The 144179-nt window shown below is 46.5% G+C and overlaps 1 pseudogene; it reads left to right on the forward strand.

Moving 5' to 3' along the window:
• Window positions 1-21479: 21479 nt before the first annotated feature.
• LOC138520341 (inosine-5'-monophosphate dehydrogenase 1-like) lies at window positions 21480-77912 on the forward strand (annotated as a pseudogene).
• The last annotated feature ends 66267 nt before the right edge of the window (window positions 77913-144179 follow it).

A 144179-nucleotide genomic window follows, 5' to 3' on the forward strand; every position in this document is an offset into this window, starting at 1 on the left:
CTTTAAAAAATGCCACTATTGAGACCATCAATTGTGAATTAGGCCTTATCTCTTTGACCACACAGTGTAAGATTGCTATGGGAATATTTTACATTCGGTTGATAAGTGGTAGTATTTCATGTGATTCAATTCTTGCTAAATTTCAAACAATGTTACAAAAGTGTCTGCTTGGGAACGCTTTGTATGAATGGACAACAGATGTTAATACATTCTTCTGTGATATAGGCTTCAAATATCTGAATCTGCTACCTGTCTCAGATAATGAGAAAAGGTTGCTTAAATGTGCAAATACATGGGATAGAGATGTTTGTATCACAATATTGGGGAAAACACATGCTTAATGCTGAACTAGGTTTTCAAGCGGACACTCCATGCAAATATCTTACCAACAGAGTTAGAAGATTTATCCTATTGCTTAGACTGGAGTTACTCCCTATGATTTCTCACACAGGAGCTTGGAAGAAAATAGTATACGAGATGCGATTATGTCGATTGTGTGGTTGCGAGATAGAAACACCTAGACATCTCTTAACAAAATGTATTAAATTAAAGGATATGTATGCTAAAGGCTTTATGAATCTAAGATACAAAATTGACAACAATCAATCTGATCAGATATGGAGTTTTTTGTACCCCTTGGAAAGCACCATTATGAATTTCGCACTATACCATATGTGGATTGAAATTGCTAAAAGGATACCCAACATATACTCTTTTTGATTTTAGTACCTAGCATCATGGATGTTTGTGAATTTTATCTATTCTAGGTTATCTGATTGTAATTTTATTTATTATATTAGGAATTGTGATTATTTGTATTATTTTTATTCTGTAATTTCGCAGCTCTTATGAAATGTTTCAAACGAATTGTTGACCCAATTTCTTTAGCACATTGTAGCGTGTAAATGTGTTATTGGTTGATCTTTAATCTTTTGTTATGTGTTAAAAGGTTTAATTAAACAGTATAACACTAAATAAAGGAGAACAAAAATGAAAGTGAGCCTAACAAACCCCCCCCCCTCCGGTTTTAAAGCAATAGTAATTATTTCATAAAGCATGCAGCATTATGCACCCTTCACACTTCGGATCACCCCCACACTTCGGATCAGCCCATTCACATTTCTTAAGGAAAATAAAGTCCCTGCTAAGAGTGCCCTCTCCCTCCCATCAGTGCCTAATGGCTCCCATTGTAATGCTCTGTTGACCCAGAGCAACGTGTCAGGCTCCTGGGAGAACCGCTCTGCTGCCCAGAGCTCGAACAATGAGGTTGGCGAACGGGAGGTGTCCTTTTGCCAGGACAATGAAGGTGCTGAGCACGAACTCTTTCTTGGCACCCTCACTGCCCTTCCAATGTCTCGGTCTGCCTCTGAAAAGAGCTGCTGGGGGGAAAAGGTGCCACCCTGCTCGTTACGTCACTGACAGCAATATATTCCTTTATCTTCCTTTATATTTCTTACAGTCTGCGTTTGCTGGAGCCCCTTTTGTGGTAAAAAAAATGTCTACCATAATCCTGGTCTGTTTGTCAGAGGCAGACAGATCAGTTATAAAGTCCATAGAGAGAATAGACATGGGCTGACCTTGTGTGGGTAATCGATCCAGCGACCGTTGATCTTAAGTCAAACAGAAATTGACAAAGCAACAAATTTCCGTCTGCATTGACACCCTCCAAAAGTACCTTTTGTATCAAATGAATCCTCTTTTTAATACACATTTGACCCCCTGTAGGGGTGTAATGACACGACGTCAGGTCAGTTTCATTTGCAGGTACGACTGGTAGGTAACAAGAAGGGGTTGTCGATAGAGTAGGCAGCCAGTACACTAGTAAACCAAGCTGGTAATCGACATTGGTACTCTTCAAATGATCTTAGTATTGTGTCCTGTAATACTTTTAACCAGTCCGGGTGTTGACTCGCCAACACCAGCCATGGCTCTAAGACTTGTTCTATGTGATATTTCTGCATTTTGAAGGCTGAACACAAAAAAGCCAGATTTATTTCTGCCGATTTTGTTTGGTCCTCAAAAAGCCAGAATATCTCACTCTGGGGCGTTGGGGGGGGGGGGGGGGGGGGGGGGAATCTCCCACCCAACACCTCAGGAAGGCGATCCCGCCCCCACCCTCTCCTGCACTTGCAGGATTTCATGGAAATTATCAGGGAGTTTCACCCCCTCCAAACCTCTATTTTCACTCCCCCTCAACCTCCACCACTTACACAGACACACAACATACTGCCATTTAGCCGCTCTCCCGCCCCCTCCCTTCACCACCACAAACATTCCCCTTCCTCTCCCACACAGACACTCATTCACAGACAAACCTAACAAAGAAAACTCATCTTACTCCTGCGACTTCTCTTGCCCAGTCGCGCCTGTCAGCCCCTGCATGCACTCATGTGCAGCAGGTGTGTGACAGACTGATTTAGAAAGACCGTTCTGAGCGATCTTTCTTAATCAGTGTTTTTTGAATGTGAAAAAATAACTATTTACTCTGGATTAAGAGAGGTTATGTTAATGGAGGGGCACATTGTAAAGATTTGACCAAGTATCAGCACCAGCACATGTATTCTATTGTGATTTGAGAGCTGCCTCAGTCAGTCAATACTTTATTCGGCATACAAACCGTGAAGTTCATAAACAAAACACGATATTTACAATATTACAAAGATAATATGAATTATAATGAAGAAAACTGTGTACCAAAGTACACTATTTGGATAGCACTCCTGGAGCAGCGGAATGATGCGAAAATCCCTCAATCTGCACAGAATGCACAGCCACGATTTCTACAACAAAGATAATTTATTAGAGTAATTTGTGCACAGGGAAACACACAGCAACAACACGTTTTGCGGTAAACAGACCGCTTGATCACATGCATGATAATGAGTTTACAAAAATTACTGAGTTAATATACATGATAAAAATGTAATATATTTGGCACCATAAAACAGAAAGGGGACAGCCAACTTGCAGCCCCAATATCGTATGTAGCCTAGATAGTTAAAACCTTTCCCGACTAGGCTTCCTATAACCCTGTCACACTGTTATTGTTTGCAGATTTCTTAATTTTCAATCTGCGCAGCCACGCCAGATGGATATAGCGGGCCACGCCAAACAGCATGTGGGGATCTGTAGATCCTTTACAAAGTTTAAGGGCTTCTAAAGTTGAACGAGTGCCAGCAGCCCTAATTTACTTAGATCTCAGGTGCTAACTTCTCAGTTATATTAACACATCGCAGATAAGCAAAACAATGAATAATGGTTTCATCGCCTAAACCACGCAGGGGGCAAATTCCTGACCCATCATGGTCCCAGGAATAGTAATGGAAGCAATTTGCAATGTCCCCAATCTAAATCTTCTTTCGTATGGTGGGCTCATATGGTCGAGATATCCTTCAGTGCCAAACTCTAGTTTACATGAGAGATGTTCTGTGCCCAGTTTCACCCTATTAGCTGCTTCTACCATGTTAGTCCTGGCCAAAACTGTTGCTACACTCATAATCCTGTGTAGGGCTGCTTTGACTGCACCATATGGTTTCTCCCATAGCCCAACCTCCTTCAGAGCGAACAAAGATTTTGTCACATGCGTATTCCACGGTATACTTTTACCCACCTCCAGGCTCAGAAGATGCTTCAGGGCTTTTTGATATCTCCCTAAGCCCTCAGTGCTCCATAACCTAAGCCAGTATAATACTTGGTTAACAGAGGCTTGTTCTCCAATAGAACGCATGCCAAGCTCAAGGTGTAATAATGTGTTAGGAGAGCCTTGAGGAATCGTTGAAAGATTTTTCAAAACCGTACAATCATTCTATTGGCATAGCCCAAAGGTTCTGAACCAAACCGAGCCTCTGGAATGGCTTGTTTCTGAAATAACGCAATGGTTGGGGAGATGGCACCTCTCCCATGTCTATTTAAGATTTAAGACCTCTGCTGTGCTTCCCCAAATTGCTGCAGGCCTTTTCTATTTGGGCAGACCAGTGGCCACTCTCATGGAAACAAATTCCTAAATAATCATACAACAATGCCTGTTCCAATTTTCCACTTGCCATGGTAATAGCCAATGCACAATGTTTAACAAACTGAGGCTTGAAGACCATGACCTTCATTTTTTCAATGTTCAGACTAAGGCTGAGGTCTTCAAAGTTACTCAGAAAAACATCAATTGTGGTTTTTAGCCCATGTGGGGTGGTAGACAAAAGTACAGCGTCATCCGCATAGAATAGTGCTGGGTATTTGTCCAAGCCCATCCTAGGGCAGTCATACACTCCAGCATTAGTGAATCAATTATCTCTTCAATATGGACACTGAAGAGTAGTGGGGCGAGGACTAGGTCTGGGCGATATATTGAATTTTGTATATATCGATATATTTTCAAAATCGATATAGGATGAGGCAATATCATTAACATCGAGATATATACATATATATACAACATATAAACATTATTACATATGATATTTTTATTAACATTTTGATATTTGCACAGCTGTGTGTATTCTCGAACAGGAATTCTATTTGCCCTTTATTTTGATCAATGTCTTATAAATAAAGGTGTCTGACATCTCACATGTAGTTGGTGGCTTACAACTGAGCATTTAACCCACATATAAGCAATATCGAGATTCATATCTTGCATCGACATTCAGCCCAAATATATTGAGATATAGGGCCTCATAATGAGTCAGCCAGTATGGAAATAACGGTGGCGGTAAATCCGCCGCCACCGTTGTTTCCATACCGGGTGATCTCGAGTCCTGCAGGCGGAGGTGTCATTCCTGCCAGGTCTGACCTGGCGGGTTTAACACCATCCGCCTGCAGGCGGACGTGGAAACACCGTCCCCATCACGAGATGGTGCCGTTGTTTCCACTTGAGTCTTATGGGACTCAATGGGAATGGGGATTTACCGAATTCCGCCTCCGGAATTCCCGGGTCACCGGGGTCGTAATGCCCCGGTAATTCCAGAAATCACGGAGGCGGAATGGTAATACGAGTCCGGCTGTAACCTGCCGGAATTTCAGGCACGGTTACCGCTGGACTCGTAATGAGGCCCATAGACTTTTTAAGGTATGAATTATTTTTGAAAAATTGACAGTTTGCTGATTTAAAATGTTCCTTATTAGCAAACAACCCCGTTTGATTAGCAATGTTGTACTAATATTTTTAATGTCACCAGAAGTTATTTGTGCCCAATACATAAAATGAGCAACAATACTGAAGGTTTGTGTACAGCTGAAGTAAGACAGTAGTGAGATGAGTCGGGCTTTGCAAATACTTTAAAATTCTGTTAGACCTGCAGGTCGAGTAACTTAGTTTACATACTTAACCTATGAGAAATGCATTTGACCCATGGCAACGGATGACAACAAATTTAAATGTGCTTTCTGTAAAATAGTGTATGTCACCACAAACTCACTTTTTGTTTGGAACACTGCTGCCACCCATGAACAGTGGAACTTATTTGATATTAACTTCAAGCAAAGTCAATGTTAAATACAAGTTTCAAACATCCCCTGCAAATTGTACTCACCCTTCATAAAATCTACTTGACTATACCAGTGGGAGAAAAGACTTTGCAAGTTCTGGGTGAGTGTCTGTAAAATGTTAACTGCATGACTGGACACAAATAAGTAGATCTGATATGAAAGCTCCCTTCCACAGGTGCGAATATATAATGCAATGAAAATCATAGAGCAAATCGAGTTCTGGAGGCTAATTACAGTGCATGGTAGTGCAGTAGATCTGTAGATTTACAGACTGGATGAAACTATTGATCGCTACTTTGCGTAAACAGCTAGTTAGGTTTATGTATTCATTAGATAAGAGGAAAGAAAGTAAGAGACTAAGCAGAGTGGATGGCTTAGCAGACTTGGGAACTGGGAAAACTACATGGAATATTGTAGTTTGCGGCTATCTCACTTTGAGGGTAGTTGGTATAAAGCAACAGGGTGTTAAGACAATGTCAAGGAGTATGGGATCAGCTCATGGGATGAGCACCAGTTTCACAGATGTATGCAACCAGCAGGTTACAGAAATGTTTGCCGTCAAAATCATTTGGTGTGATCATGTACATTTTCAAAAGTGTTCACTCGTCAATGTAATGCATCTTGCCCAATAAAATGAAATATTTGGACTATTTTTTTTTTAAGGAAACCGCAAGGATAGACGCGGTTTGGAGCAGCTTTCTCATTTGGATTTTGTTGCTGCCTGTATGGGACGCCACTCTTCCCAGCTGTTAGCTATAAAATCAGATGGGTGAGCACACAGTGCGGGCGCGACGGGAAGTTGCAGTTTGGCTGCTGAGGCTGCCAAGACTGCGGTTTCCTGGCTGGGATCCTGAAGATAAGGTACTGTTTACACTTTGAACGGATAACATAGTGCTCTGCATGAACTAAATGCAACTACCGATTGCCTCCCTCGGCTCCCTCATTTAAGTTTAAAGAAGGCTTTTCAATCAGCACTAATCATGCCTGGAAAAGCAATAGCGAAGAACAAGTACTACAACCTTTTGTAAAAACAAACCTTATGTAAATTCAGTTAACACCTCGAAAGCTATGACGGCCTTGCAAACTGCTCTCAATATTTCACACATAACGCTAGAGGAAAGACCACCAGTTTGCCTCTCAGTGGCACAGCCAAAGAACACTGAGCGAGGCGAAAATCGCCTCCTTTTTCACGTCGGATCAAACAGTCGTTGAACTCCATCCACCCCCTTTGGTACACACTGAGGTGGTGTCCTTGATTGGGGTGTTGGGGGCCACATTGAGAAACTACCCAGACATATATCCTACTTCAGCGCCATCTGTTGGCACCAGTTCTATCTATGCTGAATCTGTGGATTTATCATCAAGTATTGCCACTTTGCAATTCGCAGTTAAAATATTGTTAACACTTTGTGGGCGGATGCACGAAGCTCAGCAGGGCCTCGTGGAGACGTTACTCCATCTTGAGAAATTGATGGAAGACTTTACTTGCTCAGCAACGAAGGCAGCACCACCACCACCACCACCACCACCACCTCCTCATCGTCTTTGCTTAGGCGTCCACAAGCGGTCCAGTCCATCCAGGTCCTGCCATAAGCCTCGTGTCAGAGTGTAGATGGCAGCGACTCAGAGAATAGTTCTGTCATACAGCTTACACGTAAGCTACTTGCCCAAAATGCAAAAGGAACACTTACCAGTTGGCTCATAAAGGACAGTAATACAGCAGGGCAGATTACTATTGATTCTAGGAGTAAAAAATACAGCCCATCTCGATTGCTGAAATTGAACAGGATGTATCACTTTCTTTCTAATGCATCATCCAGTATTTCTTCCAGCTGCTCTGGTCCTTTGATTCAATCTCTGGTTGTCCATGGGATTGTGCATAATGGTGTAACTCTTTTGGCGATCAAGAGTTTCACAATTGCATGTAAAACCTCCAAACATTTCAAGTGGTTTAACCGTTCTGATTTACTTCAGCTTATTTGCTAAATATTGCCCCTACGGGTTGTCACCTCCGAAGACTTTGATTTTGTAGAGCCTCTCTCAGCGGCTGGTAAACATACTTTTGATCATATTCATTATCATATGCCCAAAACCTGCACATTCATCCGTTCACAGAAATCTGCTATTGGCCAGCTGGATTTTGTTTTAGACGGTAACTGTGAATTGGTAAATAAGCCTTGCTGTACTTGTGCTGACAGGCCTGCAAGAAAATGTACTTCTAAACCTCTGATTCAAGCCTTGACTTCTGTTGGAGATAGTGCAGCCTCTCATGCTGGGAGTGGCTTCTGAGCTATCTTCCGGTCAGTCCAACCAACAATGCCAGATCCTTTAGATTGATGACATGGAGACATGGAAAATACGTTGTCATTGCTACCTTTTGGGAAAATCGACTCCTTTTCAGGTGGATGGCTACGTAATATACCAGCCTTTGGCAAAAAAAGGTCTGATGGGAAGGCCCTATGGTGGCTTACTCATGGGAATAAAAAATAAATGGCTGGCAAGACAAGTGGAGCGTGAAAGTGACTATCTTGGCCATTGATGTTTTTTCTACCACTCCCACAAAGTGTGTTCTTACTATAAATGTCTATAACCCTCCAGGCTCCTTGTATACAGAGTGCATTTTTGAACATTTTTCCAACCTAATGGCCAAATGACACTGCTTTCTGAGCTACTCCCCCTCTCGCCTGATAAATTTGAGAAGTGGCTTTTTGCACTGTCTGCTAAATTTGGTACCGAGTTTCTATGCAGTCCCCCCTAATAATGACGAGGGCAAAGCTTTTGATAAAGGTTTACGGAAGGCTAAGAGACGGAAACACAGTGAACTTCGCAAGGCGGTACGCAGTAACCTAACTAAGTTCCAAGTAGCCACTCTCACTAAAAAGATAAAATTGCGCTATGGAAATAGGGTGAGTTGGTGAAGCCGTTCTGAAAAGAACAGACAGTGCCAAAATATGTATACAATCTTGAAGACCGGTTCCTCGAAGTCCATTTAGCAAGTCTTTAGGGCTGCAAACGGCCATAAGAACCTGCTGATACTTTACCCGATTAGCTCAGCAGGCTGGCTGGACTACATCCACACCACTTATACGGGTGTGGAGGACCCAGTTAATTAACCCACTTGCGCCCAGTGTGGACTGGAATTTAGCATGGGATTGTGATGATATTGTGGTGGCTATTGGTAAGTTAAACAATTCTAAAGTCCCGGCACCCAGTCACCTTGCCAATATTGTTCTAAGAAAGACCCCAAATGTGGGCTTCTAGTTTGGAGATCCTCTTTGCCAAGGTCTGTTGCTCCCGAGTCATTCCTATATCTTGGTGTAAGGCAGTTCTGATCCCTGCCTATAAGGTCCCGCGGACCCTCGCTTCCAACTATCGTCTCCTGTTCATGCTGGACGTGACTTGGAAGAATTTTGCCTCTTTTGTTCTTCGCGCCCTCAAGCAGTGGGCAGACTCGGAACATATATTGGACGATTCCCGAACTGGCTTTCGCCCAGGCGGTTCCACATCTTATAATTTTAGGCTTGTTGATTGTCTAGTTTGAAGAACGAATAGTAGGGTTAGTGCTGGCCTTTACGCTTTATATTGATTTTTGTGCAGTTTTTGAAAGGGTCCATCGTCCCCGACTCTGGCATAAGTTGGAGTTGCTGGGATGTCCTCTCTACCTTCTTCATATTATCAGACTCCTCCATACTGACACTAAGGTGCAGGTTAGGTTGGATGGTGGCGGCCATTTTACAGATTGTGCTCCTACCACGCGGTTGTGAAACAGGGTGAAAAGCCCCCATTTTGTTCAACCTGTACACGGCCGATCTCCCTCAAAGATTGAGGGTAGCTGCACACCACCCACCTGGAGTGGAGAAGGACCCGGTCTCTTCTATTATATATGCATGGTCGTAATTATAGGTGGGGGGACAGTGGGTTTTGTCCCCCCCAACTTTTGTGTCATGCCCTTTTGTACCCCCCCAACTTTTGACTGCCAGCTGAGCTGACCACACAGTTGATCTGAGTTTTATTTTCTGCTTCTGCGTGTGCCCAGACAGTTTCCCCCATGGTGACAGTCGGTGTGTGCCTTCTGCCTAAGGCTTGCCTAAGTTGCAGCCTTGTTGCGGGCAGCCAAACGAAGAAAGATTCAATTGCACAGCAGGTAAGAGTTTCATTCTCACCCTGTTTTATTGCAGCATGTTTTTATCCGTCCCATATTTCTAAGCTGCCGGCCCTTCTGTATTTCTCCCCTCTCCCTCGTGTGTGTGGCTCGCTTTCTCTTTGTCCCTGTCACCGGCTCTGTGTCTCAGCATGTATTTTTCCACAACGTTGATGGAGGCAAACAGTTTGTAGAAGAGAAAGGGGTATTGTTGATACTTTTAGCCCTTCACTCCACATTCACATTCGTGATAAACGTAATTTTAAGGTTATATGGCACAGCAGCAGTAAGACTTATTTTCCCTGGATAATGGGAGTCTGTTTGGGCACATCCTTCCAGAAGGGGGTGCACTGGAGGGGTGGGCCCGGGTGGAGGAGGCACGCCATCCATTGCTGAAAAAGGTAGTTTGACAAGTCCTTACTGGACTGGATGGTCTGTGAAAGGGGACGGCACAGGCTGGGCCAGGCACCTGGAGGGGGAAGCAATGGAAGTGGTGAATGGGGAGGAGGACAAGGTCTGGAAGGGGAAAAACTGGGCATTGAAGAGGGCCCGGATGAGGAAGTGGTGGAGGTTACAGGGATATGCCCTGGATTAATGGCACCAAGTGTAACTGGGTGGGTGTAGGGGCAGGGTTTTCTTGGGTTCCCGTGAAAGGTGTGGCAGAGGGGGGGGGTTCGGGGTACTGGACAACAGATTAAGCAGCCTGCTGTGCCGTCGGTGAGCACTCCTCTGCAATGTGCGGCTGGCTGCTCTCTGCAGACTTGTGGATGACTGCGATGCGTTGGAATATGCAAACAAAGGAATGCATATTCCAAACTCAGCATGTGAGATGTATATTGCTTTTTAGTTGCATATGGCGCATCCCTGGGGAGGTTAACTCTAATTTTCTTGCTTCAGTATTCTAGTGGCTGCTTTGGGACTAGGGGTGTCACAGTATTAGTTTTATGACGGTATGATAACCTTCTTGCCAAATGACGGTATATCATGGTTATCGCGGTATAGCAGGTGATGTTAACTAATCTTAACAAATATTTTCTAAAAGGTCATAAATTGTCAGATTTATCATCACAAACAAAATCAGGCACCCAGGGCCAGAATTGGGCTTTTCAACAAACTTTCCACCGAAATACCATCCCTTGCTTCCACCAAACACACGTGTGGAGAGGATGAGGGGGGGGGGGGAGCCCTGCTGCGACTAGCAAAGCAAACTGAATAGCTTTTCTTAAGTGGCCATTTAGGCTTTTAGCTCCCCCACTGGCTACTGGTGAAGATGAACATGTTGCCATCTTGATAACCTGCATGCCACAGCTCAATGGAGGCTGATTGTAGTATACGCTTGTGCGCATACACACCCACACGCACACACACTCTCTCTCTTTACGTTACAGCCTTTAGTTTACTTGCGGGCCAAAAGGTGTTCAGTAATCACGGACATGTTACCCTTTGGTATGGCAGCAGGGAATACCCACAGAGATGAGTAAATTTTACAGTGTAACTTATTATATGTAAATTCAATGATAGAACCAGGGAAATCCCCCATTGTCATATGTTTAGCAAACATTATCCATTATAAATATATAAACCCCAAAGCCGCCATCCCAAAGTAAACCCTTTTCCTTCTTAGCACTGTATTTATTCTTCCTATTGCTAACATATTGATTTTATGTCAGGCACGTGTGATTTATGGAATGGCATTAAAAACTGCTCCAACTGTAACTACTTGGCAGATGGCACATCCAACAGTGCAAGACCAAGACTGTGCAGCACTTGCTTACTGCAGCCTTTCCAAATCAGATTGAAAAGCACACTTAACGGTATAAACGGTGTACCGGTATAAACAATGTGACGGTTATTATTATTCAATTAAGTGGTTCACGGTATCTTTAACGGTATACCGTTATACCGTTACATCCCTATTTGGGACATGGACTAAATGCATCTGCTCAGCATAAAAGGTCTTTTAATTGTCTAAACAAGCCAGCCACTGCCTAGCGCCGCACACCAGGTGGCAACTCAATGGCCCTCATTACAACTCAGGCGTTAAGGGTTAACGCCACCGTTAACCCTTAACGCCTGATTCCCACCTTAACGCCTGCTTTTTGCAGGCGTTAAGTTCCATGGTGCTAAGGCACCTTGGTGCTAATTACGGCACCGTAATTTACGGTGCCGTAATTAGCGCCTTCCCCACTCCCATTATGCCCTATGGGGCAAAAATGGGGAAGGGAAAATGGGAAATGGGGATTTACCGCCCCACTCACCTTGTAATGGGGCGGTAAATCCGCCATCCACCATAGTGTAAACGTAGTTTACACCATGGTGGTAAAGTTGGTGCACTTAGCACCTCAGTTGTAATGAGGGCCAATGTCTCTTGGCACCTTGATTAGGAAAGGGGAGTTCATTGTGTGTCACCATGCAGACAGTAGTCCATGGCAAATCAATGCAGTGATATGTTTGCATATTGACGAGGGGGGTCCTGGGAGTCTCTCTGCCAGACATTAGTCCTGGGAGCACCGGAGACCCAAAGTGATAGCCACAGCAGGCAGAAACACACGCGGTTGTGTTGGAAAACGCTGCGGTTTTTCTTTCCAAGTTTCTCAGGCTCCTCCGAGCCGGAGGAGCCTGAGAAACTTGGAACGAAAAACCGCAGCGTTTTCCAACACAATAACGTTGTATTTATGTTTGCGGTCGCTTCAAAAGTGACCGCAAACATAAATACGTTTTTAAAGCTGCGGTTTTATTTCTAAGTTTTCCAGGCTCCTCCAGCCCGGAAAACTTAGAAAAAAAACCGCAGCTAGTGCTTATTTTTTGTAAAAAAAATAAATAGCACTTACCGAGATTCAGCTGCAGCTTTCCTGCTCTGGTCTCCGGTCCGCGTCCTCCGAGTCCCGGCACTAATGAAGGGAAAGCCACCCAGCGGTAGACTTTGTTTACTACAGCTGGCTGGCTTTTCCTTCATTAGTGCCGCAAAAGCAAAAGCCAGCACAGGAGGGCCTCCATTTCACAAAATGGCGGCGCCCCTGTGCTTGCTTTTTCGAATTTTGAGCTTGAATAGCTCAAAATTTTACATAGGAAGTTTTAAAACGGAGGATGCTAGTATTTTTTTTTTAATGTGGCCTATCTATTTTTGAAATAACATTTTTTACTAGACCATCCCTTTAAGGTGAGATCCAGAGTTACTTGAATATGCATATTGACAAGGGGGGTCCTGGCAGTCTCTCTGCCAGACATTAGTCCTGGTTACGAGAGACTTACCCAGAGTCTCAACCAGACCTAAACACGTGTCTGGGGATGCTGTTGGTACTCTTGTTCAGAGGAGAATTGCCTAGCATTTCGGTGCTGGACTGCCCCAGGGCAGGACAAAGACTGATATGTTTGGGATATTTCTTCTCTGTGAAAGATAGTGAGCTAAAGACTCTCTGGGTAAGTCTCTCGTAACCAGGACCAATGTCTGGCAGAGAGACTCCCAGGACCCCCCTTGTCAATTTGTGATATGTTTGCAGTAACGATTTGTGCGCTGCACAAATCACCACCAAGTTGGTTAATGGCATCTATGTGGTGCTCCCTTATGTAACGGCACATATACCTGTTTTTATCTGATGTGCCCAATGTCCATACAAGAGCACACTGGAATGTTGAGTGTATATGACTCTAGGAGCAAGCCATACTGTGCCCATACCTAAACACATAAAGCAAAGAAGTTACCTCAAATTTGAAATCCACTAGGCAAAACACCCTTTCTACACTGCCGCACCATGATTCTCACTAGCTGCAGGTCAGCATTAATAAGAAATGCTAATGCCAGCTCTGTTAGATAAAGCATGGGCCTGCATTTCTTACTGAAATAAACCCTGAGGCCTGTGTAATAGTGAGGTGGTGGTGGCTGAGGAACTGTGGACCCTTTATCATGCATTAGAAGCCATTTTTTATTTAAAATGCTTCATCAGCTTATTACTGGTCAGGCTAAATTTTGAAAAAGCTACAATCCTTTCTGTGTAGCCTTTCTGTGCATTGTTTATTGGGTCTCTCTTGTGCAGCATCCTGCCCTGTATGTAGATATAATTCCCTATAGATGTTTCTGTATTGGGGTTGGGCCTGCCCACACTGAGACCTAGTCCTCCCTCCGCTAAAATTCTTCAGAAACAATAAGCAAAACAGCCCTTGTACCTCATTCGAGTGGCTGATGTTGCAGCCATTTTATACTCGCACCCAAAAACGTAAGCTGTCCAAATAAGCATGTTGGTTCATAGTTGCAAACATTTTAACGTTAGGATATTGTGAACATTGATGTGAGCGCCAAGCCATGCATCAGTTATGAATTTAGAGATTCACACATACTCCTTTTATCACAGATCTGTTATAGTCCTGAAATGTTGTGATTTAATGCAAAGCATACATGAATTCTCATTGATGTTATTTGTTACTCTTACTCTCAGAGAGGTATTTTGAAAGAGTACAATAAGAGTGTACCAGACTATCCATCTTGGAATGATAACCTTCTACCAGAAAATCATTCATATGGTTAGTCTAATATTGCCCCTTGCGAAATACAAGTGAGGTGATACGAACAGAACACCTGTAACACAGGGTCAGGTCAGTGGGTCCTCAGACCCCAGTAGGCTGTTCACACTGCAGTGTGCCAGCATGGACAATTTGAAACTGCATTCAGGCAATGTGAGCATTCAGGCTGTGAGCTAGTACCAACAACTAAGGAGTGATGTTGGGAGACTTTTTGGTGAGCTAGAAAGATGTCTTAGGCTGCTGATGGTCATCCCTGTAAGCACATGTGAAGCGGAAAAGAGTTTGTGCTTTTCGGCCCCTAAAAACATCACTACGCTCCACAATGACACAAACTCTTTTGAACAGTGTTGTTGTTTGCCATGTGCATCCAAGTCACCTAGATCCAGTGTCTTTAGACAAGGTTAGCCAGCAATTCATTTGAGGAAATGAACGCCATCAAGCTATATTTGGACACAGACTATTTCCAGAAATGGCATCTTCAACCAGGGTTCAGTCTTGGGTAAGCTTCGGTTGTCTCTTTACGACACCCCCATGTCTTGCTCTTGCTCCTTTTCCTTATTGGCACTTAAACATTGGAATGCACCCCTCTCCTTCACTGTCGCTCCTCTTTTCCACACTTCTCTTCTTGTCTCAAAACACATTTGCTTGCTTGCTGATTTGGTCATTTCATTTATTTCCAATTGAATGGTACAGTTTCTTTTACTTGTTAAACACTTTGGCGTTTACTGCTCCATACACAAATAAATGCAAATAATCAGGGATGCACTCTAAACTTTTGCCACATCTAAAAAAAAAATCGAATAAAAGATGTTGCAAGTAATTAATGAAATCAGAATAAGCAACCTAATGCATTGTTTTGAATTCTTGCAGGCATCCATTTTATATTATGTTTATATGCTTGTTTGACTCAGTGCCCTGGAGGCAATAATAAATACCAGCTCCCTTCAGCCTGCTTGCAGGCCCTCTTTAGGTAGAGGGGGAGCTGGCTGTTTTACTGTTGTCAATGCAGTGAATTCTAAAGACTAACTGTGGTGTTGTAAGTTTCCGAAGACTGGCGTGTCTTTAGAATTTAATTTTGAAGATACCCATCAGTCTTATGAAAGTTATAACAGAGCGCGTCGGCAATGGACTCTTGTCGAGTAGTAGTTTAGTCTCATCCCTCAACGTCCACCTGCCCCTTTCTTTCAGTTGTCATGATCGTCCCCCCCAACATTTTCATCAAAGTTACTCCACTGTATATATGCCGATGACTTGGTCGTATTTCATCACACCTATGTAGGTATGCTCAATTCTCTTAAAGCTCTGGGCATATATGCCAGTGAGAACCATCTTAAGATAAATTGCTCTAAATCTAAAGCAATGCTTTATACTTCTCTGAATAATCAAAAGCTTTCATTGGTGTTAGACTTACAAGTCATCAAGTATTTCCCTAGCTACAGCTATTTGGGGATGGAACTGTGGACCATAATAGTGAACTGTTCTCCATAAAATCAAGGAGAGCGGGGCAGTTGACAAGCCTGTTTTCCAATTTTGCTGGGCAGACAGTAGGTTACATTGGTATATGCAGTGTTTTTGTATGGCCATGCTGTATGTCCTGGAAGCATTAGTACTCCTAGATTTTGATTGTCTTAATGCGCTTGAGGGATGCTTTTGGAAGCAAAAGCTTCCCCAGTCGATCCCTATAGAGGTATTTTATTTATTTATTCGGATATTTAAAGCGCACATCAGCCCGGGGGCATCTTGGCACTGTTACAGATTAGGACATCAAGCTGGATACAAAGAAACCATAGTGGTTACAAGGTATTTGCATTACAGGAGCAAATTTAGGTTACATATACTAGCATACAGACTTATATCGCTACAGTACAGTTTCACTATTCGCGGATTATGTGAAGTGTAGTTTTAAGGGATTTACGAAAGGAGCACCGAGAAGGTTCTGCTCTGAGTGCATTGGGCAGGGCGTTAGAGTTTAGGTGCTATGTGGGGGAAGCCAATGCCGCCGGCTTTGGCTCTTCTTATAGTGGGTATTTGGAGCTTGTTAGCATGGTGGTTTCTTTTGGGGCGGAGGGAAGAGTTCTTGGTTATGGTTTCTGATAAGTAGGATGGTGCTGTGAGATTGATGTATTTTAAAATTGATTCTTTCCTTGACTGGGAGCCAGTGTGAGTTTCTTCTGGCCTGTGATACATGGTCAGATTTGGGGATGTGCATTGCAGCGCGGAGAGCGTTATTTTGCAATTTTTGGAGCCCGTTTAGGTTTTTGGTTGACATGCTAGCTAAGAGGGCGTGGTAGTACTCGAGTCTGGCTCCTGTAGTGGCTCTGGCGATGGAGAGGCAGTTAGGTGAGGTAAGGTAATGTTTTATGGCATAAATGTGTTTGGTGCTGAGTGGAAACGCGGAGGAGACGGCGCTTACTCGTCATTGAGAGTGTGGAGTCTAGGTAGACTCCTAGGGTCTTCACGGAAGTGGAGACAGGTATGTTTGTGTTGTCAATGGTGATATGTGAGTAGTCGGGGCTCAGTTTGGTTAGAATTTCCTTGGAGGCTAGAATAATGATTTCGGTTTTATCGCCTTTTAAGCAAAGGCCATTAATAGCCATCCAAGTTTGGATGGTGGTAGAGTTCTCGAGGAGAGCTTCTATGTTTTGGTCATAGTCACCAGTGAGGGGGATGAGGACTTGCGTGTCGTCGGCGTAATTTGTGTAGGCTATGCCTAGTGCGTCCAATAAGTCAAAGAGGTTTAGTGAAGAGGTTATAGAGGGTAGGAGCGGTGCATGATCCTTGTGGGACTCTACAATTGATGGTGGTAGGTTGAGCGTTGGCCTGGTCTGAGTATACTTTCATGGCCCTACCTTCCAAGAATGAGTTAATCCAAGCGGTTGCTTTGTGTGAGAAGTGTGCTGCATTGAATAGGTGAGAGGTGAGGATGTCATGGTCCAGTAGGTTAAACGCTGCAGAGAGATTTGCCTGTGTCCATTATTTTCGTGATTGGATTCTTTAAGTCTAGGAGGGCGGTTTCAGTCCCATGACCCTTGCGTTAACCTGATTTTCTTCTGCCTAGGATGGCATTAGTTTCCAAGTAGTGTTGGATTTGATTATGGGTGGCTTTGTCTAGGATTTTGAGGAGGAAGAGGACGGTGGTGATGGGTCGATAGTTATTGGGGGACGAGGGGTCAAGAGAGGTTTTTTTTTTAGAAGCGGGCAAACCCATGTTTCTTTTAGGCATTGTGGTACGATTCCAGATGAGAATGAGGCATTGATAAATGCTGTGATGATGGGGGTGAGTAATTCAGGGCATTCTTTGATAATGGTAGGTGGGCAGATATCCCCTTTGCAGGTGGAGGGTTTGAGGTTTTTAAGAAGGTCGGAGACTTCCAGCTCTGTGACTTCTCTGAAGGCGATAGGGGGTGTTTGTGGGTGAGGGTTGTGAGTGGAGGGTGTGGGAGGACTGTTTTGGGTATGGAGATCTTTACGCTGTGATGGTATTTTATTTTGAGTTTTTCAACTTTGTTGACGAGGGCAGTCTGGATGCCTGTGCACCAAGCTTCAGCCTTGATGATTTCATCAGGGCGGAAGCAGGAGTTGTAAGTTCTTTGAATATAGAGAACATTTCTCTTGATTCAGATTTGGCTAGAAATCTAGCTTTTTTGTAAGTCAATGAGATCTCTTTGAATTCGATGAGAGATGCTTGGTTAGGCCCTGATTGCCACTTAGTTAGTGCTTTACGTTTCTTTGTGCAGAGGGCTAATAGCTCTTCTGTGAACCACGCGTTGGAGTGCATAGATTTTTTCTCTTTTTCCGTCTTTCTAGAGGGGCAATTGTTTCAATGGCTTGGGTGAGGGCACGGTCATAGGTGTTGGCGAGAGAGGTAAGGTCAAGGTTGAATGGAGGTTTGAGTTCTTGGATATTGAGAAGAGGCGTGCGGTTGGTAGCAGAGAGCTTTTTGGAGCTTCTGACTTTAGCGGGCAGGGTTTGTAAGTAGGAGTGGTGGGAATGGAGAATTGGATGCAGGAGTGGTCAGTCCAGGGGAGGGCTGAGATGTTGGTGATGGCAGATGAACAATTGTGATCAGCAATCCAGTCAATGGACCGCCCTTTGCAGTGGGTTTGTATTGTGATCTTGTGTTCAAATTCCATGTGTGAGAGTTCTTTGGCTAGGGAGGCGGCTGCCTTGTCCTTGGGATCAGATAAGCCAAGGTTGAGGTCACCGAGTAAGATGGTTTTAGTGGAGCTTTTAAGGTTGTCTCCTATGATTTGGAGGAGTTGCTTTTGGAAGTCCGGGGAGGATCCAGGTGGTCTATAGGTGATTATGTTTATGGTACAGTTAGGGAAGAGGGTGTTTTTGAAGATGAGGGCTACGCCTCCACCTTTAGAGGTTTTACGGTCCTGTCTCAAGATGGAGTATCCTTGAGGGAGTGTAAGGTGGATGGATGGGCTGGAAGCTTCATGAAGCCAGGTTTCGGATATGGCTAGTAGGTCTAATTTGTGGGAGGTGATGAGGTCAAATATCTCAATAGCATGGGCAGGGATCGAGCGGGCATTAATGAGTGCGCATTTTAGATCTAAGTTTGCTGGTGTCGGAGTATGTGTGTTAGTGTTCAGGGAGGTGATGGGTGCGTGTATGTGATGGAGGGGATGGTGCGGAGTGTTGGGGAGTGGGATGGTGGTGGTCAGGGAGGTGTGTGTATGATGAAGGTGTGTGTGTGCGGGAACGGAGTCTGTGGTTCCTAAGGTATGTGGAGGGTGGTGTGCTGCGGTGAGAGAAGAGAGGCCTGGTGCGTGTTCTAAGTCTATAGAGCCTGAGGTGGAGAAGGGGCTGTCGATCAGATAGGTGGTGTGGTGGCTGTGTGGAGTTTGGATGGCCGTGGAGAATGCATTGTGCGAGAGGTCTAGTGGTGGCTTGAGGCCTAAGTGCCCTTAAGGTGAGAGTAATGGGGATGATGGAGGAGGGGGAGAGATGAGGTGTAAACTCTTTTGACTGGGTTCCTGGGGAGTGCATTTGTGAGGTACAAATTTTGTAGAGTGCTTTAAGCAGAATCTAGTTGAGCAAATTTGTTCGTATTGCATTCAGAGCATTCAGTAGGCAGTGCTGTAGAAGCTACAAGGCTGGCAATAGTATGTGAGGAGCAATGGCCACTAGGAGGCTGGCTATAGCAAGTCAATACAGTGGCTGCTATGAGGCTGGCGGTGGCAACTACTTTCCGTAATGGTTAGGGCTGTTACACTTTCCTAACAGTGGGCGCTAGTGATTCATGAAGGTTAGCACGAGGGTGGGCAGTGTAGGCACCTGGGCACTAGGCTAGTTAAATTCATAATTGATAGGCATTGTAGGCAATATAGGCAATAGGCTAGTTCAAATCACAATTGGTAGGCATAGTGGGCAGAAATCAACATGGGCACAATGCAATGGATTGCAGTGGCAAAATTCCAAATAGACACAGGCAGAATTGACATCGGCACAGTATATGCATCAGAGACAACAACTTTCTATAGACAGTAGAATTTCATATATTTAGGGTATCTAGTACATTTAGCAGTGATTAGACAGTACCGTAGGGTGCACCAGGTGATACTTGTGATTAGTTGGTGGGAACGGTACATATGGGAGTCAGTGCATCTTGTATGGTAGGTAAGTTCAATTACGAAGTATGTTGGCAAAGAGTGACTGGAGTGCAGAATTCATACAGTCTTACAGGCTTACCAGGTCACTGGCAGGGTGATAGGGATAGTGTGGTATAGTTCCCAGTTGGTCTGTTTCGGGCATAGAGTTTGGCTCTGGGCTCTGTTGGGTCAGTGACAGGCTCTAGACAGGCAGGGGCCCTGCAAACGTGGGCCTTCCTGGAAGTGAGCCGGCTCACGCCTACCGGCTGTGGATTGGTGCAGTAGTACACTACTCCGTCCAATCCTCAGCAAGTATACTAAGGCTGGGCTGCAGATGCGGCAATGACGATTCACAAAGCGGCCATCTTAGAATGGAAGGTTTCTCGTGGTGTGCAATGGTGGAGGTGGGCACACAGGAAGAATAATGGGAAATAAAACACTTGTTCAAAGCGTCGTGGAGCACAAATGATTCGAGCGCGGGTCGCGCTAAAAGTAGCTTGTGGCAGCTGATGCCATCTGAGAAGAGGGACAGCCCACTGACTTACCTCGATAAAGGGCAGTAGACTGCCGGATGCTGAGGCACTGCTCCAGCAATGTGAAGGAGCTCCTGCTCCTCCGCAAGGCTCTTGGGCACTAAAGGTACTAAAATTGGAGTCGAGTTTGACATTACTCAATGCCATGGCATTGAAACGCAGAAATTATTTATACTTAAAAGCACCATTTTTTTCCCTCCTGTCCCGTGCTGATTACTGTGGCAGGCTACCAGGAAACTGAAGTTAAAATAATGGGGGCTAACTTTGTTTCGGTTAATGCAGCACCATTTGGGGTGATTAACTGGTCGCCTGATGCTTGCACTAGTGAGGAAAAGGAGGATTACTATAAGCTCAACAAATCCTTCACTAATAATATTTTACTGTGGGATTGGAATCTTAACTTTTCCCACTTAATTGTAATTCTTATTCGATGGTGGAGCAACTTTCCCATTCATATTTATCGCCACAAAAATATTTGATTCAATGCCCAGACTTAAACGTCAGAATGTTGATTTTAAAATTACGCACAAATCAATTATAGGCCCAGACTGGGCCTAACTCGCAGTTGGAGCTTGTGTAGGATCTGTAAATTCCCCCTTACATCCGAGATCCCTAGACATGTGATAACTAGGTGTTTAAAATAGGACATGTGTATATGTCTAATTTAGGAATATGTGTGTGTGATTGTAATGAAATTAAGAGTAAACATTTCTGGGGGTGCTGTTAAGCAGCCGGCTCATGTGGACGTGAGCCTCTGCGCTCCGTCGAAGCCGCAAGGATCCTGCAAATAAATCCTACTAGCAGCTTTATCTCAGATCTCACCCCAACACTCTGGGAGCCTAGATAGTTACTGCCCAGTTCCCCAGCAACAGCGCCAAACCCGCCCACAGCCGCCATCTTGCTGCCGTGGTGGGACCGTGGGATCTTGGACAGAGGGGGTTATTGGAGGCAAGCTCCGACGTTGCTCGGTATGGCACAGCTGCAGCTGTGCTGAGGAGTGTGGACAGGCAGTCCAAAAACGAAGCGATATCGCTGCAGTCCAGTTGCTTGTGACCGAGCCGGGTTCAGGGCGGCACTCAGACCTAGGCGGTCTGGTGCCTGCCGTTCCCTTGTCAGTGGTGTATACACAGCGAGGAGGGCTGTAGTGCTGGGGACCCGCGGTGGGCTGCCTGGAATGGGGGGCTGGTGGGGGTATTGAGAACTCGTACCATGCCGCGGCTGGTGAAGACAGCCCTTTTACCACCAAGGTCGGCCTACCTGCGCTGGGGAGACCTGGCTGGCAGTGCAGGTGAGCTTGGATAGGGTGGTTCCGCTGTCGGGACACAGCCGCATAGAGAACATTGAAGGGAGTGGGGGGGCCACCAGAGCTAGTGAGGTTCATCCATCTCCTCCACCCCTCTCTAACTCCCACGAGTGATGAGGGAGCCAGGTCATGTGTGACAACACTGCGCTCGAAAGCGCCACACGCTGGGAGCACATCAAGGATGACGTGTCCCGCGGTGCTAGAAACTAAGATCACAAGGCACCTTGAATCTAGATAACCATTACAGCGACACTATCAGAAGACCAGAAAACTAATGTTGAAAATTAGATTGTGGTCCATGATGAAATGAAGGACTACACTGAAACACTCCTCAGGAAAAACCTTTTGTTCATTGTTTTTCACAAAGGATCCTGCTGTGAAGGCTTGTCTGTCTGACCCCGGTCTGTGTGACAGTGTGGCCTGGTAGGGCAGGCAGCGCCCGTCTCTTGGGCAGGTAGAAGAGCAAAGTGTTAAGAAGATAGTATGGGGTCTGAAATGGTCGGCACCAATGGCTCAGCCTGCATTGTGGTGCATGCTTGGGAAGGCACAGACTTGTATTAACCCCAACCAAGAAAAGGGACTTTGACTCTCCTGCACACATTTGGTGACGCAGTCGCCTACAACTGTCCTGCATGCTCGGTGCCCATCAGTGAGGGATACCTGTTACTCACTCCCTGGGTCAGCCTGGAGGGGCAATAGATACTGGTGGACTTTGGCCCTTACCGGACATAATGGCGGTGGTTTACACTGCTTTCTCCAAGTGACTCACCCAACGATTGCTCCCCTCTCTTTAAAAGCAGTGTGCATGGAGACGACCCCAGCGAGTAAAACCTTCTCTAGGAGGAGATACACAGCAGATGTGCATAAATACTGTAATCCCAGGGAGCCGCAGTGGACGGTGGACTCCACTGAGCCCACACACACACACACCTCGTTGGTATAAGGGCACTCGAAGTGGGGGAGTTGTCTGAATAGATACAACACCTTGCCTACGGGGCGACATTGGAACTGGCAGTGATATCCTGGAAGAAGTTCAGGGGATCCAGAAGGAGCAAGGGCAGCATTCAAGGCCCATCAGGACATAAAGGAACAGAAAGGGATGGCTAAAGACAAGCCCCGGAAGGGGTCCATACAAAACAAAATGGACCGGTGCACAGTGAGCGCCCCTACACCCTCTGCTGTACCACAGGAAGCGCTGGCTATGTGTGACGGGCCGCAGGAGAAGAGCAGAGAATACTGGTCACAGATATCATGAGTGCCATATGGCCTCGATGGAGGCCAAAATTGATGGGTTGGCCTTGGAAGTGTCCTTTCTCCAACAGGACCTTTGCAACCTGTCCTCAAGGGTGGGCAAAGCCGAGCAATGCATTTTGGGTAATGAAGACCCGCTTGAGAAGATGGAAAGACGGCTGGCCCTTGTGTCACAGAAATGTGCAGTTTTAGAGACAAATGCCAAGGACAGTGAGGGCAGATCCCGTTGCAGCAATCTGCGCATACTTGGACTGCTTGTGAAGGAGAAAGGGCTCTCTATGGAGCTATTTCTGGAGCTGTGGCTGGCGGACCTCATGGCACCCAAAAAACTCCAATTTATTTTCAATTGAATGAGCACTTCGAATCCCGACAGGCCACCCAGTGCCTGGAGCCCCTCTGTGCACAGTGATTGCGCGTCTCTTAAATTACAGAGATGGAGACACCCTCCTCCATATGACGAGTTACACAAGGGAGGTGCAGAGGGCTATGCAGTCCTTCGACTCTGTTAAGAAAAAGCTAATGTCGCTCAGTATCAAATATGTGCTTTTCTTCCCGGCTCTTCTCAAAGTCTATCATAAGGGCACAGTGCATCTGTTCCACAACTCCAAGGAAGCCTGCGATTGGCTGGAGATACAGGTCCTATCGTACACATGCTCCGGAGCACCAAAAGATCGGCCTAACCCAGTGAGGTGTTGAAGAATCGTCTCCGGCCTTGTTCGACACGCAAGAATCGTTTGCAACTGACCTGGCTGCGGGCCGGGGGGGTTGGCCAAGAGGGAGTCAGATGATTATGGGCAGGGAGGAGAGGATGGACATCTAATTGTGTGAGTGAAGGATGAAATCCAATAGACCATAGGATGCTCAATGTTGCAGGTCAGAATCCTATATATTGCTGCCTCTGGCGGGGGGGTAAGGGAGGGCTCAGCTGGCGCTCACAGACCACCCCGAATAGGTTTCTAAAGGTTTTTGCAGGTTCAGTGTAGTATCTTACTCCCTAGCAAGATATGCCGGGATCAGAGATGACATGGAGCAGGAACTAGGCTGACCCAGGTAAGTACAAACCGAAGATGCTTTATTGTTCTTGGTTACATAGATGCAGATCATGAAAGGTAGGAGAGAAGGTCACAAGCATCTGTCTTGGTTCCTTGCCATCCTCCAAGTCCCAACCGTCACTCTCTGGAACCCCCAAGCCTCCAACACTCCAGGCTCCACCTCACCATTCTAGGAGGCCCTGCATTCACTCAGACAGTCACACTAATAATCAATGATACAACATTCAGGTTATGTGGGGTTCGGGTGACAGGTGCTTCTGGTTGTGGGGGAAGTACGGGATAGGAGTACTCTTGTTAAAAGTTGTTGGGGGCATTGGGGGACTGAGTGGGTTGGTTCCCTGATGGGAGCACTGGAACCGGCACCTGTTTGGGAAAGCTATTTGTTCTCTGTCCAGATCAGGGCGCAAAGGGAGTGCTCTCTGTTGTCTCAAATGTATGACGGAGGTTAGGCCTAGGACAATTTCTTTTTTAACCTGGAATGTGAATGGGCTGGTGTCAAGTAACAAGAGACTGGTACTGCAGCTTCTGAATCAGCATTCACCCAATGTTTTTCGACTTACTGAAACCCACTTAGCGGGTACAGTATGTCACTTCTTTAGGCGAACAAACTATTGCATGGCGATACATGCTGGTTTTTCTATGGGGGCGAGGGGCGTTTTGATACTAGTGCACACACAGATTCCCTTCCGGCTCCTGAAGGTGACACAGGATCCAAGAGGGCACTTCGTGCTGATGACTGGGGAGTTCCGGGGTGAGGTTTGGGGAATGGTGAGCGTGCATGCGCCACCACCCCTGGCGCTGAACCTCCTGAATGAAATACAGGCAGCGCTTTGGCGCAACTAGATGGATAGGTGGGTCCTTTGGGGAGATTTCAACGACGTCATGGACCCAGCACAAGGCTGCAAGCACGCCAGCGGTAGACTGGCCGACGATCCCATTAAACTGAAAACATTTGCTTATGCAATGGGCTTGCGGATGCCTGGAGATTGGCTCACCCGTTAAATAGAGGTTTCTCTGGGAGTACATGGCTCACTATTGAGGCTGGGTTATTTCTTCGTTCAGATGCCTGCGGGCTGTAGTGCGCTCTACAAATCCAAAAAAAATAAAGATTGGGGATTCTCATAAAATTAGGTTGCCCAACTTCCTGACCAAGGGCATCTCTGATCATTTCCCGTTGATCATGGTACTCGACAGGGACAAAAAGAGGGATAGGCCTCTGTGGCTTATGAATAGCTTGTACCTGGGGTTTCCCGATTTCCTGGAAGGGATGTGTCCAAAACAAATGAACACTGACATAAATACAGGGTTAGTACGCAGTCCAACATTATCGGAAAGGCTATAAGGCAGTTTTACGGGGTGAGACGATCTGTGTTACTGCGCGTAGAGCGGGGCATAGACAGGCAGTGGGGGAAGCAGAGGAATGGGAGAGAGCGGTAGAGGTGGCATTCTTGGAGCATGGTACCCGGAGCGGGAGGGAGGAGCTATGCAAAGCACAGGAAAGGCTCCGGAACGTTGCCCTGGATAATGCCAAACAAGAGCACTGGCTTAAAAAAAGCCAAATTTATGAATCGGGAGACGGTGCTGGTAAAATGATGGCCTGGCTGGAGAGTATGGAGGAAGGACACAGGCATGTGAGGGAACGGATTGGTCCAGATGGGTCACGGATGAGGGAAGACGCTGAGATCCCAGAATTGTTTGCCACTTACTATAAGGAGTTTTCCACTACTATTACCCTGCTGAGCTGCTGGAGCACTCCCACTACTTGGAGGAGATCACTCTTCTGCGGCTGACCACTGCTCAGAGAGACGACCTGGAGGTACACACCACAGAGGAGGAGGAGGAGGAGGAGGTGGCGGCAGCTGCTGCATGACACCTCCAGTCAGGGAAGGCCCCGGGACCCAATGGGTTTCTGATTGAGGTTTGGAAAAAGTAGGGCGATTTGACGCTACCACACACACAAAATGTATTTACTCACTCAAAGACTACTGGCATGCTTCCCCCTGACCTTAGGAGGGGCACATAGTTGTCATGCCTAAATATAGGCCCATCTCCCTCCTCCCTCATCAATGGAGAGTTCAAGATCCTCACCAGGGTGCTTGCGGAGCGCCTCAACAAAGTGATCACATCCCTGTTCCATCCGGATCAATGTGGCTTTATGCCTGATAAAATCCACCAGGATGAATATCCGCAGATTGTTTACGGCAGTATCTCATGCATGCACGCTGGAGGAGCCGCTCACGCTTCTCTCTGTGGACTTGGAAAATGCCTTTGACTCGGTGAAATGGAGGTCCTTGTGGGAGGTGTTCCACATGGGGTTTGGGGGATGGTTTCCTGGGGTGGGTGTACTTTCTGTATGCGTCTTCAAGTGCAGAGAGGTCTGTGTGAACAGAGTGACCTCCCGGATATTCCCCCTGGAACTGGGACGAGGCAGGGCTGCCCTCTTTCCCCGCTTTTATTTACGCTGGCTATTGAGCCGTTGGCCATTCGCTTGAGAACAGATTGGGCATGGTCCGGCTTCTGTTGAAAGCATGGCGGTGAGTACAAAATCTCATTATACTCAGACAATCTTTTGGCTTATCTTGGTAGGCCACAGGAAGTGTGCACCCGGATCACACACACTCTGCAGGAGTTCCAGGAGGTCAGTGGACTGAAGGGGAACTGGGACAAATTCATCTTTTCCCCCCTCCAGGGGACGGAAAACGATCTACCCCAGCATTGTCCATACCGGGTATCAGGCGAGGGTTTCAAATATTTGGGAGCATGGGTGGGGTCTGATCTAAAGGACTCTGTGCTTTATAATTTAAACCCCTTCACAGAGCGGTTTCTGCGGGATGTCACACACTGGCGGTCCCTCCCGTTGACACTACTTGGGAAAGCTGACCTATTCAACATGCTGACCCTCCCACTGTATACTTGCATCCTTCAAAATGCCCCTCTTCAGATTCCCAAGGCTGAATATGATAGAGCGGATGCCGCTCTCCGGATGCTTCTTTGGGGTGGGCGGGGGAGTCAGCTCCTTATTGCCCTGGTTACACTGCAGCGTTTGGTTTGGGAAGGGGGTATCAGGCTCCCGACTTGCGCAGCTATTATTGGGCTGGCCAATTGCCGGTTGTAAACGACTGGCTGCATGGATATGAGTCGCTGCCACAGGTTATGGTGGAAAGGCAATGGATGATGGGACTCCCTCTCTCTCGGGTTCTGTACAGCCCACTGAAACTCTTGCCCATGATGCAACATACTAGACGGATAGGGTGGGACGCTCATCGCTATGTGGGTTGGGGGGCAGGGCCACCCTCATTCAACCCCTATGGGATAACACCTTTGTTCCAGTGCTGGGTTGTGAAAACATAAAAATTGATATGAGGCTGGGAAGCCCAAAAGAAACACACCAACACAGGTTACAAAGGACATACAAGTGCTTTATTAAAAAGCTACAACAGTTACCAAAGTCAATTGACAAACAGATAGCTATTCGGCTCTCAGAGTAATGTAACGAACTTCAACGAGGGTTCGATGCATTAGTAGAGAGACCGTACATTCAGAATACTTGGGCTTTTATATCCTTTATCCAGCCCTTGGCCAACCCCCTCGCGGGTTAACCATTCTTGGGATCAGGCCTAGGGTTCCTTGCCAGGTCAATCCTATAATGTATGCATTTTGATCAGTTCCGCTGATGCAGTTGTTCATTTACACATAGGTCAGTAATAGGACAAGGTCTCAGTTCGCGACCCCGACAAGTGGCCTGCAGGCATATTAATTATTCGTGTGTGCGGAGGTCACAAAGGCCAGAATCTCACTCAGAATGTCATTCAGCCTCCATTTTGATGTTCAGGGTGACTTCCACATTACAAGAGAACCTAAAATGGTGGCTAAATCCAAGATGGTAACTTACATTACTTTTCATTAATGTCAAGACCTTGCCGCAGAGTCTATTTACATGATATTTTAGACAACTTGGCGTAGGCCAATACACATTCAATTACTGCGATAGGAGGCATAATATTATTTCAATTCCAACAGACCCTCCTTTTGGCCTATGCCAAGTGCTAATATCATTTCTAATACTTTTGCAAATAACTCCATGTATTGTCATCCGTACATCCCGAATCATTGTCTGTAATATCTATAGCCATTAGGTCGTTCATCAGAACCTCTTGTAACACAAACTCTTTGGATGCTGTATCTGGGGCATACATTCTATGCCCTATTGTGCTCACTGCTTGGGCACAACATCCCCCTAGCATTCCACATATACTCGGAAGACATTGAAAACAGCAACAAAGGAATAGCAGGATCCCCAAAATAACCAGAACAACAGAAAGCACCTTCCAACCCCAAGATCGTAAAGAATCCCAGGACCAGGTGCTAAGATTCCAATCTCCTACAGGGATATGTACTTCAGAACTAAGGATATGCAAGTTCTGTATTGCTTTAAAAATTGTCGGCGAGGAATCTGGTACGAAAACACAGCAAGCGGACCCCACCAATTTGCATACTGCACCTCGTTCTGCCAGAATGACATCTAATGCCATCCGATTTTGGAGTGCTACCAATCTTATTGCTTTTTGTTCTAGTGTCATATTGTAGAGTATGTCCGTGGTCCGGTTGATCGTTCTCTCCAGTACCCTTGCTAATCCCCTAATGTTCTCGGAGTTTGTTATGTGTCCCCAAAAGGGCACAACTGATTTTGCTATATCTCCCAATACTTGCCCAGGGGTATCTCCGTTCTTGTCCCGCCGTGGGCGAGCCCTAGAAACCTCCAATGTACTAGCTACAAATACCCCGGGTAACAGGATTCCTAAATAACAGGTTCCCTGCCAATCCTTGGGCAACCAGGGAAATGCTGAATTACCACAAACAAAATAAACAGGCCCCCCCTACACACAGAGGCCTGTTTTCTCCAGTCAAATTTACAATGTTCATACAACCTTCAAAATCTCCCATTGGCCGAGTGCCATTTCTTTGTACACAAAAGGGGACCGAGTCAGGGCTATGATTTATAGAGTAAGAAGGAGGCACGGCGTCCTTATTGCCTATCGGAGCCATTTTAAAGGAAATTCAAGTTTGAAAAGGAAGAGACAGTTTATCAGACGGCCTAATAAAAGCGACATTAGGTTTACTTCTATTTGCAAAAAGCGAGCATCCCAGGGGAGTTAATTCACGTTTCTCAAAATCATTCAAATTAGTTCCATCAAAGTTCCCTGAGATGCTATCATTCCAACGGCCAAAGAATAGTGCTCTAAGAAAGGCATAGCAAGCAGTCGTTAAAGGTAAAGGGTGAATATACCATCCTAGCCCCTTGTTCCCATGTTGCGGTAAATGAGTGCAAATCCAACAATTACTCTTATTAAAAATGGCATGCGTTGCATTCATTACAATCATTAGAGTGTTATTATGATACATTTGTCTATGTTGGGACTCTCTAGGGGACAGAGTGTGAAGGTGTACAGAGGGAGTCAAAGCAGTCGGTACAATCTCGGTCGGTAGTAGAGGTTTTAGTCATAGATTTCTTCAAAGTACGAAAGTCCTACAGCAGTAACTGCAAAAATAACAATTATCATTATCAAAACACAGCAATACGTTTTCAGGGCCCAGGCACATTGTTCATTGTCCAAGTTGGTCACCCCCTTATTCACAAGTCCAGTGCGGGGAGCAGCAGTGGAGGTGGCAGGCATTGTAGTTCCTCAATCGACGACCCCAATGTTCGTTGCTGGCGACGCTACGGTTGCGCGATTTCTTAGTCCTTCCCAACCCTAGCCAGCAGAATCCCTTTTCTTCCTGTTGTTCAACAGAAACTTTCTTATACAAAAGAAAACTTTCAATCATTTCTCTTTCCCAAATGCACGGAAAAACCCGTGCCGTAGTTCTATTTTCTTTGTCGAAGGTTGTACCTGGTGGTACCCAAGATTATTTGATCCGAAAACAAGGCGTCGTCACTTCCTGAGGGAAGCGACGTATCGGAGGCGACGGAAGTCGCAGAACTCGAAACAATGTTTTCCGGAAGTGATTTTCCAAAGAGTGCGGAGACGAAATGGACTGTTCCCCAAGCTCCACGGGCTCAGAGAAATTCTCCGACACACTCACAGCGCTGTTTGCTACTCCAAGATCAGGGACTGTAGCATCAGCGAGGGGATCTGCTTCTTCTGTAACGTGTGGCGTCGGGTGAGGAAGTTTCTTGACATGCGTTGCGTGGATCCAGTGTTTCTTCCCAGCCACCCGCACTGCTGTCTGGTTGACCAACAGCACCTGGTAGGGTCCCTTCCAACGAGGAGCGAGACAGGAAGACCTTTCGTAGGCCTTCACTAGGACCCAACTTCCAGGCTGTATATCGTGTCCTGGGCCCGTGAACCGTACAGGTAAAGCTGAATACACCTGGTGATAAATGAAATACAGGTTTTTAGTTAACTGGTTACAGTAGTCTACAAGCAATACATTTTCCACCTCTCTGAGGGTTTTAGGTTTTGGGAGACCCCAAATGTTAGCAGGTCTCCCCATCACTACCTCAAATGGAGAAAGCCCAGTCTTAGTTTGAGGTGTGGTTACCATAGCCAATAATACAATAGGTAAGGCATCTGGCCATTTCAGTTTGGTATCGGCACATGTTTTTGCAAGCTTATTCTTTAAGATACCATTATGTCTTTCCACCAACCCAGCACTTTGAGGATGTCTAGCTGAGTGAAATCGTTTCTCAATATGTAAGCGGTCATGGCGGTAGCATCTTTAACGGGGAAAGCCTCGACCCATTTACTAAAGGCACAAATAATTACAAGAACATATTTCAGATTGTTACACCGTTCCATCTCAATAAAATCAAAGTGAATGACCTCGAAGGGAACAGAAGGGGGCCTAAAGCTTCCCCTTGGAGTTACTGTCCCCTTACCCACATTGTGCTGTAAGCAGATCATACAGTTCCGAACATGACGTTTTGCAGTCTCCAGAATCTTGTTATTCACCCAAACTTGTTCTAACATTTTCGTGATCTGCTGAGCACACACACATGTTTAGGATCGTGTGCCATCGTAACCATTGCCAGTACATATGAATCAGGGAGCAACCATTTTCCTTCAGATGTATCCACCCAACACCCATCATCATCTAGTTTCCCCATTCCTTCGGCCCACCTTTTAGATTCTTCTGTTGTGGCATCAGTTTGAATATCTCGCACAGACCCAATACCTTCATCCATTATATAAGCATCTTTCATTTCCCTCAAAGCATACATGTCCGTGCTAAGGTCTGTGGCCGTTTGCCTGGCTATCAGGTCCGCAAAAGCGTTCCCTTTTCCCACATCATCTATGACCTTACGATGTGCTGCACATTTCATGATCGCTAACTGCCTAGGGAGCGCGAGTGCCGAGAGCAATTGCACTATCAAGTGGCCATGCTGAATCTTGGTCCCATGTGAGGTCAGGAACCCTCTTTCCGACCAGAGCCTCCAAAAGTTGTGAGCCACCCCAAAGGCGTAATGGCTATCAGTATATATATTTACTATACGCCCTTCGGAGAGTTCACAAGCTCGGGTCAATGCTATAATCTCTGCGGCCTCCGCGGAGTTATGCGAAATTCTCTTAGTTTCAAAAACTTTACTCAATGTAGTAACTGCGTAAGCAGCTGTAGATGTACTATCTGAAAGTTTGAAGCAGGAGCCATCACAAAACAGCTCCCCTTCTGCATTGTCCAAAGGAGTATCTATAAGATCTATCCTGCCCTTCGTTTCCTGTTCAGTGGTATACAGGCAGTCGTGTAATTCGTCACCGCAAACAGTGTTTTGCGGGAAAGGTAAGAGTTCAGCCGGATTAAGAACACAACACCTCTTAATTTGAATGTGCGGGGCAAACAGAATTAATTCATACCTTGTTAACCGTGCAGAGGTGAGGTGTTGCATTTGGGTTTTGTTCAATAGGATATCTACAGAGTGAGGTACCATCAAAATCAAATCGTGGCCTAGGACCATTCCCTCACTCTGTTTTACAGACGCAGCAGCGACAGCTCGCAAACACCTTTGCAAAGTGCATGCGACTGGATCAAGGGCGGAGGAGTAGTAGCCGCACGGCCTATTCTTCCCTCCGTGTTCCTGTGTTAACACAGCCAAAGCACATCCATCACATTCATGCACAAACACAAAGGAAGGCCTTGTCATAATTTGGAGCACCCAGAACCGGTGCAGAGCATAACGCGGTTTTGAGAAGCTCAAATGATCGTTGATGTTCCGATTTCCATGGCAGTGGCAGAGAAATGCCCTTCTTCGTCAAAGCCAACATCGGTTTTATCACTAGCGAAAAGTTCAGGATCCACAACCTACAGTAAGAAGCCATACCTATTAAGGCTCTGACTTCCTTCTGTGTATTTGGAACAGACATGCCAGAAATGTGTTTTATTCTTTCAGGTGTCAATCTTCTCCCCTCCTTTGACAGGAGGTACCCTAAATAGGCGACCTCCTGACAACAATATTGAAATTGTTTGAGCGAAGCTTTATGACCATTTTTTGCTAGATGAACAAGCAACAGTATAGTGCCTTCCTTACAAGCACTTTCAGAGTCCGCAGCCAAAAGCAAATCATCAACATATTGAAGCAGTGTACAAGTAGGTGGCAATTCAAGGGTGTCGGGCTGCTCTTTCAAAGCTCTACTATAAATGCTTGGACTTTCAGTATACCCTTGAGGTGCCCTAGTGAACGTAAATGAGCGTCCCCCCAAGGTAAACGCAAACAAATATCTACTTTCCTTATGTATAGGAATGCTAAAGAAAGCATTTTTTAAATCCACAGCGCTGAAGTGCATAGCCGTAGCAGGGATCATTGTCAATATCGTTGTTACATCAGGCACGATTGGAAATTGTGGGGCGACAACTCTGTTAATAGCACAAAGATCAATTATGAACCGGTATGGGATTGCATTGTCGCCTTTCTTATATACAGGCAAGATCGGACTGTTACACAAACTACCTGTAATCTCCTCGATCACCCCACGATGCACAAAATCGGAGACAATGCATTTTAAAGCACGCTCGCCCTCTAATATTTTATACTGCGGAATGCGTGGTAGTTTAACTCCATGTTTCAAAACTATTTTAACGGGCTCAATCTGCAGTACCCCGACATCATTGTCGTCAACCGCCCATAAACATTCCGGGACAATGCTAAACTCAGGAGGTAAAGGTCGAATCAGAAACTAAGAATTAGGAAGTTGCTGTGGTGAAACCGTCAGCCGTACTCCATCAGAGGAACAATGAATTACTGCATTCAATTTCTTTAACAAATTCAACCCCAGCAAATTCTCGCCACAGTTCGAAGTCAGAAGAAAAGGGCAATGGTCCGTAAGGGGACCCAAAGAAACCGACAACGGTGAAGAAACTGGACAGACAATTGGTATACCAGAAAACCCTACGGAAACATTTGTTTGCCCTGACAGTGGAATGTTTGGAACCCGAGAATGATCAATGGAGCACTTCTGTGCTCCAGTGTCTATCAAAAACTGGTGTTTCCTATTCCCCACTAATAATTCAACGTAGGGGCCTCTCTGATTAACGGGAATAGGTGAAGGTTCCAAACCCTGCTTCGGGCAGTCCTAATGAAATAGAGTATCGTCGGAAGGAAGCTCTTCAGAAAGGTAGGCAGCAGAAGGGTGATCAAATATGTTCCTCGAGTCCACACTCGAGGTCTGATTTTCCTGTGAAAAAGGTTGCTGAGGATCTTGCAAAAACTGACCTCTATCAGGGCCCCCTGCTCCAGGGCGGCCCCTAGGTCGTCTACCCATACTCCCAAACGCACTGTTTGACCTTTGTCGAAGGACGGGGCACTGTGCTCGCCAATGACCTTCCTGGCGGCAATAAGCACATTGATTAATATTCACAGAACTCAAAGGAGCATTTCCTTTTGGGAGATACTGACCTCTAGTCTGTGTCGTGCCTCCTCTGGGGTTTCTAACAATTTGTTGTAATAATACTTTGGTTTTCAAATCTCCTTTCCTCTTTTCTATTTTCTCCTTCTCATTATTAACACGGTTCTCATAATACTGAGCCATGTGCAAAACTTCAGATTGAAATTTTGCCTGCCAAGCGCTCTCAGAGGACATAATCTGTGACTGGATGTCGGGCAACAATCCACGTACAAATTTGTCCACAAACAACCTTTTCCCAGACTCTGTACCCAAATCCTGCCCACTGAAGTCAGAAAATACCTGCTCGAATCCATTAAAGAATTCAGTGGCACCTTCAGTTTTCCCTTGAACACAGGCCGTAAGCTTGTCCCAAATAATTATTTTCTCTGGAATTATAGTTTTTAATTTTGCAACAATTCTATCAGGCAAAGTAAGTATTACCTGAGGTGGTTTCTCACCTGCTGGTCTTTCCCCATCAACCCTAATCATATTAGCCCACGTATCTCCCAACCCTGGCACGTCGTCTATTGTCCGAACCTGCTTCCATACATCTACGGGTAGGAGTACAGGGAATAGCAAGTCAATATCACTTAAGGTGAACACAGAGGACTGCAAGACTGACTCTATCTCTTTATAAAACCCCGTCAGGCTTTTCCTGATATCAGGAACTGATTGTCGAATAGTGTTCACTTCCTGTTGTGAAAACGGGACGTGAACGAATTGCGATACATAATGTGCAGGGATATCCACAGCGGGTGCACCAGTCCCAGCGTTGGCGGGAATCTCAACCTTTGGGACAAAGGTCGGAGGAACCTCTCTCATAGGCAACTGAGATATAGGTACCTCCGGCCGCTTACTAAGCAACAGAGCCAGGTCGAGCGCTAAGGCAGCCGAAGAAGTGTCGGGCGAAAAAGCCCTTTTACAAATCCCCAAGAATTCTATGGGGCAACTAACCTTCTTTCTTACACATTCTTCTTGCAGGTACTGTACCATTACCTGAATTACCTTTCTTTGCATTTCTACTGTATACTGACTATACGTGTCATAAACTTCATCTGGTGGAATCGATGAGTCCGAGATCCATCGAATCGCATCTTTAGTACAAATTCGTACTTCCTCAGGTGCCGATCTACGACACAGAAGGAACCGTTTCTGTACATACATACTATCGTCTTCGTCATCCTCATCTCGTGACTTTTCAAAGTCCTTCCTATACTCAAACAATCTTCCAACATGACCATATACTTTCTGCTCTGTGTCCCTCGAAAGTGCCAAAGCATTTAGATCTCTCACCCCTTGTGGAAGATCCGAATTTTGTAATCTACCCCACATCACACATAAATGAGTTCCCAAACCTTCGATAAAAACATTTTTCTCGGGAAAACTGTTCAAATTAGATAATGTGGAAAAAACATTAACTTGATCACCTTTCTCCATACAGTGCTTAGCCCATGCAAACAATTCCTGTTTCTTATCTGCAGAAACAGTATTACGAGTGACGATCTTTGATCCTGCACCTTGATCAACTTCAGTCAATACGGGACCACTCAGGAGCGGAGGTGCAGGTAAATTTAATAAAGGTGCAACTATCGGCGCAGGAGGAAGGGGCGGTGCGATAGGTGGAGGAACAACAACTAGAGGAATAGGAACAATAGGTTGTACAGGGGGAACAGGAATAACAGCAGGAACAACAGCAGGAATGGGCAGAGCGCCCAAGAAAGGATCATACGGAGGTGGCGCAGAGGCACCAGGCCTGCGTTCGTTTAACAATTTTTCAATAAATTCTTCGGAAACATGAAAATCTTTAGAGGGGTAAATTTTCTGGATTCCAAGTGAAAAAGCCCTATCCATATTTTTAACTGATTCTGAATGTTTTTCTTTATCATATAACAACGCTTTTTCGGCATTTGTTTTATGACGGCGTGCATGTTTATCCCTACTTTTAAGCTGCTTTAACGCTTCTTTTTTCCAATTCTGTAAAACATCAAAGGCTGCAGGTCAGGCCTTCTTTTTTAGCAAGACCGATTCTAGGTATTCAATACGGGAGATCTCAAAACTGCCATTGATTGGCCACTGAAACTCGGAGGCATGTCTGGTCTGTCTGTGCCAAATATCATTAAATACTATACTACCAATGCCATACTTACAGTACATAGTACATGCCGGCGACTCCTCCTGTGGTGCCGGGCGGCTAAATTCCAAAGATTGTCGATCGCTGCGGAACAGAGCCCTAAAGCAGCTAGAGAATTTCCCAGGCATTTCACAAAAAATTGGTGTTACCTGGTCAATAATTGTGTCTGCAGATACAATACGCTAAATTCAAATGGTCAGGGTTAAATTAAGAGCCGGGTCACGACTGCACCTGACCAAACCTAAGGAGGACCGTATGGTTTATCAAAGAACTTACCTAACGAATTTTACCTTGTGTTTGGTGGTTTCGACAAATCTGCCCGCCTCAAAAATGGACCCTCGTCAAGATGCCGTGTCAGACCACACGACTATCGTCCAAGGATCGGATCGTGCAGCGCTGCCGAGGTATCGCGTCTCGTTCGGTCGGGCCCGCAGAATCACACCGTCCGATCCCGGTTCGATAGTCTGCGTCAACCTTCAACAATCCGGCATCAATCTTGAGGGTCCCTATTCGGGCGCCAACTGTGAAAACATAAAAATTGATATGAGGCTGGGAAGCCCAAAAGAAACACACCAACACAGGTTACAAAGGACATACAAGTGCTTTATTAAAAAGCTACAACAGTTACCAAAGTCAATTGACAAACGGATAGCTATTCGGCTCTCAGAGTAATGTAACGAACTTCAACGAGGGTTCGATGCATTAGTAGAGAGACCGTACATTCGGAATACCTAGGCTTTTATATCCTTTATCCAGCCCTTGGCCAACCCCCTCGCGGGTTAACCATTCTTGGGATCAGGCCTAGGGTTCCTTGCCAGGTCAATCCTATAGTGTATGCATTTTGATCAGTTCCGCTGATACAGTTGTTCATTTACACATAGGTCAGTAATAGGACAAGGTCTCAGTTCGCGACCCCGACAAGTGGCCTGCAGGCATATTAATTATTCGTGTGTGCGGAGATCACAAAGGCCAGAATCTCACTCAGAATGTCATTCAGCCTCCATTTTGATGTTCAGGGTGACTTCCACATTACAAGAGAACCTAAAATGGTGGCTAAATCCAAGATGGCGACTTACATTACTTTTCGTTAAGGTCAAGACCTTGCCGCGGAGTCTATTTACATGATATTTTAGACAACTTGGCGTAGGCCAATACACATTCAATTACTGCGATAGGAGGCATAATATTATTTCAATTCCAACAGGGTAAGATTGGTAGACTTGTTGTCTGGGAGAGAGGTCGGGTGTGTAAGTGGGGAATGTGGTGAAAGAAGGGGCACTGGTTCCATTTCCTGAGTTGTGTGACAGTGTGGCTTGCAAGATACTGAAAGGTATCATTATTTGCAGTTGTCACATGCCCTATTGACTCAGTTTCAGTCCCTTCAAGAACTACCGACCTGTTCCCCGATAGAGGAGCACCTACTCCCGGAACGTATAGGATCAAATGTTATCTCCACACCTTACCAAGTCCTCACTGTCTTCACCACAAGGGATTTAGTCTCCCTCAAGAGAGGGTGGGAAAGGGATCTGGGCCCGCTGAAATCGGAGGATTGCGTGGAGGCCCTACTGTTCTCCAGGGAAATTGGTATCTCGGCTTGAATAAGGTTGATACATCTAAAGATAATAATTCGGATTTACTACTCTTGCACTCCCTTATTCAGGTGGGGGGGGGAGCAGCTCATGCTGAATGCCTCAGCTCTGGTGGGGGGGGCAGAGGACACCTTTTTTCACATTATCTGGCAATGCTCGCAGGTGTGTTTCTTTTGGCAGAGGTGTTTGGGCAAGGTCCAATCTGTTTCTGGACTGGTAATACCCGGGGACCTGAAACTACTATTTCTGGGTATGTGGGGAGAAACAGGCTTCACAAGGTTTGTAAAGCTGTTTGTGTCCACGGCTGTTGGTCTGATGAAACGTGCCATTGTGGCACAGTGGGGGGCAGCAAACTGCCCAAGGCTGGCTAAATAGGTGACTGAAATAGACTGTTGGATGGCCCTGGAGATGAGAATATACAATGCTCGGGGGCTGTCCAGGGAATGGGAGAAGATTTGGGGACATGGAATGGCGTAGGTTAGGGCGGGGAGAGCTGGTCTTTTTGATTGTGAACCCTTGCAAGGACTCGGGAGGATTCTTCTTTTGCTAATAGTTTCACTTAGTCTACTGTTTGTAGTTGGCTACAACCAACTAGTCGTGTTACAATATTATGTTCCTATATGTGAGACTGTTCATTTTATTTCTGTTCTCTTTTCGCAAAATAATAAAAATTGTTTTACGACAAAAAAAAGTAAACATTTCTGGTTTTATTGTCTGAATCCTACTTTAGTATAGCTACAGATTGCTTTATTTCGAATCTGGGCAATAGTTTATATTTATTTGAATTTAGAGTCGCCTTATTATATCTTGGTGTATTTTATACATTGTTATTTTAATTGAAGATATGTATTAACATATTCTTATTTTATCTTATTTTATCTGTATATGTTTATTATGTCTTAAAGAATGGTATGTGAAAAGTTCTTTGTGAGGTAAACACATTAAAATAAAAAAATATAGTTGACATTGAGATTTAGATACACTAACCTAAACTTTACTGTAAAGCATAGAGACCATGCAGTGTTTTACAGTATCAATACTGTAATTTTATAAAAACTTACATTTTTAGGAATGGAATTGCATGACTGTCTTTTAAATTTTTGTTTTTGTTTTAAAGTTAACACATACTGGTCTTTGCCAGACAGGAAACAGTTAGCTTAATAAAAGTGGTTTAAAATTATTGAAAAAAATATATATATTATTGTTTATCACTCCCACAAAGCCCTTTGTCACTTAAGAGTGAAGGAAAGCATTACTGATGCACTCTGTCTCCAACAGCCCCTTTGAACTTGAAGTGAACAGTGAAAAGAGGGTGGAGAGATCCCTGAGGGCAAGAGAGGAATGCAGGGCGAGCTGTGCTTTCATTGAATAGGGTAACAAATACAAGTGCAAATTTAATTCACAGCATTGCATAGCAAATTTCTATGCGACATTGCTTATTTTATGCCTTACTTTTGGTCCATATCGTCCAGCCCTAGCAAGGACACAACCATGCCTTATGCCCTTCAACATATTAAAGGGGGTTGCAACTTCACCGGCCAGGCCGAAACGCACCAGCGCTTTTTTGTTAAAGTACAGTGCCTGTATGATGGATATCAAATGGTGAGGTACAGTTCTTTTCTTTAAAACTTGCCAAAGGGTATTTTGTGATGAGGTCCACCAACACAGAGTACAGTTTAAATCCTTGGAAGCAGAGTGTGTTTCTGAGCCAACAAGAACCAGCTGTAACTTTGGTCCACTTTGCTCTTCTGCTTCTGGAACACGGCCTGGAGATCACTAATAATATTATCGTCAGCCCATGCTTGTAGATGGAATAAAATGGCCTTTGCCAAGATCCTCCCTGCACTATCCAAAAACGAGATGGACAGATAGTTTGTAGGGGAGTCTCTACCCCCCTTTTTGTAGATGGGGACTATTACAGCGTGTTGCCTGGTAGTAGGGTCTGTAGTTTAATAACTGCATTGAAGAGTTTACATAGGGACGTCCCCCAAATACTTAACTCATCTTTATAAAGGTCAATGGGTATCTCATCTGCTCTGGAGGCCTTTCCGCTCTTTCGGGACCATAAAGCCCTACCTATTTCCTCCACGCCAAACTGGAAGCCACCTACCCAGGGGGCCTCATCAATACCTTGTATTGCCACATGTGATTTAATAGCCTGGATGCCTGTCGAACCACCATATAAACCCAAATAATTGTTCCACCAAGCATCAGCAGGTATACAACATTGAAAGATTGCATGCCCATTCACTTCTTCCCCGAGACAAATTTCCAGTAGGATTCATAATCCCCTTCTTCAAACGCTTGGGTGCGACGTGTCCACTTTGACCTAGCAAATGCCTCCTTTTTCTCTGCAATTAACCTTTTATAGTTGAGTCTGTGCAGATGTAGTTGAGCCGTATCAACAGGTGGGCCGGCTTCCGAACAAGACACTATATGTTTTGTAGCTTCTCTGCAATCCCCATCATACCAACCAAGTTTTGTTAAAGTGTTCTTTTTAACTTTAGGTACTGTGTTGATTATGTGGGTTGACAGGTTTGCTATGTTTTCCATACTCTAAAAAGATCCCAGTATCAGATATTCCTTCTCTGCAGATTTCTCCTAAGTTGTTCGCGATAGCATCATAGATAGCAGGCTTCAAGTCCTGTTCTACAACCTGAGACCATTTGACAGACTAAAGGGAATGCCTCTTCTTATAGCCTCTGCCAGATTTGAGGCCAGGCCAGTGGGTTGGGCCACCTTATCGAAATGGAGGCAATACACCATGGTAAGCGGTTACTATAAAATCTCTACAGGGCTTCAAAACCACTCACCCTACCCCAATCTTTAGCCATAGTCAAAATATAATTTATAGTAGAGGTGCTGTTAAAGCCAATGTAAGTTTATCTGGCTGGCTGGTCCTGCAAAGAGCAGCCATTACAGGCCCTTCATTCCAAGCTATAGAGGATATGGGCTGTATCAATATCATGGCGATGTACCCTCCACAGCAGATTAGCCACAAGAGGTTGAATATCCCACTCAATGTCTCGATCCTCCCATAGCCCTTCCTGTTCTCTAATGGGCTCAAATCGGAGATTAAAATCACCTGCTACCAAAATATGGGTGTTCAATGGGTCGAACGTCACCCAGGAATTAATCCGATCTTTGTGATATATGGACTGGCTACAGTAAATAAAACAGATGGCCATTATAAATATTAAACAAAAGGATACATTCTCCCACGGGGGTATACACGACTAAATATTGGAGGTCTGTCAAATCATTACCCCACCACTAGGTCTCCTTTAAGGCCCATTTCTAGCTCGGATCTGGAAGGATTGATACCCTTGGAGGTCTACCATCTCAGTGGGCCATGTCTCCCGGAGGAAAATCAATTGAAAACCCCTTACAAAGTCAATCCAACTAGGTTTCTCAAGGTACTTTGTAATCCCTAAAATATTCCATGAAAGTAGTTCACATGGAGGTTTAAATACAGGGTTTATGGTTCTCTGCCTCAGTCAACCTACTCCCCCAAAGTCCCCATCCTGTGCCAAATCTGTCCCGCCAGCTTGCCCACTGTCCAATAAAGAACTATAGAGTGCCTTGGTCTCTTCCTGGTTTCTCCGAGGATACATCAGGAAATGTTGTGACTAAATCTTTTAAATCTTCTTGTTGTTGACTAGATAGATCTTGAGGAAATAATTCCAAGTTGTCTATTTCTTCTGGTAACAAACAGGATAGTATTGTGGCCTTGACAGCAGAAGGATTTTCCTTCCACTCTTTTAAGAGATTTACGTGGTAGGGATGGGTCTTTTCTTTCCTGTCAGGTTGGGCTACCTTATAGGTACAGGTTCCTGTTCATTCTAATATTCCTTACGGCCCATGCCACTTAGATACAAGTTTGTTTTCCGAGGTAGGTAAGAGGATTTATACCTTTTATCCTTTGGAAAATGATCTTCAGTTTACCTTTTTGTCATAGGTGGACTTTTGTTGCACTTGGGTTTTTTCCATGAGTATAGACCAGATTTCGAACAAGTTTAATATGCTCTGGCAATCTGGTAGCTGTTTGCGAAAGGGGCATGGGTGCCTCTTCTCTTTCTTAACAGGTCTCCGCAGCATATCCAGGACATCTTTAGGTTCTCTGCCATAAAGTAATTCAAAAGGAGAGAATTCAGTGGACGCCTGAGGGGTTTTCCTTACTGCAAATAGTGCCCTGGGGATCATGCGGTTCTAGTCCTTCCCGTCCTTGTCTACCAATTTTCTTAGGATCATTGAGTGTTTTATTGAATCTTTCTACCAATCCATCTGTTTGGGGATGGTAAACTGAAGTTCTTAAGGTGGTGATATGGAGCAGCTCCTTGACTTCAATCACAAGTTTGCTCATGAAATTGGACCCTTGATCCATCAGGATTTCCTTAGGAAAACCAACCCTGGAAACATATGCTAATAGGGGTTTTAAAATCTGCTGGGTGGTGGTGTTTACACATAGGGAATGCTTCGGGGTATCTGGTGGTGTAATGGTGGTGTAATGGGCAGTCACAAGGTATATTTGTTACCCAGTCTACAGGTTTCTAATGGTCCAATGATATCCATCCCAATCCTTGAAAAAAAGGACTTCTAGTATTGGTTAAGGATTCAGAGAGGCAGGCAAGGGAATGAGAGTACTGGTTTCCTGACATATTTCACATGTCTGGATGAAGTTTTGTAAATCATCATGGAAACCTGGCCAGTAAAACTTCCCACTGATGGCGCATGGGTCTTAGATTTTCCTAAGTGTCCCCCTGTCAGACGATAATGTGCAATCTGTAGTGCTACCTTCCAATGCATTTTGGGGATTACTAGCTGAGTTTTACTCAGGCCTTCTGTGGAGGTTTCATTTCTGTACAGTAATCCCTGTTTTAGGAAGGAAAAAAGGACTTACCTTCTCTAATCCCTCCCCTTTGGGGCTGTCACAATGCCTGCCCCCGGAAAGCCAGACCAGGCCCAGCAGCCCCGGAAGCAGGCATCATGCCACTTGAAGCATGCCCAAAAACCCCAGTTAGGGGCTGTTTGGCTACAGTCCTGGCGCCTATGGCGCCAGGCACATAAGAATAAAGTCAGTCCTGGTGCCATGGGCGCCAGGCTCATTACAGAAAACTTACCTGATGCAGACCATGCTGCATACCTACCTGATGCAGACCTTGCTGCACGAAGCCACACGCCAAATGAGGCTTAGAGGGACTATTTTACCTCAGGGACTCCTTTCCTCTCGGGTGGGGCTGTGGAAGAATACTTACCTGGGACTTCTTTCAAAGGCTATTTAAGCCACACCCGGACAGCCACACATGCTTCGCGTTATTCTGCTTGCTGCAGCGTAACGCTCACCGTGTCTTCAGCAGCTCCAGTCTTCAGCCACGCCCGCTTCAGCCCTGGAACACCTGGAACAAGAAAAGGAGAAGGAGAAGAGGTCAGAACAAAACCCTTACCTGAATCCTTGATCCAGCACATCATCGATCTGGAAGAGAGAAGCCTTCACAGGTGCATTGCCACGCACCTCGCAGCACCGCGCTGAACTCACCATCCGGGGGCTGCATTCCTTTACTCCATTGCGAACCCAGCATCTCCAGGCCATTCTTCAACACCTGGGGGAGACGAGAACAAGTAGGTGAGCAAGGGCAATACAAACCACCCCCAAAGACTTACCTGATTACCACAGGGGGGTACTCGCCTCATCTCGGGTCGGCGCAGTCAATTCTGCATCACCGCCGCACCCTGGCCCCTAAGGGGAAAAAACAAGGACAATACAACCTACCCCCAAAGACTTACCTGATTTACCACAGGGGGGGTACTCGCCTCATTTCGGGTCGGCGCAGTTAATTCTGCATCATCGCTGTACCCCGGCCCCAAAGGGGAGAACCACAATAGACTTACCAGGATCTTACCAATTGCCACTTGGAACTCTTCTGGTGGTTTAAATCTGCAACCTGCAAGGAATCTGGCAGAGTGAAGATCAGACTTTTGAACTCTTACGAACAATTGGACTTTAGAGTCAATACTGGAACTCACCAATTCCTCCACACCAGTGAAGTAACTGGTCGTCTACGCGCCCCTGCGCTCGACGCAGGATGGAGAGCTCATCTTTCCAAATCTTCAGGTGAGATTAAGAGGGGACTTCAGGAGTGTTCTGTGGGCAGACAAGGGGAGTGGGAAGGCGGGTTAATGCTCAGATTACGGGAGGTTAATTCCCTTTCTCCATTGCAGAAAGATATTCGTACGAGCCCAACTAACGAAGCTAAGTGGCTCTGTCCAGTCTGTCATCTCGGCTCTACGTGTTACTCTGGTGGAAGCAACAGCGAGCCAGTCCAGATCGACGCCCCCGTGGGAATCAGGTGAGCGTAACAGGGAATTGCTTGTAAGAAATCCTCACCAAATGCGGGATCATTTCGCTGGGCAAAGGCTAGGTCGGTAAGGATGGTAGGTGCATCTTCCTTTTGTTCCTTCAGTGGTAGATGGTTCATCAGTTCCCCCAAAGCCTACGGCACCTCTCTCAGTATCTTCTGGTTCACTCTCTTGAAAACAAGGAAATTGAGCCTTTTCAAGAATTCCTTGTGCAACTTTATCCCCCACAATGTACTTCAAATGGAATTTCACCATGGTTCTGTAAGAGAACCTTTTGTCTCCTCAGAAGTCGGGATCTATGACTCATTTTAGAACATCTAGACCGACTTCCAGGCCAGGCTAGATTTTGGGGCCAGTCTTATATAACACCCAGGAGGGGACATCAAAACTAAGTCTGTGGGAATCATTCCCCTCTTCCCTGGAGGGATAGTAGCTTCTCTGCTGCTACAGATATCCAAGCCTATTGATTCTTTCGTGGCGATAGAGGGGTCTGAGGCTCTATGACTAAGCTTCTTGAATTTTAGGGTTCCCCAATTTGTCCCGATTGAGTCACATCCCATTCTGACACCAAATGTAAGGAAGGCATGGTATCAACAGTAAGACGGACACAAGTGACTGCAGTTGAAGGGTGTTTATTGAACTTAAATAAGGGTTTGAAAAATGCCTATCGAATCCTAAATCTACATATGAGAGCAAGCTACAACCATCAAATAATAACGCAGTCCTAGTGGTGTCTTGCCAAAATGAAAGGAAAGGGTCTACACTAATAAACCTATTGCCAATCCTTAACTCTAAATACAAATAATGTGGGGGAACAGTGTTATGAAAAAAGAAAATTGTTCACAAAATTATATGTCAGGATGTTCAGGCCGTTGGCCTCCTTTACCTACGTTTTCAGCACAGGACAAGGTGGTGCACTCGAGCTTAGCACAGTTTCTGGCTTCTCTAGCACGATGATACAGTTCAATCATTCGCATCAGGGCCTTCCGTGTCCAAGTCTCTTTGCCCCTCAAAGTCTCTTCTTTCAGAGGTCCTGATGTGACAAACAAACAATACGTTATTTTCCTCTTAGGATTTCGCAAGTGCTCAATTTCTCAGGCGATTCCCTATTCACCTCGGATCCCCCTCAGCTGGGCTCCGATTCTCTTAACACAATGCTTCTAGATTATTCATGCATCCACTTTCTCGGGTGAATCACGCCTCTCCCCGCATCCCCCTCTTTAATACAATGTCTAATTAGTCTCCCTCTGCTGGGCTTGGGCCAACTTCATTTACTTTGTCATCAATTTTCTTTATGCTATTAACAGACTTTCAATTGTGCACAGGATTTTGTTTGACCCACTGCAGGACCACTTCGATTCCCAATTCTTTGTCACGCTTTCAGTTGGATACCTTACAGAGACTTGAATGAGCATGCACGCTGGGCCGGATCACTCTGTCCAAGGTAACGTATTGAAAGGGGCCCCTAGGGGACCCTGACGTCTATGGAAACAAGGCGAGTCACCACACAAAATAGATAGACCAGACACAAGCTTGTATTATCAAAGCTAGGGTTTATTGCAAAGCAAAAGTCTCAGTTGGCCAACTCGGTCTCACGCCCCGCGACGTGTATCTCTAGACCTTGAGGGACGCAAGAGAGTGAAATACGTACATCAGTTACATATATACAAAATGCATATCAAACAATCAGCTATGACATGTTTAACACCCCCCTTTATTGGGTTTCTTTGAACTTGGTGTGATGATGTACATCTCCAACCACTATGACACCTTCAAACATCTATTCTAGTAACAATTTGCAATTTGTGAGTGCAAAGGCATCTTTCAGTTGTTGAATAGAACACAGCCTTTCTGTTCTTGTAAGCGAGCTACATACGGGGGGGAAGAGTTGCATTCCGGACCTTGCTATCTATCAGGTGCTATTTGCGTCCTGGGAGCCGACATGCTCTAGCGGGCTCAGCAAAGGGGGGCCGTAAGAAAAGCATAATTCAAGCCTTTAGCGGTATTATTCTGACATATTCTACCATATAACGAGACTGGCTGGCAGCTGTGAAATGATTAAATGCCCTGCAGCTCTGCTTCAAGGCTACATTAGGGAGGGGGCCGGGCATTCTTCCTGGCGCTGCCTACGTTTGTGTTTCAGCGAACTCTTGTTATCCTCATGGCCCAGCGGCCTTGTCCTTTTCACATACAGACAACAATGTTTCACAGTCGAGCAGTGTAAGCGGAAAATATACTGTGAAGCAATAGGAACAGAAAGCAATGAGCAATGGTTAGAAAACAAAATGGCGATTCTTGTTACATCAAAATGGCCGTTCACTGGCAAACTCGAAAACCTATATTTTGTCATATCGTGCATGAGACGGTTGGCCCACGGCCACCAAAATGCGTTTGCGGTCTCAAAGTAGAGGTATCCGTATTTCTAGACTGACAAACCCTCCTTTGGCCGTATGCCAAACGTCTCATCTATTTATTGAAACCTCCTCCAGTGATGATGAATCTGAAGTACTTATGTCTTGCATGCTATCGTGGACATCATTGTCTTCATCAATGTCTATTGCCATCAACTCTTTTACTGCTCTCATCTCATTTGGATCTGGGTCAGTTCGATCATGAGGTTGTTTTTTCTTTGTTATCATATGCATACATCCTTCCGTACATCCCTCAGTTACCTCAGCGCAAACTATGAGTAAACAATGTATACAACAACAGCACGTTAGGAATATTCCAAACACCACTACTAATATTGAGATCAACTTCCATCCCCAAGAACGTAGTATTCCCCAAAACCAAGATTCTATTTCCCAGCTCCCTTCTCCAGTAGGGAGTTCAGAGTTTAGGACGTGCATTTTCTTTATTGCTTCAAAGATCGTGGGGGAATAGTCATCGACATAAACGCAACATGCTGATCCCACTATTTTGCAAATTCCCCCACGATCAGCCAGGATCACATCGAGAGCCATTCTATTCTGCAGCGTCATTAACCTGATTCCTCTTTCTTCCAACGTCATGTTAAATAATATATCTGTTGTTGTGTTTATTGTATTCTGGACAGTTGCCTTGTATTATAGGAGTTCACCATCTGCCCTAAGAATGGAATGAATGATTTTGCTACATCATTTGCTATTAAAACACCTTCGTCAGTCCTTTTGACTCTAGTTCTGGATAATCTGGCCATGGCTGCTGTTTCTGAGAGGAATACTCCTGGGAACAGTAGCCCTAGGTTACATGTACCTCCCCAGTTGCTGGGCAACCAAGGGTATGCTTTCTCTCCACATATAAAATAAACTGGATCACCTACGTATACTGGTTCTATTTCCCATTTTAATACCACTGTATTCATACAACCAGCATATGTTCTGACTGAAAAACAGCCTTTCTTTTTTAGACAAAAAGGGACAGTTCTTGGGCTATAATTCACTGTGTAAGATGGGGGGAATTGCATCTTTGTCCACTTCTGTTCTTACATGAAACGTCATTACAGATGTTTTTTCTGGTGGGGACAATCTATCTCGTCTATTTTGTCGTGTTATCTTTCGTGTACTTTTCTTCGTGGGCTCTGGGGCTATTACTTGTGCTTTATGGAAAATGGAACAACCCACAGGCTTCATTATTATCTCCTCAAACTCATTCATGTTGGTTCTGTCTAATTGACCCGTATTACTCTCATTCCATTTCCCATAGAACATTGCACCTAAGGATGCACTACATGCAGAACTTAATGGTAATGGCTGCACATACCACCCTATTCCTTTCCCAGTATGCTGTGGTAAATGGGCACATACCCATCAATTTGTTTTCTTCAGGATTGCATGTGTCATGTTCATGATCAACAATAAAGTGTTATTTCCAAAACCTTCCCTGTGTTTTTCTTCCATTGGGGGTAGGGTATAAGTGATCACCTGAACCGGGCTTTCAGTAGTGGATATATTAATTATTGGTAAAAACATTTCTAATGGGTGTATTGTTTCTACCCACCAAAATATTAGGGCTGTCGATATTGGTGCTACCACGCTCATAAAGCACATTATTATCGTTAGTACCAGCATACAATTTGTTTTACCATGAGTTTTTCTTAAGCTTATAGTCTTTATAATTGACTCATTCTCAGCGGTGGTGGTGCAGGAGGAGGCTGGAACCGGTCCCGGCATGTTTCTCGTCGTCCTTCTTTCTTATCACAGTTCGTTGTGGATATCTCTCTTCGTTGTGCTTTCTCTGATGTTAATAAGTTCAATGGAATTGTCACAGTTCAGTTCTGCTGGTCCTTTTTAGCCTGGATTCGATTATTCATTTTTAGGCGAGATCACTTGTCCTTTCTTATACTGCTCAGAGGACCTTTGATCAGTTATCTTATCGCCTTAGTATCGTGTGCGCCCAGCTTGTCTGCTCTGTTTCCGGACACATGTACTTTTTATGATCGCACCGAGGAGCCGCGAGTCTTGAATTGTCCGACTTGCACAATTCTCACGCTTCTCTCCTCTACACCTCCGGTTCCTTCTCCGTCCATGAGCTGAACCAGAGGTTGACATAAACACCAAAAAGAACTGCGGATCACTTTGTCTTCTGAGGCCGCAGGTTTTATCGCCTTGCTCCTGGCATCGTATGATCCGTGAACAGTGCCGGTGCACTTCCAGATTCAGGCTCGAAGTCAGCCTGTGGCGCTACTGCAGGTGCTGGTGTGCGCCGCGCCAATGATGCAGATCCGTTTTTTGGCGTGCTGGCAAGTGCTGGTGGGCGCCAAAGGGGTACATGATTTGGTTTTGCTGGTATTTGCGAGGCAGATTTCGCGTCGGTCAGCAGTGATGTTGATTCTGCTGGGCAACGTTGGGGTACTCTTTGCCCTTCCCCCTCTTTGGCAATCGTCTCAGGCTTTGTTTCGAGTTTCACTTCTCGTTTTGGCAGATTAGGTGGCTGCTTACTGGCAACAGTTTCTTTCGTTTCTGGGACCGCTGTGTCTTTCCGGTCATCAGTGTCAAGCAAGTCTTTCAGTGCAGTTGGAATCTTCTTGGCATGGGTGGCATGGACCCACGACTTCCTTCCATCCACCCGTATTGCCGTCTGCGTTGTCAAAAGTACTTGATGGGGTCCGCGCCACCTGGGTGCTAATGATGACTTTCTTTCAAAGTTCTTTAGCAGCACCCAGTCTCCTGGCTCCAGCGGGTGCCCCGGACCGGTGTATATCACAGGTAATGCCTCCTGCACCTGCTGATGAATCAAACAATTTCTGCGTTAAAAGGCCACAATAAGTACTAAGCACAGGATGTTCTATCTCACTTAGTCGCTTTGGCTGAGGTGCGCACCAAACATTTGCCAGCCTCCCCATTACAATCTCGTACGGGGAGAGCCCAGTTTTAGCCTGTACAGACTTATGCATGCATAATAGTGCTATTGGTAATGCATCCACCCAACTCAACTTGCTTCCCGCACAAATCTTGCTAATCTTTGATTTAAGAATCCCGTTGTGCCTCTCCACAAGACCGGCAGAACTCGGATGCCTTGAACTATGGAATCTCTTATCAATCTGGAGACCAGCACATATCTGTAATACCACTGCACCCACAAAATGTGGTCCGTTATCAGACCATAGGACTCGGGGCAAGCCAAATCTGGAAAAGTACTCCTTCAACATTACTTTTGCCGTGCTCATTGCTGTGCAGTCCTTCAAAGGATATGCCTCCACCCACTTACTGAATGCACAGATCACCACCAAGGCATATTTTAAGTTTTGACACCTCTCCATCTCTATGAAATCAAAATGAATGACCTCAAATGGCATGGAGGGCGGGCCAAAACTGCCTGTTGGAGTGACTGTTTCCTTCCCTACATTGTGTTGCAAACACGTGATACAGTTCTGCACCAACCTCTCTGCATTCTTTTTTATGTTTACATTCTGCCAAACTGTAGAAAGGTGCTGTATTATTTTCTTTACACAGATGTACGTAGGGCTGTGGGCCATTGTGACCATTGCAGTCACGTACGAATTTGGCAACATCCAGTTTCTAGTTCCCTTGTCCACCAAACAACCCTCCAGATCCAACTCAGCAGATCCCTCTGCCCACCCCTGTATTTCATCGGCCGTAGCCTCGGCCTGCATTTCTTTGACAGTGGCAACTCCATCTTCTATCATACAGTGTACTTCCTCTGTCTGAACCGTCATCATTTTGGTATTCAAATCAGTGGCAGTTTGTTTCGCAATTTTGTCTGCAAACGCGTTTCCCTTTCCTACTTTACATGTTACTTTTTTATGTGCCTCACATTTCACTATTGCTAGGCGCTTTGGAAACGTGAGTGCAGACAGCAATCGTACAATCAAAGGGTCATGTTGAATTCTGGCGCCATGTGATGTCAGAAACCCTCTCTCAGCCCAGAGTCGACCAAAATTATGAACCACTCCAAAAGCATACTGACTATCAGTAGATATATTCAAATTCAAATTTTCAGAAATCTCGCAGGCTCTGGTCAATGCTATTATTTCCGCTGCTTGTGCTGAATTATAGGGAATTATTTTACTTTCTACAACACTCTCTAGGGTAGTGATAGCGTATGCGGCAGTTGTCGTGCCATCTGGTAATTTAAAACATGAGCCGTCACAAAATAACTCTTCATCTGGCTCTTTCTGTGGGATATCACTTAAATCAACTCTTCCCTTGGTTTCTTCCTCAGTGACCATTAAGCAATCGTGGGGGGGTGATTCATTCTTCCCAATTTCTTTTATGGTTGGTGGCATTAATTCTGCAGGATTCAAAGCGCTACACCTCATAATTTGGATATGGGGCACGAACAAGATAATCTCATATCTTGTCAATCAAGCAGAGGTGAGGTGTTGCGTCTGTGTCCTATTTAATAGAACGTCTATGGCATGTGGCACCATCAAAATTAAAGTGTGCCCCAATACCATCCCTTCCGTTTGTTTCACTGACGCAGCAGCCGCAGCAACAGATCGCAAACATTGTGGTAGTGCGCGCTACAGGGTCCAGCGCAGAAGAAAAATAGCCGCACAACCTATTTCTTCCACCTTGTTCCTGTGTCAAAACCGCCAATGCACATCCTTCACTTTCACACACAAATAGTCTAAAAATGTTCTCATAGTTCGGCGTACCCAAAACTGGAGCCGAGCATAATGCAGTTTTCAATCCATCAAATGCTTTCTGACATTCCTCATCCCACTGCAAAGGCATAACCGCATCCTTTCTAGTTAAATTCACAAATGGTTTCACAATTAACGCAAAATTACCAATCCATTGTTGGCAATATGAAGCCATGCCTATTATGGCTCTGACTCCTTTTTGTGTCTTTGGAATAGGCATACAAGAAATACTTTCTATGCGTTCTGGCGTTAGTCTTCTCCCTCCTTTCGAAAGTAGGTAGCCCAAATAGGCCACCTCTTTTCGATTATACTGACATTTCTTCAAACTAGCTTTATGGCCATGTGCTGCTAGGTGTGGCAGTAGTAATACAGTGCTTTCTTTACAAATCTCCTCTGTCTACAGCTAGCAATAGATCGTCTATGTATTGCAAAAGTACACAACCCACGGGTAATTCCAGCATGTCTAGCTGCCCTTTTAATGCTCTACTGTAAATACTTGGACTTTCCGTGTAACCTTGCGGAATCCGCGTAAATGTAAATAATCGTCCCCCTAATGTGAACGCGAACAAATATCTGCTGTCCTTGTCCACTGGAATACTGAAGAATGCGTTTTTTAAATCTACTACACTAAAATATTCTGCTGAAACAGGTATCATTGTCAATATTGTAGTGACGTCTGGCACTAGAGGAAATTGTGGATCTACTACCTTATTCAATGCGCGTAGATCAATTATGAAACGGTATGGTACCCCATTACCTCCTTTTTTATAAACCGGAAGAATCGGGCTGTTGCATGTACTGCCTGTAATTTCCTCGATTACCCCTAATTTCACCAAATCTGCAACAATACTATTCAATCCTTTCTCACCTTCAACCAAAATTTTGTATTGGGGTATTCGCGGTAGGGTAACACCTTCTTTCAAAATAATCTTTACTGGCTCTATCTTTAAACATCCTACATCATTGTCATGCATTGCCCATATACAGGTTGGTACTTTACTTAGTTCCCCTGGTAACGCTTCAGACACGAATTCTGACACGGGCATTGTGTGGCCATATCGTTAGAAACACTCCGTCTGCCGTGCAATGTATAACAGAACCTAGTTTTTTCAACAAGTTTAATCCCAACAAATTCTCCCCACAATTTTCAGTTAAAAGAAAAGGACAATGTTCAGTAAATGGTCCTATGGTAACTGGGACTGGGTTGGACACTGGGTTTATGACTGGTGTACCTGCGAACCCTACGGAAATATTCTTTTGCCCTGACAGTGGTATATCTGGAACCAAGTGATGGTCTATTGAACACTTCTGTGCTCCTGTATCTACAAGAAAGCGGTGCTCCTCATTCCCGACTCTCATTTCTACGTAGGGTCCTCTCTGATTCACGGGAATAGACACTGGTTCCGTCCCCTGTCCTGGGCTATCCTATTGGGGAAATAACACATCATCCGATGTGTAATCATTACTATTACTGTAATACGTGTTTGGAAATGTTTTCGATACACAGCCACTCTTCCCTCTATTTCCCCCACTCCGATTTCCATATTGTTGATTTTGCTATCCCTGACTCTGGTTTGGGGCATTTTGGTTTTGGCCTTGGTTTTGATTACCTCCGTTATTGTGCTGCTGCTGCATACTATTCCTATTTGGTCCATTCGCTCCTGGGTGTCCTCTATGCTGTCTTCTCTGACCAGACCCATTTCTATTCTGTAGATGCGGGCATTGCGCTCGCCAATGTCCTTCCTCTTTACAATATGCACACTGATTCGCTCCCACTGTTCCCCCATGCATATTCAAATTACTCCTTCCTTGTGCGTTCCCTCGCCCTCTATTATGTCCCACTACTTGCTGCATTAATACTCGTGTCTTTAGATTTACCCTATCCCTCTCTTCTTTTTCTTTTCCTAGAGTCACTCTGCGCTCATAATATTGGGCCATATGTAATACTTCGCCCAACGTTTTGGCTTGCCATGCACTCTCTGATGTCATTATTAGATCCTGAATTGGAAGTTTTAACCCCCTCACATATTTGTCAACACATAACCTCTTTCCTGCTTCCGAACCCACATCCTGCCCACTGAAGTCTGTGAATACTACTTCAAATCTATTAAAATAATCTGTAGCCAACTCATCCTTGCCTTGTACACATGCAGTCAATTTGTCCCATTGAATTCTTTTCTCTGGGACAATTGCTTTTAACTTCTGCAGTATACGTGCTGGTAACTCTGCCAGGTACGCTCCTGGTGTCCCTCCAACCGCTTTATTTCTATCTTCTGTTATCAAATCCACCCATGTGGCGCCAAAGGCTGTTGGGTCATCTACCATCCTTATTTGTTTCCATATGTCTGCTGGCAGGATCACCGGGAATATTAGGTCTATATCACCCATGGTAAGCACGGATGATTGTAGGCTGGACATTACATCCTTGTAAAACCCTGCAGGATTCTTTCTTATATCAGGAATCGTCTGTTTTATGTTGTTCACCTCCTGTCTGGAAAAGGGGACATGCACATATTGGGCGGTGTAATGGGCTGGTGTCACATGCACTGCCCACTGCGGGAACCTCCACTTTGGGCACAAAGGTAGGTGGGACCTTTCTCATAGGAAATGCCCCACTTATCGTCCCCCCCTTCTCTTAGATGTAACAATATTCCCAGATCCAACGATAGGGCTGTTTCTCCTGTCCCTTGCTCTAGTGCTCGTCTATATACTGCCATTATTTCGTGTTGGCTGGCCTTATCGTTTTTAATATCTTTCTCTAATAAATGTTCAGCCATCGACTGTAGTGCTTTTCTTTTCATGGGCATGGAATATTCATCAAATATCTTGTGTATCTCCATTGTGGGGATACTAGGTTCCGACATCCATCTAAACGCTTCTTGTATACATACTTTTAACTTATCGCCCCTTTGTAGTGACGACATTGAATGTCCTCGTTGTATATATGGCTCTACAGTTTCCTTCCTATTTCTCCAGATATCTCTACTCCTGTACCCAGGTGTAGCAAACTTTTCGGCATAATCATTATCTAATTCATCTTTAAGCTCAAAAAGCCTATATACATGTTCTCTCACTTCTTCATCCCTCTTCCTACACCGTGCTAATGCATTCAAATCTAACGATCTCTGCGGTGGTAATTTCCCAATTAGCTGTTTCCATCTCTCCACCAAATATTCACCCATGCATTCCAACACTACCTGTCTTTCGTTGCTTCTACGGAAGTCCTATATCGAAGCCACAGCTGCCGTCCCATCATTCCCGTCTATATACATCTCTGCCTGTTGGTGCAATTCCACCTTCCTTTCTTTGCTGATTGCGCTGCGGGTTACCCTCGTGCACCCCCGTTGGTCAGTCCCGCCTCTTGCCCCCGTGGTTTCAACTTCAACCCCGGGAGGAACGGACAGTACCGAGTCTGTGCCTGAGGCGGCAGGTGCGGATGGGACAATGGGAGCAGGGAGTGTCTGTTGTGGGCCTGATTGGCTAATACGTGTTACGTGCGCGGTCTGTGGCTGCGGGAGGGCTTGAACTACCGGAGGGGGAGCTTGAGCTACGGGCGGGGTCTGGGCAATAGCTACTGACGTGTCTGGTCTTACTTCTGATCTTGGGCCTTGTTTTGTATGGGTCAATATATTTTCTATCAATTCATCTGCTATGTGTAATTCTCGTTGTGGGTATATCTTTTCTATATTCAACTGGTCACGCCTACCTGCCCTTCTTAGACTCTGTCCACTCCTCTTCTTTCTCTTCCGCTACTTCACCTTTCGAATTATGCCTGCGCGCATGCTTTGCTCTGCTTTTAAATCTGAGCATTGCTTCCTTTCTCCAGTCTTTAATAGTCTCAAATGCAGCAGGACGCGCTTTCCTTCTTATCAACACCATTTCCAGGTTGTCTATCCTCGCTATCTCAAAACTACCATTAATCAGCCACTGATGGTCTTGCTGCTTTCTGGTTTGCCTATGCCAAGTCTCGCAGAATATTATCGCACCCACTCCATACTTCACATACATCTCATACGCCAGCGTTCCCCCCAGGTGGTACAATTTGGCCATCTTCCAAAGATTGTCTACCACAGCGGAAAAACCCAGCTAAGGTGGACAATACCCCAGGCATGTTTCAACCTTCCCCCTGGTTAATCAACCTTACCTAGGGCGTTTGATTTTGCAAAGTCAACTCTCAACCAATATCAGCATACTTTGAATCGGGGAATGACTCACCTGATAAATCAAGTCGTCTGTATACTGACGCACCAAAGGACGGTGTGTCTGCGTTGCTTGGCTTCTGCCTCGTTTCGGGACCCTCGCCTCCTTTTTCTCTAGCCAGGCACGTCGATCAGGGATCAGATGTGTGCAGATCTGCAAAGGAGTCTCATCACTTTTACAGGGCACCCCGAACACCTCTTGATCCCGGCTCAATCGTCCCGTCCTCGCCGTTCTCTGCCTTACTCAATTACAACGTTATGCGATGGAACAAGTGGGGGAGGGTCCCTATTCGGGCGCCATCTTGAAAGGGGCCCCTAGGGGACCCTAACGTCTATGGAAACAAGGTGAGTCACCACACACGATAGATACGCCAGACACGAGGTTGTATTCCCAAAGCTAGGGTGTATTGCAAAGCAAAAGTCTGTTGGCCAACTCGGTCTCACGCCCCGCAACATGTATCTCTAGACCTCGAGGGACGCAAGAGAGTGAAATACGTACATCAGTTACATATATACAAAATGCATATCAAACAATCAGCTATGACATGTTTAACACCCCCCTTTATTGGGTTTCTTTGAACTTGGTGTGATGATGTACATCTCCGACCATTATGACACCTTCAAACATCTATTCTAGTAACAATTTGCAATTTGTGAGTGCAAAGGCATCTTTCAGTTGTTGAATAGAACACAGCGCTTCTGTTCTTGGAAGCGAGCTACATACGGGGGGAAGAGTTGCATTCTGGACCTTGCTATCTATCAGGTGCTATTCGCGTCTTGGGAGCCGACATGCTCTAGCGGGCTCAGCAAAGGGGGGCCGTAAGAAAAGCATAATTCAAGCCTTTAGCAGTATTATTCTAACATATTCTACCATATAACAAGACTGGCTGGGAGCTGTGAAATGATTAAATGCCCTGCAGCTTTGCTTCAAGGCTACATTCGGGAGGGAGCCGGGCATTCTTCCTGGCGCTGCCTACGTTTGTGTTTCAGCGAACTCTTGTCATCCTCATGGCCCAGTGGCCTTGTCCTTTTCACATACAGACGACAATGTTTCACAGTCGAGCAGTGTAAGCGGAAAATATACTGCGAAGCAATAGGAACAGAAAGCAATGAGCAATGGTTAGAAAACAAAATGGCGATTGTTACATCAAAATGGCCGTTCACTGGCAAACTCGAAAACCTATATTTTGTCATATCGTGCATGAGACGGTTGGCCCACGGCCACCAAAATGCGTTTGCGGTCTCAAAGTAGAGGTATCCGTATTTCTAGACTGACAGTATCTTGGCTTGAAAGTTCAACCACTCGCCTGTTTGTTCAATTTTACCCTTGTTGATTATCACATGCGCTTCATACAATGTTTGCATCAGCGTTCACCATTCAATGTTGCCGTTTGCAACTTTGGCTTCAACACAGACCCGTCTGGTATCAGTCTCCCCAACTCACTGGCTGTGCTGACTTCACTGGCACTGCTATGTTAAAGGAGCCAAGGACAGAACCACGCCGGCAAGTGATTCTCCCCGTCTTGGATATCGACACAGGAGAGCCCCGGGTACCTATGACACACACAATGCAGTATTCTTCTTGTTTCCTGGTCTTACGTTTTCCATTCTCGAACGTTCATGAAAGTAACGGTTTCTCGTTGAAAAGGTCAAGGGCACTTCCTTCCTTGCCATCCCCTTCAGTTTTGCTGTCTTTCTCCTTGTATTAAACTGCCATCTTGGAAGTACTGTTTCCTCATGTGCTTTGCCTCGCTCAGTGTGTGCTCTCGTGCTCTGCCTTTTATCCTTGTGGGAAAGTGTAATGCAAGTCAGGTGTGTGTAATGGTCAGTAATTGCCTGACCATTGTATTGGGACATGTCAGGTATACGGCTCGGGTGTTAGTCCATTTTCTCTCATAGCATACTGTTTGTGAGTGTTCATGTTGGGAAAGGAGGGGCCGAGTTCCTAAGTATCCTACCTGGTAGGATGGGGTAAAGGTGTTACAGGAAAGGGATACCGCGTCTCGCTATCCGATGGGCCACGCCCTGCCGACCCCTAACCCAGGTGATCCTCCCGCATTGGTCCACCCCCAGGAACTGAATCCAAAAGCGATGGCTGTGTCCTGGCCATCTGGATGACAGATCCCCGGAGACTAGCAGGTGAGACATATTCAGGTTTCTCACAGTACGAATTGTCCAAGGATATTTGGGTTTGTGTGTGGGAGTATAGATATTCGGGGCATTTTTGAACATGAATATTTCGAGTGCATTGTATGCGCTTACTAATATTCTGAATGGGAGTGTACCTGAATATGTATAAACAAATATTTATTCTGTTTGTATGTCAAAGTGCTTATGTAATCGCTACACGCAGATACCTTTTTGAATATCCGGACCTAGTTTTGTTAGTGTGGGTTGGGTGTGTATGCTTTGCATTGTTTATTGGTGTGTATGCCTATTCATAGGGCACTGCATAGCCGCACCCAGAATCCGGATTCTGAATCAGCACGTGGAATCCACCTGTTCCAATCCACACTTTTCTTGTATCCCTTTGTTTGATGTGCTATGCGATTCCACTGTGCAGTGCATGTGCAAAGACATTTTATATGACTGAAAGGCAAAGATTCGTAACGTCCACATGTGTCAGCACATCCTGTCATCCTTTTTTGCAGAGTGAAAATGAACCTATGCAGTAGATTTGGAATAAAAAATACGTTTGACCAGCCACCCTGCCAGCAGAGCAGATAAAAAGAAGGAAAGAAAGCAAACAAATGCGGATAGTATGAATCATTTACCGTCAGCCGAATAATGTTAGCTGACTTTTCTATTCTCAGACCTATTTTAACTCTGGACCTACGAGGTAGGCCTCAAATAGAGATGCATTTTTGAATATCTCCACTTAAGCAGATCTGGTTTTTGACATTTCTATGGCATGCACCGGTTCTTGGAGAGGGTTAGGTTAGTTATATGCCAGAAAGTAAATAAACGTGGCATGTTATGCCATATTCATTCCAAAATCATGTTGTCTGTTGTTCGAAGCAAACCCAATGCAAAAAAGAAATCTCTTTTTAATATTGTTTTGTTTTTGACATAAAAACCTCCTTGAACGTTCACTTCTTTTAATTGTTCTGTTCAAACTTTGTCCAGTTGGCCCCCTCCCCCCCCTAGGTTTGGGGTACATATGCCCCTTTTCCAAATGTTTGTAGGGCAGGGTCCGCAACTGATAATGGCAGACATTTGAAAGCTGTTTCTGGGCCCTGTAAGGAACTCATGGTGGCAACAGTAAAGACAGACACAAGTGATCACAGTTCAAAGGTTTTTATTAAACTGTATATGCAGGTTGTAAAAATGCCTAATCTAGACCTTAATCTAAAATGGGAGCAAGCTACGACCATCAAATTAAAACAATGCAGTCCGAGTGGCGTTGTGGCAAATAAAAGGTCCTATACCAACAAACAAAAAATATTGCCAAACCTTACAACTAGATACTAAAAGGGTGTGGGATAATGTTCACAACAAAGAAAGAAGGGTTCATAACTAATAAGTCAGGATGCAGTAGCCAGGGTCTCCCTTCCCCACGTTTTGAGCATGGGACAAGCTGAAAGTCCTGAGCACAGCACACCCTCGAGCTTTCCCAGTATGAGATGACCGATCCGTTCCCAGTTATCAGGACCTTTGATGATTAAGTCACTTTTCATAAAATGTTTCTGGCTTTCGGGGACCTGGTGTCTTCAAAACAACAAATAAAGAGTTCCTTTTCAATGTATGTTGGGTGATTAGCTGTCACCCCTTGATCCCCTAAGTTCCTAGCGATATAAGGACCTTCGGTGGTTGGATCCCTTGCTTTCGAGGGCCTGATATGTTCAGATTAAAAACAAAAAGTCCCTTTATACTTGCACTTACGGATTCCTCACCTCAGCGTCCCCCACTTTGGGAGCAGACGCCTCTTCCGATCTCAGCCTCCCTGCGTCGGGTTCACTCTGGCTTGCATTCACACGCTTTCTCCTTTTGCACACTCATATTTTTGGGTGACGGTTTTTCACCCTTGGATCCACCTCTTCCGTGCTCAGACCCTTCTCGAATATTTGCCTCCCCACATTAGGTTCACTATGGCTTTTCACAAAACACACTTCACCTGTTGCGCTTCACAATCTTTAATGTCTTTTTAAACAGAGAACTGTGGACATCCCTCCGTTGGGTTCATTCTTGTCATCACAATATTCTTTAGGGCGTCAAGCTTCACCCCTTCCTTTCGGCATCCCTCTGTTGGCTTCACTAGTGCCAACCACTCAATTCCTTTTCCTTTCTCCCCAAGCGGGATTCATCTCCCTTAGCTTTCCATTAACGTATTGGTCAAAGACTTTCGACTGTTGTAAGGAACTCATGGTGGCAACAGTAAAGACAGACACAAGTGATCACAGTTCAAGGGTGTGTGTTTGTTTATTTATTAGGTAATGCGCACAAAACCCTTAGGTAACTGGGCGCAGCAGAGACAAGTATACTTAAGGCTTAGTTACAACAGATACAATGAGTACAACATGGACATCGACCTAAGTTACCACATGCGGGTTACAGTGATGCAGTGGTGCTATAGGTCACAAAGCTCGGTCGCATAGTGATGACTTGGTTACAGTAGATACAGTAATTGCAGTAACGCCATAGGCCAGTTACCACCTGACAGTTACAGCGAAACAGTGGTACTAAAGGGTAATTAGCAATTTATTAAAAAAAACAGATAGGGTATCCGTGAACCGGGAAGAGGTCAGGGCCGGAATAGAGTCAGGTGTTAGTGGTCATTTATGCGCAGCCAGCTTCGCATATTACGTCTGAATTTTAAGGTAGGGTTGTTTAGTTCTCAGGGCTGGGGAGCCGCCTGCTTTGGTTCGTTTGAATCTAGGGATCTCTAGAAGGTGGGCATTGGCTGATCTAATTGGATGTGTTGAAGTTCTCCTATTTATTCTTTCTGTAAGATATGGGGGTGCTATGTTAGTCAGACACTTGGAAGTAAGTGATACTGTTTTAAGAAGAATCCTGTCATTTCAAATCTCTTCTGAATTTGGAAATGTGCTCTCTGTTGCGAATAATCAGGGCTGCTCTTAGGGCGTTATTTTGTAGCCTTTGAATTTTATCTAGGATGTATTTATTGGCACCTAGGTACAGGGCTTTGCAGTAGTCCAATTTGGACATTATTAGTGCATTAGCAAGAGTGATGCAGCTGGTTTTGGACAGAAATGGTCTACAGGCTCTGATAAGTTTACAGGTATAGGCTGTCGAGGATGCTAGGAAGTTAATTTGTTTTTTGAGTGTTAAGGTGGAGTCAAGGTAGAAACCTAACGTTTTTACAACAGGCATCACCTTAATTGTGTTACCGTCAATGTTGAAAGAGGCGCAGCTGGAGCTTATTTAGGTTTGCCTCTGAGCCCCAGATCAGTATCTCTGTTTTATCGTCGTTCAGACAGAGGCCATGGGATGCCATCCAAGCCTGAATGAGGGTATCATCTGCATAATTTGTGTAGGTGACACCCAATCTGTCCAATTTGTCGAAGAAGGCCTTGGTAAAGATGTTATACATAGTAGGAGAGACACAGGGTCCCTGTGGCACACCGCAGGAAATGTGGATTGGGTCTGCAGAGGCTGAGGTGGAGAACACTCATCGTGAGGTTTGCTAGAAAGGATTGGACCCAGGTTATAGCATCATTTGAGAAATGGGCAGCCGACTCTAGGTGTAAGCATAAGACTGCGTGATCCACCAGGTCGAAGGCCGCCGATAGGTCAAGGAGGAGTCACATAGCTGTTTTCCCATTGTCCTTCAGCTCATCAATTTGGGTCTTGAGGTCTATTAATGCCATTTCCGTACCGTGTTGAGGACGAAAGCCGGACTGGCGGGATCCTAGTTAAGTGGTTTACTTCAAGGTAATCCTGAATTTGAAAGTAGGCTACTCTATCAATTATTTTGAGGAGGAAGGGGACTGTGGTAATGGGTCTGTAATTCATCGGGATAGAGGGGTCTAGGGTTTGCTTTTACAGCAGTGGGAGAACCCATGATTCTTTGAGGTAATTTGGCACCTTTTTTGTCTTGAAAGAGGCGTTATTAAGCTTGGAAATGAAAGGGGCTAAGTCTCAAGCTGCGTCATTTATAATTTGTGCCGGGCAGCTGTCTCCCTGGCAAATTGACGGCTTCAAGGAGAGTATAATTTTCTCAGTCTCTAGAATAGAGATTTTTGTGACTCTAAAAGGTGTGGTGGTTCTGTCGGTTGTGGAAGGAGAGGTGGGTTGCGGCTCAGTTGGGAACAGTGAGGCCTTTTTATTGGCTATTTTAAGTTGGAGGATTGCGATTTTATTTGACGAGGCATTTTGGATGTCGGTGCACCATTGCTTGTCTTTAGGGTATTGTCTGTGGGTGGAATGGGGCCTTGCATTTCCCAGAGGATAGTGAATAATTCCTTGATATTGGAATTGGCCTTTGAAATTCTGTCATTGAACGTGTTGTTTTTTTTTTGTAAGAATTATTTCTTTTTTATACATGTTAGCAAAATTAGTTAGCGTGGCTATGTTCTCGACCGTAGGAGAATGACGCCAGGTGGCCTGGAGTTTTCTTTTTTGGAGTCTTAGTTCTTTAAAATGTGGTGTAAACCAAGCATTAAGGTGTTATTTCTGCCTACGTTTGCAGAGTTTGACGGGGGCGATGGTGTCAAGGGCCTTGGTCATAGAGTTGTTAAAGACCTCCACTAGGAGGTTGGGGTATGTGTCACTGGCGGGGTCATTAATGGTGGGGAGGAGGTGAGGTAGTAGTTTGTATGCTGCAATATCCTTCTTACGTCTGGTTAGGATTGGGGGTGCCATGGCAATAGTTTTAGGACTGTGAAGTTCTAGGGTGGAGGAGAAGCTGATTAGGTAGTGGTCAGTCCATGATTGCGGGGCAATATTGATGATAGAGATATTACAGTTCAGATCGGCCACCCAGTCGAGGGTCCTTCCTTTGATATGGGTGGGGATAAGAACTTTTTGTGTGAGGCCATGATCCGCCAATATGGCTGCTACTGATTGGGCATGTTTATTTTCGTGGTCATTGAAGCCCAGATTGAAGTCTCCCATCAATGGGATCTGTGAAGAATCTTTCACGTTAGTGGCCAGAAAGCTAGATAAGTCCTCCTCGAAGGTTCCCAATAGACCCGGGGGCTCTATATACCAGATGAATGGTTAACGTACGGTTGCTGGATATGGGTAGTTTGGCTGTGAGTACCTTGTATGATTGGCATGAGGGTGGGGTAGCGCTGCTGATGGCCAGGTTCGTTTTGGAGATAATGGCTAGGCCGCCTCCTCTGGCATTATGTCTGTCTGCGCTAAGTATATGGTAACTATCTGGGATAGCTAACATGAGGGCAGGGCCTGCTGCGTCATTAAGCCAGGATTGGGTTATCGCTAGAATGTCAAGGTTCCCATTGGATAGAGTATCTGCAATTTCAGTGGCATGTGCCACGAGGGATCTAGCATTATTGAGAGCTCCAGATATAGTCGAGGTGCTGCTTGGTTTATGGGGTGGGAGAGTGTTTTACTTTGGGTAGGTTAATTCTTGTGTGGGTTTTAGTAGAGGGGGCATGCGCAGAGTTAGGGTTTTTATGCCTAGCCTCATGCTCTGGCCTAGTCGTCAGTTCCTGTGCTCGAGTGGTGGCGTTAGGTTTAGGGTGTTTTTTTTGGGTGGAATTACTATTAGTCTTAGGCTCATATAATCGGGGCAGTCTTGACCTTAGTCTGTTATTTCTATCCTGTGGTGGGCATGATGAGATCTTAATGAGGGCCATTATAGAGTAGAGGCAGAGTAAGAATAGGAGTAGCTGGTTCAGCTGGGTCTTACTTGTGTTCATGGTTTCTTCGGGCCAGTGTGTTTAGATTAGTTGCAGTAGATAGGGGGCAATCCTGATAGTCCTAGTCAGTAGGTAAAGATGTGATAGGGTAATGCTTAGTGCGGCCAGGTCCTGCAATAATAGGCTAGTACAGCCTTACCTATGGTCCTCGATAAAAGACTAGTTAACCATTGTATGTGGTCCTATAATAATAGGCTACTTCAGCATTAATGGGGCAGTTCACAGATAGGCTTTCCTATTATCCAATATATGTGGGGCAATGCACAAGTAGGCTAAACCAGCATAAGCAGGCAGTTCACAAATAGGCTGGTACAACGTGTGTACGGCAATTCACAAGATCGGCTATTACAACATAGAAGGGGTGATTAACAATGCAATACGGGAAGGGCTGATCCAACATGTGAAGTCATTGTGCAGCAACTGGCATCAATTCAGACACAGTAAGCAGCTAGGAGCAAAACACTTTATCAGCAGTAGACTAGTTTGGGGTCGGTGCATAAGGCAAATGAGGACATGCAGTATATCAACAGCAGACTGATTAGGGCCAATAGAATTGGGCAGTTGAAGTCAGTGAATCAGCAGTAAGTTAATCTTCAACAATTAGTAGGGGGCAGATAATAACGGCAATTTATCAGCAGTATGCTTAAGTGGCTTAGTAAAGGCAACTAATGCTTGCAAGTGACAGGATAAGATTGATATAATGCAGGGTACATGGTGGCTAAAATGTGTAAAGCATGTTATGGCAAACTGAGAGCGAAAACACATAGGAATGAAACGGCGGTTGCCGACTTTTAATGGCAGCGAGTGCTACGGTTACTAGACTATAAGGCAATTAAATGCATAATAGCAGCGGAGGCTAGGTCGACATATGTTAAAGCATTTCAAACCCAAAGAATAGGGCAGTGAAATGCAGCTTAATGGACCCAGGGCCAGTTCAGCATATGTTGAAGCACTACATGACAAGATATGAGGGAGGGAAATGCAATGTAACATCGGGGCCTGTGCAGCATAAATTCAAACAAGTCACGTCAAGAGCAATCACAGTGGTCGAAGTGTAAGAAAAGAAGTAGTGGAGCTATGTTCCCTGCTATCCTGCCCCGCTCCTCACAAACCCCATTGCCCTGCCCCCTCTCACACACAATACAACCCCCAAACACGTTGGCTTGCTTTTTATGGGAATGTTCAGTGCAGTGCCCTGAAAGTGCAAGTTTCAACCTCTTCCTACACTGTTATTTTAAAACGAAACCGTTCCAGAACGGTTTTTTTTTTAAATAACAGTATAGGAGCTGTAAAACTTAATTAAAAAAAGTAGAGGAGCACCGCTCCCGCTCACTTCGACCACTGGATAATCACGTCGGCATATTGCAATAGTTGTAAAAATAATACAGGCAGTAATTGTGTAACTCGATGGGGTACTTGAGTGCAATAATGAGGCGGGAAGCAAAGGTTAAACAAGTCACGGCGTGCACTTGCTGGGTGGTGAGACGTAGTTGTGCCCAATGATGCTGGTGAGCTAAAACGGGGAATAAAGATGAAGAAGTTGTGCGGCTCGTTTGCAGGTGGACAAACCCAATAAGTAGATCACGTAGGGCGATGTGCTGACAATAACGGCGCCAACAAGTACTGAAACGGACAAGGCAGGAGCGCGCAGCTCATATGGTGCATCTATTATGACCAAGGGCTGGCGAACGTACAGGAAGATGCAGTGCCAAATTGTGAATGGAAGCTGACTGTAACAGGCACCTGGCTTTGTACAGTTAGAGACAAGTTTGGTACGTTGCTGACTTGTGGGTGTTGCAAGTGGAAATAAATCAGGCAGGCGTACAGAGGTTCAGAGGCTTACCCAGTGATAAGTAGAGGGTCCAGTGGGGGCTGGCAGAGTTCTACTGGCATTCAAGGACCGGGGATGCAGTGTTCAAGGTCCTGGCTCCGTCGGCCCCAGTCAGGCTCACGACAGGGGGGATGTGCCTTAGTAGGTGTGCCTTTGTGGGTGGGCTGGCGTTCGCCTGCCGGGGAGGGATAGGCTCTCAAGTAGAGCTGCAGGCCAATCAGATCACGATGCAGGTCACAGAAGGAAGTCAAGACAAGGCAATATGTACGTAATGGCGAGCAGCCATGCACCTTGTGGCAAACAATGAGGCTAGCACAGTAATGGGAATTCAAAGTAATCTCCTTATAGTGGAACGGTGCAAAAGATAGGTTACAGGCGTCGGGCGCACATAAAATGAATTGTGAAGTAGGTTTAGCAATTTTATCGGGGTACCGCAAGGTGAAGGCTGCGATGAGGAGTGAGCAGCATAATAAGCTCCAAGGCATACCTTTGGTCTGGATAATGCCCCAAGGACTCCTCCAGGGCGGCGGGCACTGCTCCAGCAGTGAGAGAGGGCTCCTGCTCCTCCTGGGATATGCTCACAATGCAGGACAGGCTCACATGTTTATTAAACTGTATGCCTAATCTAAACCTAAATCTAATGAAAAATTTGGCAGTCCTAGTGGCTTTGTGTCAAATAAAAGGGCCTATGCTAAGAAACCTATTTCCAAACCTTACAACTAATACTAAAGAGTATGGGATAGTTTTCAAGAAATAAGTGTTCACAAATAATATGTCGGAATGCGGTAGCCTGGGTCTTCCTTCCCCATGTTTAAAGCACAGGGTAAGGTGGGATCGTGGAGGACAGCACACTCTCGAGCTCTCCCGGCACGAGATGACAGTTCTGTTTCAGATATCAGGGCCGTCGATGGCCAAGTTTTGTTTCTCTTGAAAGTCTCTTGCCTTCGAGGGCCTGGTGTATTCAACAAACAAACTAATAGCTCTGCTTCATATATGCGTTCGGTGATGGCTTCATCCCTGGGTCCCCCTCTTCCGGGCGCAAAACTCTTTCGACTCTCGTGCAACAAAAAGAAAGTTTCTATTTAAAGTCTCTTGTCCTCGAGGACTTGATGTCTTCAATATAACAAAAACAAAAGTTCCTTCAACAAATGAGTTTGTTTTCCTTGTTTTACTTGGGGTGATGATTCTTCAATCTCGAATATTTCAATCTCGAATCTTTCAGCCTCCCTCCGCCGGATTCACTATGGCTCTTCTGGTTTTCACAGATCTTAATGTCTTTTTAAACATTTCTCGATGGGCATCCCTCTGACGGGTTCACATTTGTCAACACACTGTCTCTCTGGACCTTAGACTTCACCCCTCTTTATTGGCATCCCTCCGCCAGGTTCACTCATGCCTTTTCATACTTCCTTTTACTTTCAAGCTTTGCAGGATTCACCTCCCTTGCTTTCTCTCGCTACAGGATTCACTTCGCTTTCTTTCTTAACAGTTTGTAGGTCAAAGACTCAACTGGACAGGGATTTTGCTAGAGCTCCTGTATGACCATTTTGACCTATCTTGGCGGCCTTCTGGTATCTAGTTTCCATCGATATGGGGTTTGACCAGAGTCGTTCGACTGAGCACCAATGTGGTGCCTGTTCCCTCTGCAGCTGGTCTTGTCCTTAACAATGTTATATTTCACTTGAACTTCTTTCAACTTGCCACTTTGCGACTTTCATTCAACACAGCCGGTTCTTATTGGTTCTCCCTTCGACTCACCGGCTGTGATGAACCGCTAGGCTTTCCTTCTATCTGGAGTCAAGGGGGTTACCACGGTTGCAAGAATCTCCCTTGTTCCTGCTTCTCGGCATAGACTTGCCCATGTCCATTGACATCTGCTGCAAAACACTAGGCCTATTGATTGTGCTCTTACGCTCTCTTGCAGGTTCTGCGGGCCTGGGACGAAAAGGGCAAGGTCACTTCTCTCCTCGTCACCCTCTTGATTCCTGCCACCTTTCTCCGCCGTGCCTGGTTCTCTGTCTCGTCGTGCATTCTGCTGTGCTCGTCCTGTACTCTCTTGCTCCACCTTTTATCCCTGTGGGAAAGGGAAAGGACCGTCAGGTGCGTGTGATTCTGGTCAATTGCCTGACTTTGCCTGACCCTTGTATTGGGACACGTCGGGTAAACGGCTCTGGTGTTAGTCCATTGTATTTCGTATTGTTTGAAAGTGTTCTTGTCAGAAAAGGGGGGGGGGCGTGTTTTTGGATGTCCTACATGAGAGGATGGGGAAAATGGGTTGAAGGTAGGGGAATACGGCGTCTCACCCGTCACTGTCCCACTCCCGAGGTCCCCCCATCCAGGTGATCCTCCTTCACTTTTCCACCCCCAGGAACTGGATCCAATAGCGATGGTGGTGTCCTGGCCACCTGTATGACAGATCCCTGGGGTTTAGTCAGGGAGACACCTTTAGGTTTCTCAACACTGTACAGAGGATTTTGCAAGACCCCTGTATGGCCACTTTGACCTTTTTCTCTGTTGCTTTCCCAAGGCCTCTTGGTATCAGTAGTTTCAACAAAAGTGGGATCAACCAGTCTCTCGAATGAGCACCTGTATGGTGCTAGCCCCTCTGCAGCTGATTTTCCCTTAATGTTAACAGTTCCTTGAACTTCCCTTAATTTGCCATCTGTGACTTTCGTTCAACACAGTTCTGTTTCTTATCGCTCTCCCCTCATCAGTTGGGATGAACAGCTTGGCTTTTCTTGTCGCTGGAGTCAAGGACGGTACCACGGCAGCAGACTTCTCCCCATGGCCTGCTTATCCATGTCGAGGGCTCTGCGTATCGTTGATGCCTGCTGCAACATACGGTAGCTATTGTTTGCGGTCTTTTGATTCCTCCCAGGGAGGTTTTGCGGGTCTGGGTCGTTTCTCTCCTTGTAGCCCTTTCGGTTCTCGCCGCCTTTCTACTCCTCTTGAATTGCTGTACTGGGATAGCTTTCTCGTTGTGCGTTCTGCCTTGCTCGTAGTGTGCTCTCATGCCCCACCTTTTATCCCTGTGGGGAAGGGAAAGGGCTGTCAGGTGTGTGTGTGTGATTCTGGTCAATTGCCTGACTTTGCCTGACCTTTGTGTTGGGACAACTCAGGTAAACAGCTCTGGTGTTAATCCGTTGTCTGTTGTGGTATGCAAAAGTGTTCGTGTCGGAAAAGGGGCGAAGGGATGGGGGTAGTATTTTTGAGCATCCCAAGTGGTAGGATGGGGAAAAGCTGTCAGAAGAAGGAGGATACTGCGTCTCACCCATCAGTGTCCCATTTCCACTCCCCGAGGACCCCCCATCCGGGTGTTCCTCTCTCACCACTGGTCCACCCCCAGGAACTGGATCCAATAGCGATGGCCGTGTCGTGGCCACCTGGATGACAGATCCCTGGGGACTGGTCAGGGAGACACCTTCAGGTTTCTCACAGCCCACACCAATCAGATTGACTATTCTTCATCTAGCGGATCTAGTTGCCTCTAATTAAAATGTGCAGACCCGTCCCTGGTTTCTAAGCAATAATCTGCTAATTTGTTTTCATGGGCAGATGCCAGCTTGTTGCATTATTTGGTGAGAATTATTTTAGTGGTTTGGTCTCTAGGTGAAGGCAACATTTGTTCTTGGGAACTTTGATTGGGAATATATTGAATGGAAAATCCAAGTTGAGGCAACCTCCCCCTATAATTTAGCATACATGGAAATATTTTTTAATATCCTTAGTAATAATGTCTGTTTTCTTTTGAAAGTTTTATGAAGATTCATAGAACGGTGCTACCATTTTGAACACCAAAATAAAGTCTTATTACTATGGCAAGTCCAATTTAAACAGAACTACAATATATATCAATGTAAGCGCCAGTTACTCTGACGCAGGTTCTAGCCCTACTGTCATCATGCTATTGTCTTCTTTTATTTTTATGTATCCCTGTCTGTCTTCCTCTCCATTTAATCTGCCACTCTTGCTTTCACTCCTCTTTTGCCACTAACTTTTATGTTCCTGTGTCCCCCTGTTTTAAGCTTCAGTTCTACAGATGGAACCGGTCTTCTCACCCGTTTCCCCTGCTCTCACCTCTATGGTCTCCTTCCCTCGTTAGTCCCCCCACATAGATCTATGAATTTGGATATTACAGTTGGTGGCGGCTTGCTCCTCCAGTGTCCCTCTGTTCACAATTCTTGCATCTCCGTTCTAACTCTATTTTGTCTTTATTTCCCCCTCCGAAGCATGGAATGAATGTAATTTGCCCCATCTCACTCGCCAGATCACTTTGAGTGATGGTACCCGGGAAAGAAGGCAAGATCTCTCAACCTGAAAGTCCTCTGGGAAAGCTGTCTCTTTTACGCTGTTTGAAACATTTCACACCCCCAAATTAATGTACCCAATGACAGATTTGCTTTTTTTTATCTGTGCATTTCTGAATTATTCTTGAGCATGGCTCACTTGAAGAGTTATGGTGTAGTACGCGAAAAGGACCAAATACGCACCTAATACTACATCTGAGGAAAATCAAAATTAAAGGTCTGTGTGCTGTGAACAGCGGTTTCTGCTTCTAGTCTAGTATTTTCCCTTAGGCAGATGTCCAACTTCCAGTCCTCATAGACCCCCCTCTAAATATGGTGGCTGTCACAAAGGAGGATAACAGAATGAATGAGACCAAAATGTGAGTTTCTTCACACAGTTAGACAAATGGAATGCATATAAGGGGAGATAATGAAACACAATCCCTCCAGGCAACAAGATGGAAGACCAAAAAACGTTAGGCTCCCTGCACCCTAGTGTTACCCTGCTTTATTCCATCTATTGGCAACCAGCTGACCCAGATATCCTAAAAGTAAGGAACACCCCTGAAGTTTGTTGTACCTGTGGTAGTGTTCTTGTCTCCAGATCCTGGGTTTTTGGTATGGTCATAGCCTCGTGTCCCCCCCCTCCTTGTTCTGTCTCATGAGGGGTTGTTGAATTCCAATTGGATCTAGGATGTTCTCTACAGAACATAAGATGGGGGAAAAATGGCAGAGTAGGTGAAACAGTACAGTGCCCTTGAAGGCCCTGTGGTGCCCGGTCCAAAAAAAAAAAAAATAGGATCCTCTCTAGAAAGCAAGGTACCTGGGGAATTCTCATCCAGGACGGGGTCCACAAAGTCAGTCACAGTCTCTTGGAATTAGTGTCCCAGCACACCTCTTTGTGAGGTCCAGGCTTCCAGTTCCTTGGTCATACCTTGCTGTCTATACCTTGGTTGCATTACCTTCTGGGACTTTCGTATCGCCACCAGCAATGTCTGGGCTACTAGTGTCCTCAGTGGTCCATTGCTTTCAATAATGGGCATATGCATAGTTCCTGCTTCTGCACTAGGGGTCACTGATGCTAAGTTGCCCTGCATGAGACAACTTACGTAGGGTTCTTCCATATAGGATTCGCCCAACCTGGATGATAGCTCTAAAGATTTCTGGTTCTACTGCTGGCATTCTCAGTTCCACCCTGGCCTGAGCCATATAACCCTCTCAGTCTGGTCTTACTCTTATAATATCCTGTTTACTCTGCTTATTTTAGGAAATATAGTACACCTGACACCCGCAACAGTTAAAGGGAATTACTGCCCTGTCTTGCTTACCCACCTTCTTTATCAAACTTTGTCTGACCCATGCCAGTTTCTCGTCCAGGGTCTTACATGAATAGCCTACACCTGCCTGGAGTTTCAGCTTGGTATCTTGTGCACCGTGGTTCTTGAATCAATCGCAATCTGTATACTGGCCTAGCTTCCAGGTGACCATGTTCGTGTAACCACCACAGATCTTGCTTTGCTATTCTTGCTTCTACTACTCCTCCTTTTTCTGCTCTTTGCTCACTGTCATCTCCAAACACAGGAGCGTTGGAGATGCTGGTGGCGTAGCTGAATGTTCCATCATGCTATTCCCGACCTATGTTTAATGGCCTAGTGTTTCTAAGATGGCCACCGCCTTGTACATCTACATGGTCAGCTTCTCACTTGGGGCTTTGCATGCCTTCTTTTCTGTTTCAGGTTAGACGCTACTGGGTTTACTCCTTCGTTTCTTTCTAGATGATCGTATATTGGACGCCTGCCTTATCCAGCTTCTACTCCTCCTTCTGTCCTCCCACAGGTACCGCTCACTCTTCTGTTCCCCCCTTTCATCTTACCTTCTTAGCGTTCCTTTCTGTTCACTTGCCTTCTTGACTGCTGCTGGCTGACTCCTCCTGCAGTTCTCTCATCAGCTCCAGCCAGCCTATGCCTCATTGCTCTCCCGTTCTAGAGCTTGGGACTATAAAGGTTACCTTTTGGGAGACTGCTGACCAAGGATTCATTGTGGCACATCTTGGATACACCACCACATCCATTCAGGGTTTTTCATGCCCTAAGCCTTTTTCCCTGTTGGGGTTGGCTTCCCGGAGTCCTTTTTGCTGGGCTGGTTCCCCAACCAAGCAAAGTGGCCTCCGGTAGAGACCGCCCTTATCTCTTCAATTAAAAGGAAAAGGCTTGCAGTCCGACGGGAGAAGTGTTGGCTTCGAAAGGGAACTCCCGAAGATTCAAGTGAGGATTTCGAGGAAGAAGGGCAGCATTCTGAGGGGAGTCTTCAAGGTTTTGAGAGCTTGCAACGCCGCAACACAACAATGGCTAGCCTGGAGCAGCACCAGGTACTGGTGGCAGCCATTCAAGGGCTCACAGTAGATGTACAGAACCTTAGATCAGAAAATGTCACTTTAAGACAACTAGTTGCTGCACGAGAGGACCAGACAGGGGATTTACCACCTTAAGGCTAACCATTTGGAAAATATGACGGCGCACCCAGTAAATTGAAAGAATTTCTTGATGCTTGTCTTATCTACTACACCTTTAGCCCCAAATCCTATGAATCTGACCGTGCAAGTGGAGTTTTTGATTTCCAATCTGATGTGTAACGCCTTGGCTTGGACTACTCCCATGGTAACCTTGGCATATCCTGCTTTAATCGATTACAACCACTTTGTCTAACTTTTCAAGGAGCGCTTTGAGAGACCTGAGGTACTCTATACTCGCTTCGAAAAACCTGCTAGACGTAAGACAAGGATCATCTGATGTACAAAGCTATGTCTCCATATTTCAGAGGATGGCTTCTGAGGCTGGCTGGCCTGAAACAGCACCACAGACTATTTTTCAGATAGGTCTTCAGGAGGACCTTAAAGACGAACTGGCCAGTATAGCATGCCGGCCACCTTTCAGGAACTGGTTTTCCTTTCTCTTCAGATCGAATACCGCCTAGCAGAACGAAGATCTTGTGATGCTGGAAATGCATTGGAGGGACAGGGCCTCCATGTCCTCATCCTGCAGTCCTTTTATCATGTGTGTTCTGTGTTATTTTCTGCACAGGAGTCCATATGGGAGTCACTCAAGAAGGATCCGTCGACGACCCGACGTTGAACTCTGCTAAACCAGGTACATTGGGGGTAAGCCAGGAAACCTCCGTGAACCTAATACCCACCAACTATCCGGGGTAAAACACAACATCGCCAGAGTTCTGTAACCACCCCGTCCCTTTGCGCCACGCACATATTACTTATGGTAAAAGGAGTACTTGCGGTAAGAGGAGACACAGCAAAACCCCTACGCGTAATCTGTCTTTTAGTGCGCGTTGAGGGTTGCCATGGCGACACTGGTGTCCTCTTTCTCAACTTCCGCATGCGCGCTTACGGCGGAGTCACGTGTGACAGATCAGGTGATCCGTTCTCTTCATAAACCCTGCCCATGCTCAGTATCCTTGCTTCTGAATTTACTTTGCAGTCCATATTGTCCTACGTGTGTATTTTTGACTCTACGGTTCGCTTGAAATTAAGCTACATTTATTGGATCTACTACTCGTCTCCTTGACTATTACTGACCTTTGGAAAGCGACCTCGGAGCGTCCCTCGACCTGTGTTTGTTGTCTGCATTTGTCCACGCTTCAACCCGTGCAGTTACCGACCCGGAATTTCTTCACGGACCGCACTTGTTTACTGTTTTTTTTTTTTTTACTTTTGCCAAACAAATCAACGGGATACTGCTGTCTACGGAATACAACTCTCCATGGCATTCAATGCTGAATCCCCACTAGAGACTTAATTCAAGCCCTTTTAGGCGTCCTCTTGCCGACGGTTGTTAGGGGGAGCATCACTTTCCACGTCATTCTACAGAAAGAACACTTCAAGACTAGTGCTCGGACTAGAGAATCCCATTGTGAGCACATAAGGCACCCTCGTGCTGGCGGTTGTTAGGGGGATCATCTCCAGCAGCCACTCTTGGAACTTTACGACTTGTCACGTGTTCTGGACTAGTACCGAGGGTAAGACTTTCAATTAGTTTATACTAGTTTCTTATTCAGTTGCACTATCTGTGAGGGTAGTATTATTCTGACACTTAACTTATCCTCTGCTTATAGGATACGCCTACGCTTACTCTTTGTTCAGGAACAGGAATCCAGATTTACCGGATTAAGGGAGAAATCCTGTTGACACACAAGTTAGTACCTATCCTATAGACTTGCAAAGGTGACTTTTGTAAATCTGGTGTGATATTGTGTTTTTCTTTTTGCAGTCAGTGGTGTTCCTATGGCGTCCATCCTTCTTTTGGTCAATTGATCTTTCAGGCTGTCTTTTTGAACACCCGAGAGGTACATTGGCAGAAAGAATTTGTCGACTACACAACGGGTTCAACTGCCAGGAGGTTACTGCTTGGTTCATACGGCTGTGTCTGACAGGGTAGTAGAACCTTTTTAAAGGGAACCAAGACTATATTGAACAATATATGGACTGTGCTTGTTAAATTGCATTATTTACAGGTTGCCCAGGTGGGGGGATCCTCACAGAGAACTGTGCCTAGCAGTAGGGGCCCAGTATTCTGCCAATTGTTTAACCAACTTGTTTTCCTCCTCAAGTCTATTATTGGTTCACATTATTAATTGATTTGTATGTCATTTGAAACTGTCTACAGTTGATGCCTTTTAATTGTGGTACCATACAGAGACTGTATATTTTTATCATTTTAGAATTGCCTGAGCACAAAGTGTGTTATTGTATGTGCACATAATCAAAGCCTTATTTATATAAAGAACTGTGTGTTTCACTAACAAAGTGTGTGGACTTTCCTTTGTGGGTGTTTGGGGACTACACTGTACTTAAGAACCAGCCTCCATCACCTCCTGACAGCTTAAGCCTTGATTGCTCGTCCATTGCTACCCTATAAAGAATCTTGGCTGGGGTGCTCTGTGCTTCTACTCTGCCATATAGAGGGCAAGAGTACAGATAACCAGTCTTTACGGATCTGAAAGGAAGAAGACAAGGGGCCTTCAGGTCCTGCCTCTGACTGCTCCCTTTCAGGCAGAAGGTAACTCAGCTGATGAACCGATGTAGGTTGGGGCAGCAAACTCCAGTCGAGCGCAAGAAGAGAGGAGACCAAGGTCTATGCATGTATTGCGATTCTAATAAACATCTCCTACGGAACTGTCCTGAAGTACCTGCACTCTGTCAGGGAAATAGACAACCCCGACCTTAAACAAGGCTAATGACCGGGAGGGAATAAAAAGTTCCTGTAACAACACCCAGAAAGGAAGCAAACCTGGGGACAATCGTCTCATGGTGTTTCGTATTTCTTTAACCTTTGCAAACAGACCTTCCATTGAAGTCCATGTCATGCTGGACTGTGGAACAGCCAGGAATTTTATGGACACAGCCTAGGCAGAGGAAAGAGACATAACTAGGCAAGACAAGAAGGATCCTGTACCACTTGAAGGGGTGGACGGCTCACCCTTGAAATCCGGTCCCATTACTCAAGGTACTCGCCCGATTCTTATGTCTATGTTTCACCACGCAGAGGACATCTCATTTGAACTGCTCACTTTCCGGTGATCTTGGGCATCCCTTGGTTACGCAAGCATAATCCTACCATTGACTCGACCTTGAATATTATCCAGTTTCAGTCCCAGTACTGCTCTTACTCCTGCCTCTAGAAAGCTAACGATAGCTTGCAGTAAGGGTCTTTTGTAACCTTGTCATCATCTGTGCTACACTCCATTCCGCCTCACTATCGGAACGTTCAAGATGTCTTCGAGGATGTCACTCCTAGAGAATTTCCGCCACACCGTCCGGAAGACTGTTCCATTGATGTACTACCTGATACCATCGTACCTTTTGGCAGAATGTTTCCCTTGTTCTTACCAGAGAAGAATATTTTTACTGCAATCTCCAACATGGGTTAATATGTGAATGCAAGTCTGCCGCAGGAGCCTCGTCGTTCTTCCTCCCTAAGAAAGACTCGAAAGAGCTCAGACCCTGCATCGATTATCCCGGATTGAACAGCTTGACCATCCGAGATTGGTATCCCATACCGCTTTTCTAAAGCATATTCTAGAAGCCGTCCAGGGTGCCAAGCCGTTTACCAAACTTGACCTTAGAGGGCCTATCATCTCCTGCGCATCAGACAGGGGGATGAATGGAAGACTGCATTTAGGACACCCCTGCGTCATTATGAATATCAAGTGATGCCATTCGGGTTAGTTAGACATAGGCTCTAAGCTGTGGTTATCTACCAAGTACCTACCCCTATGGATACGCCCTGCTAACTTCTATCCCCGGTACATCGGCTCTGTTGAAATTAAGACCAAGATAAATCTGGTTGCTTATGGACTTCAACTACCAGAAAGCTTATGAAGCATCTATCCTGTTTTGAATTCCTCCTTACTAAAGCCTTGTCTCCAGGATCCCTATTCACGTAAAAGGAAACACCATGGGCCAAGGAAATGAACCAGAAGAATATGAAGTCTCTCGGCTCATTGACTCCCGTTTATAAACATGGAAGACTGCAATACCTGGTTCACTGGAAGGGTAATTCAGATGTGAAGAGGACTTGGGAACCAATGCATAACATCCATGCACCCCGCTTGATCCAACAATTCCACAGGCGTTGCCCAGCAAAACGTGGAAGACCCCATATCAAGAGAGGGTATACTGTCATGTTCCTACACTGGCGTGTTGGGAGATGCTGGCTCCTTAGATGAATGTTCCATCACGCTATTTTCGACGTATTTGTAATGGTCTAGTGTTTTTTTAAGATGCCTGCCGCCTTGTACATCTACGGGGTCAACTTCTCACTTGGCACTTGCAACCCTTGTTTTCTGTTTCGGGTTAGACGCTGCCGAGTTTACTCCTTCGTTTCCTCCTGGGTGATCGTATATTGGACGCCTGCCTTATCCAGCTTCTACTCCTCCTTCTGTCCTCCCACAGGTACTGCTCATCCTTCTGTTTCCCCCTCTTTCATGATGCCTTCCTAGCATTCCTTTCTGCTCGCTTGCTTTCTTGACTGCTGCTGGCTGACTCCTTCTGCAGTTCTCATCAGCTCTAGACAGCCTATGCCTCATTGCTCTCCCGTTCTAGAGCTTGGGAACTATAAAAGTTACCTTTTGGGAGACTGCTGACCAAGGATTCTTTGTGGCCATCTTGGATACACGGTCACATCCATTCAGGGTTTTCTTATGCCCTAAGGCTTTTTCCCTGTTGGATTGGCTTCCCCGAGTCCCTTCTGCTTGGCTTGTTCCCCAACCAAGCAAAGCGTTCTCCGGCGGAGACTGCCCTTATCTCTTCAATAAAAAGAAAAAGGCTTGCAGTCCAAATCGAAGAAAGAAGAAGGCTTGACTTTGAAAGGGAACTCCCGAAAGATTCAGGTGAGAAGTTGAGGAAGAAGGGCCACATTCCGAGGGGAGTATTCAAGGTTTTGAGACCCACTCTCTCTGCACACTGGAACACCATCCTCTTCAATGTTGTTGATATTGGGGTGATTGGAGCAATAGAGCCTGTGAATTGGTGTACTCCTGAGTTCCAGGCCAATGAGGTCCGCAAAGCCAAGGAATTTGAGCAAGGTTTCATCACAGACCCAGTGGTAATGAGCCCTATGCACACAGTGGGAGATGTCTTTGAAGCAAAAAACAGCCATGGGTTTTCAGGTATCCCTATCACAGAAACTGGAAAGATGGGGAGCAAACTTGTCAGCATTGTTACTTCAAGAGATATTGACTTCTTAAAGGAGAAGGATTGCACAAAATACCTGAGTGAGGTAATGACGAAGCGCAATGACTTGTTGCTCTTTCTGGTGTCACACTGAAAGAAGCAAAAGAAATCCTTCAACACAGCAAAAAAGGAAAGCTCCCCATTATGAATGACAGTGACGAACTGATTGCCATCATTACCTGGACTGACCTGAAAAAGAACGGTGACTTTCCACTTGATTCAAAGGACGCCCGGAAGCAGTTGCTCTGTGGCGCAGCCATCGGTACCCGGGAAGGCGACAAGTATTGTCTTGACTTGCTGGTGCAGGCTGGTGTGCATGTGGTCATTTTGGACTAATCTCGGGGAAATTCAGTGTATCAGATTAACATGATCCATTACATGAAACAGAAATTCCCTGAGCTGCAGGTGGTTGGCGGGAATGTAGTGACTGCTGCACAGACCAAAAATCTGATTGATGCAGGTGTGGATGCCCTCCGTGTGGGGATGGGTTGCGGATCCATTTGCAACACGCAAGAAGTTATGGCATGTGGCAGGCCCCAAGGCACAGCGGTATATAAAGTGGCAGAGTATGCACAAAGGTTTGGCGTCCCTGTTATTGCTTATGGGATTCAGACAGTCGGCCATTTAGTCAAAGCGCTGGTCCTCGGTGCCTCAACAGTAATGATAGGCTCACTGCTGGTAGCTACCACTGAGGCTCCAGGAGACTATTTCTTCTCAAAGGGAGCAAGGCTAAAGAAATACAGAGGGATGGGATCACTCGATGCCATGGAAAAGAGCATCAGCAGCCAAAAAGGATACTTCAGTGAAGGAAATAAGGTCAGAGTGGCACAAGGTGTCTCTGGATTTATTCAAGATAAGGGCTCAATCCAGAAGTTTGCCCCTTACCTGATAGCAGGTATACAGCACGGCTGCCAAGACATTGGTGCCAAGAGTCTCTCCATCTTACGCTCCATGATGTACTCCGGAGAGCTGAAGGTGGAAAAAAGGACCATGGCGGCGCAGGTAGAAGGAGGTGTCCACGGTCTCCATTCTTATGAGAAGCGGCTATACTGAACCAGGGGACAGAGCAAGCTACTGAGGATCTCCAAACATTCCCCGATCAAACGCACCTGACAGTTTCATGAAAGCACCCTCCTTTGATGAAGCCTGTCCGAACAATGTTTACTGACTCACAATGTGAATGGACTTGCACTAAGCATCACAGATGTGCTTGCGCAACAAAAGAGACGCTTGTGATCCTTTGACTCAACTAAATACTGCCATTGTTCTCTCGCCCTTCGTTATTGTAATGATCCAAAAGTAGCATATCAAAGTATGTATTTACTTTTTTAATTTGGGTGTATATAGGACCATAATCAGTTTGTGTTTTGCAATGAATCCGCTTCCGGACCAATTGCTTTGGATAAATGAGGAAAAAGATGCCCTTTTAGGGCATGGATGTTTGTAACCACGTAACTGTAAAAACAGTTGAATCGATTTGAAAAAAACTTTTTTTTTTTTTAAAAGGTTCACGTTAAATCAATAAAAACGTAGTCTACACACATCAGAAATAATCAAGTTCAGGTTATAACATAAACTTTATTAATAGATGATAAATATTAAATTCAAATTGCACTGTAACCTTAACTCACCCATACACTTAAAAACATACAGTATTACCATACAATTATCACAATTTCACACATAAAAGTAGTAATTCTATAAGATTTGAAACTTTCAAAAGTACATTGAATGCAGACCTATATGTTAAAGTATAAATATTTTTGTAATACAAAATCACTACATAAGAACCTTAAAATTTAATATACACAAGCATAATTCCTCGCAAAACCTGTAATAAAAAAATACGTAGAATATTTAAAAAAATAAATCTACAGTAACAAACTATACATACGCATTCACATGTCTTCCTTTACATATGCAACAATATCAATTGACAGGGTACATGTCATCATTGTAAAATCATATATTAAACAATCAATATAACATTATATAAAGAAAACATACACTAAACTAATGACGCATTGAAGTATACAGTAAAAGCTTAGTAGCATGTACATCTCCAAATAACAGTTAATACACATGTATTGTCATTACACTGTGCATAGAAAATGCAAACATGTAATGTGTGCTAAATTAAATTTAGTAAATAATGCAAACTGTAAATACTAACAAAAGAAGCATAATAATACACATTAAAAACATAAACAGTTGAACATTTGTATTAAAAACAAATAGTCACACAATGCATTACATTCCCTATAAAGTAATTTAGTGCAAAAACAAAATATTGTAAAACAAAAACACGATGAGTTAAGGTTACCATGATATATTTTAATATAATATTGTTTTAATTTATCACGTTTTATTACGTTCCCTTTTTTGTGTTGGTTTGATCTGAACTCCTCTGTACTTTTCCCCCAAAATAATATGTATATATATCTCTATATTAGTCCTATGGCAGTGGTCTGCAACCTGTGGCTCACCAGATGCATTGGACTGTGACTCCCATGTTCCCTCACTATTGACTATGCTTCATAGGGCTGATGGGATTTCTACTCTAAAACATCAGGAGAGCCACAGGCTGCAGACCCCCTGTCCTATGGTGACAATTGTTTATGCTAATAAGCAGCTAAAGCTGTGCTTTCAGCTCACTGTGCTTTTATGTAAGGAATCTTTACATGTTTGACCAAAATAATACAAATAGGGAATGAAAATCATCGTAACTCTTGGTTTCTCTGCCTCCTGGGATTCATGCTTCTGTGGTCGGACTATCATAGCCAGCCTCTCAGACCTGCTTTTCTTCAGAGGTTTACAGTCTTTCTTTGTTGTGGTTTGACGAGTTCTCTCAATCGTCTTTCACAGTTTCCATAGCAGATTTTTAAAAGTCCAGAGACCTTGAATCTCAGCATGTCACAAACTTGGGTAACTGGCATGTATGGAGAAGGTGGAAATTCAGCCGCCTTTAGATTGTGCCATCAGGTTGTTTTCACAACGTATGCGATGGTCTAGTGGTTTTCAACATGGCTGCCGCCGAGTTCTATTTACTATCCTTTACTCGGCGGCTCGGCACGTTGCAACTTCCTGGATTTCTCCTTGTTGCTAGCGCTCCATATCATTTCCCTTGGCAGTGTTCTGCCCGTGCTTCAGCTTACCATTTTTACTCTCCCTCTCTCCGAATTTTGTCTTCCTTCCCGCTCCTCGCTTAGTAGCCTGTCTTCCCCTTGTCTTCTGTCTTGGTCTCCGTACCTTTTTTCTTTTTCCCCTTTTTTGTCTGGCTCTTGTCTCTTCGGTTTTATTTTGTTAAGGATAAGCCTTCCTCTCTCGCACCTTTATAGTTTTCCATTTTGGCATATTACTATTTGTTGTTGGTTTCGCACCCCTTTAACTACTCACGGCCATTCAGCGAAGACCTTCTTTGCGCCATCCAAGGCAGCCAGGTTACCGGCCTTCTTTGTATTCTACTTACCGGCTCATCAACAGTGACTATCTGTTTTTTTTTTATGCCATAGGCTTTTTCCCCTACAACACTCCGGCTGTTGCGGAGAGGAGTCACCCGAGATTCCCTGGTCTTGAATCACAGTGGCTTAAAGAAAGCAGACTCTCGGCGAAACCGAAGAAAGAGGCTGGATTATTAGTCAACTACTTCAGGTGAGGAGGAAGGGGAAGAAGGGGTACTCCAAATTCTGAGTGAAGTTGAGGATATTACCGACAATCCTGATACAGCATAAATTCTGGGGAATCGCCTTTGTCCCTTGCTTTCTCTCTAGCCTCCTCTCTGTTCTTTTCAGTGACTTACATGGGATTTGGATTAGGTGGGCCTCTGGCGATTGCCAAAGCTACGAAGGAGAGTTCCCTCAAATCCCTGGAACTTGAGAGGCCTGCCCCTTGCGTCTCTGATTCTGCTGAACCTCCACTTGTTCCTCCTCTCACCACTAATACCTGTCCCAAGCCAACTGGGCCTCCTGCATCTTTCCTGTTTTGCCTGACTTTCTAACTTCCTAGTTTTTCCTTAGAGGGTACTGTTTCTCATTCCTTCTCTACCCAGATGTTATTAGAAGACAGTACTGTTCGATTGGGTAATAGTAGTAATGTATGTAAATATGTCCTATGTAATGCGCTTCCTTGGTACTACTCATCTCCAAATTACCTCCACCTTCAGGCAGTATCTCAATGATCTTGTTTCCCGCTCTTACAAATATCAGATTCTTTACCACAAGACATATGCAGGGCTTTGTTTCCAGTTCTTTTCTACTAACTCCCTAGTTGTCTTCTTCACCAATCTCAGCCTTTCTATCACCAGTTTTCTCCTTTGTATCACTATGATTGAATGCCTCTGGGTCACCAACCCCCTTTCTGGGACCACTAACACCCTTTTTAAGGCCACTGTCCCCATCCTTTGGGTAGCTGAACACCATCTCAATGTTGCTAACCATCTTTGCTATGAACCCATTCTTCTCCCCATTTGGAGTCTACATTCCTTCTCACTCTCACACTGCTCCTTCTCTCCCTCTGCTCTCCAGTCTTTCTTCCAATCTTCTCTGTATGCTGTCCATACTTGCCAGGCTCCTCTCTGCTTCTACCTGTAGATCCAATGAACACATTTTTTGTTCTAATCTTCTCACACTAAGCATCTGGCTGCTCTCTCCAAACTCCCACTGCATTCCACAACCTCCTTCTCCAAAAAACCTACTCTGATTGACTGGGGCCTGAGTTTTTTTTAAAAAGCTGTTCCCCTCGCCGGAATTGCACTCTTTTTGAGTGTCTGCGCTTGTGTCCTGGAATTGGTACAGGGCTGGGATGGTCTACTTTTCCTGAACTTACTTTAGACTCCTAAGGGCCTGCACAAACCTTAATCTGGCCTGGGCCTCCATCCACTTCCCCCTTCCCGTCACCACATGGCACTGCTTGAGAAGTGCAGAGATCTCCTGCTTCCACAAAATGTTAAAGCTGCTAGCGTGCCACTGGTAAATCTCTCGACAGTCTCTCTAACCCTCCTGCATGTAAAAAGAATTCTGGTTCTCTGTAAAAGTAATTGATTCATTTTACTTTATGTATGTATACTCAGCAATAAGCAGACTAAACCACATCTGTGCACAGATGGGCTGAACATCATATAACAGGGATAAATAAAAAATGTATACCAGCTAAATGAACAGGTATGCTTTCAAGGCTTTTTGAAAAGAAAGCAGTCTCTCATATTAGTGGAGATATAAGGGAAGACAATTCCACAGGTGATGACCAGGAATTAAAAAATGGCTGCCCTCTCTGGTTTTGCTTCTACTCCAGAGAACAATTGGCAAATAACCCCTTAAGTGCTAATGGCGAGTACATGAATCCTGAATTCACATAAGAAATCATTGAAGGCTCTGCCCTCTACTGCAAATTACGATATTGAAAAACCAAACAAAATAGTTTAAATCCGGTTGAGTCATGCTGCAACTATTTAGCTATGATTGGCACATAACAGAACATGGTGAAATCCCGCTTCTCTTCAAAATCTATTGTTCAGAGGCATCTATTGTTCAGAGGCATCTAGATGTCAAGTTCCAGAGTTGGGCCGCCACTTTTCCCTGCAAATCTCCATTGACCACAGACAACTGGACAGTTATTCAACCTACAGTCAACTGCAGCCCCCCTAAGGCTGGGAGGATAGTTTTGCACTGCACCATCCACACAGAGCTGCAGACAAACAAAACACAAGCTAAGACCATAGAAAAGGGCACAAAACCCAATTATAAACCATGGCCCTCATTACAACCCCAGCAGTAACCGTGCTGGTAAAAACGGCAGGCTGCTGCTGGAGTTGTTTTTTTATGGCGCCTGGCTTTAGGGAATCACTGGGGCAATACAGCCCCGGCGGTCCAAGAAGCCAGGCACCAGAAAATGTTACTCACCATTCCCATTTGAGTCCCATAGGACTCAATGGGGAGGACGGAAGCACCGGCACTGTGCGCAACAGTGCCGGTGCTTCCGTCAAAAAGTCTGCTGGCGGATGCCATTCTGCCCGCCAGGGGCAGACCTGGCGTTCGAAACGGGACCCACCAGCAGACTTGGAGTTTGCCAGTTCGGTAACAACGGTGCCGGTAGACTACCGGCACCGTTGTTACCGGACCGGCAGGGTCGTAATGACCCCCCATGAATCCAAACTATAGCTTGCAATTGAAGGTACAAACAATTCATAGTCTAGGGTGTGAGCAACCTGAGGGTTCTTTTCCCCCTGGATCCTCTTCTCAAGTGGCCAGGTAAAGGCCATTGTTCTTGGATTCTGACCCTGCAGGTGGAGCACGGGGAGGATTACCTGGGTGGAGCGAACTTGGAGAGTGGGGAGAGGACGCCTTTGGGTGAGATATGGCATCCCCCTTTCCCTTTTCACTCTGAACCCTCCATCAATCCTTTGCAGGCTGCTGCCAACCCTTTCCCTTTTCTTCCTTTCAAACCGTCCCTCAGAAACATCACCTCAACACTGAGACCAGGAAGAGAATGAACTAGGAAGACACATCCTCATTTGAAGGCGACAAACACATGTCAGCCCCCTTTTAATAATACAGACACATGTCAGCCTTCTTTTGTACAGACAAACACCTCTCAACCGCAGTTGTATACTGGGACGAGGAGGAGGACAAAACGAGTAAGACAGAACTACCGTTCTGATGATGAGCGGTCTAGTCTTTCCTGGAATCATTATGGTGGCATGCACTTTAAAACCTGACCTCTGTGAATGAAGTCCGCTTTTGAGGCAGGATCAGCTGTAGAGGCAGTTTGAGCCGAGTACACCAAAGCAGCAGCTGGGGAAGCAACTCCTGAGCCGTTGCGTGGCATGTGTAACGCTCGAGACCTGTTGCCGAATGCAGAGTTTATGCAGCAGGAAGCAATGCTAAGGAAAGTGGGAGGCCGGTAGCAGGTTGCATGTGGAAGGCCGGTGTGACCAAGCGAAGTGGTGACCGATATCATGGGCTGCTGGCAGAGCATTGTCAGGGAGCAATGCCACTGAGTACCTTTGGGAGAGGCGCAAGGTTCCTCTTGAGCAAGCGAGAACCCAGAGCGGCAGAAACCTCGCAACTCCGTAAGCTCTGACTGGTGGGGATGGGGAAGCACCGGGTTGGCAGGCGGAGAGGCATTGTACATTGATGATTTGGATACCGACCTAAGATACGTTTTTCAGAGTACTTTGTGAATACCGGAACAAGTACTTTTGAATGCGAAACAAACCCGAAAACCATTTCAAGTACTTTTAAATGTGTAAACAAGTACTTTTGAACACCAAACAAACTGAAAGGTAAAATAAGCATGTTTGAATGCCGAACAGAGTAAAGGCAAGTGTAGAGCACTCATGAATGGAGTGAAAGAAAGGTGGTGCATGTGATAGATAACATGGAATGTATTGAATGAAATACAAGTACTGGCAAAGTCAAAGCATACCAAGAAGGGTATAAGATAAGAATACAAGTATTGAACAAAGTTAAGAGTCGAAGGGACTACAGGTTAAAAAAGGAAACCTGTGTTTACAAGAATCACAAGACTACAGAAAATCATAACAAAGTTTCTGAGGCTTGTGGAATCTGCTTAGATGACATGCTGTGCATAGGCTGACATCTAGTGGAAGCTGCGGAGTATTACAGTTTGTTTTTCAAAACTGGAAAATGGGCGTCGACACAGGGCATGCCAGTAATACTATCCCTAGTGTGACGTCCACTGTACCCATGATTCCTCACGCGCCTAGGACCCTCAGATTGTTTTTTTCCACCATGCTGGTCGGAAGCACTGAGCGGAGTTCCCTGACTTAGTCAGATTTTGCAAATATTGTTATATATTTCCCCGTTTATTCCACCTATACGTCAAGTCTCCGAACATCGACACTCGACGCCGGATCGGAGAAAAGTCAACCGTCGAACTACAGCGACGGATTTGGGCCTCGGAAGGCCTCTGTCCTCGGCCCGGGCCTCGGAAGTCCTCTGGACTCGGCCCTGCAAGTAGGGAGAGTGGGGGGTGGCACATATCCTACACTCTGATTAATATAGCTACATTACTTATATTCCTACACTCCCAGCCCGCTGCCACAGGGTGCGTATGGAGGGTATCCCTTTTCAATTTTGCCCCAAGTACAACCGCAGGTATCCTTGGGTTGACAGACACGCCACGTGTAACCTCTGCTTGCTGAGGGACCACCCCGAGGCGAATGGCAGAGCGTGCAGTCGGTTCAAACCGAAGACCCTTAAGGACCGTTCGACAAAGCGTTGGGCCCACCATGCCAGGCGACAAGAGGCCATGGCCGCGGAGGGTGCCTTCAGCGATGGCAGCGACGCCGTACTTTCGGACGGCGAGGGCAATGTGGCGTCGATGGACAGCCAAGCGCAAGTCCCCGACCTCGGAAGGTTGTCCGGCAGGGCAGCTATGGGGAAGACACCCAGCGACACGAGCGCTACCCACACCACTTCCAGCAAACAAAGGTCCAACCGAGACTCGACGCGCACGTTGAGTTCTCGGAAAGAGGCACGTAGAGAACGGTCCACCGAGTCAGTGTCCTCTGGGCGTTCGCGTTCGAGATCGTCTCATGACACCAGGCAACCCTCCCCTGTTGCTAAGAGTGCCTCGCTCCCCTTAGTGACTGAGGTTCGGTCGTCGGAGGACGACGCCGACCTCTACCCGCAGGCCGCACTCCAGGAGTCGGCATCTGCAGGCAGCGCGAAGGCTGCTACCGAATCCCTTACACTCTCGAGAGACAGGGACTCTACTCCCGAATCTCGGTGCCAGGCATCGAAAAGCTCTGATAGGGCCCAAAAATCGGGGAAACACTCTTCCAATCGCGGGGAGGGGGGAAAACAACGAAGTAAGCAGTCCCAGCCTAGTTCCACTCCTAAACTACATTCTACTCCACCTAAACAGACAGACAAGTCTCAGTCTCTGGTCCCTAATACCCCTGTTCAAACCAGTAGGTCTAGTTGGGATAAAACAGGGAAAGCACTCCAGAATAGTTATTCCCAGTTCAAGGGAATGGTCCAGTGATGACATAGACAGAGTAATGTCAAGGATGTCATCATTGGCAGATTTCTACGCCAAAAACCTGGAACACTTTCTCTCTTATACCCCAGAAGGGTCAACTCACTCAGGCTCTAAGGATCCTATACTTCCAAGTAAGAAGTCCCGGGGTGAAGCACCAACTCAGTCTTCAGACCCCTTCTATATACAGCCCTATTCTCAGTATCAGGAAGATCCATCCTTTGGGGAGGATCCAGACGTGGGCATGTTCGAAGAACAAACTGGGACGGGCTATTATGGGGATGATGAGGACCAAGAGGAGGAGGACGACCCAGATACATACAGGGTAGATTCCCCGGTAGAGAAAGAGCCAGCGGTTACCGGCTCCCCTGTCGACAACCAGCCTCTCCTAAATGAGGTCCTGTCCAGAGCGGCACAGCACTTCCACATTGACACCCAAGGTGCTCAGGAAGAGAGGGACTTTGCAGAGGAATTGGTGGGAGAAAGGAGACCTGTTACTCAGGCCATCCCTATCCTTACGTCAATACAAAGGAAGATAGACCCATCCCTTGTTAACCCCAATCTCAGTAGGGCAGTAAACCCCCAAATTGAAAAGCTTTTCAGGGCAGCCCAATCTGACCTACTGTACATAAGGGGACATCTCAAACCGGACTCCCTGGTTGTTACAAACACCCATAAGAGGGCGGGAACACCCTTGTCATCGTCCGAAGCTCCCCCCGACAAGGAGAGCAAGAAGATTTATGGCTTGGGCAGGAAAGTAGCCTCCACTTCCGCCTACCAGGCAAGGATTGCCAACTCCACCACCCTGCTGGCTAGTTACAACTGCCGCCAGTGGGAAGAAGTCGCGGCTCTCATAGACTCCGCCCCAGAACCCTTAAAGAGCCAATTGGCACGAGTTTCGGCAGAGGGGAGAGCCGTGTCAGGTTGCATTTTAAAATCAACCTTTGATGCCGCCGATAACGCCGGCAGATTAATTGCTGAAAGCACGGTCATCAAGAGGCATGCTTGGCTACGGCAGTCTGGTTTCAAGGCCGAGACCCAAGCATCATTGATAGATAAGCCAGTGGAGCTGGATCTATCGTTTGGAAAGGCGGTCGAGGACGCGCTGAAGAATGCCAAAAACGAGTACGAGACACTCAAGTCCCTAGGGCAACTAACCTACAAACCCCCTAACCAGAGAGGGAATGGCAATTTTCATCGGCCTTGCAGACAAAACTCCCAAAGAGGCTCAAACTATTCCCAAGGCCACGGTACTCCACGGAACACTAACCAGCAGTCTACCCAGAGTTATGGCAGGGGTAACAAAAGAGGTCGTGGTAGGGGTAGAGACAGTCCCAATAAAGGAGGGGGCACGCCTCCACCAAAACAGTGACGCTCCGTTCAGGGTCCCTTCTCACGCATCCCCAGTAGGGGGACGCATTTCCATCTTCACCCAAGCTTGGGAAGGGATCACATCAGACAGATGGGTGCTGTCCACAGTGTCCGCAGGATACTGCATAGAATTCCTAGAGCGTCCCCGAAACCACCCTCCACGACAAAGAATACACTCCTTAGACCACCAGAAGATCCTACTCGAAGAGATCGAAAATCTTCTCGCAAAGGACGCGATAGAACTCGTCCCGGGACACCAGGTAAACAAGGGTATTTATTCAACTTACTTCCTTGTGTCAAAAAAAGATTTGACAATGCGCCCAGTATTGGATTTAAGGCCTGCAAACAAGTATGTCAAGCCCCAAAAATTTCGGATGACTACTCTCCAAGAGGTAATTCCCCTCCCTAAAAAAGGGGATTACAGGGCAACATTGGATATGAAAGATGCCTATTTTCATATTTCCATGTTCCCAGCGCACAGAAAATATCTGCGCTTCAAGGTGGACAGCCAGCACTTACCAGTTCAAGGTACTGCCCTTCGGAATAGCCTCGGCTCCAAGGGTATTCACCAAGGTACTGGCGGTGGCGGCGGCACACCTACGCAGGGAGGCAATCCCAGTGTATCCTTATCTTGGCGACTGGCTCATCACGGGGGAGACCCCCAGTAATTTGCAGGACAAACATTCAAAGAACTATCGACCTCCTCTTCGAATTGGGCTTCTCCATAAACGAGAAAAAATCAGGGGTTGGCTTTTCCTTCAGAGGAAAGAATTCGGAATATACTACTGCAAATTCCGAAATATCAAACCTGTCGCCAGTTAACAGTACGCAAAGCAATGCGTTTGCTGGGCATGATGGCGCCTGCGCATGCGTCCCATGCAAGAATGGTTGGCGAAACTGTGGTCTCAGGCAAGTGGTCAGTGGGACGATCTAGTGGTCGTTTCGCCAACACTCGTACAAAGCCTCCACTGTTGGACAAGAGACAATCTTTCCAAGGGGAAACCCTTTTACGATCCCGAGATACAGGGGGTAGTCAGGACGGACGCATGCCTGACAGGATGGGGAGCTCACCATCTCCACCACACAGCTCAGGGTCTCTGGTCTCACACAGTGGCCAAGAATCACATCAACCTGCTAGAGCTTTTGGCAGTTTTCAGAGCACTTCAAGCGTTCGAGCCCCACCTGCTGAACCTGTCGGTGCAGATGCGGACGGACAGCACGACAGCCATGTTCTACCTGAAGAAGCAAGGAGGGACTCGTTCGCCAAATCTGTCCAGACTTGCCCAGAAAATTTGGATATGGGCACTCAGACGGAACATCTTTCTGTCATCTCAACATGTTCCAGTGGATCTCAATTCTCTAGCGGACGCTTTGAGCAGAGATCCCCTTCCGGAGGAACACGAATGGTGTCTACACAGAGAAATCGTAGAAGGTCTCTTCTCTCAGTGGGGTTTCCCCACTATAGGCCTATTCGCCACAAGCGAAAACAGACAGTGCCCAGGATTCGCATCCAGGTTTCCCCAACCAGACTCCCTGGGGAACGCCATGTGGATGAACTGGTCAGGGATGTTTGCGTATGCTTTTCCACCAACTCCTCTCATCAGGAAGGTGGTGAACAAGATGAACAGAGAGTCGATGACGCTCGTCCTAGTTGCTCCCATGTGGGCGAGACAACTGTGGTTTCCACACCTACGCAGACTCTCGGTGTGCAATCCCATCAAATTCCCGGGCTGGTACAATCTTTTGTCCCAGCACCAAGGTCAGAAGGTGCATCCTCTACCCAACTCCATGAACCTAGCAGCATGGCTCCTGAGGTCATAGAGTTTGGACATCTCAATTTACCACAGAGGTGTATGGACATCCTCAAAGAGTCTAGGAAACCGAACACGAGGCATTGCTACTTCGACAAATGGAATAGATTTTGTTATCTGGTGCCAGAATAAACAAATCAACCCAGTTGATTGCACTCCTTCCTCAGTCGTGACATACATGCTCCACCTGCTGGACGCAGGGTTGGTTTTCAACTCACTAAAGGTACACCTGGCAGCACTGTCAGCGTACACCACTTCACATAGCAAGGTGTCGTGGTGGAAGGTACCCGTGGTTAAAGCCTTCATGGAGGGAGTAAAGAGACTTCATCCTCCTATATCTAACCCACCACCAGGATGGGACCTGAACGTGGTGCTATCTAAACTCATGGGCCCCCCCATTCGAGCCTATGCATAAGACAAGTCTCAAATACCTGACCTATAAGACTGCCTTCTTAGTAGCCATTACATCCATAAGAAGGGTCAGTGAAATTCAGGCTCTGTCAGTGCAGGATCCTTTCTTTACTATTCATAAGCATAAGCTGGTTTTACGGACACACCCTAGGTTCTCACCTAAGTTTATTTCTAAATTCCATGTAAACAGGTCCATCGTGCTTCCGGCTTTCTTCCAAAACCCACAAAGCTCGGCTGAGGTTAAACTACTCACCCTAGATGTGCGTAGGGCGGTCCTTTACTACGTAAACAAGACCAGACCGCTTAGGAAAACAGATCAACTGTTTGTCTCCGTAGCCACAGGCAAAGAGGGAGATCGCGTCTCTAAGGGTGCCATCTCCAAGTGGATTGTCAACTGTATTCAGTTGTGTTACTCTCTTTCTGACAAAACTTTGCCTTTTACGCCCAGAGCCCACTCGACAAGAGGCATTGGGGCCACTCTGGCTTTCATTGCAAATGTTCCCCTTGACACCATTTGCAAAGCAGCTACTTGGAGCTCTATTCACACTTTTACTCAACACTACTGCATTGACACCCATTCCAAGACAGATACTCAAGTGGGACAAGCGGTTCTAAGACATTTATTTGCTCATGACCCTTCTCAAATCCCACCTCCTTCTAACATTGCTCACTAATCTATGCACAGCATGTGATCTAAGCAGATTCCACAAGCCTCAGAAGGGATACATTACTCACCGTAATCGTATTTCTGATGCTTGTATCTGCTTAGATTCACATGCGACCCACCCTTCCTCCCCTCTGAGAGAAGGCGCATGGATGCTTGTATTCTTATCTTATCTATCTTCTATCTGCTTGGATCATCTGTACTCACGCTACTCCTCATGCTACCTCATGTCAGAAAAAATACAATCTGAGGGTCCTAGACGCGTGAGGGATCATGGGTACAGTGGACGTCACACTAGGGATAGTATTACTGGCACGCCCTATGTCGACTCTCATTTTCGAGTTTCGAAAAACAAACTGTAATACTGCGCAGCTTCCACTAGATGTCGGCCTATGCACAGCATGTGAATCCAAGCAGATGCAAGCATCAGAAATAGGATTACGGTGAGTAATGTATCCCATATGGTGGTTAACCAAGCCATGCCCCTTTGTCAAGAGTGTGACACTGGGGAATCAACTTAACCTCACTGTCACAAGGTATCAGTGGCTAATTGCTGATGGAAAGCTACTAAGAAGGGGTAACGGTTGCGTGATCTGTGATGGGTGGACTGTGTGGCTCGACAACTGCGCCTAGACCGAGTGCCCTGCGTGTAGAAGTCAATGAAAGTATCTATAAAGAAGCCTAGGTATGGTGACAACCTGTTATGTGACTTTGAAGAAAAGAAGGAGAACTGCCTATGTGAATGAGTGATATCCAAATAGAAAAGTACAAAAAACGTGGAATCCCGGAAATCGGCAGTGATGTGATAGTCCGTCTCGCTTCAACTCCAACAAATGTCATACAAACAAAAATATGTATGCTCCAAACTCGTCATCATTGATGTGTAACACTCAAAAGGTAATACGCATTTCTATTGGTTAGGAAAAGGTAACTTTACTATAGGTACTATATCTGTATATGGTAACGGAGTTCGGGATTGGATAAACACTGTCAGGTGGGCGTCTAAGCCCTTCCTTCAAATATGACTACTGTAGACGTCACTAAAAGTACGACATCCCATTGGTTCTACTATCTATAGGACCCTAGATTATTTGGTTCATTGTGATTTGGTTGGCATCAACCCTATGCATACTTTTTTTTGAAAATATAGTTTTATTGAAACATTTGGGTTATGACATTAATAAAAACAATCATACATCCTCAAACATGTAATCCGAATATGTACACAACAGTTACCCCCCACAACCCCCCCCTTCTACACCCTCCCTCTCCCCATCATGGTTCATAAAATCACAGATACAGCAAGGGTCCAACACAGTATAATGCAATATATTACGAATAATGGGCAGTTCTTGTGTAGATGCTCAAAACAAAGGGCCCGAGGCCCCAGGGCTGAATCCTTCTCCTCGTTAGCCTCCCCCCAATCCTTGGGGGCCTTGTCCAGTGAGGCTGGTCCTCAACTCAAGTGGTAGCTCTGAGATGTTCCTTCGAGCTCAGTTTGCCCTCCCATATTTGTCGAAGAAGCGGAGCCACAGACCCTCAATATTGGTCTTGGATTCGTCAATCAAGTGAGTAAGGAACTCCATGTCGTATATGGCGCAGAGTTTAACAACCCACTCCTTTTCCCCTGGAGGTTGGGGAGCCTTCCACCTCTGAGCCCAACAACACCTAGCCACCACCAGCATGACCTGTAGCATGTGGTCATGTGTCACTTTCGGGCCTCCCTCAAACTCAATGCCAAACAGGACCAACCATGGGGATAGAGTTCTTTCAATACCATCCACCTCTTTTATCCAAGACAGGACCTCATTCCAATAGGTTTGTGCCACCCGCCATTTCCACCACATGTGTACATAGTCCCCCCGATCAGTTTGGCACTTCCAACAATGTGTGTCATAGCCTTTCTTCATTCTGGATATTCTCTGCGGCGGGTAATGCCATCTGTGGATTAATTTCAGGGCCTGGTGGCAATACTGGGGTGCAGCTGTCGAGCGGTTTGCCTGTCTACACATCTTGGTCCACCTCCTATCAGTAATGGGTGTACCTAGGTCTTTTCCCCACTGCACCTGGGCGGGGGGGGATCCCTCGGGGTGGACAGTAACAGGAGGCCGTAAAGCCTGGATATTACCCCTTTGGTACCTTTGTGCGTAATCAAGAATTTCTCGAAGTCGGTTAGGTCCCTCCTAAGGGTGTCTTCCCCATTTATTTTCGGTGAGGGCCCCTTTGAGTTGCAAGAATCGGAATGGAGAGAGGTTGCCCAGGCCCAGAAGGTCCCCGAGGGAGATGAATGCACCATCAACCCAAAGCTGTCCTGCTCTGCTCAGGCCCGCCTCATACCATTTCTGAAAAGCTAGTGGTTCGCCAATCCCATCCATCAGTAGAGGAGCCCAAATGCATCTCAAAGGCGAGGGCCATGTCGTGAGCCATCTAAGGTAACCATCCTCTTTCCATATGGACCACAGTACCCCCAGGACTGGATGGTTCATGATACTCCTTGGAATACGTCTCTTGGGGACCCACAGCCATTCGTTGAGGGTAACCAGGGAAAAAAGTTTGTTATCCAAGGCTACCCATTGTTTTTTTGTGCCCTGTGCAAAGTGATCAACCAAGATTCTCAGTTGGGCTGCCTTATAGTATGTGCCTAGGTCTGGGAAGTTCACCCCCCCTCGTCTTTCGACCTTGTGAGTACGTCATAGGCAATTCTATGGGATTTCCCCACCCAGAGATAGTGCAGGAGGGCGCGTCTGATTTCAAGGAGAAATGGCCTTGGTATCTGGGTTGAGAGCATTTGGAACAGGTGAAGGAATTTGGGGAGGATTACCATTTTAATTGAGTTGAGTCGAGCCATCCAGGATAAACCGGTTTTGCCCATCTTTCCATATCTCGTTTGATTGCGGACCACAGGGGTGGGTAGTTGGCCGTAAAAAGGTCCGCTAAATTTGGTGGTTTCTGGATCCCCAAGTGACAAAAGCCCTCCTCCCGGGTGCAGAACGGGAGATCTGCAATATATTGTCTATCCACTTCATTGAGCTTCCCTGCCACGAATGCAACCGACTTCCCCAGGTTAACCTTGTAGCCTGCGATGGTACCATATTGCTCCAAGCTGTCCAGGAGTTCGGGAACCGACTGGGACGGGTTAGAAAGGTAGAGCAGTACATCGTCTGCAAATAGACTCACTTTGCAATTCATGTCCCCCATCCCTATGCCTTTGATGTTCTCATTGCCCCTAATCGCTATGCCCAGGGTTCCATCACCAGTGCATAAATGAGGGTAGATGGAGGACAGCCCTTCCTGGTACCCCTCTCCAGTTGGAACATTGCTGATTCACCTCCATTGACGGATTGGAGTAAAGGGCGGAGAGTCATGCCTGCCATTGCGGCTCCATCCAGAGAGACGAAATGACCCCCTTCATAAAAGACCAGCTCACCCTGTCGAACGCCTTTTCCGCATCCAGGGATAGGAGAAGGGCGCCCTCCTATCTAACCTCTCTTGAGCTCAATATGTGCAAGGTTTTGCGCATACTATCGGCGCCCTGCCTGTTGCGTACAAATCCTACCTGGTCTGGGTGATCAGTCGGGGGAGGCACCTCTCCAGGCGTGTGGCCAGGATTCTGGTAAATATTTTTGCGTCCATATTTAAGAGTGAAATGGGTCTATAAGATCCACAGTCTGTAGGATCCTTTCCTGGCTTTGGTATGACCGTAATCAAGGCTTGTAAGAATGTTGGTGGGATGGTCTCTGGGGTCCTAATCTGGTTGAACAGCTTAGTCATCGGATCGGCTGTATCAAAACCGCTTGGTATTGTTTAAAGAAATCAGCTGTATATCCATCCCCCCCTGGTGCCTTACCTACTTTTAGTCACTTGATGGCCTGCTCCACCTCTTCCTCCGTGATGTCCCCCTCTAGGACCTCCCTCTCTAATTCTGTAAGGCGAGGGAGAGGATGATCTTCTAGGTATTTCCAGAGCTCGTCTGGGGACCCTCCCTCCTGTTTGATGTATGGTTTTTGGTAAAACCCAGCAAAGGACTGTATTATATGCTCAGTTTTGGTTTGAATATTACCTCCCCCTTCCTTAATACCCTCAACCCGTCTGTCTGCCCTGTTCCCCCTCAGCCTATGTGCTAGAAGGGTCCCCACTCTGTCTCCCTTTTCGTAGTATCTCTGCTTGGAATAATCTCATTTTGTTAACCACTTCCCCAATCAGGACTGTATGCAGAGCTTGCCGCTTTTCTCTCATTTCCCCCAGGAGGGTTGGCCGATCTATGTCTCCCTTATTGAGCTGTGTCCTCGGGGCTCGCAAGTCTCCCCGCAGCCCAGATTCAATTAGGGCCCTTTCCATTTTTCTCCTAGATCCCTCTGCTATGAGGAGGCCCCGGAAAGTGGCTTTGGCTGCCTTCCAGACTGTGACCATCGGTGTTTCTCCCGTGTCGTTTGTTATAAAGTAGGCCTCAATCTCCTTTCGCAGGAATTCCCTAAATACCTGATCTCTCAGGAGAGTATCATTACAACGCCATCTGTATGACTTGGTTGCTTCCTGTAATCGCCAGTCCATGACGGACTCAACCGATGGGTCGCTTCTCACCCCTCCTCCCTCCTCTGATACCAATAGTAGGTCGATTCTAGTATACACTTGGTGTGGGGGGGGAAGAATGTGTACCCCCCGGGCCCTTGATGACACTTTCGCCAGACGTCCACCCAATAGTACTCCTGCAGAAGATCCCTCATAGTGATGTTCTCCTTCGTTGTTTCCTTTGTCCTTACCCCTTTAGCGGTCCACCAGTCTAGCCGGGGATCCGTAATGAGGTTAAAGTCTCCGCCAAGGATCATTGCCCCCTCCGCCCATTCGTCCATGACCTGTAATACCCTATAGATGAATTTGACCTGGCCGGTGTTGGGCGCATATATGGTGACAAAGGTAATTCGCCTCCCCTGAGAAAGCCCGTTTTATACCAAGGATTCTGCCCCTGAAGCCCCTTTTCGTCTCCACATCTGTAAGATGCATTGATTTACCCAAGATAATGCCCACCCCCTCCTTTTTGGAAGACTTATGTGAGGTCCAGAAATTCCTGCCTATTTCCTTCCCCTTTATTGTTGACTCCACCCCCCCTCCTATAGTGTGTTTCCTGCAAGAAGAGAACGAGGAGTTTCTGCTTAAGAAATGTATTGCTTGTGAGGGAGCGCTTATTCTGAGAGTTCAGACCCTTTACGTTGATCGTCCGTATCCTCCCGTAACTCGTTGTCCCATGATGTGTTGTACCCCTTACCCTGTGCCCTTCCCCCTCCTCCCTATACCTCCCCCCTTTCCCATCCAAGAAGCCATAAAAACAACTTTGTTACAGTGGTGCTTTTCATGATATTCTGAGTGTGCTCATGTGGGCCCCTCGCGGTCCGTGGGGGGGTGTCAGGTTTTCTGGAACTTCCGTGCACCCTTAACATTGAGCTTCCCCTGAGTTAGGTCAGGGCCCTGTGGAGCACGGCCGTGGTCTCCCCCGTCTCCACTTAGATCTTGGGATGTGCTTGGGGCTCCCGCTAGGTCCTCAGTGGCTCTCAGGATATCTTCCTCCGTTACAAGTTGGTACCTCTCACCCTGCCACTCAAAAGCTAGGTAGAATGGATGTCCGCAGCGATAGCGGACACCTTTACCCTGCAGCCATCTGGTGATGGCCCCGCATTTTTTCCTCATCTGAAGTGTAAGTGCTGAGAGGTCCTGGAAATTGTCACTCTTGAGTTCCCATATGGAATATCCTTCAAGTTCTCTGCCCTTTCCAAGATCTTGGCCTTGTCCCTATAGTAGTGGAACCTCGCCAGTACAGAGCGCGGGCCTCTACCCTCCCCCCGCCTGCTCGGTGGGTCCTGTCAATCAAAACCGTTTCCCCAGAGTCAATTCCGAGAACAATCCTGATGATGTCCTGTACCTTGCCTTCCAGTCCTTCCTGAGTCTCTCCTTCCGCCTCCACCAGGCTGAAGATGCGTAGGTTATTTCTCCTCTCGCGATTTTCCATGTCATCGATTCTCAGGCGGTGGTCCTCCTCGCGGCGCCGCATCTCCTTGAATCTAGCCTCTGTCTGTGCCTCGAGGAGGTCGGTGGAGGCTTGGTTGTTTTCGACCCCCTTGACTCGGTCCTCTAGTGTCGAAACCTTTGCGGTGAGGTCGGCCAGTTTAGCCCCCATATCGGACCACATCCCTCTTATTTAGCCCAAGATTGTTTGGATACTGCCCTGGAGGGCATGCAAGTCCGGGGTGGCTGGAGTGGGGTAGGGACCATGTCTGGGTGACCTGGTGTAAATTGGTATTTGGCTAGAGTTTCCTTCCAACTCATGTGGCGCTGTTCCCCCTAAGCGTGCTTGACTTACTTACGTGTTTCGTGGTTTCTCCCCACCACCAGGGTCTATTCCTCCACCTCCGCAGTGAGCCGTCTTCCCCGATGTGTAGCTGACGCACCTCTGCGTACACCCCAGGGGGGTTGGGATCGACACTTCCCTTCAAACCTTATTGTGGCCCTGTTGCTGTTCACGGTCTTTTCAGTTCTCTGGGGATCTTCTCCAGTGGTGTCTTGGGCTCAGACTGGATCCCTGGGGCTGATTAGGAGCTTTTTCTGAGTCCTCACTGTGGGTTTCTGAGGGGTCTCGAGGTTCAAAAGCCAAGGATCCTCTGCCCCCGCAAGCACCCTGCCATTTTTTTTATCTCCCCTGGACCTGCCCCATGTGGTAAGGCGGGGGCAGTATCACCCAGGGGTTGCCTGTAGTCCACCTCCTGACCCTACTGGCGCCTCTGCAGTGGCCCCAGCCGATGGGGGAGTATATGGGGATCTCCCCAGGGCCCTCCCAGTCACTGTGACATGCGTGGGTGACCCGGAGCGGGTCCCGAGGAATGCAGGGCGCTTAGGGGCCAGACTTGTGTCCTTTAAGTGCTCAGGTTGGCAGTCCAACACCCGTGTCTCGAGTGAGCGGAGAGGAGGAAAGAAGAGGGGGGATGGGGCACCCGGGCGCACTCCTGCGTCGGCCCGAGGTGGTGGTGGGGCCTGGCCAGGCGGACCAGAGTGTGCTGGGATGGTGCTGGTTGGCGTGCGCCTGGACCCCCTGCAGTTCAGTTCCGAGGGGGGGGGAGCGGGCCGAATGCCCACCCGCTCCAACCCGGGTCACAAGGGGGGGCCTCACCTGAGAGGGAGCGGAGTCCCGTAGGGTGTTGCTGCCTGGGCCTCACTCGATGTTGGTGCCTGAAAGGGCCCGGGCGCGCTCCCGCGTCGGCCCGGGCGGGTGCTTCAAAGTCCCCACAGGGGGCGGGGGAGCGCGAAGAACCGGTACCGCTCCTGTTAGTTGGAGGGCCGCGCGACACCTCTCCTCAATGCCTCCCGGAGCAGTATGCAGTTGGAAGGGCTCCGGATCTGCCAGCGCTGTCCGAGCGGCCCCGGCGGGATGCTGGGCTCCTCCCCTCTCGAGCCGGCGAGAAGCCCCGCGGCGGACTCTCCTGTTGGTGCTGGTGAGGGGAGGCCTCGCCACGCACCACGAGCTATCTCGGGCCTGGGGGGGCCTCAGATCTCCAGAGAAGGACCGGTGGGCTCCTTACGGGTTCAGACACCCGAATCTCGCGGTCTGCTGGGGTCTGGAGATCAATTTCGGGGTGACTCCTCTGGTTTCCCGGGGCTACACAGGGAGCTGTAGGATCAGGCTGCCATCTTGCGTGCGCCCCCTGGTGGCCTCCCATGCATACTTTTTCACTTTGCTTAGCAGCACGCAGAATGGTCGGCCAGGTGCAGGGTGCCCCTCAACTCACCCGGCCTTCCTCCAATCAATCATTACATTAGTGGCTATGTGTCAATTATTTGGCAGTGGTTGGCCTCGAGACTGCATCTTCTGCCTCTATATCTTCTCGTGGCTCACAGCCATGCGTAGCTCTAGGGGTCTTGCTCTGTTCGTTCGGCTGGTCACGTGATTCAGACATTGTGGATTTGGCTTATCCTAAACAATGTGTGTATTTCATTTTATGTTCACCCAGCACCTGCCTTCACCTTATTATCTTGCCCCTTGAAAGTAGTATATTCTGGACCCTTGCTTCAGTTTGTAGCTACTGCTCGTTCATTTTGATGGATACGACCTTGGTTCCTTAGGCACGAGTTGCCTCTGCTGAGTTTCTTTTCTGCTGCTCAGCTCCTGATTTCGTTGACTGTGAAACCTTTCTTGAATGGTCTTTTGTAATTTTGTTGATTCTACTTTTTGTGCAAAGTGGAAGTATACGTCATATAAAGTGCTTTATTTGAGGTAGAAATGTATATGGCGCTTGCCGCACTATCCCTCTACTAAGCATAGCAAGCCGCACTATTCTCTTAGCTTTCTTGCGGTTTCAAGCATATGTACAGGCGTTAGCTAGTTGAACATCTTCATCCTGCTTACAGCTTAAGCTTCTTTGTATTTCAACATCGTTTTCTTCTTCTGGGTTCACGATATCCTTATTCATGGTGTTTCGTCTCTTTGTGTTATCCTTGGGTCGTCATATCTTCTATCTGCGAGTCCGTCCGGGCCTTCGTGACGTCACCATTCGTCTTCCATCAAGGCCTTTTTGGTTTCTTCCGGGACGGTACTTGGGCAATCTTCATTTCGTCTTATTTGCTGGTAGGGCTTTCTCAATGGATACCTAACTGCCCATGGTTTTCTGGGCACTGGTACTTCAATAGGTGCTGTCAGTCTGATAGGTACTGGGCAGATCCCTACTGCGGCTCTCTGTTGGTTTATTTGCTCATCATACATCACATATCTTGGTGTGAAAGTTCCTGGTACTTCAAAATGGGCGATTGGAGTGCAGGCTTTATTCGGGACCTTCTCTACACTAGTAATTTTTGATGCTGACATCCCTACACATTGGGCCTCATTACAAGTGTAGTGTTCCGGAAACAAGGGTGCCGGTAAACTAACGGCACCCTTGTTGCCAGGCTGCCACACTACAACTCTCTATCCTCCCCTCTGGCCTGACTCACTCTGCAGGGCACACTCGGGATGTTCTGATCTCTACAGACGTTCCCCTTTCTATCTCTCTCACCACTCCTCTCTATTGGAGTGATCACTTTCTCCTTTCCTCCCAGCTCACTCTCTCCACCCCTCAGGCGCAGTCTGCCAGTACAGGACACACTAACATAGCGGCGCACAGAATATGGCATCATTTATAAGGAGTGTGACGAGCTGACTATTTACTCACTTATACAGGTTCTAGACATTGGGCAGAGTAATGAAAAGTGGCAGAAAGTATCCAGAGACTGGTGCAGACAGATGGAAGCATGCATCTGTGTGGGGGAAGGTGGCTCTGTTTGCTGACCTCCTTGAGCACCAAACGCGTTGTACAGTCCAGTCTAATTGCCGTATGGTGAAGAGAAAAAAATGGCATCAGGGAAATCTGCTAAACAAAACTAAGGGTGAGGAGGCAGCACAGCAAGGAGAAACCGTTTGCAGAGAACCCTGTGTTGGCTGTGCTGGGACGGATTGAGAAGTCAATGTCACGTACGGATTAAGTTCAATAGGATGAAGCATAGAGTTTCTGAGCTGGATCAACAGTGTGTCCAAACGTTACCCCTGGTTAAGCAATTGGGGTCTGACTTGGCAGTATGGCAATGGAGAACAGATTGGAGTATCTTGAGAACGTTGTGCACGCCTACCAACTATGGATCATTGGTCTTCCTTCCAGGGAGAAGGGGGACGACCCAATTGGGTTTGTTTCTAGCTAGCTCCCTCAGGTGGACAATATGTATGTGGACCAAATGTTATAGAATCCAGTCAGCAGCCCCCAACGAATTCTCCACAGCATCGGTGGGCCCAACACTTATTGTCAAGCTCAGCGATGCCCGTGATGGGGACAGGATCCTGAAGGCGGCAGCTGCAAAATGATCCCTGGAGTTTCAGGGCCATAGAATTCTCATCTTTCCCGATATGGCTGCAGCGACTGAAAAGAAAAGAAGTGAAGGTGGGAATGCTTCGACCTGCTAAACTCAAGTTTTTCTAGCAATAGAGATAATATATTTTTGGTGTTACTGAGAGTGCTGAGAAGCTGCTGAACACAACGTTTAATCAAGATAAGGGATGAGGAGACTAGAGGCGTAGGGGACTGTCCCATCTTGTTATTGGATATGGTTTAAACATTTTTTTCCTTAAGTGCGTTATAACCCATGGTGTTTATTCCCTGAGTTTACTATATACCCTATTGTGCTTGTATTAGTCTTCAGAATTTTACATTGGTGCATGATATGTGGAGTACCTGCGAAATCCTGAAGACTTGTATTTTGCTGTCCAAGAAGACTATTGGCCTTCTTTTCCTTGCCTAGCCAAGTATGGACTCTTTGTGCCTCATTACGACCCGGGCGGTAAGCACCGGTCATTACCGGCATGGCGCAAGTACCTTGTCCGTGCTGGCAATAGACCGCTAAAAGCGGCTGTGAATGAGGGACAGGCAGCCAGGAGTGGAACTTAAGTAAAACCTTTATTCAGGATACAGGAATTCAAAAAGGAACAAAAAGTTCAAGAATGCTTCTTCTTTTTCTTGGAATATGGATGTGGTTTCTCGACCTTGCAGCTAGTCCTCGTAAGCCCACAGGGTCTCAGGCACAGCTCTCTCTCTCTCTCGAAGTCCTAGAAGAGAATGGCAAAGAGACACCCAGTCCATCTTTTGTTTTTACCTTATATAGGGGTTGGGGTCCAGGTAGCCAATCAGCACAGACTTGGCTTGGTTCTCTATAAATATCCCCATAAGCCCCGCCCCCTTGAAGAGGTCTGGCACCCTCGAGGTCTCTGTGACGCTTTCTGAAGGTGAGTGTTGGCGGTGAACTCGGAAGCGAGTCTCTGCCTTCCGCGTCACTGGGTACGGCCTCGACCGTGTTGTGAAAGGAACCGCGTGGGAAGCCGGCATCTGGCTGTGAAGGCGATCGGCTTGCCACGGTCCATGCTGCACTCGGAGCAGAACCCCGCCCCGGTAAGCCAGCAGTTGTCCGGGAAGGACGGCCCAATCGCCTCTGTTCCGGTTTTTCCGTTCGCTGGAACAAACTCTTCCCGCGTATCCTATACTCATGTAAGCGGTGTAAGCCGTAGTCCTTTCGTCCACGTCTCTCTTTATGCTGTCTTCCGGGGTCCCAAGACTGTTAATTATCTGGACTGTGCTCTCCCGACCTCGCAGCTTGGTCGGTTGGTACCCCCTCTCAGGTGGTCTTCCTTCGATCGGGTGCTCTCTCTCATGTGGTCCCTCCTCTCGCCTCTTCCCTTTCATGCCGTCCATATCCCTCCGATCACAGCGGCCTATTACGAGTGCGCGGGAACGAGCTTTGCGCCATGGCGGTAATGACCCCACCGCCATGCCGTAAAGTACAAAAAAATCCCCCTTTCCGGCATCGTCTGTAGTGGAAATAGCTCCTCCGGCATCAAAGCCATCGGCATTAACGGTGACCGCTAATAGCGGCCACCTCTAATAGTGGTAACCGCTATTAGCGGTGACCGTTAATAAGCGGAACCGGAAGTAGCGTCATCGCACAGGAACGGGAAAGAGCACGGCGGCCATCTTTAAAAACACAATCCATTGCCATCCACCACAACCAGGAGCCATCTGAAGCCCAGAACTCCAACACACCTCCACCACTACCTGTTCCATTCAACCATGCCAAAAGCTGTGAAGAAAACGGGAGATCGCCTGCGCAAGGAGCGCTTCTCCAGAGAGGAGTTAACTATGCTTGCGGAGACACTGCAGGAACATGCAGATGTGGTCTTCTCAACCGAGATGTCCCGTCCAGCACTGCAGCGCAAAAAGCAGATTTGGGCGGAGGTCGCTCAGAAAGTCAGTGCGGTTGGCACCACACCCCGCACACCCAAAGAATGCAGTAAGCGCTGGGATGACCTGCGTTTACGCGTGCGGAGCATACTCTCCGCCAACCGCAACATGGGGATGGCGACAGGCGGAGGTGCAGAGTCCCCCATCAAACTGCAACCATGGGAGGAGAGATGTGCCGCCACCATAGGCACAGAGACCATTAAGGGAGTCGGGGACATGGAGCGAGGAGCCCCGTCATCAGCCGATGCAGGTAGGTGTCCCAAATGAAACAATGCTAATACCACCACAATGATGTCCACCTTAACTGCAATGATGTAGAGCAGGGTCTACCAGACACATAAGTACAAGACTGCCTACAGGCAGTGCAGAGCATCACCTTGTCCACATGCATAATGCACCCCATATGTGTTGCAACCCAGACGCCTCCATGTATCACCCACCCAACAGTGAAGCAACCCGTATGTCACTCCCCCAATGTTAATCATCTACCATTCCATATCAATGCAGTCACCCCAATGCATGCCCGATGCCTGTAGACCCATCACTAACCCTCTCCCTCCATTGGTCCCCCACAGGCACACATTCTGACAGCGGTGATGAGGACACCAGAGAGAAAAAAGCCACACCACAGAAGAAGGCCAGGGCCGAGGAGGGAGAACACCGCCCCTCAACCTCAAGGGGCAGAGGCCAACCTGCACCACCACGGAAGGCCAAGAAAACCACAGAGGCCACAGCTCCAATGTGCACCACGGCCCCCACAACTGCACCCACACCAGACACCATCACACAGGAGGCATTGGCAGTGGGCACAGCATCAGTCGGTGAGACAGCTGCCACAGCAGCCATATCAGACGACGAGGCAGACGTACAGCTGCATGGCGCACCCCCCCCCCCCCACAGGCCTCCTGCACTCACCACAACTATCCCCATGCAGCATGCAGGACGGCAGCATGCACGGGCTGTCACCTGGTGATTCATGGCGGAAGGTTTCAGCCCCACGCAAACTGTGCCTGATGAACAAAGCATGGTTGAAAAGCCTCACACTTCAACCCCAGTGACAACCACCCAAGAGGGGATCAGGGATATAAAGAGGCGCCAGGAGGAACTCGCAGGGCTGTTGACGCAGCATATAACGGAATGCACCCATGCAAGGGATGACATTAGGGATTCTGCTGCATCCATAAAAACAGCCATCGAGTCCACCTCAAAGGACGTTTGTGCCGAATTGGCAGCAGTCCGACATGTCCTCTCGGAAATGGTGGCAGCAATGCGGGCCATGCATCCACCACAGTTGCCAGGACAATCTGGAGCATCATCTAATGCCAGCTCTACTAGGACCAGCCCTGTGCGTAGGTCTGGCAGGAATCTACGCAGATCGGACAGGGGCGCACCTGGTGCTGGTAGAGGGGGAGGGCTGTAGGTACAGCCAGCCATACTAGTCCCATGGGGACTTATGGTTCATGCCAGTGCAGACCATGTTTGGGAAAGTCAAGGGGGGAGGGGGAGGAGGGAGAGGGTGTGTGGGGGAGTTGAGGGGGGAGGGGGAGGGGGGGAGGGGGGGAGGGGGCGTGTGGGGTGTAGGGCTTGTGCACTGTGTTTTATTTCTCTAATACACCTTTGGTTAAATCATGATTCACATGTGTGGACATTGCTTATTGTGTACGTGTGCTTTATTGGTGAACAGTCTACAGTGTCCATGTCCCTGACACACCCAGTGCCCCGAGTGCCACCTCCATGTCACACTCCCCCTCCATGAGTGCTAGAAACATTGGTTGATCAGAGTCTGATGCATGACACGTCCCTCCTGTGCATCGCTGCCTCCCTGAGGTGCTGCCCGATCCCTACCCTCCTCATCCTCGTCCGGTGGTTGCAGTTCAGCGTCAGGGGGCAGGGGCACATTCGTCTGATGCACATATTGTGTAGCATGACACATGCCATGACGATCTTGGCCACCTTCTCATGGCGGTACAGGAGTGCCCCACCAGACCTGCTGAGGCAGCAAAACAGTGCCTTCAAGAGGCCAAATGTCTGCTCAATCACCACATGGGTATGTGTATGTGCACAATTGTAGTCCTCCTCGTGCCTGTTCTGTGGGTTCCGGACTGGGGTAAGGAGCCACCTCTTCAAGGGATAGCCTGCATCACCTGCATGTGGGCAACAATGTATATGTGTAAGTCATCACATCATATGGGACCTGTATCAATGACACCATAGCATGCATTGATTTCCTGATTGCAATGACATTCCCATGCATGAATGGAGACACACGATGTGACTGCTATGTGTGTATTCCTCTTATGGACTGGTGTGCGTGCCATCAACTAGTGGGCGCAGGTGGGTCCAGTTCCTTGTGAGTGCTCATGCACTGTTAGTCTACGCCGGTTGTTTCTATGATCTGGCTGATGTCCAGTCATTTGTATGCTTTCATCCTGACACCGTTGATGTCAGCCTCATGATGATTTCACTATGCACAACAAATGGTGACATGCACTTTTGTTGGACCTCTCTGTCAGTGTAGTGGTGTATTGATGTATTTGGCCCTCATGTGACTCCTTTGTACGCAGTAATGGGGGACAGTCCTTTCAGTTGGTGGTATTTGGTGCTGTGTATTGGCCATAGTAATTACTTGTAGCTCCATAGTGTTGAGGGGGATACGGTCTGATTGAGCACAGTGCACATGTAGATGGCTATGGAATGGTTGTGACACTGCATCATTTACATGGTAGGGCAGCTTTGATCTTGCATTATGTGGTCGTGTGTCAGGTCCGGTCTGGCCTGGTTTGGGGTATGAGCATGGTCAATTCTCTCAGGCACTCACAGCCAGGTGAAATATGCATCTCCCTCACCCTCCCCCCATCTCAGCCAGGTAAAGTATGCATCTCCCCCCGCCCTCCCATCTCAGCCAGGTGAGGTATGCATCTCTCCCCAAATCACCTACTCACATCGCATTTCCATGAGCCTAACAAGCAACTCATTGAGAAGCCAGGATTTGTTCCCTACATGTCGCTCCATGTAGCGTTGTATCGTGGAGCTCCGCAGGACCATTGAATCATGGGTTGATCCGGGGTATCGGGCACAACAATGTGTGATGATCTTGTTTGAGTCACATACCATTTGCACGTTGATTGAGTGGTATAGCTTACGGTTGCGGTACGCTACCTCCATGGCATGTGGGACCACCAATTCCACATGGATGCAGTCGATGGCGCCAATGCAACCAGGGATGCCGGCCAGTGAATGGAAACCAACTTCGGTGTTTGAAATCTCCTGGCCAGTCCGTGGTAAGTAAATGTGGTCGCTTGTGTGCTTCATGAGGGCATCAAGCACTTGGTCCAGCGTACGTGAGAATAATGGTTGTGATATGCCATGCATGTGCCCCACTGTGTGCTGGTAGGTTCCTGTGGCCAGGAAGTGGAGCACAGACACTACCTTTAGTAGAGGTGGGATGGCGGTGCATGTTTCAATCAGGCTGACAATGTCATCATGCATCATGTCCACAATGGTGGTGATGGTGTCCCGGTCCAGATGGTACTGGGTGTGGATCTGCTCAGGGGTTAGGTTAAATGGACTGGCTCTGATGCGAGGAATTGGGGGCTGTCTGCGTGGTGCTACTGGCTGCACTGGTGGGGCATGCTGGGCCTGCCTCACCCTCCTTCTCCTCCTGCGTCTCCTCTGTGCTGCCTGTAGTTCTTATTTTTGTTGTTGTTGTTGCAGCAGTTCCAATGCAATCATGTCCTCCGGCCCCAGCATTGCTAGTAGTATAGGAATCATTTTGGTGTGTGGCTGGGTGTGGGAAGGGGTGGGGTGTGCTCCTTTTGTGCTGGCCCAGTCTGTATTGCCTCCACCTGTGCTGATTGTGTGCACCTGTGGCAGTTGGGAACACTGCACATGGCCGTTTACGGGTGGTCCGCAATGCCGGTATTTGCTCCATGCCGGTAAGGTACTTTTCGGCCTTCACTAGGGCATTATTTGCATGTCCGCCTGACTTGTGAGTGGCTCCAAGGGTAGCAAGCCAGGCAGGCAAGTGTAGGCAGGCGGACCGTGAGGGCAGTGCAGGACAACAGTGAGGGGGGAGGGTCCGGGGAGGACAAGTGCAGAGTTAGACTGGGCAAGTGGGGGGGGTGCCCTGATTGTCTGTGAAGGAACCAGGCTGTAAGTCTAAGGCAGACGGGGACATTAGCTGGGGAGGGGGAAGAAAGAAGAGAAAAGGAAGGTCTTGAGGAGCTTCCAGAACTTAAGGAGGTCCGACTCAAGTCTATGAGGGACTGGAAGGCCATTTCAGATGGATGCACCTCAGAGGAGAGAGATGTACCCCCCACTGTCTGCTTAGAAAAATGTCTGATTTGCAGAGAGTTAGAGCTAGACAAGCGAAGGGCTCTAGTGGGGAGGTATTTAGGGAGAGAGAGTTTGGTGTAGCGGGGTCCCAGGCCCCAGCAAGCCATGTGGATGATGCAGAGGATCTTGAACTTGATCCTTGCAGCAACCGGGAGCCAGTGGAGAGATGCAGTCCCTGGGCTTGAGGCCAAGGAAAATTGTCCAGTCCTGTTCAGGATTAGTTGAAGGGGGCCAAGGGAGGCCAGATTGGGGAAGAGTTTGTTGCAGTAGTCGAGCCTGGAGACAACCAGAGCTCTGGAGACATTGAGTTTCTGGGGGAAGGTGAGGAAGGGGACAATTCCTCTGAGGAGGTGAAGCTGAAAGTGGGCTGTCTTAGCCAGATCTGTGATGTGAGGAGCAAAGGAGAGGGAGGAGTCGAAGATGCCAATGTTTTTTGCTTCACAGGAAGGTGAGTTGAGGGGGCCCAAGGAGAGTGGCCAGAGTGTGGGAGGGAAAGAGGGAGCATGGGTCCCAATGAGAAGGATCTCTGACTTACTGGCATTAAGGCAGAGATTGTTGGTAGTGCACCATGCCTGACTAGCACACAGGCAGTCGGGAATGAGGGAGGAACAAGAGTAGGGAGAGAAGGGTAGCTTGAAAGAGAGCTGGGTGTAATCAGCATAACACTGAACATTAGGAGAGAAAGTGGAGATCAAATGGAAAAGAAGAGCCAGGGCGAGAGGCTAGAGCCCAGAAGAACACCACAGGTAGAGACTGAGATGGTGGAGAGAAAAGGGCCAAGTTAAACCTGGTAGGGTCTGCCCGAGAGGAAGGAGGTCAACCAGTCCAGAGCCAGGTCCGTGATGCCATGTCACAGAGCCGCTTCATCAGGGTGGCATGATTGTGTCCAAGGCAGAGGAAAGGTCAAGAAGGATGAGAACAGAAGGACAGCTGGAGTTGAGATTGGTGAGCAAGTCTTCACTAGTGTTCAGGAGAGCAGTTTCCATGCCACTGGCAGCTCTAAAGCCAGACTGGTGATCATGGAGGCAATCAACAGATTCAATGTGCTGGACAAGCTGAGAGATGGCCAACTTCTCAAAGAGCTTGCGCAAGACGGGGGTAGTGGAGATAGGCCAGTAATTTGCCGAACAGGAAGAACCGGCCGAAGTTTGTTTGAGGAAAGGGTGCACAAGGGACTGCCTGAGGAGTGAGGGAAGGGTCCAGTGGTCCAGTGGCAAAGGAGTGATTGCAGAAATCATCCAAGGCTGTAACAAGGGGGATCATGTTGTCCTTGATAGTTCTGGAAGAGCAGGGGAGCACCTGTTTGGATGAGATTTACATAGAGCGGCTGGTCTAGAAACCTCATCAGGTGCTATGGGAGAAAAAGAGGGGAGTAGGACGGAAGTGGCGGACCAAGGGAGGCCCGAAGGAAGGGGAGGGATAAGGATGTGGAGTAGAGGTGAGTGAGGAGAGGATGTCCTGAGTTCTGGACCTGAGTAGAAGAGGAGACTGTAGTAGGGTTGGCGAGTTCCTTGCAGATTTTGAAGTGTTCAGCAGTGTTAGTGGCTGCAGAGATGCAGGCTTGGATATAGGCCCTCAACTTAGAGCAGATGGCGAATCTGTATTGCCTTTGGAGCAGGCAGCAGGTCAGTTTGTTAGAGGATGTGCTTGAACCCTGCCACTTCCGATCAGGCACTCTGCACTTGAGTTTCAGAGCGGCCAGGTTGGAATGATAGCAAGCATTGCGCTTGGAGGCAGGCTTCATGCGGATCCTCATGGCAGGGGCAAGGATGTCCAGAGGGTTAAAAATGGAGAGTTGGAGGTTGGAGAGGGCTGGGTCAGACTGGGAGTCAGAGGAAGCAGCATGTAAACTGCAAGGTGGAGGTGACGGCCTGAGGGTGCCAGCAAAGGTCAGCCTACAGCATTTTCCCTGGGCACGTTTAATGTCCTAAATTAAAAGGCCAGGGCATGGAACCACATGTTTGCTGTGTGCTTCAGGGACTGGAACAAGCAGACCTCCAGATAAGATTTTTAAGTGGGAGTATTTTACTCCCTATTTTTTAAAGTTTGGAGTAAAAGTCCAATTCCCAATAGAAGTATTTTATAAGCGAGTAAAAATATGTTCTAACTGGAAAACGACTGTTTTTGTAATAATGATTTATTTGCACCTATTTATTCATACACATTAAAAGATACATGTTTAATTCTTCCAATTGGCCAGTAATAACAGTAGTTTCTTCCTATGGTACTATGTGCACTCCTCTTCCAAACATATCCATGGAGCTGTGTGGGTGAAAGCAGGGGTACAAGGTCCCACGTGTCTGTTTCATATTTTTTATTGGGAGTATTTTTACTCCAATTTTATTTCTAGGAGTATTTGCCAATTTTTAGGGCATAAAAGTGGTTGATACACCCCTTATCTGTAGGGCTGGGAAAAAACACCACCCATTTTCTAAGAGGTTCTCCTGCAACACATCTCATGCATCCCGAGCACCCCTTACCAAGCTAACTGCAGGTACTTTCCCCCAAAGTGAAAGCTAGCTATACCGATCTGGAAAACGCCTCCCAACTCTTCTCTTGTTCTGCCAGTACCTTGAGGCAACTGTCACCTAAATGCTCTTAAGTCTTGCACCCAACGTGACAATGGTGCAGCTTGCAACTAACAAAGGGAGCTCTGATGGCTGCTGCTTGCAGTTTGGTGCTGTCTTCAAGCCTGCCACTCTGCCATGGTTTTGGCCATGACTAACAGCAGATGCCCCCTGTGAAAATCGATTTCCTTTTGTCCCTAGCCTTTGAAAGTACTTCCCATTATACACAACCCACGGGAACCAGCTTACTTTTTAGGTTGCCTCCTCTTCCCAGGTGGGTTCTACTCTGCGAGGCCCCTTCGGCTTCTAATTTAGATTAACTCCTGAGCCAGGTATGAAGGGAAGGGCCAAACTTGTTTTGCTGTTCATCTGCAACTGTGCACCTGAACCTCATTTGGAACACTTGCCTCATCTTAAACTGTATGTTGAACATGGCCATGAAATTAGGTACATGCCACTTGCTGTTGGGCGGGTGCTGCCAGGTGCCCTTCCAAATATGCCATGCCTTCCCCACTCTGCTGCTTTTGAATAGTGACGGTTACTGGAAGTCAGCTACTTTGGGCTGACTGCGCTGCATATGAGACCTCCTGATCTGCATACTGCCTTTGTGGACAAAATGGTTTTGGCAAGCGGGATGGGTCATAAGTCATATTTCATCACAGCTTCAGTCTTTCCACATTCCATTTTGATGTTGCTGTGCATCATTGCTCTTTTGTTGTGTCCTGAAATTGACTCCGGTGGGGAGCTTTGGGAGCCATTTTAGAATTAAACTTTGTCACTATACAACAATTGTTCTAGAGTAGCAAGAAACGATTGAGAACTGGAAGTTATTTTACAAAAAAAGGGGGAAGCCCCCTGCGTGTTCAGTAAGAGTTCGGGGCAGGACAAAAAATAAACACAGGGTTGTAACTCTCACTATCATATGACCAAACAGTTTATGGTCTAGGTTAATATATTAATTTTCCCAAACAATGAATGTTCTGCTTCTTGAGAAGTCAGAAATAAATAGGAAACTTCCAGAGTGAGCAATTAGAGCAAACTACATGTATATATTTAGTCATACATATTGTTTATTAATGTAAACAAAAAAAGGGAGGTTTAAAATGTTTTCATTATACATTGAGTTTAAGTAAAGAATAATGGTTCTGAGCAGTGCCATGAAAATGTACACATAAGATATTCAGACAAAAACTTAAACAAAGGAAAACAAAAGGGTGACCACTTAAATGGTTAATGTTTACAAGCAAGATAATTCAAGATATAAATGCAATAAAGGATAAAGCAAACAAAATGCACAATTAAAATCAATGTTTGAAATGCTGAATCAAACTTTCTTGTGGACAAAGGTACCTATCCTTTGTATGTACTCATGATCAGCTTTTGATCATGTTTTGAATAAAGCTGCCTACGTGTCAGTTTTTAAACTGTAGATAGATAATGCATACACAGATCCCCAGTTTTACAATCAAAAATACATGGGCTGTGCTAAGGGCACGTTTCGGCTTGTGGCCATTAATGTTGGCATTGATTGAAGAGCCTTCCTCAGGGCAATTGGATCTGTAAAGAGTCCAAGGACAGGAGAAACAGTAAAGGTTTTGTAGTGTAAGAGAAGTAAGGCAGGTGTGTGACAAAATACAATCCAATAAATGGATACTATAGGCCCAAATATGTAAACAGGAATTCCTATTTTTATAAAACATTATGGGATAATGGTACTGATGATACTTTTAAAACCAAAAGGTGAAAGGATTCTTGCTGCACTGTACTCACCCTGTATAGAACACAGGGCAGTGCAAAGATTTCAGCCTATGGGATTTGACGGTGGCAGATTCCTTAACAACCTGCGTCTGCAAGATTAGAGTCTTCGAGTAGGGACCTGGTTTCAGGAGCAATATTGAGGCACACTGAAAGGGAGAAGGTGAACATGATCCACCGTTGTTACTGAGAAAAAATTACAATGGTGCAAACAATTTAAAAAACATGCAACATTGCAAGAAAAGAGGGAAATGGGGTGCTGGTAGGTTGGTAAATGCCTAACCCGGGGACCACTTGTGAATGAAGGTACAGCCAAAGGGAGTAATGGAGAGTACATGGATAAACAGCGCTGGCAGTCATGTGGTAGCTAGTAAAAAAGGGGGGGAAGGGAGACGGGTAGATTCCTAAGTGGTCTATACCTTAAAGTTGTAGTTCTGGAGCCAGCAGTTTACTGTGGACCCAGGGCGCTCGTGTAGTGCAGAAGTCGCTGTTTGTGAGAGCACTCGTGGTTGGAGCCGCCTTGAAAAATGCAGGTTTAACACTGGAAAGTATAAAGAGGATGAACGTTGAAAGAACGTCAGTTTCTGGTAATTGCGAAATGCCAGCAAGGGCATCTGGATGTGCCAGGGTGTAGATACTCACCGCATCGAAGATCAATGCAGAAGGTAAGGAAGAGGAGCGGGTTGGTCGCGTCTGCTTGTGAGCCGCGTACGAGGCGTCCAGTTTGTCATGGAAACCATGGGTTTTGTTGCTGACCCAGAATGCCGAGTGCTTGGGAGCTACCAATTCGCTAGACAGCCGGGGGTTAGTTACTGTGTATGCCTTCCATGTGTTAACCTTGTGAATAGTGGCAAGATTAACATTGAATGGAATGGTAATGGAAAAAGAAGAGAATCCGTGAGGAGGGATGCTACGTCCGGTGGGACCGGCCCATAGTAATAGTTACAAAGTGTCATATGGGACCAGTCCATCGATATAATGGAACGTTTCCCGCTCTGTTAGAAACTGGCTCCGTGATTACGAACGAAGCTCAGAGTATTTGGGAGATGTGAAAAACCCAGCAGGAATAGACTGTTCGGTGCGGCAAGGAATGCCGAGATGGAAAGTTAAAGAAAGGGTGGCGCACTGGACATTAAGGCATCCACATGGCGCAGAAGTCAAAAAGCCATAACGGGAAGGGTCAAGTTAGGAATAATCCGGTCGGGTAGGGCAATAATGGAGGTGTGTGGGGCGCACTGGACATTAAAGAATACACCGTGGCGCAAGAGTCAACAAGTCATAACGAAAAAAGGTCAAATTGGAAATAATCAATTCAGGTAGGGCAAATATATTCTTCGTTTAGGCCATGGTGGAATGAATTAACTCTATAAATCCATTGGGCCTCTTTCTGTAGTAGACTCATTTTAAGGTTTGTGGAAGATGTAATGGTGTCTACCACCCACCATAAAATGTCGTCTGCTGTGTGTCTGTTTGCAAGATAATGTTTAACCAAAGGGGCACTCTCATGTTTACACCTTATTCGAGAACGATGTTCGCAGATCCGGATGTGGACTGGTCTTTCTGTTTGTCCTACATATCTCAAACCACATGGGCATTGTATGATGTAGATGGCATTTTTGGTTTTACAGTTTGTCATGTTTCTTAAATTCCAGTGTCTATCCTCGATCTTAAATTCTTTGATCTTTTTGGTAAACTTGCATGATGTGCAATTTCCACAAGGGAAATGTCCCACAGGTGTTCTCAAATTCCACAATCCCAGTCTCGGGGCAGGGTTTGAGACTTTGGAATGCACCAACTGGTCTCGCAGATTTTTGCCCTGCTTGTATGCGAAGAGTGGTATGGGTTCATTGGGGAGGCATAGTTTTGCCATAGTCCAGTGTTTAGTTATGGACTTTCGAATCAGTGGTGTGTGGGCGCCATGTGTAATAACACAGGTCGTTCTTGGTTCCTCATTTCCATTGGCATTTGTATCCAGCAGAAGTGTATCCCTGTTAGAGAATCTGGCTCTTTTCCTTGATCTGGATATTACATAGTGTGGATACCCTCTCTCGGTCAATCTATGATCGAGGTCATTGGCATGGGCATAGAAATCTTGAAGTTTGGTACAATTCCTTCTTATTCGCAGGAATTGACCGAAGGGTACATTTTCCCTAATGTGCCTAGGATGGTCACTGTTGAAATGCAGAAGAGTATTTCTATCGCTGGGCTTGCGGAATAAATTGCATTTCAAGGAGCCATTGTTGGTTTGAATTTTGAGGTCAAGGAAGCTGATCTCGGAATCATTGCACTCCATAGTGAATTGAATGTTTTGGTCAACCTTGTTGAGCCATTCCAAGAAATTATTCAGATCTGATTTGGACCCTTTCCAGATACAGAGAATGTCGTCTATGTATCTTTTCCAAATTATTATGTGGTCTTTATAGGGATTCTTTGCAGATAGGATATTGGATTTTTCAAAGTCTGCCATGAATAATATGGCCAAACTGGGCGCCTCCAAACTCAGGTCCGGGTTCCCTGAATGGGGAAATACCGAGCCCTCCAAGGTCTGAATGGCCCGGTATTTCTCCATTCAGGGAACCCGGACCCGAGTTTGGAGGCAGCCATGACCTTATTAAGGGCATGGCTGCCTCCAAACTCGTAATGAGGCCCTATATCTAGTTTAGCAGTATTTGAAGATAAAATGAAAGATTAGTCTTAATTCATGCCACCTGGAGCCACCATACACAGCTTTCGATCCCAAATGGTTTCCTCTGATCCAATTTATTTGAAAGGTTATCATGAGGTTCACCTTTTTTCACCACCTCCAAGATTTGAAAATAAATCTGAGATGCTGTGTTAACTCTCCATCCAATATCTTGATACTGTTGAGTTCCATGTTTTTTGTCTTTGTTTGATCTGTTTGTTCGACCGCAGTTTTCAAGGACGTGTCGATTGACCTACATATTAAATTCGACATGGGCACTATTAGCGTAAATAATATTGCCTGTTTCACAAGTTAAATAATTGCTTTAAACTATTTTCTCTCCAGATCTTTGGTGTGGTGTACAATATTGTGTTTAGTTACGAAACTGCAGCTAGTACAGTGCATGCAGGGGTAAGTGTCAGTTTTCTCACTGGATTTAGGTGATGTTCTAGTGGTATCCATGTTAACTAATCGCCCTCTAAAATTGGAACAAGTGTATGCAAATACTGGACCTTCACGGAACAGACGTTCAACCTTGGAGTCACAGTTTAAGATGTTCCAATGTTTATTAATTGTAGATCTGGTCCTTTTGCTTTGTATCAGATAGTTTGCCTGTTTTAAGACTAGTATTTTAGCCCTGAATGCGTTGGCTTTGTCTGCTGGATTTTCCTTGATCAGTGAATTAATTATAATTTCTAGTTTTGTGCATTCCTCGTCATAAATCACTCTCCTTCTTATTCTTAGTCAATGACTGTACGTAAGATATTCAAACCTGGAGGATGACAACTCAACTGGGTAGCAGATTGTTCCTATCTGCGACCTTACGAAAAATGTTGGTTGGGTAACTTTTGTCTGTGGCTGTAATCTCCACATCAAGAAAATGTATGTTAGGAAACCTGTAAGTGATGCTGAATCGTCGATACATCAGACCCAGAATCTCAAATAGTTACGCCATTCCGGGTGAAGTAGTATATGATCTTGCTCAAATTTATACATAAAGTAGTTGGCATAAACTGGGGCCATAGTAGACCCCATGGAGGTTCCAAAGGTCTGTAGGTAACACTGTTTTCCAAATCTGAAATGGGAGTTCTGAATGATAGGAAGGACAATAATTAATTCTTTTGAGGCACCTATGTGCTCTTCTTGAAAAATAACCCATTCTACAGTCTCCATTCCCAAATCACGAGGAATCATCCTCATAATAACTTTATTCGGCCATAAGACCATCAAAGTACATCCTAATACAAAAGCTAGTAAACAACCAGATTAAACACAATTAAAGAAAAACCCCATCCCCTTTCAGAATACAACAAATACCATGGGATCCGCCACTTTTGTCCCCATTTGACATTGACCCAAGGATGTAAGGTTCGCCCCAGTTAGGGGTGTATTGGCTGTGGCAATTCTGTGTGGGGCAACAGAGTTGGGGAGAGGATGCAAGCTGATTGAGATCCCACTCATAGACATTTGGCCCGCCCACCCACTACTTCCCAGGACCACGTTTACTATTCTGCGATCTCAAAAAGCCATTTTAATGCTGTCAGGGGTGTTCTTGCCCTTGCTTGGAATTCTACAACACTCCACAATAGATTCTCTAAATAAAAAGGGGCAGCCTACAGAAGTCCTCAACCAAAATAAGCATTTATTTAGTAGGGCATCCCTTGGCTCTAGCTTATTTGCTGCAAATTTAGGTACCCCATGAAGATAAACTATGGCACGTTTGGGCCCTCCTTGTCAAAGAGCTTAAACATACCCCCAGTCTTACATATACCCTGAACTCTAGTCTCATTCCTTCGTTCGATGCCCACAGTGTTTGGAACCTGAGCCACCGGTGATGGAATCTTTAACCTGGGGTTAGAAACCCTACTAAGCTCCCTGGTCTTAGCATTGGAATCGCAAGATCGATTGTTAGAGGGAGATTCCCCAGGTGCCAAGTTATGGCGGGCAGCAATACCTTCAAAGGTGGCTGAATCCACGGGGACCTGTTAATTGGGGCATTCCGGGGGTGGGATCTTATACCCCTTAGAGTCTGTTGTAGTGTCCAGGGGCTTCTCCTGTTCACTTCCTCCTCCCTTCCTTTGGTCCTCTAGCAATGTTAGTAGCAGTGTCCTGTGCCAGCTCTGCAAGAATTTGGTTACACCCACACCCCCTGGGTATGTAGGCTTCCTCAGTAGGTCGATCTATGGTCATTACTCCTACGTCCCGTCCCCTTTCCTCCATACTTATGGGACATCTCTCCGTCCTGTGGGACGGGACCGGAGCACTTTGTAAAAAGCATTCATACATTTTGCAAAAATGTGTCCTTCCTCTCTTTCTTGCACGGGGCCCGGCATGCGGCCGCAACCCCGCCCACCTTGGCTCCACATCGCCCATCAGTCCTTTTCGCCGCTCGTTCGGGACTGGACGCACTTGCATCCGCGGAAGATTTTCTTCCCTTTTTTCCTCTCTGGCTCTCGCTAGCGATCGTATACTAGTCTGTCTATGTCGTTCAAACTAGACTTTCCAGATTGTTCATCGTGTCACTGACGCTTCGCGAGGGCGGACACCCATCCTCTTTGTCTCGAGTGTTTGGGTCCGGACCACCGTTGGGACTCCTGTTTTTACTGTGATCCCCTTTCGGTCCGGGCACTTCAACGTCGGTTGGAGCACTGGGAGGAGGTGTTTCGACGTGCCCCTCCCTTGCATTTTCAAGCTTTTATCGACGAAAAGAAGAAACACCTGGTAAATTCTTTACTTTTTAGAGCACCCCGGCCGGGAGATACCTTTCCGGCCTCTTCCCGAGCCGGGAGGAGCGTTAGTCGCTCTGTCACCAGGGATTGCCCTGAGGTGCCTTCTGGGCCTAAAAATTGTACCAGAGTTTTCTCCGAGGGTCTCCGTAAGGGGCCTGTGGATACCGGAGTACACTCCGAGGCCCCTCCTGTGGGGGGCGGCTTGCAGACCCAGTTCTACTGAGTTGTGGGGTACCGGAGCTAGCTCTGAGGCCTCTTTATCGGCTTCCCTCAAAAATAAAACCGGGGTGCGCCCCGAGGCCTTGGTTGGATGTTCGAGGCCCGCGCTTGTAAGACTGTTACCGGACCTGGGTCCGAGGTCCCTCGTACAGAGGCTAAGGTTACCAACATTTTTGAGAGGCCTGGCAAGGCCTTATCGGTGAAAGTTGTTTCTTACCGTTCCCGCTCGTGTCGACCCCAGAACTGTTGAGGGGGCAAAGGAGGAAAGTTCTTCCTTTACCGGCAGCGCAGAGGTCCTTCCTGAGAAGGCTAATTTGGCTATTGGTATGTCGCAGAAACATTCCAGACCTCATAGTACCGGCTCTGCCGAGGTTCCTTTCGTAAAGGCTAAAGTTAAGATCCCTGATCCATTGACGGGGACCCCTGCCTCACTTCCTCATGTGCCGCAGTTCCCCTCAGGTGAAGGCAAAATGGCGGCCGTTCCGCCACGATCACGGCGGCCATTTTGAGTGCTTCCCCTACAACTACGCCATCGGCCTCAGGTGTAGGGCTTGGTTCTGTGGGTGAACATAAAATTCCTTGCGCGCATCCCTTTCGCTCAGTTTACGACTGGAACGCTCGGATGCCCCTTCCGCACAATGTTTTGTTGCCTGTGGGGTCGGCGCCTTTGATTTTCTGGACACTTCGAGGGGTGGGCCTGTGTGGCAATCATCCCCGTTGTGTCCCTGGAATTATCCTCCTCGTGAGAGGCCTCCTCCGGTAGCTCCAAAACAGTCCCCGGAGGACGCTTTTTTCAGCAAATTTCAGACGCTCTTGCGTACCGATCCCATGAGGGAATGTTTCAAAGGGCTTTTTAGGGAGACATTTCTGCCCACGGCTCTGGCTCCACCCGTTCCTCCGGTGATCCCACCGGCACCTCCCTTGCCTACGGTGCCTTCCCCGACTCTTCCACCTTTGCCTCCATTGTCCCCCGTGGACAAGGCAGCGCCCGACACGGCTCAGCAGGATCCTGACCTGTTGGATGACGTGCAGGGCGATCAGGACAATGAGGATCTGCCCCGCTCTATTGGAGCTTTCCATGACCGGGTACTGGACATGATGTGCTTCTTGATGTTCCGGTGCCCGAGGCACCCGCTCCGTAGGAGGGCATGCTTTCTGGGGCGTTCACCCTGTCTCCTTTGGAGCATACCGCCCTGTTCTTGCAGAAGGACGTTCTGGCCGGGGTCCGTAGGATTTGGGAAAAGCCACACTGTGGACTTTTCGTCAAGAAGAAAATTGACGCACGATACAGGCTGCATTCTTCGGAAGATGTGGCTTTGTCATCTTGTCCGCCCCCCTCCTCCACGGTGGTGGCTGCGGCTACCTTACAGTCGAGGCCTGCACGGCTGCTCAGGTTCTGGGAAAGAAGGACAAGCTTCTTGACTCCCTTGAGAGGAAGATTTTCACTAACTCAGCCTTGCAGCTCCGGCAGGCCAATGCCGAACTAGTGTTAGCGCGTGCTAATATGCGGATGTGGAAAAGTCTGTCAGAGTTTGAGGAGTTCATTCCAGTCGAAAAGCTGGAAGGTTTTAAGTTGGGCTTATCCGACGCCAGGGTCCTGGCCCAGGATCTCCTGGAGGCTGCGGCTCACCACGTAGACACCTCGGCTCGGGGCCTTATGCTGGGGGTTGATAGCTCACGACAGGCGTGGGTACATGCCACCAAGTTTTCGAAGGAGGTGCAGGACAAGGTGTTGGACCTTCCGTTTGACGGTAAGGAGCTGTTTCATTCTACAATGGATGTAGAGCCGACCAAGACAAAGGATAGCACGCAGACAGCTAAGTCCTTGTCAATCCTGGTAAAAACTCCCTTTAAAACCCAGAGACCCCTGTCGCAAAGTCGGCCCTCCTCGGGTTTCAGGGGCTTCCTTGACCGGCAATCTCGTAGAGTGGATACCCCTTCGGGGAATAACCGCTGGAGACAACAACGGACTCGGTTTTTCTCCCGCTCCTCAGCCTCCTCCTCAGGTTGAGGTGGCAATACCACTGAAAAACCTACAAAATGAGGGTTCTCCGCACTCGCACGAGACCCCGGTGGGCGGACGCATTGCGTCTCATTGGGAGGCGTGGCAGACCATCACCGAAGACAGATGGGTCTCGTCAGTCACTCGCGCAGGCTTCTGCTTATCCCTACCCCCTGCCCCCTTCAACCCTCCTTTCCAGCTGTCGGGATCGCCCTCCCTGAATGCTGAGTTGCAGAAGCTTCTGGACCTCAGAGCGGTGGAACCCGTTCCTCTCGGGGAACGAGGGGAGGGCTTCTATTCCCGGCTGTTTACGGTGCCCAAACCCAACCAGGCTAGCCTGCGCACCATCCTAGACCTTTCCCAGTTCAATCTTTTCCTACCCCAAGAGAAATTCAAGATGATCAGGTGCATACATGCATATTCTGATTTGGAGTCCCAATAGGAGATATCTCCGTATCTCTTTGGGAGAGGAGCAGTTACTGTTTCGAGTGCTTCCTTTTGGCCTCAGCTCGGCACCGGGTCACGTTTCTTCACGAAGATGTTGGTGATTGCGGCCTATCTTCGTCTGCAGGGTATCCATGTGTATCTGTATTTGGACGACTGGCTCTTACGCAGTCCATGCCCGTTGAGAGCCGCAAGCAATCTTCAGTCACTCCTACAGCTCCTGTTCCATCTTGGGCTGTCAGTGAACTGACGGAAATCTTCCATCACGGTCTCGCAGGACTTGATTTTTCTGGGTTTTCACTGGAACACGATCGACTGCAGAGTGTACCTGACCGGGGACAGAATGGCGGACCTGTTAGCCATGTGTCAGATGTTTGCGCAGTCGGAAAGCATGTCGGCCTGGTGGTTCCAGAGGCTTCTGGGCCTCATGGCCTCGTGCGTGTTGGCTCTGCCTCTTGCTCGTCTCAAGATGAGGCGAACTCAGATGGCTCTTTGGAGTTCTTGGCGTCAGGCTGTGGATCCGGACTCCAAGTTGATAATGATTCCGGCTTCCATGAGAGTGGACCTGGAGTGGTGGTCGTCTCTCAGCAACCTGTCGGTGGGTGCAGGGTTTCAGGACCCAGCCCCTACGGTGACGGTCACGACGGACTCCTCCCTTCTGGGGTGGGGTGCGACGTTGGATCTTCTTCAGGTCTCAGATCTTTGGTCGCCTCATTGTAGTCCACACCCGACGTGGGATCTAAATGTGGTCCTGACGGCATTGTGCCATAACCCTTTAGAATCAATGGCCACGGTGGACCTCAAGTACCTATCCTGGAAAGTGTCTTTTTTGGTCGCCGTTACGTCAGCAAGGCGGGCGAGTGAGCTCCAGATCTTGTCGGTTGAGCGTCCCTTCTTGGTCTTTCACAAGGATAAGGTGGTCCTACGGACGAATCCTGCTTTCCTGCCGAAGGTGGTATCTGAGTTCCATCTGAATCAGTCAATCTCCCTTCCGGTCTTTTTTCCTAACCCTGCCTCAGAGGCAGAAAGGGTTCTGCATTGTCTCGATGTCAGAAGGGCTCTTAAATTCTATCTGGGCAGAACATCCGAGCTTAGGAATTCTTCCCAACTGTTTGTGACTTTTGGTAACCCAAAAGGTAAGCAGGCATCTAAGGCGACTATTTCTCGGTGGATGGCCGCCTGCATTACGGAGTCTTTCACCGTCCAAGGGCTGAAGCCTCCTAAAGGAATTCATGCACACCTGGTGTGGGGTAAGGCAGCCGCGGTTGCCTTTCAGAAATATGTCCCCTGGGAGAACATCGCTAGGGCAGCTACTTGGGCCTCCCCATCTGCTTTTTGTAAGCATTATTGTCTAGACATGAGCTTAAGAGCTGATGCTTAGTTTGGTCAGGCTGTGCTGAAGGACCTTTTTCAGTAAGGTGTATTTCCATCCACCCATAGTTCCTGTAAGGAGTGCTTGGGAATCTCCCATAAGTATGGAGGAAAGGGGACGGGATGTAGGAGTATAACCAGGTTACTCAACGTAGTGACCACCTTACTCCTAGTCCATAGTCCCCTTTCCTCCATACGCCCACCCGCCGTCCCCTCTAATAAGGTTCCTCTGTTATTGCTAATAGGTCGTAGACCTGGCGAAAGAAAAGGACTGATGGGCGATGCGCAGGGCGGCGCCAAGGTGGGTGGGTGGGTGGCGTTGCGGCTGCGTGCCGGGCACCGCGCAAGAAAGAGAGGAAGGACACATTTTTGCAAAATGTTTGGATGCTTTTTACAAAGTGCTCCGGTCCCGTCCCACAGGACGGAGAGATGTCCCATAAGTATGGAGGAAAGGGGACTATGGACTAGGAGTAAAGTGGTCAATACGGTGAGTAACTTGGTTAATTGTTGTCATGGTTAATGGCATCGCTTGAGGGGTTGGGGGGACTTGGCAGCCCGGAATGGGGTCAGACGTAAGAAGAAGCTAGCCCCCGTCTTGTGGACGAGAGAAAGTCACAGACTACTATGGGATCTAGAAGGAGGATTGTCTCCTGGTACATTTTGGGCCAGTCTGTCCCCTGCAACCGAGGGAGATTACGCAGGGGTTAATGGAGTGCGGAGGATAAGAGATTTAATGGTGGATGCCAAATCTGGTTCCAGGCTGCGGGTCAGGGGGAGATTTGGCTCCAAATCACAGCCAGCAGCAGCACAGGCCACCTCACTTGCCGGTATCGCTGCCCCCGGGTGCCTTATGCCGGTTGGCAGATGCCAGATCGACCCACTGGGGACCAGGGTGGGGACGACTGGCTCACAGACAAGGGTTGTATCAGCGGGGGTCAGGATATGAAAGTTATTCAAACCCACTGGGCACATTTACTTCTCACAAGTGCTGACACTAGGTTGTATACTAATTGACCTTTTCACAATTGACCTCGGGAGAATTGACCTCAGGAGAAATGACCTAATTTAGAAGGTCAATTAGGACATATATGCGAGGGGAAACCCCCGCAACCCACCATCCAATCCAAAACCCCCCACAAACTCCCACCCAATCCCCTTATATTATTTATAATCCAAAACCAACCCAATACATATATAAAATAACTAAAATAATATAAAGGTCAATTGTGCAGAAAGTCAATTAGGACCACTATAATTGTGCAAAAGGTCAATTGTAAAAGGTCAATTTGGGTAATACGCTGACACTACACATGGAATTCCTGATGACAGACAGACTTTCGTTTGTGGCAAGATCTTCCTGGGCCTTCATAAGACCTCCTGCACCGGGTTACAAATCAAACAGACCACCCAGATTGCTGTACAAAGCACTTTTATTGCTCTTGGTTTGGACTTTTGCCGCCCCACCCATGGTGTCTTGGCTACCCAGGTTAAAGTATACTGTTCGTGACGGCTCCTATCATTCTTCCAGGCAGTTTGGAAGGATGTTTGCATATCTTCGGAAGAAGATAAAGTATTGGAGCGTTGGGAAATGTGGTCAGCCTTTTGGTATTATGTTTAATCCATCCCTGTTCTTCTGCTGTGTTCAATAATTCTGTCAAATCTGTTGGAGTAGGATCACCATCTAATTTGGCATATAAATTCTTGTCACAAAGTTGTCTTTCACATTCAGCGACATAGTCTGTGGTATTCAACAACACCAAAGCCCCTTCCTTGACTGTTGGTCGAATAGTTAATGTTAGTCACACCATGCAGATTTCTAAAGTGTGAGTTCATGACTCTTAAGATTGGAAAATCTTGGTTGTTTAAGAGACATTTTGTCAAAATTATTCAAAAATATCTTTATTTGAATTGTTCAATACAATTCATACAAGTACATATTATTATTTAACAATTGGCTAAATAGAAAACAAAAGAAAATAAGATTAAAAAAATGACATACATCTAGATCAAGGCAACAATAGACATTTATCATAGTCAAATTGATTTTCTCAAAAAATGTATCAACGCCATAGAGACCCATAGTTCTTGCATAAAATCAGATAGTCAAAAGCCAGAGCACACTGTCTTACATTAATAACCCTAAAAACATTGAATCAAGTATTGTGCGTGCAAATTTGCATATTTCGGGCACAGCAGTCTAAAATGGAGGCTTGACTTGTCAGGACAAAAGGGGCAACAAGAACTACATTATTTTACATTAGTCTTCCAAGAGACAAAACAAGGGCCTCATCATGAATTAGGCGGTAGCCCTTAAATGCGGCGGTAATGGTGTTACTGCTGCATTTACCGGTCTGCCCAATCTCGTGTCCGGTGTGTTAACCCCCAGCGCAATTACAGCCGGCGGTATTACTGCGCTGTAATTGTGCCGAAAATTCCTCAATGGGGAATGTGGAGTAACGGTTACTGTTCAACACGTGATCCGGTGGTAATACCATTGGACGGATGGGCGCTAACGCAAATAAAGTTGGCTGGTATCCCAGTCGGGATACTGCCCAACTCATGATGAGGCCACAAGTGTTTTATCAGCAAGTAATTAAAATAGAATCTTGTAACAACCCAGAGATCGTGAAAATGCAAAGATGTTTGTAAGTGTGGCTGTAGCCCCATTGTAGACAAGAGGCCTTATCAGGAGTTGGGCAGTATCCCGGCAGTAAATCCGTCAAAATACTGCCCAGCGCAATTACTCTTACTGCCGGATCACAAGTGGCAGTGTAAGTCCCGATTTTTTATTATTTTTTTGTCCATAGGACTCAATGGCCATTTTTAGCTCAATTATTCCTGCAGTAATTGTGCCTAAAATGGGCAGGAAGTCACAGCTGGAGGAGAATCCTCCGACTTTCTCCCAAACTCGTGATTGGGCGGTGCGGTAATGCACAGTAAGGCTGTTACCGCTGCATTTTTACTGCACCGCACAACTTCTGATGAGGCCCAAGTTGTGCTGTCCCATAATCCTGACCGCCCTTAGTGCTCTATTCAGTTTGCCTATTCTGGTTAAGCCACAAATCATCAGTAATTCTTTTATTTTCACTTTTGTCATGTTGAACTAGAGGCCCAAAGGTTATGCATGTTCAGAACGGTTCAGCTTTGGAGTACATGGTTACACCAAGGTATCCTATCACTACCTGATCTGGCAGTAATATGATCAAGTAAATTATTAGTAAAAAACTGCCTTATTGTCTGAGCCGGTTGATGGCCATAAATTTAAAGGGGCACTCTACCACAACTTGAGTATAGGGCGAATTCCCAATTCTATATCAAGTTTGTGTACGGGTAAGTATACTGGTAAACCTAGCCGCTTACGAAAAAAGTGGTTTTCTGCTGTCTGGAGCTTATTTGGTTCCTAAAAGCCCACAATTAGGCATCAAACACCACAATTGCCCTAGGGCGTGCAGTGTAGATGTCCATTATAACTGGCAATGACTTTTGTCTGTAAAGTGAACAGAGTTTATTGATTGCCCCTATGCTTTGTTTCATCTTCATACTGGCTGTAGATAAATGTTCTGGGACCCGTAAATGTTTGGTAAACGTAATACCCATATATGTGATGTGCTCTTTTTCGGGTATTCTTTATCTGGGAATAGTATAATAAATAACATGCCTGATTAGGTGGTTTTTGTTGGGGAGAAAGCGAACTACGAACGACTTAGCCGTGTTAACCTTTAGGTGTAGAGTGTTCATATATTTCCCATACCTGGTACTAAGTTTCTGCAACGAGCAAGGGGTCCTGGCGCTGAGGAAAACATCATCTGCGTATGCCAGGACAGGAACTCTTCTAGGGGCAAAATGGGGGACATCCACTTGACCGCCCAGAAGAGCCATTTCTAATATATTTGTGTATAGGGAGAGCAGCAGGGGTGCCATTGTGCAGCCCTTCCAAACTCTTCTATTAACCTTAATCCAAGCCGTGTGATTGCCCAATCGTCCCATTCTGGTATCAGCCATAAGATCTCTATGGAGTTCAACCAGAACTCAGAGCTTATTTTCCTGGATGCTTATATCACAAAGCACTCCCCAGAGCTTTGAGCTGTTAAAGGGGTAGTCCAGCTAAAAATTTTATTTAAAAAATAGATAGGCAACATTAAAAAAAAATACTAGCACTTTTTTTTTTTAAACTTCCTATGTAAAATTTTGAGCTATTCAAGCTCAAAATTCGCAAAAGCAAGCACATGGGCGCATCCATTTTGTGAAATTGATGCCCGCCTGTGCTGGCTTTTGCTTTTGCGGCACTAATGAAGGAAAAGCCAGCCAGCTGTAGTAAACAAAAGCTACCGCTGGGTGGCTTTTCCTTCATTGGTGCTGTACGCGGAGGACGGGGACCGGAGGAAAGCTGCAGCTGAATCTCGGTAAGTGCTATTTATTTTTTTTTTTTAAATAAGCACTAGCTGCGGTTTTTTTTCTAAGTTGTCCGGGCTGGAGGAGCCCGGAAAACTTAGAAATAAAACTGCAGCTTTAAAAACGTATTTATGTTTGCGGTCGCTTTTGAAGCTACCGCGCACATAAATACAACGTTATTGTGTTTGAAAACGCTGCAGTTTTTCTTTCCAGGTTTCTCCGGCTCCTCCGGCTCGGAGGAGCCTGAGAAACTCAGAAGGAAAAACCGCAGCATTTTCAAACACAACCGCGTTGTGTTTCTGCCTGCTGTGGCTATCGCTTTGGGTCTCCGGTGCTCCCCCAGGGGAGCACCGGAGACCCAAAGTGAAAGCCAAGGCAGGCAGAAACACAACGCGGTTGTGTTTACATGCCGCAGTGTTTCTGCCTACAGCTGATTTCCCATTTGGGGCTCTCGGGCTCCCCACGGGGGGCCCAAGAGCCCCAAATGGGAAATGCTAAATGCTGCAGTGTTTCTGCCTAAATCTGATTTCCCATTAGGGACTCTCGGGCTCCCCACGGGGGGCCCGAGAGCCCAAAATGGGAAATGCTAAATGCTGCAGTGTTTCTGCCTAAATCTGCTTTCCCATTAGCCCCAAATGGGAAAGCAGATTTAGGCAGAAAGACTGCAGCATTTAGTATTCCCCCCGTGGGGAGCCCTAGAGCCCCAAATGGGAAAGCAGATTTAGGCAGAAACACTGCGGCATGTAAACACAACCGCGTTGTAGGGGAGCACCGGAGACCCAAAGTGAAAGCCAAGGCAGGCAGAAACACAACGCGGTTGTGTTTGAAAACGCTGCGGTTTTTCTTTCCGAGTTTCTCAGGCTCCTCCGAGCCGGAGGAGCCTGAGAAACTTGGAAAGAAAAACTGCAGCGTTTTCAAACACAATAACGTTGTATTTATGTGTGCGGTAGCTTCAAAAGCGACCGCAAACATAAATACAACGTTTTTAAAGCTGCGGTTTTATTTCTAAGTTTTCCGGGCTCCTCCAGCCTGGAAAACGTAGAAAAAAAATCGCAGCTAGTGCTTATTTTTAAAAAAAAATAAATAGCACTTACCGAGATTCAGCTGCAGCTTTCCTGCTCTGGTCTCCGGTCCCCGTCCTCCGCATACAGCACCAATGAAGGAAAAGCCACCCAGCGATAGCTTTTGTTTACTACAGCTGGCTGGCTTTTCCTTCATTAGTGCCGCAAAAGCAAAAGCCAGCACAGGCGGGCATCCATTTCACAAAATGGATGCGCCCATGTGCTTGCTTTTGCGAATTTTGAGCTTGAATAGCTCAAAATTTTACATAGGAGGTTTAAAAAAAAAAGTGCTAGTATTTTTTTTATAATGTTGCCTATCTATTTTTTAAATAAAATGTTTAGCTGGACTACCCCTTTAACACAGTCAAAAGCTGTGGACAGGTTCATGAATGCTACATATATAAGTTCCATGTTAATGTGGGTGGAGTTTGCAAGCATCAGATATAGATTAAATCCTGATTCGCAGTGCAAAGTCCCTCACGAAAACCCAATTGGGAATCCATTAATATATTATGTGAGTCCACCCACTCGTTTAAATACATTGTCCAGCATGGGGTCTTCCATGGATTCACATGCTTATGAATAGTCGCAGTCAGGCTGGGAATTCTTGGTAAAAAGAAAGCAGTTTGGTTTAGATTGAAACTACTTGTCTCCTCTATAACAAATCATTGTCCTTTGGGTCATACTTCCCTGAGCCAATGACAGTCGTCCTCTAAGCGCCAGCGCCACTATGCTCACGGGCTGATTGTGCGCTTTAATCAAATGCGAATAAATAAAGCTCCACCCCTGGTGGCCATCTTCAGATTTGTACGGCACGTTTCAATGTTGGGAGTCCTCTCACTTTGCTCCTCGAAAATCTTTAGTTTTAGATAGTTTTCTTTGACCTTTTCCTCATCAGATGTTGTGCGTCGAATACTGGCAGCAGTGACCTATTGTCGGCGAACATCATATTCCATCGTTGAATCCTCTCTCTGCGAGCTCCGTGTGGCCAGGCTTGGGCACACATCTCCCCTTGACGATGTCTGAGGCAGGCAAGAGGAGTCAGTTTAGGGCCTGTGTTAAGACGGATTTCTGAACTCTGTCCTGATGGCGCAGAAGTTCAGAAGGCCAACCTAATTACTTGGAACAGGGTAACCTCTGGACAAGCCAGACCAATCAGGGTAGCGATCGCGGCGGTCACGACTAGGTCTCAAGAGGGGTGAGGGTGACTGAAAGCCCGCATTGAACACACAAAGCAAGGACACTTACAAACTACTCCAAACAGGTGTTAAATTAAAAATATATACACATTTATTCCAAGGCCTTTAAAACAATGACCGTAGCGAGAAATCACAATACAACTCTAGTAAACCAACACATACCATACCAATACAATATGTATACAAATACAAACAAGTCTCAAGCGTTAGATGCACGAAATGTGTAGTCCACCTAAAAGGGAAGGAAAACAGGCAGTGCGAAATAATGCTTAGACCCAGTCCGCCTTCAGAGGCACCTAACTAAAAAGAAGTCCGAGCCCTACGAAGAGTGGAGCCTTGTGCTCAAAAGTACCTGCACACGCTGGTGCCAACAGGCAAAAGGGGGAGTCTCTTCGAGGGAATCAGGCAGTTCAGTTTACTGCACAAATGAAGAAGAACAGAGTTCCACGACTCAAGCGCAGCCTCCACTGTGGGCAGAAGCAGAGCGCGAGTATGGAAAGGCGTGCTGTTTTGACACAGCGGGGAAAAGCTATGGGCTCCTGCAGGAGGGCGACCAGTTCCTAGCTATGCTACTCACCGGTCCCCGATGCAAGCAGACCCAGGCTTCTCCGCGTCAGTTTCAGTCGCTGGCAGGTTCAGGAGAGCAGGGGACGTCTCGTCGTCGTGTTGATTCTGCAGCAGCAGAGTTGAGTTAAAGATGTCCCAAACGAAGTGAACCCGCGCAGTTTGTTACCACAGCAGGGCAACGGAGCGGCCGTGTGTATCTCAGTCTAATGTACACTACTCACTTCAGACCTGGGAACGCCAAGTGTACGAATCGTGTGAGAGTGACAAGGACTAGAAATACTACACAACCTGGCGGCGGTTACAGAGCAAGACTCCTGTGTAGGCTGGTCAGTCTGCTGGATGGCCCAGAGACACTTCCGAAGGCTTACGAGCAGGAGATGGTGAAGATGCCGAGAATAGCTGTCCCCGCTATTCCAAGGGTCGAAGTACCAGTACAGGCCTTCTGGTTCGATCAGAGGTAAAAAGGGTTTCACAAGGCGACAGCAGTGCAGAGGAGCAGTCCTTCAGCGGGTCACCAGCGATTCCTCGGTTCAGCCTCTTGGTTGCAGGATACTTGGCTCCTGTATTCCTTCGTTCGTGAGAACTCAGGAGATCGACATGGTAGTGGCGTTTCCAGCCCCCTCTTATCCACGGTTCCCTTCGCGCCAAAACGGAGGGGACCCAATGGGAGATCCGCTCATCAACACTCACACCATACGTGGACCTATCACGGACCACGGTGGTCCCAGGCATTCACACCACCCTAGACTCTCTGGCACCCAGGATGTGTATTGGGACCAGACATCCAGCCCACATCCTGGAGGCACACACAAGGCCTGTAGAAGCCTGCGAAAGCATCTGTGTTTTGCGGGAAAGTACATGCCCAAATAAGGAAGGCCCCGGGTCGGCCCGACCTGGGGAAGGTGAAGGGAGCAAGACGGTCAGCGGACAGGACAAAGGAACCTCGTGGTCTGGCTATTTTGGGAGCCAGGCCACCATTTTGGGCTAAGCGCGAGAAATGCACTTAAAACGCCAAAAGGAGCTCAAAACACAAGAAACCATCGCTGCCACCATTCCCGTCCGTGATTCACTTGCACCGATCAGTTACAATCCAAAAAGAGTATCTAGGGCCTGTAGAAGGCTAGAGACCCAAGAGAGCAGTAACTTAGCTTACAGTGCCCTCTTGTGTCATGTTGCACGAAAGCCGCAACATGATAAAAGAAACTACGGAAAACAGCGTTTCCCGGTACTGACTGTCTTAAGGGCATGTCAGTTTCCCCGTAAGAATGGAGCGAAAGCCCAGAGGAGTGCGGCAGAAGGCTGCACTTCTCTGGCAAAGTCTAGATCATGGTGAAAACAGCAAAAAGTTTAGGGGTTGCCACATGGAAGGAAAATTACCCACAATTACGAAATCTTTCCTAACAGCCTGTGAGCCCTGTGGCCTGAAGAATGTCTGTAGAGGATCGGCACCTCAAGTGCCTCTACTGTCTCCATCAGACTACGATGAAGACAACCTCGTCTACCAGGACCACATCCTTGTCGACGACGACTTCGTCTACCAAGATCACCACCTTGTCAACAGGCTCTTCGTTAATGACAGGGACACCGTCGACGACCACCACATCGGCGACCACCCTGTCAAGGACATAGTCAATATCTAACACTACTTTGTTGATGAAGAGTTCGGCGCTAGTCGCCGTTTCTACATTCATGACAACGGCTACGCCAAGGGTGTCTCTGCCTCTATGGCCTCTGTCGGCAGCGGTGAAGATTTTGCAGATCCCCATTATCGCCTCCTCACCCGAAGGACCCAAAGTTGCTTCCCCAGTCAGACTTTCTGCTGAGACACGTGAGGGTGTCTCCAGCTCCTGTGGGGTCTCTGAGGAAATCTCACATTTACAGTAGTTAGGAGGACAAACATTTGCCTGAGGATTTCTACTCGGACCATGAGGGGGGCAAGAGCCCGTGTCCCAGAAGGATCTCTCCACACCACAATCCATTCCAGACGTTTGCCCCTCCAAGGGACTTTGAGCCCAGATCTATTCCCGGCTTCTCCCTTTGTACCCCAGCCAGCACCCAGGGATATGTTGCTGGACATCCTCACCACCCTGCACAACTTGGTGATGGAAATTCAACAGAGGCTGCCTGATGCTCCTGGGCCAGCCAGCGGTGCTCCCAAGCCTCTGACCAGGAGTCCCCCCAGGCCAAGTCCTACTAGGCCAAAGCATCAGCCTAGACCATCCAGGCGGAAGCGTCAGCCTAGCCCTCCCAGACCGAAGCATCAACCGATGCCATCCCATATGGCCTTTACTCTGTGGAGGAAGAGCCGCCACGTCTCTACACTGTTACTGGCATAGACACCACGGCTACTTATACAGCCAAGTATGAAGTTTATGTCCCTGCTGATGGGGAGCTTCTGGGTACCGACGAGCCCTCCAGGGCTTTGCCACCGGATGAGATTGGCTTATTCCATGCCATGATCTCAAAGGCATCCATACTATGCCGGAGGAGGGGTTTTTCCTTCAGCAACGTGAGTACTCGAGGAAGACAGTCATGTCGGTTCTGTTACTGGACAACATCTGGGGGAAGGTTTGGCCCTTATGAAAATGCAAGTACCACACCCTCCAAGAGAGACAGGCTGGAGAATAAATTCAGGGTCTATCCATGCAAGGGATGGCTGAAAGTTACGAACTTCCAGGAGGACGTGCATTCCAAGGTTGTGGACCTACCTTTTGATGGAGACCACCTGTTTGGGAAGGCAGTGGATGAGATGCTCCAGGCTATCAAGATGGAAATGGTGCGCTCTCTGGGGACCCTGCAGCAGAGGAGGTCGTCCTTTCGTTCTCCAGGAGGAAGGGTCTCCATATCCTCCAAGGGGTACATTACCCCCTATCATCAGCCCTCCCACTCCATCACCCAGGAAGCCTACAGAGGCCACTCCCAGGCCTATAACAGCGGAAGCCAGCGTGGTGGTCGTCCACAGGCCAGGACGCAGACAACCAAGCAGGCCTGAACCAGTTGTGGTACTCCGGTGGGCGGCCGGCTATCACACTGTGTCGAACGTTGGTGACGCATCACCACCGACAAATGGTGTTGGACATCCTTCAGCAAGGGCATACCTTGGAGTTTCAATGCAGGTGCCCTTGCATTCCTCCTGTAGCTTGTCAAGAACTCCACATGGCCTAACTGTTGCAGGAGGTGCAAGCAATGTTAAAGAAAGGGGCAATAGAGCCTGTGCCTCAACCACTCTGAGAGCCAAGATTCTTTCAGTGAGACAAACGTAGCAGGCTGCAAAGGAAGAGTTGATTGAAGGAGGCAATGAAGGCAAGCAGGGGTTTGTCGCATTCCTTTAATAGATATCGCCTTTGCACATGTAGAGTTTAAGGGCTTTTATTATGCCAGCAATATTGGTGGTGATAGATATGGTGGTGGTAGAGATGGTTTTGAAGGTGAATGTAAAAGGATCAATGAGGCCCAGAGGATTAGGTGAGATGGCTGGCACCCAGGTGACTGGTATGAGGGGGGCGTGGAGTTGATTTTGGTTTTTAAGTTGTTGATTTTTCCTTAGAGGACATTCTGTACGTCGTTAGACGACTGTGGGCCCCATCACGAGTTTGGCGGTAGCACTTAAATGTGGCGGTAACGCTATTACTGCCACATTTAAGGGTTGACCCAATCACGAGTTGGCCGACAAGTTGGAGTTTTACCTGCAGCTTTTGCTGGAGGTAAACATCTCCACTTTCCGGCAGCTTTCGGCGGTAATTGCGCCGGCGCTAATAGCGCCGGAAAACCCCATTCGGTCCAATCGACCCAAGGGGGAATGGGGATTTACTGCCTTATCGCTACTCGGGATCCGGTGCTAATAGCGCCGGACCGAGTAGCGATAACTCTATTTCCTTTGGCGGTATCCCGGCGCAATTACCGTCGCGATAACGCCAACCTTGTGATGAGGCAATGAGTGTCTTTCACAGTGGTGGTTGGAGGTGTAATCAGGGATTCTAGTTCCCGAAGAATGGCAAAGAGGTTGCGGGAGTTGCAGGATGCCGAGGCAATCTTATTATTATAGGTAGATGCATTGGTGGTGTTGATAGCTTGCCTATAGGTTTGAGAAATGTCGGCAATGATGTCTTTATTTTCAGGTGTGTGGTCTTTTTGCCATACAGCTTCAGCTGCCTGTTTTTTGGCTCGGATTGAGCAAAGGTCTTCGGTAAACCGGGAGCTGTCATGTTTAGAGCTTTTTGCCTTGCAGGATTTGAGGGGGGCAATGGAGTTGACAGCATAAGTGAGCAAGGTGTTGTTGTGGTCTACCAAGGAGTCTGTGTCAGAGAGAGGGGAAGTGGTTGGTTGATAAGGTGGAGTAGCTTGTCCCCAGTGAGGTTGCGCATGCTAAGAGCAACGGTGGGGGGTTAGGTGATGTTTATTTTGGAGCACTTGTTTGGGCACGGGATAGTGAAGGAAATTATATTATAATCTGACCAGGGGCAAGGTTGGTGGGCTACAATGGAGATGTTACAATTATGGTCCAAGAGCCAGTCTAGGATGCTGCCGTTAAGGTGAGTGGGTGACAGAATGAGCTGGGTGCAGCTAAGTGCCGATCTCCTCAGTCCTATTTCTTTTGGGTCTGAAGTATTTTTTTTTTAAAGCAGCCAATAGATTTTTCCTTGCTAACCTATAATGGGACTCGAGCCATCTCTTTTATTATGCATGTTTTTTTTCTTTATTAGGGTTTCTTTTGATCACAAAGTGGCCTGTCAAGGAATGGAAAAAATTGTCCAACTCGTAATATGTTGCCCGATAGCCTTTACTTATTGGCAGCTCAGTATTTAGAACTTTCATTATAAAGTTGTGTTGGTCAATTAACACCTAATTAAAAATTCTTGGAGCAATCCCGGTATGCCACCTAATGGGCCGGCGTTGAGGACTAGTGAACTCTTCGGCAATTGGAACAGGACTTAGTGGAGTTTCAGAACTATTCATACCACACTTTTTCATCATCCGGGTTAGAGGGAGAAGGTCACTTTCCGTTCAAAGTCACTATATAAGGCTAGCTGCACATAGAGATACAGATCTAGTCAATTAAGCTCTGGCCCACATGGTCTACAAAAGTCTGTATTCCAGGTTGGTCAGATGGAAAAAGACCATTCACTGCTCTTAGCCCATGTTTGACCAGCGAGCATCCAACTGAGCCAGATCCAATATGCCCAAAGTTTGAGTTTAAACCTGTGGAATTGGACATGATTAGTAATCTTATGTCCAAATTAAAATCCACCAACCACAACTACGACCCTATCCCTGCATATCTAGTTAGAAGACATGTGAAAGTCTTAAGTGCACCTATGTTGGTTATCGTAAATGCCTCATTAACACAGGGTTGCATCCCTAGGGAACTAAAAAGGTCTTGTATCACACCTTTGTTAAAGGAAAATACACTAGATCCCAAGGTGTACTCAAACTATCGTTCAATGGCAGGACTATCATGGTTGGCTAAGATCTTGGAAAAGATTGTCACAATCCAACTGCAGGCTTTTTTTGAGGACTATGGCATTCTGGACTTGTACCAGTCTGGCTTTAGGCCAGGTCATGGGACTGAGACAGCATTATTCACAGTCTGGGATGATATCTTAAAGGCAGCCGATGAGGGCGACATTAGCATGTTGGTTAGGTTGGACCACTCGGCTGCCTTTGATACAGTTGATTTTGAGATACTCATCTCAAGACTCTATGCCACGGCGCAAGTCTCTGATGCCTCACTGCAATGGTTTACCTCTTTCTTATGTGACCAATTTGAACAGGATAAGTTGGGAATCTTTATTTCAGACTTTTTGAAAGTTAAATTTGGAGTCCCTCAGGGCTCCTCATTGTTGCCGTTGCTTTTTAACATTTATATACGTCCTCTTTTTTTGACTTTTCTATCATTCTCATGCCGACGACAAACAGATCTACTTGTGGCTAAATTAACCCTTGGAAGTCATGCAGAAAGTACTTTCATTTGCTAGTAAAATCAAGAGCTGGATGGTTGCCAACAATCTCCAGCGCAACCCAAATAAAACAGAGATTATCCAGTTTGGCCCCAAGAAAAAACTGGCAACAACATCACATGTGCCCAGCCCCAAATTGTTTAAGGCTTCTATGTCATTCGCCTCAAAAGTAAAACATCTAGACTGTACTTGGTAGGCAGATCTAAACTGCAATATGCAGGTTAACGAAACAGTGAAATTGGTATATTACCAACTCATATTTTTCAAAACCATTATTACCACTGATTCTATCTAAAGATCGTTCTTTGGTGGTCGGTGCCTTGGTTTATTTGAGGCTCGACTATTGTAACACCTTGCTTATAGGCGTTCCAAAGAAGCAAATTAAGCATTTATAGGCTGTACAGAATTCAGCCATCATGTTGATCTTTTCATTGTCACGCTGCTCACATATCTCGCAACCTCTGAGAGATATTGGCTGCCTGTACAACAGAGGGTGTTGTTTAAGACCCTCTGGTTGGCTTTTAGGTGTACTCGGGGGACGGCTCTGAGATACTTGGTGTCAAAAATCTTGACTTATCAACATGAACGTTGTCTGGATTCCTCTAATCAACAGCTTCTGGTGGTCCCCCACTCAAATTCTGTTAAATGGGGTGACCGACATTTTTCCTATGCAGGTCCAAGAGCGTGGAATGCCCTAACACATGAACTGCACAACACAAAGTCCCTGCTGGAGTTTAGGAAAAAACGAAATACTAATCCTTTCATCTAAAATGCAGTAGTAAAAGCTGGCTCTATCTGTGTGCTTTTTTTTTCCCCATCTGCGCCCAGATGCAATCTTTTTTGCCCGGTTCCCTTTGCGCATATGCGCGATACAAATTCATAAATACAAAATATAAATACAAAACTGTAAACCTGCGATGTCAGTCCTTTTGTCAAATAATATGGGCACCTTTACACCAAGGACCTGGTCACACACTGTATCATAAGTGTTTTGTGCCAAGCCTTCATCCATACACACATTGAAATCACACTCTATTATCCAGGTAATAAAGCTGGGCATAGATTCCTGCAAAGTTTAAATACATTTACGGAAGTTGTTTTAGGACAGTGTTTTGTATTATAAAAATTCACAAAACTAATTGGGGGTTAGGGGGGGGGGGGTACTGTGCCCACCAGTTTCCAACTTCACACACTGTAAGATCCCGTTCTTATTACATACCAGTTTGGGCATCCCTGACAGTAAAGAGGAGACCAGGATTGCTAAGCCCCCCACATTTTGTCCATTCTCGCTCTTGCAGGCAGATAAGGTAAAGGAATAATAGCCCCTGATGTTAATATCTTCAGTTTGCCATTTCTCTTGTAGGAGCAAAACATTGTAGTTAGAAATAAACTGAAACAGCCCATCATCATAGGGTTTGTGTAAAGCCCCAGCTACATTCTAAGACCAGACCTTATAAGTAAGACATTTTGTCAAAATCTTTAAGAATGACTTTCTGAAAAATGTCCACAGAGGGGATTTTAATGGGAGACATGAAATTGCTCTTGGACCTAAATTCAATCAAATCATCCTCAAGGGATCATTAGGGTGCACGGTAAACTCTGTATTCTCTTAAAAAATACTGTAAGCTTTTGCTTTCGGATTAAACGAAATAGTTCAACCTTGGTGTCAAATAATGTTGAACTATGTGTAGGGACAAAGCTCAATCCTTTTTGTAGGGTTTCAATCTCACAGGGATTAAGTACCCTGTCAGATAAATTGACAACCAAGATGTTGTCTGCTGTAGTCTGGTTGTTACCCTTGTACCGCATACATTTGCACCTCCCAATGTGCAGTCTTTGCTTTCTTTGCCTTTTTCTAAAAACAGTTGAAAAAGAGAGTTGATCTGTGTGTTTACAAACATTTGGAGTATTCTCTGTTCAATCCACTGTCTTCTTTTTCCATTTCCATGCTCATTGCTGAATCGGAATTGGAGATATTCGAGGAACGTGTGTCTTTTAATGGTGTTTTTAATTTCTCCATCCATGTATATAACTCATTGTTGAGGTAATCGTTTGTGTCCCTCTTGATTTTCTCTACCTTTTTATTGGTCTCTCTAATGTATTATTTATGTCTGCTAAAATAAGGTCCAATTCCTCCTTTCCCAGAAGGCCATTAAGTTCATTTTGTATCTCCGTGTTGTCTTGATTAATGTAATCCAGATTCATTGTCAATTCTTGTATTGTCAGTAACATCAAATCGTGAGAGCATTTGTTAAGTATCTGTTCTCATCGTTTCACAGATTCCTTACTCTCTTTACGTTACGTGGTTCTTAATTGAATCCTTAAACCTCTGGGCATCCGTTGGTTCTTTAATATCTTCCCGTGGTAATGGCATGCAATTTTTTATTAGACTCTTTGCAAATGAGATATTCTCACTGTCTGATCTTCTTGGTTGGATCACTTAATGTTGTGGATGTAGTGGTGTCCCTATTGAGGTTCAAGATGGTCTCTCCTCTGTGGCAAAACCTAATGTTTCTGCTCTCTCATTTGTGAGTGATTCTACGACTTCATATGACATGTTGGAGTGTGCCACCACCGTAACTGTGGCAAACAGCTTGAATCCAAAAAACATTCTAAGTTACCAGTGTGCACGCAGTGCACTCCAGTCTACAGACAACCTCTTACCAGGGATCCAGAGCCGCGAGGAGGCTGCTGCCGGTGCCCGTACTTCCTGGAGGAGGCGGGGCCCGCACGAGACACGTGACGCAGCACGTGACTTTTGGAACGGCATTAAGCTCCGGCCCATCCACCCTCGCGGCGCTAAGCCCGACAGGAGACAAGCCTGTCTGCTGTTAGGCAGCTGTTTGGCGGAGCTGTGTGGCCGAGGGGCGAGCTAATCCACCACTGCTCGCTGCAGACGAGGAGTCAAAGCCGAATGGAACCTGAGGTACGCCCCCAAGAAACTAATCTGGATCCGAAGGCCTTGAGAAAGGACATATCAATTCGAAAAGACAGGCTTCAGGGGAAAACTCCCAAACACGGACGTGGAGAGGAGAGTAGCCCCGGTAGGAAAAGTAGCAAGTCATACTCGTCAGGATCAACTCAGAGAACGCCAACAATACCATTGATTCTGCAGCTCCTAGCTCCCAAGGGTCAGGGGAAAGCCACTGCCACATCCGATAATGGCCCGGTGGAGATCTTGGGTCAAGATAAGCAAGCTACACCTCTAGCAAAACAGGATCACATTGATGAACCATCGGTGTCCCAGTTGGTTCCCGTTCCTGGATGTATTCTAGTATCGGAGAACCAAGGGGACAACCAACTAGAGGAACAACACCCGAGAGAAAGGGAATACCTAGAGGAGCCAGACAAATCGCCCCCACATATCCCCCACCAGGGGACAGGAGCAAGCATCATGGTAAGGTCGCCCCAAACAGAGAACGAGAAGCTGCAGAGCTTAATGGGAGTAGGTCCGGAAGGGGGAATTTGGAGAGAGAGGGAAGAACAATCCGTAAAGGGAAACAGAGACAACAAATGCCCCACCTCACAGGCCCTCTCACAGGGTCTAGTCTCCATGTTTGAAACATGGAAAAGCGCCGCGTCCAACTGTACCATACCAAACGGAGGCACACGTGGAGGGAAAGTAAACATGGAATCAGTAGAAATAAATGAAATAATGACTATCAGCGAGCAAAGCGAAACTTCCCCACAACGCTCGACATCTGAAGCCAGCAGGAGCCGCAAGGGAGAAGAGGACAAGTTGGGATCCCGGAGTACACCAAATATGGACCATCAGGACCAGCAACCCAATCCATCAAAAATTAAGGTAATGCTACATGAGATATGTGATGATGGGAAGACCTTTCCCCAAGATGAGAGCCTTATCCGACCCAAATCCGCAAGTAGGGTTAGGGTCATCGAAGACAGAGACGCTGACATAGATTTTGGGAGTGAGTCAGAAGCAGAAGGAGAGGTTACCGAGCCGGAAAATCAAATGGAGGGAGATCTCGACGATTCCAACAAAGAAACCGACGGTGAACAACTGAAAACGGGAGCAGGAGGCACAAAGAAAAAGAGAATTAAAACTACGTCTCGGGTCACAATGAGCCAACAAGAAGCAAAGAAGAGAGTAACCATGAGACCTAGAAATCCAACGGGATTGGGGGAACATAAACTCACCAATGGCCACAAAGGAGGCCATACATTAAAAAGGCGGCCCATCCCATTGACATCCTGCCCGCTAAGAGCCTTCTTCACTGGTCATAAAAAAAGAAAACAAAGCGTCGATACAGAAATATCAGATGCAGAGATGCTGGAACTAGTTACCGACCCAAAACCAAGTCAAAAACATAGGAGAACGGAGCTGGGGCTAGAACCTGAAGACACGGCAATCCTTACAGATGGGAACTCCCTAGAAATACACAATGAGCCCACAAGCAATCCAGGAGAAAAATATAAACAAGCAAAAGAAGATGCAAGCTTGAAAGGCAGACAAATTGACCTAAGTGATCTCCGTTTGGAGAATTTGGAAAATCCGCAAACAGAAAGCCCACCTAAACAAGGACAATCACCTAGTGAGGAGATTGTGATAATGGTAGATGACAAAGAGGAAAAACAACAGACAGCAGGGCGAAAGAGCCCGGCGAGTCAAACCTCCCTATCAACAAAAAGTAATGCGAACTCCTGGGCCTGGACCAAACCCCATCTTAACAATGGACAACAACAATCTATACCGAAACTGAAAGTGGCGCATCCCACTCTAAACACAGTCAATAAGGGGATGGACAGTGGTTCGCCCAGAATGGGTAGAAACACTGATAGAGCCCAAGGAGAGATAGAGAAAAGTGTCAATTTTGAGGCGGTAGCCCAACTGAGAAGATCAGAGGGAATTCCTACTTCACCAAAAAAGAGAAGACTTAGTGAGATTGCAGCTGCACTACAAAACGAATCCCCCAAGAAAAAACCAGACATGATTGCTATCATGTCAGCAATGACGGTTGTGCTAGCACCGTTTTGCAAATTATATGAGGCAATTAAGGAGAATGTTCAGGATAATTCGGCTATCCTAGCAAACACCATGGATAAGCTGACCAAGTTAGAAGCAAGCCTCCTGGCAACTGAGGAAAAAAAATACATTCTACAGAACCAGTGGACAACGAAAATAGATATAATTGGAAAAAAAGTGGAATCCATCTCTAGCCAATTGGGAAAACCATCCCAGAGGCCTGCCGGACCGGGAATTCTGCAGGACCAACCAACCCAGAAATCGCTCTGGGAAAAAAAAATTGAGATCCTGGAAGCAAAGATCGAACAGATGGAGAATTGGAACAAAGAGGTGCAAAAAACAGCAATAAGGGAAGAGGTGGCTTTAAAACCACAGAGAAAAGAAAACATCGTCCTGGTCTTGAACCAAGGGAATAAGGAGGACCCACAATGGTCCAAGTTGCCTATTCCTATGAAATCAGCGAGGAAACACCCTGAAAGCAATGCCGATACAAAGAATTCTGCAAAGAGGGTATCGGTTTTACCCGTGAGTATGGAGGAAGAGGAGGATCTTGAGCATAATAATGAACCCCACAATGGTACGCAGGTTAATTCTCCAAAAACACTAGAGGAGTTCCTAGTTTGTAAAGACCTAATGAATATATCTACCTATTCAGAAAAGGAGGTTGCAGAGTCCCCGGAAAAAAGTTTGGGAGACCGAGCCAAAAGGGTCGAAATAGGAAGTGAGGAACCTGTGCTTGTAAGATCTAACAGAAAAAAAGAAGGGCATATCAAACCCGAGGATAACAAAAAAATGATAAATGCGGGGTCTTCACAAGGAGCTGACAAGGCTCCCAAGCAGAGAGCCACAGCCAGAGAGATGCAGCCTACCACCCCAGGGGCTAAAGACAAGAAGGATGGGAAAAAAAGCCCACCTAAAGATGGCCGAAACGAAGACGATCGAAAACAAGGAAGAGAAGGTAGAAAAGACATAAGAGTATATAAACTGGAACAATTAGGGTCCGGCAAAAATTCAGTAATTCTGAATAGACCAACAGTTCTGCAAATTACAAAAAAGGTGAAAACCCTGAAGCATATCACAACAAGAGATTTGGTGCTTGTGGAACCGTACCATAGGGAGGATAAGGCAAAAGCGTACCTCCACCTAAAAGAAGCGGCAATTAAATACATGGATGATAAGGTGTATGAAGAACTGGCACAGATGGGCTTTCATTTAACGGAATTAAAGATAAGGAGACCTAACCAAGAGAGGGTAGATGCGAAAGCGGAGACCAATAAACCTCGCCACCATTATATATCAAGAACTGAAGAACTCTACCGAGACCAGCGTTACCCCAAGTTACACCTAAAGCAAAGGCCCTACCAAGACAGGGAATCAAAGTTCTCCGCTAACATGGGGGAGACTGACAGTAGAAGGGCACCCCGTTACCCCAGTACAAAAGAAAAACAGGAACAGACCGGGCAGAGGGAAAGACGATATGGAGACAGAAAGAATTTAAGAGAAGAATTCGGCAAGCATGAGCGAGAACATAGAGAGGACAGGAGAATGAACCCGACATCTCCACGAGATAAAATGGACCAACAAAAACAACAAGTAATGGGTCCATGGAAATGGATAACATCAACGTGGAATAAAAATAAATTGAAATAGCAACGAGGGGGGGTAGTTTGCAGCAACGACATCGGCAAGGAGGGACAAAGCGAACACCCCAGTAATGAAACGATCTCCTTGGGATCTTGGAATACTAGAGGCCACATACATCTCACTATTCAAGGCGACGTCGACCTAAGCCAATTTGACATCATCTGCCTCCAGGAAACCTGGCTGAGGAAAGAACCATCTTTAGATGGATTCTCGGTAATGATTGCCCCAGCTGTTAAAGGCCTGTGGGGTAGACCGTCATCGGGGCTCCTTACGGCCATTAAATCTGGCACCGGCTTAACAGATCCTACAATATGGAAACAATCCTATGAGACGTTGATAATCTTGATCTCTAAAAGCGATAAGAAGGGAAAATCTCGTAAACCCACTGAAATGAGGATGGCAATTTTAAATTGCTATTGGAATCCCCAGCGGTCGTCAATCAAAGCCTTCTGCGATAAGATGAGTGGGCTAATTGATCAACTTTACGCAGAATTCGAAAATATCGAACTTATTATTTGCGGGGATTTCAATGCCAAGATTCGCGAACCACAGAAGGACCCCGAGGATTCCTCCATTCTGGAGAGATTTGAGGACCCCGCAACCAAAAGAGGGAAGGCATGGAAGAAAATCTTATCCTCACGTAATATCCAAAATGCTGCAGCCCTTTTTCCGAACCAAATCAACATACCGACGTGGGAGCGAAAGAACTCAAAAGCAACCCTGGATTATATCTTTTTATCAAATGGGCTTATAGACGAATTGGTAAGCTACAATGTGCTACAAACCATCAACAGTGATCACAATCTCTTGAAATGTGAGTGGCAGACGCCCAGGTCTATGCCTATCGGGTATGAGTGGCAGATGGAAGTCAACCTCCAACAGACCCGACTCCGCCTGAAGGAGCAAGACATTGAGAAAATCAAAATAGGCTGGGAACTGATAGGCGAGGAGGAATCGTTGAGGAGCCCAAACCTACGCCCCAACTATTTGCCCCTACTACTGGCCTTTCAAGTAAAGGGAATGAACAACAAAAAGAAAAAAATCTGCACGTCTCATACATACGACAAGGAATTGGTGAGCAGAAGAAAACTGGTTCGCCGAGCACGAAGACTAGCAAAAAAAACCAGTATGAAGGAAGATTGGGAGATCTGGAGCAGGGAGCAAAAAAAATATAAAAACTGGCTCAGACAACATAAAGCGCTCCAATATCAAAGAGACGCAGAGGAGATGCTAGTAAAACTATCCGCGAAAAAACAAAGCGAATTTTGGGCACTTATAAAAGACGACAAGTGCAGGCACACAGCCAAGATGCTAAATGCAGTAGCTGAAGAAAGATGGATCGACTACTTCACGACTGAATTCGATGAAGTGCCAGGAAGTAAGAAAGTAATGACTCCCACCCAGGAAATCCCGTGGGTTGATCTATCTGAGACCCAACACATTGAAATCGCTATACGTAAGTTGAAAACCTCTAGAGCCCCAGGCCCGGATGGGCTAACCAATGCAGACTTAAAAGCAGCTCCAGCGGAATGGGCCGAGTGGATTGGAAAGATATTCGCACTGTGCGCCAGAACAAAGATGATACCAGATTCCTGGATAAAGGCAGTCATAGTCCCTATCTATAAGAAGGGCCCTAGACAAGACCCATCAAGCTATAGGCCTATAGCTTTGCTGGACATTTTGGGCAAATTATTTGCCACTCGCCTCTTGGAACATTTTCGAGTCTGGGAGAAAATCAGTCCGGCACGAGATCAACTTCAAACCGGATTTCAAAAAAAGGGTTCGACAACAATCAACCTCATGGTGCTGAATATCCTGAAAGCAAGAGTCAAAGAAGGAGCCCCGAAGATATTTTTGGCTTTCATCGATCTCTCCAAAGCCTTTGATATGATCGACCGTAATACCCTGTGGACAAAGTTACAAGGGTGGCAATGTCCGGGATCAATCTTGGAACCAATAATGGCTCTCAATAAGGACACTACTATGAGAGTAAAACTAAACCACCAAGGAGCACTGTCAGGAGAAATCCAGGTGAAAAGAGGAGTTAAGCAAGGATGTCCGCTGGCTCCAGCCTTGTTTATAGCCTTTTTAGGCGATTACAAAGATACGGAAGCGAAAATGCGAGTCTTTCCCCCCAAGATCGGGAAAATGGAAATTCCACGTCTACTATATGCTGACGATGTCATCCTGGTCGACCAGACCAAAGTGGGCCTGCAAAGGAAATTACGTAATCTCGAAACTTACATCGAGAAAAACCACCTGGCGATCAACAAGACCAAAACGAAAATTATGGTGATGGAGAAAACAACCAGTAAACGATCTGCCAACATAAACTTTTACCTGGACAACACAAAAATCGAAATTGTCAACTCTTTCAAATACTTAGGGGTTGTGTTGGACAATTCCAAAATGGAAAAAAGCCTCTTAAACCAGATATGGGAGAAAGCAAAATGTCTTACAGCCCAAACCAGAGCTATTGATCGCAAATTTGGTAAATTCTCTTTGCTACCAGCGATCACTTTTTATAAAGCCAAAGTGGTGCCGGCACTAATATATGGAACGGAGTCCTCCCTTTACCTCCCTCGCAATACTTGGCCCAGGCTGGAAGGGCTTATATGGAAGGCAGTTTTGGGCCTTCCCAAATCTGCCTCCATGCCAGCCATTAGGAGAGAATTAGGTCTACACTCCCTCGCCTCAATGGTAGACAAAAGCGCTCTCCGCTTATATAGAAACATCATCCTGGACGAGGCTTTACCTATCATGGCAGCAATGGTTGAGGAAATTGAATCAGGGAAGTGCATGGCCTTGAATCAATGGGTAAAAAGGAGAAAGGAAGATCTGACAAAGATCGAATGCTCGGAGATAGAGCTAAAAGAAAATCCAGACAGAATCAAAAAGAAGGTGGAGGATCTGGACTGGATAACAACTATCGAAAAAGCAACGGGTAACAAATTACTAGCCCACCTCCCCCCTACTTTCAATAAAGCTAAAGTCCCACTCCAGTACTGCATGAAGTTCCCGGAAAAAAGGCTCAGGATCACGATCATGAGGGCAAGACTTAACCTCCTACCCACTAGGGAGATTATAACCATCAGAGGAGGTGGAAATGAGAAAAAGTGCAGATTATGCAAGAAAAATGAGGCGATGGAATCCTTGAAACATCTGGTGATGGAATGCACTAGCATGGAAACACAGAGAAACCAGTATCTCCCCTCGTTAGAGGACAATTTATGGATCTTCGATACGAATGAGCTGTGGAATAGATTAATCTCCGGTGAAAACAACAAGTGGTCACAAGCCCTAGCAAAACTAATTGAAATGGCGTTTGACCAGATTAGACAATCCGAGAGTAATAAAGGGCAAATCAATCAACCCATTTGTTTAGTCACAGGAGACCTGGGGGAGGCTCTGTAGAAACTAATAGAACCCGGAGACACGAATTTTACTTTGCGAAGGAGGAAAGCCTGCCTTATTTTTGACAAAACTCAGTTTTTACCGAGTAATAGTTCAAAAAAAAAAAAAAAAAAAAAAAAAAAAAGGTGTGCACCACCATTAGTTATTCAACAATATATCAAACAAACTGATATTTTAAGCAGAGCACTAAACAAAAGCCCAAGGCACCTTCGGGGACGTAAACTGTGTAAATAAACCCTGAAAAGTCTTCCAGAGTACTGCTTGCTCACAATCCATGCTGTACCAGCTATATTCGTTGGTTAACCTTTAAAGCAGTCTATTCAGAGTAATACCACATTCAAAGGAGTCAGTGGTCAGATTTCTTTAATGTGCGATTATCATCCAGCGAAAACAGGCACAGTTGTGTTTTGTCTGCCAATGCAATTCAGACCTATGTCCGTAATCAAGGCAAAAGTATCTACAATATACCATAAACACAAATGAACAAATATGTTGTTGGGGATTACCCAATAGCAGAAAACCCTACCGCCAGATATGCAGGAGACTGGTGGCACATGGCAAAGATATCTCCAGACACTTGCTGCATACAGGCCTGATGCCACCAAATTTTGTTATCAAGGAGGGCCCAGAAAATACAGTGTTTCAGACCGTTCAAGGGTTTTACGTTTATTTGTGGGGCCTAGGGCTGAACCTATTCTCTTACCCAGGAGTCTGTAACCCTAGGTTAGTTCTACTGATTGCTAACACCTTTTTTCTAAGATCTTCACGTAGCCTAAATTTAGAGAAACGATCCTTAGTATATCTTACCTCGCTCTGGGACTTCCTAACATTCCCTACTCCATTCCAGTACTTTCTCCCATGACTATGATCCTGTACCCACTACTAACCTCTGCACACTGCTACATATCTCTACCCACTGCTACGCTCCTCCACCCACTGCTACCTTCCCCATCCCACGCCTCCAGCTACTATTAAACTCTTC

This window comes from Ambystoma mexicanum, chromosome 13, assembly GCF_040938575.1.
Source record: "Ambystoma mexicanum isolate Mex_15411 chromosome 13, UKY_AmexF1_1, whole genome shotgun sequence".
NCBI classification, from domain to species: domain Eukaryota; kingdom Metazoa; phylum Chordata; class Amphibia; order Caudata; family Ambystomatidae; genus Ambystoma; species Ambystoma mexicanum.